The following is a 140,747-nucleotide window of genomic DNA, read 5'->3' on the forward strand; positions in this document are numbered from 1 at the left end:
GCAAAATGCGTTGTTTCAAAAATACCTGCATTCTAACTGGCTACTGGCAATACAGAGATCATAAAGATGAGTAAGGCCCAACCATTCTGCCCTTAAGGATCTGAAACTCTGCAGAAGAGAGATGCTGCAATACCATGTGTAAAATGGGAGTGCAGAGGAGGAACAGTGTATTCCACTGGTGGGAGAGGGCCCCAGGAAGAGGTAGATGTTCTCTCTTCTCCCCTGGACATCACCTGGTAAAGAAGCGATGCCTGGAATGCCTGGAACACTCCTGCAACCAGCTTGGAGATGGGGACTTCACCGAGGATGACAAAACAGACAGGTCTGCCTGACCTCCTTCTGGAAGCCCTTACGATGGCCACCTGTGCAGACGGTACCGACACCCAACAACTCCAGCAGGAATGTTACGCTCCCTGGCTGGTACCACTGCTCGGTCCCGGCTTGGGTGAATGCCCACGTGGACAGTCGTGCCATTAGCCTTCTCACGCTGCACCCACTCGATGTAGATGACACGTTTCTTTCTGTACACCTGGACTCCCTTGCCGATCTGCTGACCTTGGTAGTGTCCTCAAACCCCCTAAGGGAAAATACAAGACATTCCTTGAACTAGGATGGTCATCACAGGACTAGTCCTGAGAGTAAGAAAGTTATCATCACTGTACACCTAAAACTAACACGATGTTATATGTCAATTATAGTTCAATTAAAAAAAATGCATATATATAATTACCCTCAAGATCTAAATAGAGAAGAATGGTAAGAGAAATTACACTGAGATTCTCATGCAACCACCTAAAGTCTGTTTCAAGAAATAATCCATGACCTAGGAAGATGCTCAAGATATGATCTCCTGAGAAAAAAGACTACAAAGCTACATATAGAATATAGCCTGAATCTTGTGTGTGCATGTTTCATATATATGGCATAGAACACAATGAAATGAAAATAAATCCAAATGTCAATCATGGTTGCCATTGGGCAGGAAGCAGAATTACAGATGGCTATTTTAAAATGTATATTCTTCCAAATTTCAACATTTGTACAATTAATTCAAATATCTTATAATCAGAAAAAAATTAAAATGCTAAGTTACAATCTCGTGGGCTATTTTTGCATACTAAAAATCTGCTCACACTCCAGTTCTATTCAAAAACCAACTCAACTGTGGTTTCCCTAAAGGCAAGAGCCCATTAAACAGCAGCCATAATATAAATGATGTTAACCAATACACAGAGAGAAAATATCACATAGAAAGAACTGGAAAATCTCAATACAGCTAGAATGTCTACCTAGGTTGTTCAGCTTACTCACCAAGGCGATGTTCAGGCTGAAAAGACAACAGCCAAGCACGCTTCAGTGAAAATCCACCACAGTCCACATGAACAGAGATTCTCACGTGGAAAAAATTCTCTGAAAAAGCCCCTATAAACAATCATCAAGACTGAAGAAAGCTGTTAATAAAACAAGTCAAAGGAACACCCGTGATAGAGCAGTGGACAGACTAGCAAGGAAGGAGACGGGCTGAGACTAAGTGGGCTGGACTGGAAAGGTGAGGGAGGAGAGGCAAGGATGACATCCAGAGTCTGGCTGGGCACCTGGATGGATGGATATGCCTTCCCCAGAGATGGCAATTCAAAGCCTGATTTCACTTAGGGAGCTGGTGGTGAGAGAAGAGAGCAGAATGTAGAAATATGGAAGAAAAAAAAAAGTCAACATTTTGGAAGAGCTTGCCAAAGAGACTGAAGCAGCCAGAGAAAATGGGAAACCAGAGGAGTGTGGTGTTACAGGAGCCAAGAGAAGGTCAAATGTCGTGAATGGTCAACTACTGGAGGGGTAAAGTAACAGATGTGACAAGCTGGTCGCTGGTGGTCATGGCCAGAGTGCTTTTGGTGGAGCAGTGGGATGGAAGCCGTTTCCACTAGGCGATGAGTTCACCAGAGGTGAGAAGGCGAAGGTGAAAAAAGAGACCCAAGCATCTCGGGTCTGAAGAGGATGAGAGAGAGGACATGTGCTCAAGAGAGATGTTAGTTAAGGGACTTTTTTTTTTTAATTTTTAAAGAGGAGGAAACATGAATGTGCTTAAATGCTGGTGAGAAGGAACAAGTTTGGAGGAAGAGGTAAACTGCAGAGAAAGGGGCTAATGGACAGAAGGATCTCAGGAGGGGAGAAGAGTGTTGGGTGTCACATACCAGGGCAGAGGGATACCTTTAGATAGAAACAGGGATTTCACTTCCTCTGTAACAGGAGAGGACGAAGGCAGGAGGGTGGAACTCAGGTAAACCAGAGGGCTGGAACAGGAGCTCTGGAAGTTCCTGGACGATGGGTTTCGTTTCCTCTATCAAGCAGGGGGAATAGTCAACCGCTCAGAAAAAGCAGTAGGGGAGATTCAGAAGCTCCCAAGAGAGAAAAGGCAGTTTTAACAAACCTAATTGTGACTGTTTTATTCTCCTGGCGGACAAGTGCTTACCCAGTATGGCTTTTGGAGTTAGAGACCTGAATTCCCAGCTCAGGCGCTCATTTTCTATACTATTTCTTTATGACTTAAACTAAGTTTCATTTTCTTCATATCTAAAGAGAACAGTTCATATTCCGCCCTCAAAAATGGCAGCTCCGTCTCCCTGCCCTCTTTTTCTTTAGCTCACCGTCCAGTTCCATCTAATCCATAGATTTTCATTCATTCAGTATTGACTGTGCCCTCGTTGTGTGCCCTCAGGCTCTGCACTGAGGTCTGGCAACAAAAGAAGTTCTCTGGCCTCCTGGACCTCAGTTTGATGGGTAGCAAGTAGTTAATAGGTAAACAGGCAAATATATGAGCACTAACTGGGAGAGGGCAGATGGTGATTAAAAACGGGTCTACGTCGTATCAGGGTGTTGACTACGTGGTTTTATATCTGGCAAAACTCACCTGTGCATTCTACTGTACATAAATTATGCCTCGGTTGAAAAAAAAAGAAGAGATATCAAATTGTGTTCCTTGCTATGAAAGAAAAATAAACGATGCTATGCTAAAACATAGCTTAACTATCTGGGAACGCTTTTCTGAGGAGCCAACATTTAAGATAAGACCTCAAAAATGAGGAGTTAGCCAGGTAAAGAGGAGAAGAGCACTCCAGGCAGAGGGAGCACCCTGGACAAAGACCCAGAGGGTGCATTTAAGGACCCGAAAGGCCAGTGTGTTGGAAGTACAGAGCATGTGGGGGACAGTGAGATGAGAAGAGGTCAGGGAATTAGACCAGAACTGGATCACATGGGGCCTTGTCAATGATTTAGATTTTATAATTAGCACGTCAGGCACCACCGATAGGATCTGATTTGCAAATAATGCCACTCTGTGGAGGATGGACTAGGGTAAGAGGGGAAGCTGGAGATGCTGTAAATGAAAATGGAAATATAAAAAAGTGGTCAGAGTCAAGACTTATTTTGGAGGTAGAATCAATAAGAGTTAGTGACAGATTAGAAAAGAAGGGTTAGGGGAAGTTGTTAATAATAATTTAAAGGTTGATAGCATGCGCAAGTGGGGAGATAGAAGTGTCACTTACTGAGGTGGGAGAGATGGGAGGAGAATCAGATTTTAGAGGCAGTGAGAGTGTCAGGATCAAGAGGACCCTTGCATGAGAAGCTTGAGATGTCCGTGAGACAGCCAAATAAAGATGTTCAGCAGGCAGTTAGAGCTACAGGGCCGAGGTCAGAAAGATGGTTTGGACCGGAATATACAACAGGGAGGTGTTAGCACAGGGCAGACATTTAAAGCTCTGGGAATACATATTATCATCGAGGTGGACAATGTAGGCAAGACAATGGAAGACCGGGTGCCGGCCCCGACCAACTGCAGCAGTCAGGGACCAGACAGAGGAGAAACGGCTTGCAAGGGAGTCTGAGGAGTCAGAAGTAAACTGTGAACCTAAACAGAGAGACTATTTCAAGAAGGAAGGTGGTGACACATATGCAAAGTGCTGCTGAAAAAGTCAAGGACGGTGAGACCAAGATGTGCCCACTGAATTTAGTCACCAAGAGGCTACTGGTGATCTCAGCCAAAAGCAGTTTCTATAAAGTGCTGAGACAGAGATTAGACTGGAGAGTGTCCAAGAGTGAGTGGGAGGTGAGGAACTGCCCTCACCTTGAGGAGGTTGGCCATCCACGTAGAGAGCAGTAGCTGGAAGGAAATGTGGGGCTGGGAAAAGATTCCAAAAATTTCCAGTTCTTTTGCAAAAGTGAAGAATCTGACAAGGAGCCTGCATTTCCCTGTGGCAGCAAAGGGCTGAGGGTGGACGACTATTTCCTTTAAAAGAGCCCACTTCCTTTAATCTGCCTAACCAGCCCCTGCAGGCATGTGCGATTCCTCCATTCTAGAACGTGTCTGATGGGAAGGATCTGGGAGGCGAGGTTGAATCATACCTCCAGACTATTCTTCCCACTCTATTCCTGTCACACTCTCAGCCTAACTGATCCTCTGATTCTGATCGTTTCCTCCTCAGACCTTTAGGGTTCCAATGCCTTAGATGATACACCAAATCCTTATTTCATTCTCTAAAATGATATTCTTAACTGGGGGAGGTTGGCAGGGGTGGCTTTTGCTTCCCAGGGACGTTGAGCAGTATCTGGAAATGTTTCTGCTTGTCCTGACTGTGAGGAGGTGCTACTGGTATCCAGTGGGGAGAGGCTGGGGATGCTGCTAAACCTTCCACAGTGCACGGGAGAGCCCCCCACAATAAAGAATTATCCAGCCCAAGATGTCAGTAGCGCTGAGGTTGGGAAACCCGGTTCTAACATGTGAGCTCTATGGTAGCAGGGGCCTTGTGGGTCCTGTTCACTGCTGGTCTTCCAGGGAACAGTGCCTGGCAAGTGCTCAATAAATAAATATTCCTTCAAGGAATGAACCTAGCTTCCAGTCTGTTTTACTCGCCCCCACTTCCCTACCACACTTTCTAACCCTAAGCGCCACTCACAGAGAACAGAGGGCTCAGACTTTCTCACATGGGTTATACTCTCACAATGTCACGCCTCTGACTTGCTGCTGTTTCTCCATTCTTCTTGCCAAATCCAGTACCATCAAATGCCCAGCTTCCACTAAGCCAAATGATACCAAAACGTTACTCTTATCGCAATATTTTCCCCTGTAAATTTGGTTTAAAGAGCCATCCTGGGCAATGCTAACTAGCAGATTCTGGACTAAATAAAAAAGGGGAAATTTGCCTGGTTGGCATAACATATTTTTTCAAATTAGAACTGAATGGGAATGCTCTTAATTCAGCTGGGCAGGCGCTCTCTAGTGGCTCCTGGGCCCAACTACCGGTCTGACACATCTGCAGGGTAGCATTACTTGCCAGGGTCCCGAAGGCACGTAAATGTAAGACTCCCCCACGTCCAAGCACACTCAAGCAAAGGCGGCGACCCAGCGCCAAGCTGCTGGGTAACTAGAGCCCGGGGGACACGTACCTGGACCTCGTCGTCCTTGCGGATGGGCATGGAGCGGACGTTGAACTTCTGCCGCAGCTCCTTGGAGAGTGGCGACGACTTGATCTTCCTGCGCACGTGGGACGGGGCACTGAAGTGACGTTTGCGGTTTTTGCTGCGGTCCGAGGTCACAAGGGGTTTGAACTTCATGGTGCCCGTCTGCAAACAGAGGCGAGAGGGAGCGAAGGAGCGCTCAGCGGGGTACCAGGACCCGCTCTCCATGCGGGACACCGCGCCCCATCACCGCGCAAGCGCTCTAGGGAGGAGAATGAAGGCTGTGAGGGATCTGGGAGTTAGACCGGGTAAGACGTACGTGGAGGTGCGTGTCTGACTAGAGGGATGTGGGGCGAGGGCGGCACTAGGACTTGAGGCCGACAGAAGGGAGGAGGGCGCGGGCTGAAGAACGACCCGTGCAAAAAAAGGTCATTCGGGCGGGGGATTAGGCACAGAGACTTCTGGGGAGGCAGGCAGCCCCCCGGCACGTGGGGAAGGGGCCTATGCAGCGCAGGGCTTCACTGTCGGAGAACACCCGAGCCTCTACTCACCCACCAAGCAGCGGCAGAGTTCAGGCCATGCGCGCGCAGGGCCGGAAGTGAGGCTTCCTTGCTGCGCAAGCGCAGAAAGAAAGCAACGTTCCATTCCCGTTGGACCGAAACTGAATAGCGCCCCCTGTGGGTCGGTGGGATCGCAGTGCCTTGTTTCAAGGGGCCATGGGATCTCTAGGCGGCTCCGCGGTTCTAGCCCGTAGCCCGAGTGAGCTGTCGCCGCTGGGGAGAAGCGGCACTTTTGTAGGGCCTGGCATAAAGGCTTGCTGGTGCTCTTTTAATAGGTACATTAGCAATAGTCTCTCTCCTACCCAAAACTCTTTGGCCCTGTTACTCTCCGCAGAGGTCGTCTAGGAATATGGCCGGGGTGATTTAACGTCACGATGGTCTAAATGCAATAGCTGATTTGCTGCTTCGGAGTCACCGGGAAGCCTGTTTAAAATGCAGATTCTTGTGTTCCACCACAGTCTTACCAAACTAGACAGTCAGAGTCAGGGAGTCAGAATTTAAAGCAAGCTCTTCCCCTCACCAAAGATTTTGAAGCACACCAATGTTTGAGGGTAATTGCAAATCTACCTGGCTTTGAAAAACTTCCCCTCATTTTTTTTTTATTTAGCCCTTTTCGGAAGAGCTGAGGTTGGCGAGTGGGATTTGGACCCAAGTGCCTCTTCATGTTGCTGGACCTTGGGAAGACTTCTCCATGTTTCTGAGCCGATTTCCTTATCTGTGAAATGGGGATGATCTTAGTAGATGGCTCCTAGAATAGTTATGAGGACTAAATGAGTTAATCCGTTTAATGTGTTTAGAATAATGTCTGGGCATAGCGCTCAATTACAGCCGGCTGATATTCCTCATGAAAGCAGAGGTCTCTACGTGGGGCTTGCTCCAGGACAGTCCTAAGGCGAGGCCTCACCAGGGTCCTCACGATGAGACTTCTGCCATTAACTTCTGATGACGCAAAATGTAAGCTTTCCGTGTTTGGTGTAAACATGTGCAATGCGCCACGCTGACGGAAGCTCGGGGTCGTGCTCTTCCCACTCCTCTTTTTTTTAAACTCAGCGAGAGTCTTCTAGCGCAGCTAGTGCAGCCTGGGACCCTCCGAGCTCATCTGCGGGTTTGCGGCCACTGCCCCGCCCCACTCAGCTCGGCCCCGCCCATCCCGCCATGCCCTGCCCACCTTTGGCTCCTGTTTTCCCCGCTCCGTCCCGCCAGGTCGTGCCCGAGCTCCGCCTCCCGCCCCCGGGAAGACAGCCCAGAGTCCCGGGCACCACCCGAGAGCTCGTCAGGCCGAGACTTCCTTTGCGCGCGGCCCCTGGGAATGAAACGCTGTTATGACTGAGTGCCCACAGGCAGTCATAGAGTTCTCAGAGCAGCCCTTACGGTGTTGATCAGGCCCAAGCCCTTTGATAAACGCGTTCATGTATTCATTCATTCACTTACCCACTGGCTTCTTCTCTGTTCATTCATTACTTCCCTACCACACTCATTCATCGTCAGTCAGCTGCTCATTTACTCACACATTCATCCATTTGCTCATTAACTTTTTCATCGTATATTTGGTACCTAAATGGAGCCACAGGTGCAGGGCTAGATCAGAGAGATGGGGGAGGAGTGAAGTCTGGTCCCTGCTCCCAAGGAGCGCAGGGCCTCACTGGTGAAGGGCAACCATGTGAGGGCATCTCATTTCCCAAGGCAATCAAGAGGCATTCACTATTAATCAGGGCGGGGAAGCATTTCTTTACCTGCCCCCTGTGGTGGCTCAACAAAATTAAGACCGGTACAATGACATCACCAGATAAGAGGACAAAAGCCTGAGGTTCCGTTATTCTAATAAGGACTTAATGGGATTGGCTACTATCCTGCCTTGTACCTCCCTTGGAAACATGCATAGGGACTGGTGTAGAAGTCCCGGGACCTAGAACAGTGCCTGGCACAGAGGAAATGCCCGGGGAATATTTTTATGTCTCCAAGGCAGAAGGTGATGCGGTGGGGAAGAGCTCTGGATTCTGACTGCCTGGGTTGGAGCTCCATCGTTTCCTGGCTCTGTAGCTTTGGATATTTAGTCTCTTGGTCACTCATTTTCCTCATCTGTGAAATGGGAATAATGAGTACTTACCTTATAAGTTTGGTGTCAGGATTCAGTGAACCCCTAGCACAGTGACTGGCACAAAGTCAGCACTTAATTAATGGTAGAAATTATTATGTATTAAAGGGATGAATAATCACAGCTGGTCATATTAGGCTGAGCATTCACTGTCGGGCATTGTGCTAACAGCTTTACAAACATCACCTTATTTAATCTGGTAAACAACCCTTGAAATTGTCCCTTTTACAGGTGAGAAAACAGGTTCTGAATGAGATGGGAGCAGAGGCTGATCTGCCAGTAGATACTCAATATGGTTATTGTTGGCAATAAAGATGAGAAGATCCAGTTATTAACATGGAAAGGTGTCTATTTATTACGTGAGCGAAAAAGTAAACTACAAAATAATGTTAAGAGCACGATCCACTTTGTTCATGGAAACCCGTCACTAAGATATTAAGTGATTATCCCCGATTAGTGGGATTATGGGTAAGTTTAATTTCCCTTTATTTCCTTTTTGCTCTTTTGTGCTTTTCCTCCAATGGGGCTATGAACATGTATTATTTGTGTAACTAAAACTGTGTTGTAATGGTTAAAGAGCCCCAGTGTTCAACTCAGCTTTCCTCTGCAGGCTGTTTTATGAGGAAGAAAACAGAAAACAAAAAAGTACCCTCACTACTTTAAATCCTCGTTTTTTTGGCGGGGGTGGTGGGTGGTCAGTTCACCCTTTTGACACAGATGATTGTGGGCAGGAAGGTAGAACCTGACACTGGAGTCAGGCTGACGTGGGTTTGAATTCCGGCATCACCACCTGGTAGCTGTGTGACTGAGATAAGTTTCTACATCTCTGTTTTCTGCTTCCTAAAAAGGAGGGAACAGCCACCTTGTAGGATTACTGTGAGGATTGAGAAACACGAGGCCTGAACATGGAGAAGGCCCAGTCATTCGTAGCTATTACTACACGAGTTGAGATAAAAATAATTTCTTTGGGTCAGAATAAAGTACACGGCCTCATCACCACATAACTGACAGAGGACAACTGCTGGGGGTGAGGAGGAGGGTGTTGGGTGAATGTTCTCCACACTGTCCCCCCTGGCACTCCTGGACCTCAGCCTGTCTGCTGGAGCAGCTAATGAACCAGCTTAAGAAGGGATTAGGACCACGAGTGACCTGCCACATTGAGAAAATGTGTATCTTTGTTTCAGACAAGAACCAAAACCGAGCTTGAGATATTTAGTCATAAAAGCTAACTATACAGCTGCCTTTTGTCAGCCCCATGGCTACACCCCACCTCTTCCCAAGCTTCACAGCCCCCCTGCCCACCCCAGGCAGCGTGGGCTTGGCACATGAGGGTCTCTCACTGAAGCCCCTCTCCAACTTCACCTCCTCTGCAGGGGCAACACCTCCCCAGGAGAAGCCATCTCTGCCTGAACCACCAAGGTCCTTACATATACGCGCACTATACTCCACACGTGGTTAGGTAACTGAAAAAACTGTTCCAAGGGAGAAATCATAAAAATGACACATACATGACTTAAAGGTTTTCCTTCAACTCAAAACACATTGGCCGATCTTTTGACCCTGAAGCAAAGCTTTTTCATTGAGAAAACTTTCTCATTGAGAACGCTGGAGTTCTCCTTCATCTTCCCTGTGTAAACCATGTCCTTCCATAAGCCAACCCCAGGTTCCAGGTTTTGGTTTCTTTAGAATGGAGTGAGAGTTTAACATGCTTTCAGGGTGAACGTAGAATCGTCCAGGACTTTCCCGCCCTCAACTCTTTTCAGTTGATTGAATTCGGTAGCATTTTGAGGAGGGATGGTAACTCCCCTTTATTAGGTCTCTCCGAAGTATTCAACTCAGTTTTGCTAGATTCTTTCATTTTTCAACCGTATTTCATGCGTTAAGTGAGTCACATCACTACAGTGTTAACACAGCTGGCCCTAACACACGTAACTGATGACCAGCAGGCATGTGCTCTTGACCGTGACCTCTGAGTGTCACAGTGTAACTCCAGTATCACACAGGATGTGAAAGCGAGATCAGGGAGGGGAGGGTACAGCTCAGTGGTAGAGCTCATGCTTAGCATGCAGGAGGTCCTGGGTTCAATCCCTAGTACCTCCATTAAAAGAAAAAAAAGTAAGTAAACCTAATTACCTCCCCCCAGAGAAACAGATGTGTGTACAGTGTATACAGATGCTGAACTAATACCATATACCCGAAACTTTTAATAAAATATTTTTAAAAAGGAGAGAGAGAAAGGGGAGGGTCAATGAAGACTCTTGCAGACTGGTTCACTCTCACGTTTATCCCTCATGTGTTCATCCACGCCCGTGCTGTTCCGGTGAGGGCCTTGAAGGACTGGGCAGCAGGTTAGCAAATACCCACTGAAGCCCCTTTCTCAGAGCTGATGCTGATCTTTTATTCTGGGAACACCTTTAGGGCACAACTACCATTTTTGAAAACTTACCAGGTATCACTCTGCTGCATACATGAGCTTGCTATGATCCCGTGTAATTTACTTCAATATATTATAGATTAATTTCTGCAACAGCCCCGTGAGGTTAAGGACCTGGCCTGAGGCCACACGACTGCCAAGTAGCAGATCAGGGAACATTCTGTAGGGATTCAATAAAGGAAGGACTGAATCTAAGGGGTCCTGACTTTCTGGTCATCCCCACAGACCTTTCCACATCTCCCAGTTTCTCTCCTCTAGAAGGAAATTCCATTCTGACTGTGATCCCAGCCTCCAGCCTCAATCAACTGGACAGCAGCACACAGCAATATTTCTGAAAATTAGCTTTTTAATCTAGTTGAATCCAACGAGTGGGGAAAGAACAGAAACATTTTTTCCCCCTTGAGATTTTGTTTATAAGAACAATGGGTCAGAGGTGTCTCTTCCATAGGAAACTGACATCCCCTATGTCCTCCAGTTTTTTTTTTCTTTTAAATGCACAAAAGCAGAATTTCAAATCATGTGCATGCCACACATTTCCCCAACCTGCCCTGCCCACCCCCAACAGGCACACGTATTCACACACCCAAGGGACTCCTTTCTGTAACTGCGGAGCAGAATGCAAAAAACAACCCGTCTGAGTGGCCACAAATACCAGAAATAACCAAATGCAGTTTACACTCACATCAGTCAACTCATATGCAAAAGGGGAAGCTTTTCTACTTGGAATTTGGAGCCAAAAATTACAAATGGCTGAGACTTGAGCCATCCATATAGATAAAAAATGCCTTCCACTGGACACTCCCCTTAATTACAAAAGTATGCAAACAATCTTGATATAAATGGGAAACAGGTGGGCGCCTCTGTCCCTGGGATGGGAGGGCATACCTAAAATTCCCTGGGTAGAATTCCTGCAGGACCACTGCCCCTCCCTTTCAAGCCTAAAGGGGAAGGATGAGGGGGAGCAGTAGGGTAGGGATCCACGCAAGAGCAAGTGGGGAGACAGCGGAGCTGCCCCAGGGACCAGGAATGAGTTGGTGTGTGGCCAGCCAACGGGGGGGTTCAGGGGGCCAAGCGGACCACAACTGGGCTGCCGAGAGGTCCGAGCGCTGTGCACCCTGGGGAGCACAGGTGGACGTCCCAAGAGGGGAGAAGGGCTGGTCTGCTTTGCTTCACCCACCTAAGGCCTTGGGGCCGATGGCAGCCGTCTGGGAGAGGCTGAGACATGATTATTTTGGGATCGCAGAAAAGGATGACTTCCCAGTCACAGCCGGCCCCTCCACCAAGCAACGCTGTTGCCACGCGGCGTGGGGGCTGAGGCACATTGGCGGGGGGTTCAGAGGAATGAGATGAAGAGAGGAAGGGGAAATCCAGTGGGCAGACTTGAGTCTACACAGCTGCTGCCAACAACTGGGCATCTGCTTCTGGGGAGAAAAAGAAAGGGGTGGGGAGGGAGGCCTGGGCTGTGGGTCGGGCAGAAGCGAGGGCTCCAGCTCCAGCGCCACATCTCAGGGGCTTGCCTGGGAGGTACCATTCTCTGATGAAGGCTCCTGGTGGGAAGTACCTTTGGGCAGTCTGGTCCAAAGCCCAGGTCTGCGGGTTGGCTGCCCAGGGGAGAAACCAAGTGATTAGTGCGTCCAAACGGTGGGGGCTGCGAGATTGTCAAAGCCTGGCTGAGAGCTGGTCGACGTGGATGCTGGGCTGCTCCCCTAGGAGGGACCGGACTGTAGTTCTACCAGGAGTGGTTCCCAACACCCCCAAGCCTTCCTTGCCTGACTTGGTCTTGGGGCTCCTCAGGGAAAGAAAGGGGCACCACGACATCAGGCAGTGTAATTCATCTCAAATTAAACATGGGGAAAAGAGGTAGCTGCGAACCTGTGAGCCGCCCCCTCCCTCCCCTCACCCCCAATTTCGGACACAGTCAGATCCCAGGCCAGACAGAGGGCAGGAGGAGACAGGGCACTGGAGGCAGGGCTGGTGGTCTCCCTGGGTCCTCGGCCAGCAGGCCGGGCAGGTCGTCAATGCATCTTGCCCAGCTGGATCTTCTTCCAGGCCTCCGAGGCTGTGAAGATACACGAGTCCAGAATGCCGGCGACGGTGAAGGTCCCGCCAATGATGGCACAGATCTGAAAGGAGGGGAGGTCAGAGGTCAACACTGGAAGAAGCACCAGGCCAGACCTCTCCCAAGTCACGAGATGACGAGCTTAGCAATTGAAGATGCTCCACCCTGTTGTGTCCCCCACGGTATCCCATGGGGTCTTGAACACACCTAAGGCACAAAAAACCCCATTCATTGGATGATGAATTAAATAATAAAAAAAGTAATCATTATCAGTTCCTTTAAATCTCATATTAACCTTCTGAAAGGAAGGGGATTATCAGACCCATTTCAGAGGTGGGGAAACCGAGGCTTATAGGTAACTCCATTTCCAGAGTAAGCAGCACAGCTGTGACTTGAACTCAGGCATGTCTTCAATTCCAGAGCCGGCAGTCTTACCTTCTACTCTAAGTTATCAGATATTTACAATCCCATTTGTAGATGAAGGAATGGAAGTTCGGAAAGGCAGTGCCATGGGCCCAAGGTCATATAACCGAGAAGTGGCAAAATTGGACTTGAACCCGGGTCAGACAGGCCCAGGCACCAGTGCTGCCTGTGACTGAGGTCTGGGGTGGGCTGAACAGGCAGCACTGGCCTGGAGTGCGAAACAAATCTTGCCTCACCCTCAGAAGCTTGTACTATATCAGTGGAATGAGTAGCCATCAAATAGTCTTACCTATCAATGCAAAATTACAACCAAGGCAAGTGCTACAGAGGAGAGAGGGGCCTGCGGTGCCACCAGGAAGCTTACAGTGGCGGAGGGGGTGGGTGGGTGTAGCTCAGTGGTACAGTGCATGTTCAGCAGGCACGAGGTCTTGGGTTCCATCCCCAGCACCTCCATTAAAAAAAAAAAAAAAAAGAAACCCAGGAATTCCGCTCCTGGGCATGTATCCAGAAGGAACCCTACTTCAAAATGACACCTGCACCCCAATGTTCACAGCAGCACTATTTACAACAGCCAAGACATGGAAACAGCCTAAATGTCCAGCAACAGATGACTGGATAAAGAAGCTGTGGTATATTTATCCAATGGAATACTATTCAGCCATAAAAACTGACAACATCACACCATTTGCAGCAACATGGATGCTCCTGGAGAATGTCATTCTAAGTGAAGTAAGCCAGAAAGAGAAAGGAAAATACCATATGAGATTGCTCATATGTGGAATCTAAAAACAAACAAACAAACAAAGCATAAATACAAAATAGAAATAGACTCAGACATAGAATACAAACTTGCAGTTGCCAAGGGGGCAAGGGGTGGGAAGGGATAGACGGGATTTCAAAATTGTAGAATAGATAAACAAGATTATACTGTATAGCACAGGGAAATATACACAAGATCTTATGGTAGCTCACAGACAAAAAAAATGTGACAATGAATATACATATGTTCATGTATAACTGAAAAATTGTGCTCTACACTGGAATTTGACACAACATTGTAAAAGGATTATAAATCAATAAAAAATGTTTTAAAAAAAAGGAAAAAGAAAAGAAAGCTTATATTAGGGAAAAGTTTCTTCTGGCCCTGTTTACTTTGGGGACCAGATAATTCTTTGCTGTGGGCTGTCCTGTACTTTGAAGGACATGCAGCAACAACCTGGGCCCCCACCCATGAGATGCCAGTAGTACCTCCTCCTCCCTATTGTGACAACCGAAATGTCTCCAGATACTGTCAAATGTCCTCTGGAGGTCCAAACTGTCCCTGATTACGTATGTGGTAGGGAGATGGTAACGGAGGTCACCTGTCTGTCTGGACTCCTCACTTCCTGCCACATAATAAGATAAGAACCACAACAAGACAGCATGTACACAGCACCCTTCTGTGCCAGGCACACAGTCTGAAATGCTTCATGCCTCCCACCTCACTGAATCCTCAGGCCAACCCTAGGACATGCTTCTACCTATATTACAGCCAGGGAAACTGAGGCACTGGAACACTCAATCACTCGTCCGATGCCACAGTCATTAGTGGCTGAATCGAGTTCCAAACTTTGAAGTCTGCATCCTCCACGTGACACTCTGCTGCGTCCCAGGCGTGAAACATGCCACCGTGCCGAATGACTGACTTTCCTTTGAAATTGTCAGGACTCCCCCTGTGATGCAGCAAGATGATGTTATGTTTTACTCAAAATTTTCTGGCCTACCTTTGAGTTGCTTTTTGGTGCCATGGAAGAATCAAAGCGCGGATAATGGAAGATAGAAGTTCGTAACAGGTTTGCAGAGAAATTTCAAATGTATTTTTCCCCTAAAGACATACTTTATGTCGGTCATAAAAACCAATACCACCTATCACATATGCCTAGGAGGGAGGTACCTCATTGCTCATGTACCCGTGGGGCCCAGAGAGGGAAATAACTTGTCCAAGGTCACACAGCAAGTGTGTGGCAGAGTCAAGTTTGTATGCGTTCAGAGCTCTCACTGTTTCCCCTGAGCCACTTAAATGACCACAGGACTCAAAAGAAGCCAACTCGGGCAGCCCCAGAGGGCCCCTGAGGTCACCCTGGAGGCCCCACTGGGTGGCCACCCAGCCACCGATTCTGGACCACTGGAGGACTCTGGGAGACAGCAGCGCCTTAATGGACCCCCTGGTGCCAAGTGGAGGAGGCCAGGAGACACAGTGGAGGCAAAAGGGAAGTGCGAACTGAATTGGCGTTTATTTTTAAAATGATATTTCCACGAGATGAGCTAAGCGGAGGCCTGTGCGGCCCAAGACAGACAGAGCAGGTCTGTATGGATGGCTTGTAAGTAGAGCAGCTGACATTCCAGTAATAACAGCCCCAGAAACCCGAGCAGCCCCCCAGGGAGACAGAAGGATGGGGGACGCTGGGGGGATTACTATGAAGCGTCTTCAGCAGGCAAGGCCCCTCCCGGCCAGCTTCAGACCATGACGCAGGACCACTTTTCATGGAAGATGACGGCAGGGGAGCTGGGTTATTTTGGTAGACTGGATCAGATGAGGAGAGATTTTATACCGCAAAATGCTTTTAGAGCTTGGATCAGAGGATAGGAAAATGTGACTTAAGTGCAATGGAGCAAATAATTAAAAAAAATAAAAAAAAATAACCACACATACACACATATCTATATTCATCTACACACGCTGGGACCTGAGGGGGTCTATGAGTCACACGCACCTGGCACCCAGACTGAAGCCTCCTTTCACTGGGCTGGCCCGGAGCGGGAGACAACACAGACACTGAGGCACACAAGACATCACAGAGCTGTGGGGAAACCGAGGCCCTGGGAGCATGGAAGCTTCTAGGCAGCTGACCCCATCAGAGTGAGTTACCTTCTGCCTGAGGCTTAGGAAGCGCGGCAGGGAGCTCCCGTGCAAATCTGCTAATGTTACTCAACACAGCAGCACGTCTCCCATTAGCCTACATCTATTGAAGGTGCTGGTCACCCATCAACTAAGGAGATGGGATTCTGGCACATTCCAGGGAAGGAAGTGGTCCTCAAAAGCTGAGAGAAATTGCAGCCCGCCTGCTGCTGCCACGGCCCCTGCTTTCATTATTTTGCCTTTGGCCTGCCTGTGCCTCACCAACCTGCTCACATCCACAGGAGGGGACCAGTGTGAGGTGAGGCAGGAGCTGTGAGGAGAGGGTCCGGTGGTGCTCCCAGGCTGTGGCACTCCCTGGATTCCGACCCATGGGGGCCACAGTCACCCCCATCACGAGGAGGCTCCCACATCTGGACTCGTCCGAGAAGGTGGTCAGTCATGGCCCTTCCTCACTCTGAGAAGGTCACAGTTCCTACGTCTGAGGCTGCCCCAGATGGTCTGTCTGTCTTTGGACTCCGGCCCTACGTTGGTGGTGGCCAAAAAACCGGCTTCACCGAGTTTGTGCCTCCTTGGCTGATGTGAGTTGAGGGGAAATGACCAACCACAGATGTTACGAGGCTGAAGCGATCTTAAGAACACACAATAAAAGGGCTGGCGGAAGGGTGGACGGGGGATGGAGACTGGGCACCTCCCCGTCCTGGGAGGATGGGGCCCAAGGTGAATGCAAACGAATAAAGAAGAAAATGCAGCAAATCACGCCCACGACACTGAGTTCTCGTGCCTGCTGCTCTGCACGCAGAAGAGCTGGGAGAACCAGGCCTCCGCGGTGTGCAGAGGCCGGGAGGCACGACCCTCCTCACCGCACATGGCGAAGGCGGGGGGCAGGGCGCTGGGAGCCCACAGGGCCCTTCTTGGCTGGGGCAGCAGGAAGAGCTCAGCCCTTGGAAGCTGAGTCCTGGCTGTCACTTCTTAACTCTGGACGTCGGAGAGCTTTCCTGAGCCTCAATTTTCTCATCTATAAAATGGGAAAACCGCCCCTACTTTGCCCATTGTCATACTGGAGGCAACGCCTCTGGAGCGCCTAGCACTTAGTAGGTGCTCAGTACAGTGGTACCCAATCTCATCTTCCAGTTGACTGGCAGGCTCCAACCTTGTTGCTGAGATCCAAATTTTCTAAACCTCTCTGAGACCCACTCTAAAAAGAATAATGGGTAAAAGATCACTTATTCCCCAGAGCAGGGCTCTGGGGCTCAATTTCCATTCTCTACCTGGCTTTTTAAGCAGAGGACAAGGGCGTCCCAGGCACCACAGGCAGATTCCTTGCAGTTGCTCAGGTCCCAAGTCCTCCAAGGACCCATTCTACAGATGGAGTAGCTGAGGCCTGGACTGCATACTTCCTCGGGTGAGCACCAAGAAGTGTTCGTGATGAAGAATGTCCCTCGGGGCACCTCAGGCTAGAGGCTGTTTCCAGTCTTCGACCAGTCGGGGAGCGCCTCTTACCTCAATGCCCTACGTCAACCCTAGATTTCCTGGACGCCCCAGGGAGAGGAGACAGCAGAGGGACCTGCCCCACTGTTGGCTCAGTACATGTTTACTGAGTAAAGGAGTGAGTGAGAAAGAATGGATGAGGAGTCGGTGAGTGAGTGTGACAGCGAAGGAAGGAAGGTAGGAAGGGTCTTAAGAAAGGGGTAGGATTACCTCACACCAGCCAGAACAGCCATCATTGAAAAGTCTACAAATGACAGATGCTGGAGAGAGTATGGAAAAAAGGGAACTGTCTATGCTGTTAGTGGGAGTGTAGATTGGAGCAGCCACTATGGAGGACAGTATGGAAGTTCCTTAAAAAATTAAAAATAGACTTACCATGTGATCCAGCAATCCCATGCCTGAGAATATACCCGGAGAAAAATAAAACTCAAAAAGACACACCCAATGCACCCCAATGTTCATAGTAGTACTATTTACAATAGCCAAGACATGGAAACAACCCAAACGTCCATCAACAGATGACTGGATAAAGAAGCTGTGGTATATTTATACAATGGAATACTACTCAGCCATGAAAAGAATAAAATAATACCATTTGCAGCAACATAGTTGGACCTGAAGATCGTCATTCTAAGCAAAGTGGGCCAGAAAGAGAAAGAAAAATGCCATATATTATCACTTATATGTGGAACCTAAATAAACAAAACAAAACAAAATAAAATAAGGACACACACACACATACACATACAAATGTTAAAAAAAAAAAAGAAAGAAAGGGACAGGAGAATTCTACGTCCCTGGCAGGGGGCAAAGGTGACCTGCACACAGGGCTGTCAGCCAGGAGTGGGAGGGGGACACGGGGGAGGAGACTCAGGATGGTTGGGGCCACTCCCATCGCTCCCTGAGCCTCCATTTCCTAACTTTTACAAACGGAAGGCTAATTCTCACCCCTCAGGACTGCTGTGGGGTTCAGTGAGAGTTTCCGTGTCACACGTACACCTTCGATGCCAATTCCCTTGGTCCCCTGCTCTGCCACGCTGTGGTATCTCCCGGCTTTGAGGCAGGGGGACAACCCCTGGGAGTGGGGGGTGGGGGATGAGCGATCAGAGCTGCTGAGCCGACACACGCAACCTCCTCTAGTCAGCAGCCCCCGCTCCAGAAACGGAGACAAGGACAATGGGATGTGCAGGCCCCAGTGAGTCTGGGAGACGAATGTCACTTTTCACTAGAGTCATCAAAAAAGTTCCTGTTCTGACGCAGAGACTTCTTCCCTGCGGGTCCCTCAGCTTCCTGACCTTCCACTGCAGGGAGAGTGAAGACAGCTTGTCTACCTTGAAAAGGAGGGGGCGTGTGTGTTTGTTTCCCTGACATTTTCATCATGGCTCCTGATCCCTTATAACATAGAGAGGACGAGTTCCAACCACACTGGCTGGTGAGCTGAATCCCTCTGCTGTTCCCCTAGCACTCCGGCTTTCCCAATCCATCACCCCGAATGCCTCCCTTCCCCGCCAAGGTTTACTTTTCCATAATGTGCAGTGGGAGAAGCACGAGGCACACCCCACCATGGTGGGGAGACTGGGGGCTCCAGAGTAAACACTCCTGGGGGCGGATCCCAGCTCTGCGACCCTGGCCAGGAAACCCAGTTTATCTCTCTGAGCCTCAGTTTCTCTCATCTGTGAAATGGGGTCCACTCTGAGGACCAAGATGACCTCTGCCTGGCTGCCTGATGGGCCGCTGCAAGTGTCCAGAAACTGTTCTTTCACTGTCTTCCTCCGGTCAGCACTGCTTGAAAAGCTTGTGGAAAAGGCACAGTAGGAGGAAATAAATAATGAACAGGAGTCCCATCAGATGCCGGCAGCAGACAGACTGGAGCCTGGGATGAGAACACCGAAGCTGTGGCTGGGCAGAGGTGGGGGCCGTCGCGGAAGGGAAGCTGATGACTGGGCCCAGGAATGGTGGGGGTGGGGCAGGGGTGGGAGAGGAGAGGGTGTGGTGGTCTCCACCCAACGGTGTCATGCCTGCTAGACCCCCTACTCCCACCCTTTAGTCCAGGGGCCTTTGGGGAGAGTGGAGTCCTTTCCCTGCCATTTTTTACAATGGCTGCAGCTGCAAAACACCCACCTCCTGCTTTGGGAAAAAACACCTTGGTTCAGCACCTACTATGTGCCAGGTTCAGCACCTACTATGTGCCAGGCCTGAGAGGGTACTTTCTTCTGCCTTCTCATTCAGTTCTTGCAAGTACTAGGGCAAACAGGGTGACCTCCATCTCACAGATGGGGAAACAGGCTCAGACAGGGACCGACTGGTCCAAGGTCACACAGCTACCAAGTCGGTAAGGGTGATGAGCATCCGGGTCTGGGAGGCTGCAAAGGGCCTGCTTTCTTCTGTTCCACCACCCTGCTTCACCCCCATCCTGAATGTGCCCCTCAGTCCCCATCTTCCTGCATGGATGGCTTCTTTATATTTTGTTTTCTCAGCTCTGTTAAGTTCTACATATCAAATGTCCTTATTTCATCAGGAAAGCTGATGAAATAAGAAGCTGTGTGGCTGTAAATAGAAATGCAGTTTGCAAAACGGAGCCCATGCCATCCTAATATTCCTTGTTCATCTCAGAACCTGCCTTAGAAAAGCCAGCCCCAGGGTATTCTGCTCCAACTGCGATACCTGTGTTCAGACCCAGGTGGAGCAACCTGTCCCTGATAAAAACAACCTTCTGGAAGAACCAGCTTCACGCAAACGTCTGAAGGATGGAAACTGAGGTTTTACACACATTTCCAAGCTTGAGTAACTGTGTTGCTAATTTAGGTTCTGCTCTGTTCCTCAAATAACAGAAACTGTCTTGGGGGGGTGTGGACCAAGGTGGACACCCTCCACGTGCTTGCGCACTGTTCACACCTACTTCTCATCGACCGTGCTATCCCAGGTCTGGAGACCAGAGAACACTTAGACCCAGCCCTGCCTTCCTGGAGCCGTGGTCCTGGGAGGAGAGACACTCGAGGGGAGATTGAGTAGGAGAGAATGGAGGCTCTGAACGGGCTGTCATCCCAGCCCAGCTACCAAGCCGCTCTTTTCCCAACTCTCAGTGGTAAAACATTCTCAGTTTTAAGTTTGTTTACTCTCAGTATTATTATTTTGTTTAAACTATCCTATGCACCCTGTGCCCCAGGCACCTGCTGCCTTTTGTCAATGGAAAATCCTTGCAGGTGCCCAAACAGATGAGTGAGAGGTGGTTAGATACGAGCAGGAAAACCTGCACCCCGCCAGCCAGCTAGTCTCAGGTGGACAGCTTGCTTATTTTTTTATGGTTTGCGTGTGCGTGACTGTGATTTTATCACAGACGCTCACATTATCTCCTTGATTCCTGCTATAATATTTCTCCTGACTCCTAGGATGAAAGTCACTGTATCTAATGATCCTGGCGTCCTCTCAAGGGCTCCGTGGCTTCTGGAAGCCCTGCTGCTGGAACATCCTTGAAAGCCTTTGTTTTGGAAGATGGAGGCTCCCAAGCTGGTTGGCAGGGGTTGAGGGTGGGGATGTGGCAGAGGCAGGCAGGTTTTGGGGTCAAATCCCAGCCTTGCCACTTATTGGCTGTGTGATCTTGGATGAGTTTCTTTACCTCTCTGGGCCTCAGTCGATTTATATATAAAACAAGAATGACTTCATCTACCTGGGAGGGTTAAAGGAGATAACTGTAAAATTTCCTGGCACCTAGTAGACGCTTGATAAGCATAGTTATATGATCACTTCTTCAAGCAGCCATCCCTTGTGTTTTTCTGAGCACCCAGGTCCAGGGCAGGCCCCGTGCTGGATGCTGGGACACAAGTGAGCCAGACCTGGAGCTCATCATCAGGCCTGGCACCTAGGGAGCACAGTCTGAAGTCTGGGGGATTATGTCACCGGCCAGGAGCACCTTGAGGACAGGAAAGATGTCCAACTCAGCTATCCCTGCTGCCCAGTGGAAGCGTGTCATCGCCAGCTGCTACTTTTTGGTGGGCAAACACTGTCACGGCCATACTGACCCAATTTGGTACTTGATGACTTCTGGCTGTTCCCCACAAATAGAATAAAACACAGAAGGAAAGCGATGTGACACCACCAAAGCTATCCAGTCTGTCACTACAACCCACTTGAAGGCCATCTCCAAAAAGGGGCTTTGGCAAGTGGCAGGGGACAAAAGTGCGTGTGTGGGAGGGGGCACTTTGAGGGGGATCACTTGCATATTGTTAAACACCATCTGTTTATTCCCTCAGTGGTGGAATTTTCTGGAGAAGCACAAAGCGGAGGTCTGAGCAAGGTGCCCTGGGCATCCCAAGAGAGGAGCCCTGGGCAGCCTGGGGGAGACTTCCGGGAGGAGGTGGCCTCCTCTGTTCAGGCTTGGGGTGAAAAGGTCCTTCCCAGACCATGAGACCCTGGAGGGGGTGACCCCGGATAAGCCAGGTACGTGCTACTTAGAATGCATCAGGGGGGCCCCCCCGCCTCTCCCCTCCACACCCCACACCCACCCCTCATTCCAGCCCATCCACAGCTGCCTCCGCAGCCCGCAGCCACCCCATGACGACATCCTGGCCTACGCCCCCTCTTCACAGCCCCTCTAAGGAGCTATTTGCAGAGGCCCCCATTTGGGGTTCAGAGGCTTTGCACACAAGTGTTTGATTTTAAAAGGAGAGAAAGAGAAGTCGCAGCAGGTGTCTCCACTTCCCTCCCAGCCCCACCCTGCCCGGCGAGGGCTCCCCGGGGGTCTTTGTGTGTGTATGACAGTGTGGGAGCGTCATCCCCGCATCTGCCGCCCTGTGACAAGGGCCTTTGAAGCTCCACAATGACGCCATCTGCCAGGGACAGCCGGCTGGCTCACTCTGGGCTGACCCCACGGTTGCCGTGGCAACCAAGATGGCAATGCGGGGCCTTCAGAAAACCTACCGGGCTAATGATGTCAGGAGGTTCCCTGCAGCATGGCCTGCACCCAGGTGGAGGTGGACAGGGCAGAGATGGAGGAGGGGCTGGTGGCCAAAGGGAGGAGGAGAAGGTCTCTGGGTGACGAAGGACAGGCTTGTCCCCTGGGACTTCCTGGGAAAAAGTTCTTCGCCATCGAAAGAAGCCACATGGCCTTCACGAGCTATGGTATGTTGGGCCCCTCTGCACGTGCTATGCCCTTTGCTAAGACCCTCTCTCTTTCCCTCATCAGTCTAGAAAATGTCTCCCCACCCTTCAAGACCCATCTTGGGGTTTCCTTCTCTGAACTTTCCAAACACAGGGGAGCCTTTCCCACCGCAGTGCACGGTGCACAGCTCCATCGGAGCCGCTGCTGGGCGGGGCTGCGGCTCTGTGTGTGCTGGCCCAGCTCCCCCACCAGCTGGGGAGCAGCTGAAGGGCAGGGACTTGGTCCCATTCAGCTATCCCCGCTACCCCGCCTGGTGGGTGGTAAATTCTAGCAAACGTTTAGTGACTAAATGAAATTGCTTCATTTCTCAGCCATTTGCCAAGGGGTTTTAAGGGTCAGACTCTCAGGTGTCTGGAACGCAGAGCAAACAGGAAGGGGGTCATGAAGACCCTATGGTGAGGTGTGGGCGCAGGGGTTTCCCTGCCACTGTCACTGTTGCAGACCCCAGGTCCTCTGAGCACCTGCACAGAGGTGTCTACCTGTAATTTCATTTCTGTCTTACTCTGGGGCTGCCTTAGGAGTGCTGGCCTAAGGATCAGTGCCAAGGCCCGCTTAGGGTGCCACCCTGTGGGAACCTGGGTAAAACCACTTGCTCACAAATTTCCTAATTTGAGGCCAAAGGCTTAGTGTGTCTCCCCTCAAAGTTGTTGAGCCAATTCACCCGCGCACCAAACTGTATCGCGGATCCCCCTGCTTCGCACCCTCCTCCCAGTCTTGACAGCGGCAGGTCTGTCATTTCTGCCACTCGACAGGACTGAATCAGGGCTGGTTGTCTTGAACCTCATTCCGCCAGTTTCTAGTGAACTTGGGCACCTTCCACTGCCTGTGTGGTCTCCTCTGTGAGCGGTCCAGCCCTTACCCATTTTCTTTTTGGTCATTTAACTTTTTATTACTGACTTGGAGGAATTTTGTAATGTGGAAATTCTGAAGTGTCCTTTCTTGTACGTGTGGCAAATACTGTCTCCCAATTTGTGTCTGGTGTTTTAGCTTTATGTTAGGTGCCCCTGGTTGATCAGAAAAGTTTCACATTTTTTTTGTGGAGTCAGAGAACAGTAAAAGGCAATTCCGAGGCTCACAGAAGCACCAGAGTTTGGACACCCTTAGTATGCTCATGGCTTTTTGTAACTGCAGAGCTTCCCTTTCATGGTCTGCTTTGAGTCTCCCACGAGGCCATGGGAGGTGGGAAGAGTGGGGACTGCGATTTCTATTTCACAGATTACATGATGGAGGCTCTGTAGCGGACACTTGGCCTTTCAGCCTCCTAGTACCCTTCCTCTTTCTTCTAGTAACTGGCCTCTGACTTTCCTCTTAGGGAACCCCACCCTCTTGCAATCTTTGTCCCTGTGGTCTGGGTGGGGCTGGCCAGCTGGAGCACTTCATTCATCCCCCAGGTCACAAGGATGACATGGGACCTGAGCTGGGCCAATGACAGTGCCATTCCATTCAGGACTTAGGATAGAATTACTGAGAAAGAGGCATTTTCTACTGGTAAATTCTATTTGAAAATGAAGCCAGCACAGAGGAGAGCAAAATGAAGAGAGACCAAGCGCCTGGATCAAGCCATGCCTGAGGCTCACTTAACCCCCTCAGGCCAGCTTGATGTGGGGTTCTCTCTCTGCTGTAACAGAGTCCTAATACAGACCTAGTCAGCACAGGAAATGAAAGAGCTGGGACTGGACACCTAATCCTGAATCGGTATGAAAAGGTGGAGAAGCACAAGACCCCTCCACTCACACCCTTTCACCTGAGGCTCTGCCATAGCATCTGGGCGGCCACTACAGATGGGGGCCTCAGTTTCCAAATCTGTCAGGGAGGGATAATCACCCCATCTCTTCCACCTCCGCTGACTCCGGCTTGCCAAACATCTCCAGGTCTCTTAGCTGGAGCAGGGCACTGCGATTCTGCTGTTCTGACCCCAAGGACATTTGAATGGGAGGCCATGATAGTACACTTAATAGAAATATTCAGCATCAGAGAAAACTGATATCAGCTTGAAACTGCCCCAAGGAAAATTGGACTTGGTGGAGACAATGGCAAAAAAGAAAGGAGAGAGAACAGGGAGGAAGGAAAGAAAGAAAAAACCTGACCATAGCAGCAGCTAGAGGTGAAAAAAACACTTGGGGAAAAAATGAGTTAAATCTCCACTGTAAAATCTACACAGAAAAGGATAAGCCCTGCTAAGAATAACTTTCGTAAAGGTTTAAAAAGTGGAGAAAATCACAAACATCTGAGCCATATAAAGAGCTGCTTAAGGAACGGAACTGACTGAGTGGCATTCCCCTCTGAAAAAGATTCTCTCGATGACATGCCATCGATATTGACATGATTCTGACGACATCTGCGAGCAGGCCGAGCCTCTGGCTCTGCGGGCTGTATCCTGCTTCTCTGAGAACCGGTGGGGGGGGGCGCCAAGAAGAGAGCCCACAGCAGGCGCCCCCCGCTTCCCCACTACTCACCGTGGTGATGAACCTGTACAGAGGCTGTCGTCTCTCTGTGTACTTGACCGTGATGGGGCTGAGGTCATAGCGGAACCAGATGGCGGGGATGATGCGGCCTGTGTGGCTGTAGGCGACGTACTCCTGGGGTGGGAGGAGAGAGAGCAGGGGAGGGGGATGTGAGACTCGGACACACAAACCGTGTCTCATGGGTGGTCCCCAGCAATGCACAAGCACAGGCTCTTCTTCTCTCTCTCCCCTCCAAGAGCCGAGCTCCATGGACCCCTCCTCTCACACCTCCCACCCCCACCCCCCGAGGCTCTGCCATAGCACCTGGGTGGCCACTAAGCTGGGGGCGTTTGGGACCCTATTGGCTGCTTGGAAATTGACAGGATGACCCTGGAGGCAGCACCAGAATCAATATATGAAACTGAGTCCAGAGATGTCAAGGGACAAGCATGACCTGGGCTGAGTCTGAGTAAAGGCTTAGTAGCCCCTTCAACTCCTGGGGCACGCAGAGTGCATCCGTTTACCCAGTGATAGTTCACTGAGCAGCTCTCCCGTGTGCTGGCCCCATGCTGGCTGCGGGGGACCCTGAGGGGAGCATGCCCCGCCCCATCCCCAGAGGGGCTCACAGTCAGGAGCAGAGGCAGCATCGTCCGTGCCCTGACTGAGGGATACGGAGCACTGACGGGGCTGTGAACGAACGGCCACAGCTCCCCCGGGGCGTCTGGAGGATGAGACAGTCTAACGCCACACATGACGTCCTGAGGAGGGTTTGTGCGAGAGAGAGGGGGGTGGGGAGTGAATTTCTACAAAGCAGGAACACAGAACTGGGAAGTCAGAGGGCGCAGCCGGGACTCCAAGGATGCCAAGGGGCTGAATTAACAGTGTGTCTGTCCACTGCAGAACGCTGGAAACCTCGGGGCTACTCTCACTACAGCACCTGGAGACCAAACTAATGCCCCAACCCCAAACACTAAGACCTAAGCCCTGTGGCTTCTCTGGGGACAACCCTGAGACGTGCCCTCTGCTGGGGAGCCGGCAGCCCCGGATGGGCACAGCCGCCCTCACTCAAGAGGGCTGAGCAAGCTGTTCTGGCCACTGGGCCTTCGCCAAAGCCTCAGGGGAAGGAGACTTGGGCAAAACAAGATCAGTTTTCTCCAGGGAGAGCTGATGGGGCAGGGTGACTGTCTGGGTCACAGCCCAGTGCTGACGGACGGAGGAAAACAAAAAACAAACAAAAAAAAATAGCAGCAGTAGGTCCCATTTATCCAAAGCCTTCTTCGTGGGCTAGCTAGTTTTAAAAGCACTGCCTCATTGGACGGCGATCTTATGAGGCGGGCACCATCCCTGTTTTATAAAGTGAGTAAATTAAGGCACAGAGCAGTTATGTGACTTGTCCCAGGTCCCAGAGCCGGTGAGTGACTGCGCTGGCTTTGAGCTGGAAGTTTGCTCCCCAGCCCTCGCTCTTTCTGCTCAGTCTGCCTCCGCCTTCTCCCATCTGTCAGATGCTGTCAGCACTTGAGGGTCCCAGTGAGATGCCCTCCGAGAAACAGGACGTCTGCTCCAGCTACACCAGAGCATCAGAGCAGGTGGATCAGAGAAGGGGGACCCCAAGTCCCCCGAGAGAGAGTAGCTCCCAGCCCGGCAGACTCAGAGGCCTCTCTTTCAGACTGAGTAGGTAATGTGATCAAGAGGCCAGATTCTGGAGCCGGAGGAGAAGCTGGTTCTAAGATCCACTCAGCCACTTTATAGCTCCAGGACCACCTCTCAGCACCTCAGTGGCCAAATCTGTACAATGGGGACAATAATAGTCCCAATGTCAGAGCTGTCATGATGACCGAAAAAGATGTTGGAGGCAGAGCGCGTAGCACAATGTCCAGCTCGCGGAAAGCACCCCATAAGTGGTAACTGCTACTCTTACTGTGATTATTATTAGAGCCAAACAATATATCATTTATAAGGGGTTTGCACAGTCTTGGAACAGAAGGGAAAGGAGACTCCTGATAGGAAGGGGTCAATCTGGGGGTGGGGGGCTCAAGCAATCGGCTTCAAGCATTCATGTCCCACGGGCAGGGTCATCTCGGGGAAGCTGAGGCTGTTTCGGTTTGAAACTGTCTGTCACCCTGTTCTGCTGGTTCTGACTGTGCTCTGCTCTCCACCAAGACCTGCCTGCTTCTCCGTGACTCTGAGTGTTGGGGTCCTGGGACATACCTGCTAACCAACGGCCATCTGGTGTGATTCAAGGGCCTCATGATTTTGGATAAAGCTTGTGCCCCAAGAGCCAGAGCATTTGTTCCGTGCTAACCAATCAGGGTCCTGTATCTTAAGGACCGGGGCCAGATGAAGGGCTGTGGGGATGTCCACAGCCCCTGGACCTTTGGGGCAGGCCACCTGCCTGCTCTTTCTCAAACAGACCACACACTATCTCCCGGTGAGATTTCTTTCCCTTGACTCTGAGGCTGGCCTCCCATCTTTACCCAGGGACAGAGCCAGGCCAGAGCACCCCATCCCAGGAAAAGCCCGGTGTAGGGAAACAGAGGAAAGCATGCCCAGACACGTGTCACCTCCGCTCTCAGCCAGCAGAGGGCGCAATTGCACGCAGCTGGGCGCAGCTGCCGCCAGGGTACCTTGTTGGCCACCGTGTACTGGTAGGAGTACCGCTGCTTGCCACTCTTGTCCTCGTAAACCGTGGGCACGATCTTCAAGATATAGTCGTGGGAGGCGAGGGCTGCAGGAAGGACAGAGCAGCATGAAGCAGGGGGATGGGCACTGCCCAGCAGGCAGCTCTTTCTAGGTCATTCCAACCCTAAGCCTGCTTGGCATGGAGAGGATTCAGCCTCCACAGTTTCACCACCAAACGACACTTCCTCATTTTCTCCCTCTGGACACCAGGAATTGATGGACACCTCCACCCATCAGGGTCTTTACTCCTGCACTGCATACAATAATAAATTCTAGAAACAACCCAAAGTTCCCTCAATAGGGCTGTTAGGGGGAGGGAGGGTTTGGCTCAGTGGTAGAGCACATGCTTAGCATGCATGAGGCCCCAGGTTCAATCTCCAGTACCTCCATTAGAAATAAAGAACAGGGAAACTGTTGAAGAGAGGGTGCTGGGAGAGGCCAGTCTCCAAGAGGTAACTTGAAGTGTAAAGAACTAAGTCACAGACAAGGGGAAATCACGTGTTTCCATGTACTGGGGGCAGGGAAGACCCATTCTTCTCTCTATAGGCATGAATACACAGAAGAATTTTCTGGAAAGATGCCCAAGAAACAATTAGCAATTGTAGTCTCTGGGGAGGAAGGCAGGATTTGAAAAAGATCACATGTCACTGTGCACCCTCTGATCCTGTTTGAATATTGCTACTTTTGAAACAAACTGGGTTTACATTTTTAAAAAGAGCCCACCGGCCAGAAAAACTGCATCTGTAAAGAACTGATTCATTTTTTTCCCCCGTTTTCAATTAATGGGAGACCAGTTCTCGCTCTACTCAGTCCTGACATCTTCCACTGAAACTCTTACCCCCTCCTCGCTGGATGGGGGAGGCGGCGGTGGTCAGGGACCGAGGCTTACTCATCTCCGTGTCCCCAGAACCCTATGCAGAGCTTGGTACAGAGTGGACAGTGGCAAATGCTTATTGAATGAACGAACGGATGGAGGGATGACTGGTCAGAGGCATGAATGGAAGAACAGATGATTCAGCTTCTGATAAGCATGAGGTAACCGGAATCAAACGCTCAGCTGATAGATCGCTGGCCCAGAGCTGCCGATACCACCCGGGAAAGGTGTATTCCCTCGGGCCTTCTGGGATGCTAGGGAGAGCTCAAGGGCCCGTCTGTTCCTGCCTTCTAGAATCTGGGGTCAGGGACCATGCAGCTAGAACACAGAAATCTAGGCTTCTGGGCTCTACTCCTGGTCTTCTGGCTGAGTCACTCCTGAGTCCTTGAACTCATCTTCTGTAAGAGGGCAGGGGACGCAGATGGCGCCCCCTGCCTCTTCCTGCCAGTACCGCATCTTAGTAAGGAAAGGACAGTGCTTTCTGAACTGCCTTGAGATCCGACTCCTCTAAAAACTTCGGAAAAGCCCTGCAGCCTCAGGGCTAAGCCCATGAGGACCCCAACCTCCCGCTGCTCAACCCCGCCAACGCTCAGCTATCAGGAGCACTGAGGCCACCAGGATTTAAAAGGTAGACACCTGGGCCTCACCACTGAAGCTTCTGCTCACTGGGTCTGGCGTGGGGGTCAGAATCTGCCTTTTTTTTTTTTTAATTTAAAAAAACTTTTTAGACTTTTTTTTTCTTGAAGGGGGAGGTAATTAGGTTTATTTATCTAATGGAGGTACTCGGGATAGAACCCAGGACCTCGTGCATGCTAAGCACGTGCTCTGTGACTGAGCTATACCCTCCCCCCACAAGAATCTGCATTTTAAACCAGAAGCCCAAATGCCCATCGCCCCTCATTAAAAACTTGGAGGAACAAGAGAGTGATGCCTTATGAACATCACACCTGTAATGGTTCTGTTACAACTTTCGCGATACACAGGTGATCGTAAAGAAAAAAAAAATCACCCATAAATCCACCCTTCACAGAAAACCGTAGGTTCACATCCTCATGTACAAACTACCAGATTTCTATTTATACGTATATTTATGTTTCCCTAAAACTGGATCATACTGAACCTTCTTCTGAGCACTGAACACCCTAGGCAGTGTTTCAGGTCTGAGACACAGTGTAAGCTCTACCTCACTGGTTTTATCCACCATCGTATCCCCTCCCACAGTGCCGGGCACACAGTAGGTGCTCAGTAACTGTTTGCTGCCTGAACACTAGCGAGGTTCTGACACAGGCCCGTCGGCAGCCGCACACGCCCCACAGCGTGGCCACGTACAATGTGCGTAACCAGGCTCCGGGGCTAGACACTGACACTGTGGCTCATTTTCACTCCTGTAAACAATGACCTAATGACTATTATCTCCCTAAATCCATGCACATTCTCTTAATCGTTCCCTGAGCTCACTCTCCTATGAGTAGAATTGATGACTCAAAGGCAGTGACCATTTTTAAGGCCTTTGGTACAATTTGCCAAACGCCACTGGAAACACGGCACCTAATGACACCCACGTGGGTTCCCGGGCAGAGGACCCTTCCTTGGGGCTGCTGGCTCCAACCTGATCCAGGCGGGCCCACGTGCCCCTCCCGCTCTCTCCCTCCCTCCAAACATCTTACTATGGAAAAATTCAAACATATACGGGGGACCGTACGAGGAACATGCAGGTACCCATTCTCCAGCCTCAGCAATCAACAACACATGTCCAATTTTGCTTCCTCTGTGCCCTACTGCTCCTCCTCCTTCATTTTATTTTGAAGCAAATCCCAGACATCACATCAATTCATCCACAGATATTTTCATTATGTCTCAAGAAAAGACTCTTAAAAAAACCCACCACCACCACCTTAATGCCATCATCACAGCTAAAATATCAACAGTCACAGTATCTTCAAACAGAGTGGTCTGCACAAGGAAGAAAAACAGGTCTGCTGCTGGGCATGGGGGTGACTGTAGATAAGGTGGTCAGGAAGGGCCTCTCTGAGGCGGTGGCATTTGAGCTGAGACCTGAATGACAAGAAGCAGCCCCCGTGGGAGACCTGGGAGCAGAGGGGCCTGCAGAGGCAAGGCGCCCAGTGTGGGCGACCGGGCTGCAGGGCTGAGGAGATGAGAGGCCGCCCTACCCTGGCTGTCTGCTGCCTGATCTAACGCAGCTCTCTTTCCACGGATGCGGCCTGAGATGGCTTTGTTCGGGAGCCCAGGAGCAGGCAAGGCTTTCTGCCCACATCCTCCATCGGCTTGCACACTCTGAGGTCTTCCAAGCTTGAGCCTCTTCCAACAGCAGGCAGCCAGGGGCCCGTGCGAGGTGCAGGCAGGTGGACGGCCCCCCTTGGGACCACACGCTGCCCGCACACAACCACGATGACTACCCCCCCATATGAAGAATCGACTCCTTCCCTTAGCATCAGACACCTGTGTGAAAGCCAGGAGCGACTGTCACACACTCAGGCGCCGCTGGAGGCAGCGTGAAAGGGCACGGACCCAGCTGGGAGGCAACACGGTAACGTACAGTAAATTCCATCAGTCTCGGGGGCATCACTGTACTGGTGAAAACCAGGAACAGACACTTTCCATGAAAAGACAGAGTGCCTTAATAAAGCACCGCAGAGCTGCTAGGTGAGCAACCGTGCCTCTGTCACCAGAGGAAAAACTGTACCCAAACTGTGGTTTTGTAATAACACCATGTACCAAAGTCAGAAGGTCGGCTGCTATCTGTGTTCAGAAAAGCCAACTTCCGCTCACGGACAAGGATCCCCAGCGACACAGGGAAATGAAAAGCTTGAGTGGCTGGGGTGGGGACAGGTCATGGAGGTTCAGCTCCTTTTATTGTTTTGCTTTATTGCTCTTCGCAGATACTGATTTTTTTTTTTTTAGCAAATTGAAGTTTGTGGCAACTTGTCAGATAATGGTTAGCATTTTTTTTTTAGCAACAAAGGATTTTTAACATTAAGGTATTTCCACTGTTTTAAAAGACATAATGCTACTGCACACTTAACAGACTGCAGCATAGTGTAAACATAACTTTTCCATGCACTCGGAAATCAAAAAATTTGTGTGACTCGCTTTAATTGCAATATTTGCTTCATTGAGGTGGTCCGGAACCGGATCTGCAATATCTCTAAGGTCTGCTTAGAAATGTATTTTAAGAAGTGATTAAAGACATATGGGGGCAAGGTGAGCTCTGGTGAGAAAAGAAGAAAAGTCTTGGTAACCGTCCTGCAGGATCCAGAGGGCGGATCCACTTGAGCAGACAGACCTCCCAGGCCCGTTCCGCTCAAGGCCTCACGCGTGTGTGCATGTGTGTCTAGGGATGCACGCTCTTCTGCTGGTGTGTAAAGACGTGGCACTCTCTTTAATCTGGGCCGAGGTGCCAGGGAGCCCAGGAAAGAGATGGTTCAGGGAGGGGCCATTTGTGGGTGGGAGGGGTCCACGCAGGAGGGGGGCGGGGTGGAGGCCGCCCAGGTGGCCAGACCTGACTGAGCCACCCACAGCCCTGTTCTCCTGGGTGCCACCTGGAGCCAGGATGAATTCTGGCTGTGTCATCACTCCCTGTGGGATCTAGGGTGATTATCTCAACCAAGAACCACTATGTGGCAGTGATGATAATAATAATACTGTAACAGCCGATATTCATGGGGCGCCCCACAACTCCCCCCCCAGGTCATTTTCCTTCCCTTCTCTGTAAGATACGGATCTTTCCACTGGTTCTCAGGCCAGCAGCGGGAAGGAAGCGTGAACAGCTTGGCTCACAGCAAGGCTCCCTCCGTTCTCCCGCACTTCCTCTCTGCGGCCCTGGGAACCCCGGGCCAGAAAGCTGTTCCCAGTGCAGGCATGAGATACATACGGTTGGAGGTGAGTCTGTCTGCTCCCCCGAGAGCGTTGAAGGCTCCGTGGACGTTCTGGACCTGTGGAGAAGCACAGAGAGGGACTGACCCCAGGATGCTGCCACCTCTAGGCCTGGCCTTGGCTGTGGGGGAATGACCAGATGTCACCTGGTCCCGGGACCTTGTCCATGTGTAAAATGGAGATCCAGTGCGGTCTGTCTCTAGAGAAGTTGTGGGGAGCAAGACACAGACACAGCAGAGGCCTGGCACCCAGGAGGCACTAGCTTGCTTACCATCTTGAGCACTTACAACTATGAGGCATTCGGGCCTGTGTACCTAGTGCCATCTCATTAAATGCCCCAATGAGCTACCATGGGCCCATTTTACAGAAGAGCAAGTCAAGGTTTGGAGAAGCACCAAACCACTGATAAGTGGCTGAACTGAATTCTGAACTCAGGTCTATCTGACCTCAAGCCTGGGCTCTTTCCATCAGACCATGCAGAAAACTCAAGTAAAGCTGCGCTGGGTCCCAGTATGCTCCTCCTGAGACCACACAGCCCTCTGAAAGAGGACCCGGGCTGCTGGCCTCCCACCTCGTCTGCTGTGGGGAATGTATAGCAGCTGTGAAGAGACTTCTCCTCTCGGCAGCCGGCCCCGTTGTGTTGCCCTGGCAGCGGCTGCTGTAAAGTGTGGCTGAAGGGCACATACATCCCACTTCTCTGAGGACAACGGGAAACCAGGTCAGCCTCAAGGAGAATCTAAGGCAGGACAAAGCATGCCCAGTACACAGGGCATGTCACCATGGATATGACTAATGGGGGCTGCTGAGCTGGATATCCTGGAGGGCTTCCTGGAGGAAGTGACACGGACACCACGATCTGTAGGAAAGTGGAAAGTTAATCAGACAAGCAGCACATGCAAACGGGAGTCTGGAGACTGAGAAACAGACAGAGCCCATATGGCCCTAGAGAGGAAGAGGGTAAGGAGTGGAAGGAAAGAGGTCAGAGAGGTAGGAGGGGACAGGCTCCTACAGGGAGGGCCACTCCAGGAACAGTGGGGAACCTGACGCCTGATCCTGGTTTCAGACGCCTGACGGCTGACGTTTACTGAGCACTTAACAGAGCTGCGCACTCAACAAGCCCAAAGGGAAGTCTGTTCATTGCAGCCTAGGGATCGACCATCTAAAGACTTTGTCTCTCACCCAAGAGGACGGTGCTTGTGGAGACAAGAGTGCAAGAGACAAACGTGCATCAGCGTTTTATCTCACATTATTTGATTACTTTCTGTCTGCTCCTCTGGACTATATACTCCACGTGGGCAGGGACCACACTCGTCCTCACAGATGTGTGCAAGAACTGGCACATAGCAGATACTCAGTAAATACTTGCTGAATGGATGGATGGGTTACCGATGGGTAGTTGGACCCTCGGCTAAGTGTGCTACACTTTTGAAAAATCCTATTTCCACCATAAGGACCAAGCAGAAGGCTGTTACTGTCCTCCTGCTCTGCAGGGGCAGACAGCAGTGCAAGGCTGCCCCCATCTCCTCTCCTCCCCCTGCCCTGCCTCAGTTAGGCCCCATCCCCTGGCCTTGGTTACAGCCCTTCCCTCACCTCCCTACCTGCAGCCTTGCCTCATGGCCCATCTTCCCCACAGCAGGTGGGTGCTCTTTCTATGGGCTTCAGCCTGCCTGGGATGTGTCAGCTCCTGCCTCAGTGGGTGGGGACCACCCCACATCTGTCTCCCCATGGCTGTATGAGCCCCTGAGGGCCAGCAACATCTTATCCTGCAGGGCCTGGTGCAGAGTGAGGGCACGGGTGACAATGCTCATAGGACATTTCACTGACCGCTTACTCTGTGCCAGGCAATTCTAAGAGCTTCACGTGCCATCCCTTTAGCTCATTTTATCTTCACTACAGTTCTATGAGGCAGGTACAATCATTGTCCCCATTTTACAGATGAGATAACTGAGGCTTAGTAAGAATAATTTGCCCAAGGTCTCACAACTGGTTAGTGGTGGAGCCAGTATGTGAACCCAGAAAAGCAAGTGGGGAACTGCCACACAGTAGTCCTCTGGATGGAGCGGTGGTGTGAATCCTGCGTGAATCCGCCTGCAGGGAGTGAGCCCACGGTCCCAGGGTGGGACGTGCTTCACGGAGTGTGTGGGCAGCAAGTCCGGCGCAGGGAGCCCAGGCCCTCTCTGTTTCTATGCCCTGTCCCCAAGAGGAAAACCTCTGGGGCCTCCAAAGGGACTGGGAAGGCAATGACAGTGCCACTCCTGCTGGGCACAAGGTGCCCTGGCAAAGTGGCGGGAGAAACATGGAGGGACAGAAGCGTGAGAGCGCACATGTGCTTGAGGGACAGCTCACCGGAGGCGGGACCCGCCGTGCAGTCCGCAGCCAGACTCTGGATTCAGACCCAGGCTCTGTAACAGGCTGCACCCTCCCTGTGCCTCAGTTTCCTCATCTGAAAAATGGGGACAATATAGTATCTACCTCTGGGGCTGCTGACAGAGTGAAAGAGGATCGTGCTTGTGAAGTAAGCTGCTCGGCGCACACAAAGCATTCAGCCAGCAACAGGCATTCTTGCGGCAGGTGGATGCACGCGGCAGGTTCACGTAAGAGGGGCAGTGGGAGCAGGAGTGAGTGTGTGTGGGTCTGTGTGTGATGTTCCCACCCGGGTGAGTCTGTGCGTATCTCTGGGTGAGGTGTGTTTGCAGGGATGACTGTGCTGGGCAGGGGGCTGGGGATGCTTACGAGAACGCTGTACACCTGGGTGTGTGCGCTGTGTTTGTGCGAGGTCTGAGTGGGTGTGAGTGTGTGCACATGCGGCGTGTGTGCTCAGCGTGTGGTCTCGGTGTACGTACGAGCATGCATATGCCAGGGTACACCTTTCAGTGCGTGTCTGATGAGTGTGTGCGTGAGTCTGAGCAGACGTGTGCACACGGGTGTTAGAACAGTGTGTGTGCGTGTGCTCATGGGCCTGTGTGTGCCCCGTGTGCACATCACAGTGCCTGGAGGGCACCCACCTAGCAACCTCAATCAGGAAGCAGGGTTCTCATCAAGCAAGGCTTGGGGTCAGGAGCTGGGGTCGCAGAGCCAGCGCTGTGGCTGGAGCGGTTTCTTCTGCTTCTGAGCCTTGAGTCCCTCTTTGTCACACAGGGTGCAACAATTCTCCTGCGGCCCTGCGGTGCTGAGGGTAGAGACAGGGAGAGTCCCAGCTCCCCTGCCTGCAGCCGGCAGAGAACAGGGCTCAGTATCTGCAGGAGGAGGAGACTGCGGGCGGTGGCTTCTCCATCAAAATCGCAAGGACTCTCAGAATACTTCATTCACGCCTATGTGATGGACGTGGGCACTGACAGTGTGGTGGCCAGTGTGCTGGACTCGGGGGTCAGACACACATGCTGGGGGACCCTGGACAAATGGCTTCTCTGGACCCAGCTCCAGGTCTGTAAAATGCGGTGTCCCCTCCTGCCTCATCAGGCTGCCCTGGCAGACAGAAAGCACTAACGCTTAGTACTTGCTCATGAAGGTGAGTCCTTTTCCCCAGGCCCTGGTCTCACGCTGAGGTTCTGCATTCAGTGCAGCATTGATAACACGGCAGCCGCGTGCTCAGAAATAATACAAGGGGCTGTTTGATGGAGCAGAGGCTCGAAGAGGGGGGACCCCCTTGGAGGGCATCTCTCTGCGCCCAGGGAGGGCAGAAGCCTCCGGTGATGCGGCCCCTGGATGCCCACCCCCAGCTGCGCCACCTTGAGTGTGCCCCGCTCACCTGTAGCGTGTCCCCAAAGGAGAGTTTATGGATGATGTGGGTCATGTCCGGGTTCTGTGGCTGTGCTGTGGCACTGTGTGTGGACACGTGGAAGTTGCCCGGGACCTAGGGGAGAGATGCAAGTTTCAGGAGTTGAGTTGGCTGCCCCAGAGGGTGGGCTGCAGGGCATCACCCTGGGCTCAGACAGATCTGGGTTTGGATCCCAGCTGGGCCATGGGACTCTGTAGGAGCCACACCCTCTCTGAGCCTCAGCCCTCTCATCTGTAGAAAGGGGGTGACAACCGTGGCTGCCCTAGGGGGATGCAGGGCTCTAGGGTGGGAGGATGTGCATGAAGCGCCCAGCTGGGCACCTGGCACAAGTCCAGGGCTCGAAAAGGCAGCTGCCCCCATCAACTCCCTAGCTGTTCGCCCCCCAGAGGGGTCAGGGAACGACCTCTAGGCCTGCAGACTAACAGAGCTTCCTCGAACTCCAGATCAACACCATCAGCCACCCAAACCTGCCCCGTCACCCTAGACTGGGGGATCCTCGAAGGCGAGACTGCAGTGGCCTCCTTTGCTCCCTGGGTCTCGAGGCCTCGCAGAGCACCGCCAGTGAGAGGGCCTGAGTGAAAGCTAACTGAGTGAGTGGTGCTGAGGACGCCTCCGCGGGTTCTCCTGAGGCCTCCCCTTTCACCAAAAGTACTCTCCTCCCAGCTGCGCTGGCCCTGTCCTTCTCGCACACCAACATCCCACCCACCAGGAGATGCCGTCAGCTCCACCTTCAAGATGCCCAGTGTCTGACGCCTCCCGCCTCCACTGCCCCGCTGGACTGGCCGTGGAGGCAGCCTCCCTCCTGGGCTTCCAGCTTCCATCTCTGGCGCCCCCAGGCCTTTCCCCAATAGTTGCCAGAGGGGGCCTTTTGAACCTGCATTTGATCCTGTCACTCCTCTGCTCAGGACCCTCCAAGGCCTCTGGTGTCCTGAGTTGAAGCCACGTCCCCAGTCCTCCTCTGCTTTCTCCCTCTGGCCACGCTGGCCTCCCTGCTGCACCGGGAGCAAGGTCCCACCTCGGGCCTTTGTGCCCGTGTCCCCTTCCTAGAACCCTGTTCCACAAGGCTCTCCCTCTGGCCTCGGCTCTGGGGCCCCCGACCCCCATCCCCCAAGCCCCTAACCCTGCTAAAGCACTCACGTCACCCGCCACCCGGCCTCATCTCGTTTTCACCTGTCTCCTCCCATAAGAAGAATGTACACGCCACACTGGTGGGGATTTTTGTCTGATTTGATGCTGTATTCACCTGGCACGGAACAGGCGCTCAGTAAGTACGTACTGGATGAATGGAAGAACGAGTAAATAACATTACTCACTAAAACATCACTTTTGGCTTTGGCGCCTGATAATCCTCATTTTATAGAAAAGGAAACTGAGGCTCAGAGCAGTGAAGAAAACTTCTCACATCACACATTAAAACTGAGGCCACTAACTTCAGCGGCCCTGGGCTGATGGCCACGTGGAGCCAGGCCTTCAGGAGGCGCCGGGCTTGGGGAGATGACCCGGACGAAAGCCTGGCCCTGGAAGAGCCCCCGCTGGGCTTGCTGTGACACAGTTTGGAACAGAAGATGAGACTGCGTGACCCACACTAGACCGGAGGGATGCAAAGGCCGTGGGACCGCGGGGGAGGGCCTTCAGTTCTGCTGGGGATGTTCAGGGACAGCTTCTCAGGGGACAGAACACCCTATGCTAAGGCTCTAAAGACGAGTACACATTTCTCAGGAATAGAAGGAACAGCATCTGGGTAGAAGGAACAGCATGAAGTGCGGAGGTCAGAAACTGCCCAGTGGTGGGCATGTGTAAGGAACTAGAAGAATTTGGTATTAGTGAACCCCGAATAAAAGAAAGGATTGGGGGAGTGACCGCAGCAGGAAACAAAGAAGCATAAGAGGGAGCTGGGGCTGTTTAGCAAAGACCCAACATCATAATGAAAAGCTCAGGGTTTATTTCGTTCCAGCTCAACAAAGGTTTAGCAAGCTGCACTGGGGGAAGGAATAGGGCTTATGGCTTAGCACAGAGCAGCCCATCAAAGTCTGCTTACTCTGTAAGTGTGCCTGTCTCAAACACAAAGTCGTGGGCTTTCTCCTGGAACAGTCTTGTCTTCATGAGGGCCAGAGCTCTGGACTGACATGGGAGGTCCCAGGCTCACAGGGCACGGCCCTGCCTCAGTGAGCTCACCGTGCAGTGTGCCATGGGCTGAATGGTGCCCAGGGGGCTCGGAGGAGGAGGCAACCCGCTGGGTCTGGCGTGAACAGGAGCAACAGCTCAGCAGGATCTCCCTGGAGGGAGAGCATCGCCCACCTCAGGGGCCCAATTAGCTGTGGCAGAGTAGCCACTGGGTGCCACGTACAGGCTCCAGTCCGGCTCCGCTTCCCAGCTGGGGGGCCTTGGGCAAGGTCAGCAACCAGTCTGGGCCTCCCAGTTTCCCCATCAGCAAAATGGGGATAATTAACCACAAAGGGTGAGGATTAAATGAGGTGATGAATACAAAGTTGATGGCAGGTGTTATTGGGCTGGGTTCAAAGAACGAATGTGTTTGAGCCAAGAGAGAAGGACCCTCCCGGAAGAGGGAACAAGGATGTATACGGTCAGGGTGTGGGAAAAGACACACTGTATTTTAAAAATATTTTTAACTTCATTTTTAGTTACATAAATAACACCTGGATATATTTTCACTGCAAAAATTTCACATGGCAAAGTCAGAACTCAAGGCCCCGTTGCCCACCGGGAGTAAGACACCAACAATGCCCCGCGTGTGTCCTTCAGAGCTTTTCTGTGCAGTGACACGGGGCCTCCCGGGGACAAGGCTGTGGGCAGAGTTCAGAATCGGGTTTGGGGCCTGGGCCTCGCGCTCCCAGAGTTAGGTGAGTCAAGGAGGCTGGCTCCCGCACGCCTGCCCCCCACTGCTGCCCCACGAGGCTGACTCAGCGGCCCACTCCCCCTCGGCCCGGAATCCATCACAGGTGGCTGACTCATGCCAGCACACGCTGGGCTGAAGAAAGAAAAGACGACGCTTTTAGCGCTGTGACTTAGGAACCTACGTCATTGTCTCTGATGGGTTTTAAAAACATATAGAAGGAGCCAGGCCCCAAGCCGCAGGCCGTCCTGTCCTCCTGGGGTTGCTGCGTGATTAAGCGAGGAGCAGGGCTGCTGGGCTGCTGGGACGGCTTGAAACATGTGAACTCTGACATCTGATTTCCTGATGGATGGATAAGGGGGCCATGGGGCAAGTGTGAGTCTGATGCTGGGAGATATAAGGGTGGGGGCCAGCTGCAGACCTCGCTCGTCAACACGGCTGGCTTTCTTATCTGAGCACCCCTTGACTGAGAATTCCGGGAAGGCAAGAACCCTGAGTCTCCAAGGGTGGGGCGCAGAGGGTGGCCTGACCCGTGGCCTGGAGTGAATGGACACATGTCACCGAGCTGCTGGCCAGAAGCAGTGACAGGCAGGGGTGTAGAAGAAAGAGCAGGGGCTCTTTCAAACCCTCGCTGCTGGCCCTTGAGCAGGTCACTTAATCCCCTGTGCCTGTTTCCTCAGGATTGTTGCAAGGACTAAATGAATTACTGCTGGTGAAGGGTTGGGTGAGAACCCAAGAGGTGGTTGCCAAAAGGTGGGGGCTGGCATGACTCTTTGCTAGAATCCCAGCCCTCCCCTGACCAGAGAAGACCCGCTTTGTGGTCGTCATACACGCACAGTCTTTTTTTGGGGCGGTAGGGGTGGAGATAATTAGATTTATTTACTGATTTATTTATTTTTTAATGGAGGCACTGGCGATTGAACCCAGGACCTTGTGCACACCAGGCATGCGCTCTACCACTGAGCTGTACCCTGCCCTCCTCAGCCATGCACGTTCTACGAGCACACCTGTACCCGGGTGACGGTGGATGCCAGCTGACGCGATCGCAGACATTCCCACTGACGGAGACGAGCACCCGGGGAGGGCGCTGAGGCTTGACTTGCCCCCACTGGGACACATGCTTTACGGATTTTCACTTGTTCACATCTCACAATCTGTGAGGGCAGTAAAATCATTCCCATTTTACAGATGAGAAAACCAAGGCTCAGAGAGGCTAAACTGCCCAGTCATTCAACCAGGATTCTCTGGCATGGGTCGGTCTGTCTGGCCCCAGAGAGCAAGTTCCAGTTCAGCCAGAGCCACTGGGGCCCCAACACTGCCTGTCTGAGCCGACTGCAGCCTTGGGCATATTTGCCAAGATGGGGAGAGTGTGGTGCTGGGCCGTCTCCTGGGTGGTCATCCTGTCTTTCCTGTGCCCACCCTCTCCGGGGTGCTGAGGGAACGTGATCGCTCCTTTTCACCATCTGGGGCATTGGCATCTGTTTAGCCCAGGTGATCATACCCGCCAAGGGAGGCCCCTAGAACTGGGAGGTGTGCATGTCTGTCTGTTCATCTTCAGCCATCTTTCAACCCCGCAGGTATGCCTTCCCTGATGACCTCCTGTGTGTATTCCCCACCATAACAACCCCATTCTCTTCCTGGCTGCTTCATCAAATTCCACATTTGCTTGCTTGTTGACCTGCCATCTCGTAATAGATCGTTAAGTGCCACCAAGGGCTGTTTCCCTCCTCCCCACATCCCAGTGCCAAGCGTCGAGCCAGGCACACAGTCAACACTCAAGAGCGTGACATAAGTGAATGAACCGGGCGGGGCGGGGGCGGGGCGGGGGAGGCAATGGTCAGAAGAAGTCAGGGAGTAAAATGGACAGGAGCGTTCGGATAAGGCTCGTGATGGGGGTGTGGTCAGGGGAAGGGGAGGGAGGGCTTCCCCGAAAGACCCAGTCAATGGGACCCGTGGGTGAGCAACAGCTCCCCAGACACATAGATGGGGGCAGAGAGAGGCCATGGGAGGCAAGCAGGAGGCTGGACCCACCACCAATTCACCCACCTCCCTGCACTGTGCCCACACAGGCCTTCCCTCGTCTCTTGGGCCGGCCCTCCTCTGCAGCCTGCATCCTCAGGACGTGGCTGTGCGGCCGTCCGCTCTCCCTGACACGGCGGGCTGTCCTGGCTGTACGTGGTCAGCGGTGCACCCGATCCTCGCAGCACCAGACCTCCTCTTTGATATGTGTTCTCTTCCAGATACTGGGGGGCTCTCGCAGCCCTGATTTCCTCCTATCTGGCTGCTCTTTCTTCCTTCCCTCCCCACTGCTAAACACTGGTGTGCACCAGGAAGCAGTCCTCAAACCGCATCCTTATTTTTGGTGCCATGGACCCTTTGCCAGGCTGGTGACATCTATGTTTTATTTTTTTTATCCTGTAATAACCTTTAATGAAAAAGAATATGAAAAAAATATATTTATACATGCATAACTGAATATATATACATATCACTGAATCACCCTGTTGCACACCAGAAACTAACACAATGTTTTAAATCAACTCTATTTCAATGAAAATTAAAAAAAGGGATCTATACATCTTCTATATTATTAATCTATAGATTATGTAATCTTTATGTATTTACTGAGAAGTCCAGCTATCCCAAAACACTACAAATAAGCAAGGGACAGTGACACCAGTGATGTCATTCTTATGTTTTAGATGCTTAAAATGTTTTGACTGCATAAAATACATAGGATCACAGGCAAGGAAATGAGATTTTAAAACAGTAATTAAAATAAATCAAAGCATTTGCATATGCTTTGTTATTATTGCAGTAAATGACCTGGTTGCGGGTCAACTAATTACTGTCATTTCAAAACAGCGATGAGTGTAAATAGCATCTTGAAATGATCTGTGATCATTTTAATGTGATATGAACATCGGCAGTTTCTCTTGGTGACAAGGTCACGGGTGCTGCTAATGCCACTGTGGTTCATTGCCTACATTCATCACAGAAAGAAAATGCTAAATCTAAGTTACTGCTTCATAAAAATAAACATGCCATTTTTTTCTCCATCTAAGTTCACAGACCGCTTGAATTTGAGCCACACTCCCTGGGAGTCCGTGGACCCCAGGTTTAGAACCAACGTTCTACCCCTCTGTCCAGGTAATCGAGCTCAGATCAGTGATCCGCAAACACGAGCGGTGTCAGGGTGCCCTGGAGGGCTTGTTATAGCACAGATTCAGTAGGTCGGTGGTGGAGCCTGAGAATCTGCATTCCCACCAGGTTCCGGGGGATGCTGATGCTGGTGGTCTGGGGGCCCCCCTCTGAGTAGCACTGACGGGGACCTATGGCTGCCAACACCATCTGTTTACTGATGACTCCACATTTATATCTCCATCCCGGAATTCTCTCCCGAACTCCGGAAGCACACCCTCAACGTCCAGTTTAACGTCTCTAACAGGAACCCCAAATGAAACATGTCCAGAATGAATGACTGAGTTCCAGCCCCGCTTCCCATGGAACCCATGCTTTCCCAAGCTTCCATATCTAGAGAATGGGACCCCCTGGTTGTCAAGACAAAAATCTAAAATGTTTCTTTGATTCCATTCTTGCCCTCACCACCCACACTCCATTGATCAGTAAGTCTTGTTGACCCTAGCTCCCTAATCTGGACCCTTCTCTCCAATGCCACTGCCACAGCATTGCCCCTGACCTCTGCTCTTGGTTCCCTGCAGCCTGCCTCCACACAGATGCCAGAGTGATCTTTCTCTACTTAAATGGAGCTGGTAGCTACGGTCCTGGAAGGTGCAGCTCAAAAGCATAAAGTGACTGGCTCCCGCCCGGGTTCCCTGGTTCTTCCAAATGCACTTCCTGCACACCCTTGACCTAGGATCTGAAGTTCCTGGTTCTAGAGACAAAACAACAGTGATACCTGAATGGTCCTCTGGAGCTGAGCAGGTACTTTCAAACCCACCCACTCCCACTCCTCCCCTGCTTGACTTCTCATCACAGCACTTACCACCCACCGAAATGCTTTTTAGTTGCATGCTCTGTCTCCCTCTGCTAGAACAGAAGCCCCACCACTGCAGGAGCACTGCCCATCTAGTCCTTCCATTGCCCAGAGCCGATAACCCACCCTGGAACACAGAAGGTGCTCAAAGAGTTTTTTGAATGAATGAAATGAATGAATGTGCAATAGCTCATTTAATCATCACGTAAACCTCTGTGACGTGCATAGTACCATTATATAATTATTATCATCACATCCTCAGCCTAAAGATGTGAAGGCTGACGTTAAGTGACTTGGCGGATGTTGCTTGGCCCAGATGGGGTAGGGATGAGACGCACACTTGCGCTCAGGGCTGCCAATCCTGCAGTCTTCTCACCGCCCACTCCTTCCGCGCTGGGGAGGAGAGTAGTCCCTTCCTGAACCAGCCAGCAGGGCTCCAAATCTCAGGGCGCTTGAAACCCCCACCCAGATTCTCAGCAGGAACTGCCAGGCGCCTGGACTCTGCCGGGGACGGGGTGAGTGGGCGCACGGCTCCGCCATCCAGTTTCCAGGGAGGAAGGGGACCAAGGGGATACGGGGCAGTGGGCGGGGCCAGGCAGGATCTCTGTACCTTATTGATGCTGAACTGCCCCTCGAAGCGGCAGCCCGCCCCGTTGTTCAGCGGGATCTTCATCGAGTTGTCGATGTGCCCCACTTCATGCCTGCCCATCTCATCCTGGATGTCCAGCCCGACCACTGCAGAAGCCAAGGAGAGAAGAGTCACAAACCCCTAGAGAAACAAGACCAGCTCCCTCCTCCCAGGATCCCCCCTTCATCCACTTCATGGGCAGGCGGGGGCCCCAGTCTTCCAGGAGCTCACAGTCTGGGGCCCAGAGCTGCAGAGAAGGAGGAGGAGGAAGGGATGGCTGGACTAAGAGCGAGCCAGCCCGCGACGTCCCCGGCCCTGGCCACTGCCGGCTGGAAAGGAAGAGGGGAAAGAGTCCGGAGAGGCAGCAGCTAAGGGGGCCAGGGAAGGAGGCTGCAGGGTGCAGGGGGAGGACTCTGCTAAACGTGATGCTGCAGGGGGGCAGCGGAGAGTCAGGCTTAAAAGGTCGTCTGAATCCTGGGCCTGCCATTTACTAGCTTGTACCCTTGGCTGAGGCACTTGACCTCTTGATGCCTCAGTTTCTTTCTCTTTAAAGGAGCGGGGAGGTGATAACAATTAAAGCTTCCTTGGAGAATCACAAGGACCAAATCATTAATATGTGTTGAAAATACTTAAAGAAGGGCCTGATACTCACAGTAGGTGGCAAGTGGGGAATAAATGCCAGCCCTTTCATTATTCTATTATTTTTATGATTTTATATTATATTATAATTATACTTTAATAATCTCAAGTAATACTACATAATACTATTTTATTATAAGTGCCAACATTTATTCAGCACTTGCCACGTCTTAGACTGTCTCTGTGTTCCCTGGGCACCATTCAGGCTCAGGCAGGCATTCATCCACACCTTCCTTTACCCAGTGCCCACTCCCCGAGGCCCTGCCCTCCAGGAGCAAAGGCACTTTTCTGGGTTCTTCTGTGCACTAAAAATGGGAAACCTGGCGCCTAGAGTCCTGGTGCTGACTCCAGCGTGATTCTCCATCACCTACCATGACTCAGCTTCCCAATCTGCAAAATGGGCACGCCCAGGCCAACTGTATTCCCTGAGATGGTCCAAGTGGCAAGTGTTGCCGGGGGTGTCCCCATAAACTACAGAAATGCAGAGATTTCCCTGCGAGGAGCGCTAGAAAGCAGGCTGCAATACAGAGAAAGAGCAGCTGGAAGCAATTTTCAGTGAGCTGACTGGAAAAGGGAAAAATAGGAAGAACCCAGTATTCTTCAAGGGGGACGGAAGTGCTCGAGGGCCCATCCACGGAAGTGAGTGTGATGCACCACTAAAAACGACGCTCCTGGGTCTGTAGGACGTGGGAAATGCTGATGCCGTAATGTTCGGAGGAGAAGAAACGTAAGAAGGTCCCTGTCTGACTCAGCAGTTCCGCCCCCGGCAGCCCATCCTCCAGACACACACGTGTCCAGACATGCACGCAAGGCTGCTCCGGGCAACCTTATTTACAATCGTGACATCTGGAAGCAACCCAACTGCCTGTCAACAGGGGACTGGTCAATGGAACAGCCCCCTCCAGCACACTGTGCAGTGGGTACAAAGAATGAGCTAAACCCGCATGTGAGAAGAGGCAGCTCAGAATGGGCTCTGGGGCTGACCTGTCTGTGTTCCTGGCTCTGCCCCTACTGGCTGTGGCACCTCCAGCAAGTTCCCTCACCTTTCTGGGCCTCAGTTTCTTGCTCTTTCTAGGTTTGTGAGGATTGAAAAAACTAAAAACTAAAACAGAACTTACTATGGGCTAGGCACTCTTCCAAGTGCCTTTTCCATAAGCGTGCACCATCGGAACATCCCTAGGGGGAAGATAATATTAGGAGACCCATCCTATACTGGGGGACACTGAGGCACAGATAGGTTAAGTAACTTGCCTGAGATTGCACAGCTCCGAAACAATGGCACTTGGATCAGAACCTGCAGAGTCTAGATCCAGAGCCCACATCCTTTGGCCACGTTGCTAGAACACCTCTCATCTTAGTGCACTAACACAGCCAAAAGATTCAGGACAGGAACGGGCCCGGAGGAAGAGCTGAATAAATGGCAGCTCTGGTTATTATTTTACTAATATTATGAGTAATATAAGAACAGTTCCAAGATATAAATGGAAAAAACAAGAAACCCCAGAAGGTCCCTTGTAGTTGGGTCTCTATTATGTAAAAAGAAAAAAAATACCCAAAACCCAAAAATGACATACGTTTGCAAACAGACAGACAGACAGACAGACAGACACATACATAGGGGTGGGGGAAGAGGTCCCAACTGCTAAGAGGCTTTCTCTCAGGCGGGCGGCATGCTGCGAAGCACGTACTTCTTTTATTTTTTTCTTTATGTATTTCTGTGTTTTGAACACGTATCTTTTAAAAAAAATTAAAAAAGTATCCCTGTATGAGTTGTGTAACAGAAAAATATTATTTTTAAAAGTAGGATATGAGATCGCACAGGCAGCATGATCTCAGCCATGTTTAGAAATGCTTGGAACAGAAGGCCAACGGGACGGAGCGGCGTCAAGTGTCAACTGATGCTGTCATCGGGGTGGAATGATGGGCAATTTCTTCTCTCTCTGCTGCTCTGGATTTTCCAAAGGTACAATGATGAGCATGCATATTTCCCCCCTATAATCTAAGTTTGAAGTTCTTTTAAAGCAAAGCTCAGGTGCAGGACTCTAATGGGAGGTGCTGGGGTCGGCAGGGTCCAGTGGGGCCAGCGTAGCAGCACCCTGAGGCTGCCCAGCCCCTCCTGGGCCGTGGCCCGGGGCTGGGATCCAGCCTGGAACCACATCCCTCCCCGCCCCTGCCCTGCTGGTCCCAGTCCTCTGGCCTAAGAATTTCCTTGTTCCAAACACACAACCAACTCCTGAATGAGAAGCTGCCAGATGAATTATTTTTCTGAGAGGAAGAGTAAAAATAAAAATAAAATCTACCCATTTCAACAGGTTCCCTGGCTCAGGGCCCACAGTGGATTCAAAATTGTGATGTAATTCTCACCAAAAGCAATCCAAGGGCTCAGTCTCTCCCCATCTCTGCCGCAGACCCACCCAGTGTTCTGCCCTTCAGGAGGAAGAGGGGGAGAGGAGGAGAAGAGGGCCCTGCATGGGGTCCGTGCCAGGCTGGGGCAGGGGGACAGCTGGAACCCAGTCTCCTCGTTAACAAATCTAGGGACCAGTGCATCAGATCTTTCCACCAATCTCAAGCAAGAGATAGCACTATGCCCACTTTATTATTTTTTAAAAATACCTTATTTATTCATTATTGTATTATTTAATTATTTCATTTTGGCAGGGGGGTAGGTAATTAGGTTTATTTTTAGAGGAGGTACTGGGGTTTGAACCCAGGACTTTGTGTGTGCTAAGCATGCGCTCTGCCACTTGAGCTATACCCTCCCTCTGCATTATGCCCATTTGACAGCTGAGGAAACTGAGGCTCAGAGGGGTCACCTTAGCCAGGGTCACGTAATTGTAGTAAGCAAAGGAGCCAGAATCTGACTCCAAACCAGACTTCCCATGAGTTTTGTTTTATATAGGTAATTGGTTGAAAGAAAAGAAAACAAAAACAGAACACACGAACACAAACAGTGGAGTGTGAAATAAAAAAAGGAGTTATCCCACCGCTGCTAACAGCTCGGAGTTGCATCCTTCTCCAGGTGACTGCTCGTGGCTGGTTGGAGGTCCCCTTGCCTTGGGATGCTTGGGAGGTAATGTGGCCCCCACCGCTCCCTGCACGCCATCCTGAGCCATTAGCAAAGCATATGGATAGTAACAGCCCAGCCCCTTGCTACTGGGTGAGAGAAACTATCGCGACATTCACATGCCACAGCTCCCCGTGGGATCAGGCTGTGGTTAGACTTCAGCTGAACACACACCCTTCCTGCTGTCTCACCTCCTCAAGCCCTTACAGGTTCCTCCTGAGAGCCCCTGCTCAATAAATCACTTGCAAAAAACTCAGGCTCTGCTTTTTGTGAATTTGACCTCAGAGACACCCCCCACCCCAACATGGCTACTCTCCAGAGGTAAACTGCTGGCAGTTTCTTATGTTTTTTATTCCAAAAAACCTCCAAGTGTATGCACATTTGATTACATCCTCCCTAATCCCCCCAAAAAAGAGTGGGGAGCATTTCCTGCTGTCAGCTGTTCGCAGCTTGCCACCCACCTAACCCGTGCTGGTTATCCCGCCGTTTCCACACACGCAGCGCGGTCTAGAGGCCGTGTCTTGCCGGAGCTGCCAGGAATACTCACATTCACAGTGCAAATTGGGTAAACTGATGTTCAGGCTGACGTCAATTTTGCCCCCGCTGTCCTTGTCTGGGTCATCGACGTAGAGCTCGTTCACGCTGAGGGGACAAGTACAGAAGCCTGGTTAAGATGGGGGCACCCATCCCAGCCGCAGGGGATGGCCAGGGACCACTTCACTTGGTGACCACCGCTCAGATAACCCGGACTCCCATCTGGGCGAAGCCTGCGCCTACCCTGGCACAGGGGCGCGGGGCTGCAGTCTCCGTGGCGCTCTCCCACTGCCGACCTTACCACTTAGAGGGAGGGGAGGCGGGTCTGAAGGGGTGGGGGCAACAGCTCAGCTTCTGGAGTCAGCCGGATTCATTTCCCAGCCTGACTCTGCCACTTTTCTATGGAATTCGGGCAGATAACTTCGCCTCCGTGAACCCATCTGTGAAGTGGGGACACCATCAACCCACTGTTAATGGGGTGTTCTGAACACTTACAGGAGAAATAAGACCATGCTAGGTAGGGACCAGGGCCTGGCACCAACGGGCACGTGGGACAGGACTCCCTCCTCCCGTGAGCTCCCCTCCCTGCCGCTGGGAAGTCGGGAACTTGCGGGCCGCTCGTCCTCAATGTCCCGGTTCTCACAAAGCCCTGGGGCGGGCAGCAGGTCCAAGACACGACTAGTCTAACACACGTTACCTTCCTGTGGCTGCTGTAACAAGCCATCACAAAGTTAAAGGCTTAAAACAACACACATTTATCATCTCATACTTCTGGAGGTCTGAGTCTAAGAAGGGTCTGAGAGGCTGGACTCCTTCTGGAAGCTGTGAGGGGAGAATCTGTTTTCTTGCCTTTTCAGCTTCTAGAAGCCTCGGCTCAGTCCCTTCCTCCACCTTCAGAGCCAGCTGTAGGCATTCTCTCTCTTCTCTGACCTTCTAACTCCCTCTTACAAGGACTCTTGTGATTTCATCCCACTTGCCTGGATAACCTGGGATTATCTCCCCGTCTCAAGACCCTTGACATAATCACATTTGTAAAGTTTCTTTTACTACATAAGGTGACATATTTTCAGCTTTCAGGGACAGGAACAGGGACATCTTGGTGGGGCGGGGGGGCATAATGTGGGGCAGGTGGCTCCACGGACAGCCATGACACCTTCCTATTGGGGACACCGGCACCACATTGGGGTCTGTTGGCAAGTACTACCTGTCAGGCACTAGAGACAGCGAGGAACCAGACAGACGTGGTCTCTGCCTTCATCAAGCTTACAGACATCGCTCGCCTCTGACATAAACACCTTATCCCAGCTGTGATCACTGCTTTGACAGAAAGCCGCGGGAGAGACACACGGGATGATGGAGCTCTGGGGAGAGTGGACTGGGACGACATCTCTGAGGAGATGGATGTTGAGGTCTGAAGGATGAGGAGGCTGTCCTGGCAAAGAGGGAGGACAGTCCTCGGGACAGCACGTGCAGAGGCCAGGAAGTGGGAAAGGCACGGCTTGTTTGGGAAACCGGACGAAGGTCACCGTGGCTGCAGAGTAGAGCAAAGGAAAGTGGGTGTGACGCAGAAGAAGAATGGGGCCGGGTCGGGGGGGTGGTGGGGAGGCCGAAGGCCACAGTGAGGCCTTCAGACTCGATCCCAGGTGCAGCAGCGCTGTCAAGCTGGCACTTTGAGAGGATCCCTCTGGCTGTTTTGTGGACCAACCAGAGGGGCCACTGTGGACTACGGAGATCAGTCAGGAGGCTGCTGAGCGGTGCAGGTCAGAGATGGCGGCCTGGACCAGGCGTGGTGGGGACGGAGAGGAGGGAGGGATGCAGGGCACGCTGTGTGGAGCAGCCAGGACTCACTGATGGACAGGGGGTGGGGGTGGGCTGAGGGAGGCAGGCAGGCCAGGTTACTTTCTGGAACCACTCTCTGGGCTGGGAGCCCCTGGAAAAGGACTGGAACTGGTGGGGAGGGAAAGGTACCAAGTTCCATACGGCTGTGCCAAGCTCAAGGTAACTTGGAGACACCTCCAAGGAGCCTCTGAGTGGACATCGGATGGCTGTGGCTGAAGCCCATTACCGATTCCCAGGTAACTCCCCAAGGAACATGTTCTAAAGGCCAGCCTGGTGGGCAGCTGCGGGGCAGTGCTTGAGGTGACCGGGCTGTGGTTATTTTAAACATGAATCAGGCCCCTTGGGTCCCATCCACAGGCTGTAAAATAGAGCAGGGTTGTTAGCTCTAAATAATTGGACTCTAAGAGAGCCTTGGAAATGGCCACTTCATTGGGAAAGAATGAGTCAAGCCAGGGCAAGGGCGCTTCATTTTTCACTAAGACCCTGTCTTTGTGCTCCGAGCTCCTAGTATGATACAGCTGATGTTCAGTTAACAAGAAACGGGAGGTTCAAAAAAATACCTGGGGCTTGTTTCCTCGTGGCACGCACAGAGATGTTCCCAGAGACAAGAAAGCAACAGACACGGCTTAGCCTTCAGATTGCCGGGTCCCCAGCCCACTAACCCAGGAGAGGCCTCCTTATGCCTATGCTCTTTCATGTCATCCCATCCGCTCCTGTGAAATGTCCCGATCGCCCTTTTAGAACCAAGAAACTGACTCTCAGAGAAGGTGAGTCCCACCCCCACAGTCACACAGTAAGAACTGGCCCAGATGGGAGCCCAACTTGGGTCGGCCTTCCGCCAGGCTCCCCACGGCTCACGCTGCCTGCCCTTCCTCTCATCCTCACCACCCAGGGTCAAGGAAGACTGAGAGGAGCCCTGGTCCTCTGAGGTCACAGGGTGTGAGAGAGGAGACAGGGGTTTGTGCATAGCAGGCTCCCGCTGTTGGCCCACATCAGAGACGGGGAGGAACAAATGAGCCCACAGGAGAGGGGCCAGCAGGACCACAGGAGGTTATGCAGGAGGAAGAGCAACTCCTCCACTGCCAGATGCTCCTTCTGGTGCCCAGTTTCTACCCCTGCTTAATTCACAACTCCGCAGGGTTGCTGAGTAATGAGATCGCTGGGTGAGTAACAGAATGGTCACCGAGGGACAGCCCCCAGCTTTCCCTTACAGCTGTGTGAGACTCTTCCTTGAAGCCACGCACCTTTCCCACCTGGGAGGCGAGGCCACTGCATGTCACTGAGGGATTGTGGGATGATGTCATCCCCTGGCAATCCTCCGGAGGTGACCTCAGCGCCCAGTGAGGTGAATCCCAGGTGTGGCGCCAAGGTGAGCTCACCCTTGAGGCCCCAGGAAGCCTCTCCCAGCCCGCGGAGCCGAGGCTCTCAGGGGCTGACCCGCTGCCCAGGACAAAGGGGCTGAGGCGCTGGGGAGGGGATGGAACACTCACTGGCCTGCAGAGCTTGGGGCCAGTCTGGTTACGTAAGGCCAGGACGGGCTGCTCCCTGGAGCCTTCCTGAAGGGCCCCGGGGCTGCGAGATAAACAAGGTCAATCACCTGTGCCGCCCGCCCGATGAGGTCAATGTGGCTGCCGCCTTCCGTGTCCAAGGAACATGTTCCAGGGCCCCCGGCTTCCCGCCACCCCTGCCAGCGCCGCAGTGCCACTCACAGGTGCCTGCCAAGGCTAGCGAACGCCATTGGCTGGACTGATTTTAAAAGGCAAACGGAGGCTAGAAATCAGCCCACCTGGAGGGAAAACAAATGTTTTTTCTGGATTCATTGCTGCTGCCTGGGGACTGTCGTGGGCCTGACTCCTGTCACTACTGTGGGCGATGAGAACCCGTGGGGCAGCAGTGGACAGATGTGGGCTCACCCCCTGGCTCTGTCACTTGGAAGCTGGGGGACCTGGAACAAGTTGCTTCACCTCTCTGAGCCTCAGTTTCCTCAACTGTAAAACTGGGAAAGCTTTCTATGAAGTCTGAAGACAGGCAGAATCAATTCTTAGCAACAGAAGTCAGAACAGTGGTGGTTTGGGGGTGGGGTACTGACTGGGAGGGGGCACCTGGAACCTCCCAGGTGGTGGAGATGTGTGGTCTTGATGGAGAGATGGCGACATGGCTGTGAACACGGGAAAGCATTCTCAGAGTCTCCCCTTTTAAGATTCGTGCATGTTGCTGTTTGTACATTGTACGCACACCTATCATAAAGGAAAGAACACAAGCAACGAAGGAGAAAGAAAGGAAGGGAAAAAAAAGGATAATGGTTCCAGCTACTTCCAGGGCTGTGTGAGGATGGGCAGGGGGGCTGCAGGATGCCCCGGGGTGGGCACTTATCTCGGAGGACCTAACACAGAGCACAGGCCCTTCCTGGCAAAGAGAAGCAGCAGATGGTGGAAGTCCGGGCTCTCAGGGTTTGAATCCTAGCTCCACCACCCACCGGCTGGTGGACCTGGTACACGGGGCTTTGCCTTCACCAGCCTCAACTTCCCCAGGTGTAAAATGGGGTCAACCACAGGCACAACCTTAGAAAACAGTAAGTGCTCAGTGAATGTCCACCACTTTTATTGTTATCACTAATATCATTACGTTTACGGAGTGGACAATGACAGGCATACTGACAGTACCCACCTCGCAGCATCGTGGGGAGGATGAAACATGCACAAAAGCTGCTTGCTTATAACTAATCAAAGGAGATGTCCCAGTTCTGGGCACCCAGGCACCTTCACATACAGTATCTCATTTAATCCTCACAGCAAGCCAGCATTTAATAGAGGTTACTGTTCTCTTTTCACAAGGATGTAACTGGGCTCAAAGGAAGGTGGATGAAAAGCCGGCCAAGATCACACAGCCAGGAGAAGGCAGAGGCAGGGATCTAGAGCCACGGGTGCCCACAGCCGCGCTCTTTCTACTGCCTTCCACTGCACGGGACAGGAATCAACGGAGGATCGAGAGGCAGGTGGCCCCTAAGGAGACGTGTGATGCAGGGGCCACCACCTTTCTGATAATCTCCAGATGCCCCCCCATGCCACCTATGGCCCAAGTATCTTCAGGGCACAGAGGTGCCAAGGGGTCCACTCCCTTTGTGTCGCACAAGTCTCCCCGTCACCTTCACCCACCACACCCTGGTGGGCTGCAGCATCTGCCTCCCCCAGCCCCCCAGCCAGGACGCAGGCTCCCTGCGCTGGCAGTAGAGAGCGCATGCGCACAACCTCTGCTGTAGGGGGGAGCGCATTCCAGGTGGGGGACGCCAGACTGCACGAGACTGCGTGGGGGTCAGAAAGCAGTGGCCATGTAGGGAGAGAGGAAGAAAGGGGCCAGGGAGGTATGGGTGGGGGGAGTGTAGGTGGAATGTAACGAAGCGTCTTGAAATTCTAGGCTGAGGCGTGAGTCTGATGACATCTACGGAAAACAATTTTATTTGCTTTTAGAAGAGCACTTGAATAGTTCGGATTCCTGCCCAGCGTCGCTGACCTCCATGCTTAATAATCTGATTTAATGGAAACTTACACAGCAGCGAGGCTCACTGTAAGGGCCTCGGGTGGGAGTGGGAGGGGTGAGGTTATGCAAGCAAGCTCTCCGGGACTTGGACTTCTCAATCCCGACCATTCTAGGTGTAAGTAAGAGGATATATTACCTGCCAGGCAGATGTCCAAAAAGATCACCCCTTTGCAGCTACTCAGTCCTGCCCCCACCCCCTTCTCCACAGCCGCTGCCCTGGGACCCTCAGTTTTTCTGCCTTGGGTCATCGCCCAGCCCCCTTACCAGAGCCTTGGCCTCTAGGGTCACCCCACCCCAAACCCATCTTTGCCAAGAGGTGATCTTTCCAAGGCATGAACCCCATCCCATCACTCCTTGCTCAGAAGCTTTCAGGCCACCCATTGCTCCTCCACGTGACAATTGTGGCTCTCTCTGGCTCACAATCCAGGCCTCAGAGCGGCTCAGCCAGGCTCTGAGGGAGCCATCCAGCTCCTCCTCCTGGCTAAGCTACTGGCCTCCCCACTCTGGGCCTGCTGCCGGAGCGTGTGAAGACACAGTTTGAGGTAACTTCCAAGTTCCAATTAGGTGGGCAATGGCTTCCTGGAGTTCTGATTGCCAGCTCGGCCACCTTCCCCGGAAGGGTGCATCCACGTCTTCTGGTGAACTATTCTGACCGACAAGCAGAGGCTCTCATGTGCCTGGTGCTCCAACATGCTCTGGGCAGAAAAGGGTGGGATGTCAGAGCCTGGGTGCCGAGTCTGGGCGCTGGCGTCAGACAAGTCTGAGTTTGACTCTCACTCCAGCCACTTACAAACTTCATTGTGGTTTTTGCCTCCTGGTGCCTCAGTTTCCCCAGCTGTAAAGTGAGACTGATGCTAACAGTTAACACTTGGCTCAAGGGGGTTTGTGATCCTTAAATGAGATGAACACGGTAGAGTGCAGACTTAGGTGGCTGGCACGTGGTCACCTATTATAAATCATAACTGGAAAGTATAATGAGTAATATTAAGCTATAAATTACCAATGCATTGTTCCAGTTACTACATTTTCTTATTATACCTCTTGTTCATGTTAATAATGAAGAGCAGCTAGGTCCTGGGCAGCCAAAGGCTGGAATGTTCTGCCGCCACGTGCTCGGAGGAGGGAGCTGCCACTCCCCTGGAGAAATGGAGCCTCAGAAATGGACCCCTGTGGGGTCACTTTCCCGAGGACAATTAATGGCCAGGTTGAAGTCTAACCACCCAAACAAACAGGCCTTTCTCCCCGCCGGGCCGGGCCGGGCCAGAATAGCCTCTCATGTCACTGATAACCACAGGCCAGGATGGGAGCGACGCTGATCCAACCAGCGGTGACCTCATTTCCTTGGGTTCCAATCTGATGGTGGGGGGGAGGGTAGCCGACCCACTGTGGTCACAGAACTGCCAGGGAGGGCCAGCCACCCAGAAAAGGCAAAGAAATTGTGACCTGCGGTCCTTCTCAAGTTGGCAGGGCTTCCCAGGGGTCAGAGAAGCTTCTGAGAGAGGAAAGATATCCAGGTGCAATCCTCTGTCTGGATTTTTCTGCAGAGTCCGCAGCCCTCATTCCCAAGGACTCTCTTTGGTTATAAGGTCGCAGACAGAAGGGGAGTATGAGGGTTACTGTATCACCATGGATGGAGCCGCTGGCTTGGACAGGTCTCTTTTCTCATCCCCACTGCCCTTCCTCTCCCCAGCCACTCACACTGCCAACAGAGAAGTGCTTGTTAGCGCAAGGCCTGACGCAGGGCAAACACCGAGTGAATGGCCCCCCCGTGTTTTAATCCCTCCCCTCAGCACTCATGTTTCCTCCTCTCCAGGGATGTGGTGGGTCCAGAGTGTCCAGAATGCCCCCAGGAGCCCGGAAGAGGAAGTCCTGGACAGGGGGAGGGGCAGAGCGATGGGAACACATTGTGCTCTCGGGAAAGGAGCCAGCCCTGCCCTGGTAAATGGAGCGAGCTTGTCAGGGCTGCTCAAGGGCCCGGTGCACAGCAGGAGGGCTCCACCTGCTGCCGTCACCAGCTCTGACGTCAAAACGTGCCCGCTGGGGCGCTGCCTCAGCACCCCACCTCACTATGGGCTGCAGACGATCAGCTTAACGAGCAGCCCCTCACAATGCCAGCAGGAGGTGAGGGAGGCCCACTCTGAACTCAAGGAGGGGACCAGGAAATGTACATCCAAGACCACTACATGCCAGGCGCTGAGCGGTCTTACAGCCTTTTTCTTGTTAGATTCGGAAGAAATATGAAACAAATACGAGCATTAAGAGATACAGAGCCACTGATGTTAATCAGGTGCTATATCAAGTACCTCTCAGGTAAAGAATCTTCTTAAAGCCTCACAAAACATCACATACCTTCTCTAACTCCTATCTGGCTTTTTTTTTTTTTCCCTTTAGAGCCCTCATCATTAATTGACATTTTCTGTTTTGTTTGCTTGTTGATCATCTGTGTCCACCACTGGCATGTCTGGCTCCTTCGAGCATGAGGCAACGGTGAATCAGGCGGACCTGGCCCCTCACTTCTAGGGACTCAGGACTAAGGAAGAGTCCCATTAATACACAGCAGTGCACAGTGCACAGTGCCTGCCTCCTGCCTCCTCATATTCTACCCTCCCTGCTTGCTCACTTTGCTCTAGCCACACCAGCTCTCTATCTGCTCTTTGTATACACCAGGGAATTCCTGCCTCAGGGCCTTTGCACTTGCTAGTGCCCCTGCCTGGAATATATAAAGCTTCTCACCTGGCACCTGGGACACAATTGGGGCTCTCTCCTTACTGCTGTCACATGGGCACCCCCTCTCACCTTGCCCAGAACATAAGAGGTCTGCACAGCAGCCCTCACTCCCATGGAATGGGGTGCAGCCTAGAGAGACCAGCAGGTGCCCTGCACATAATAGGTCCTTCCTAATGCCAGCAGGTCTCAATCTCTGGCTGTTCTCCTTGCTTCCACCTCCAAATCATGATGGGATGACCCCTGAAATGTCCAGTGGCCCAAATGTGCAGAGAGGGGAAGACACTTGACTGGGACAGTCAACTCCCAGGGGACAAATTCCCTTCTGTGACCCCTGCATGGTCAGAGAGTCGCGTCTTGGGAAGCAGACAAGCCTCCCCGGCCCTGGAAGGGAGCTCTGACTCTGGTGTGCCCTCCCTTGTTTGGCCAACAGTACTGCGGCCCAAAGGGGTTTGGCAACTTGCCCAGGGTCAGAGAGCGAAGTGGTAAGTGAGCAGAGATCTGGCCCTGGGTCTCCCAAAGCCTTGCCCAGTGCTCTTTCCATCCTTCCATGAGCCCCCCCCCAGGGCTTTGGTGCCATCAGGGTTAAAAGCAGGATCAGAGGACGGGGAAGACAGCTCTCCCACATCGGAGGAGGGCAGGAAACCATATTCAGAAATAAACCGGGGTGGGGGTGGGGTGGCGCGGCGGTGTGGGCGGGGCGAGATGCGCACTCCCGTGGGAGCGTGACTGTGGGCAGCTCCCCTTGCCTCTCTGAGCCCCCTCGGGGACAACTACTTCCCAGGGCTGTCTGAGGATTAAAAGTGGTAATGCTTAAACAGCAACAAGGACTGTCCGGGGCTTTCATTTTCCTGTTGTCTCGAGGCTGAGAGGGAGGCAAAGGAAACCAAGAAATTCCATGAGTGAAGGAGAAAATTCCAGAGTTGAACAGGGGAGTGGGTGGCCAGAGTCCAGCCCCGTGACGACTTTCTGGACTGTAAACATGGAAATGAAGAGGCTTAGAAACCAGAGGTGAGGGCAGGAAGCTTCTGGATCTAATTCATCTCAGAGGGGTATCCGATGAGGCTGGACTGAATAATCCCAGTGGCATCCTGGGTTACACAGGCCCTGAGCATTTACTAGGTTTTCTGGACAAGGGATGATTCTAGGAACTGAGACGGACTCACAATGCGTCAGCCGCTGCCAGGAAGCCCATGCTGATTCCTCACCCGGCGTGGGCCTGAGCAAGCAGGGAAGGGGGCTTGGCTGAGGGGGCCAGGCTCTGATGTCAGAACCTCAGCCCCTCGGGTAGAAAGCTGCACCCGTTTTTCTCCAAATTCTTCCAGCTTTAACATCAAATGACCCTCTGAGTGATGACTCAGAGGGAAAAAAAGCCCACTGGGCAAACACAGGGAGGGCAAACATGAGCAAACGATTTCTGTCCATCTGCGGACCCAGGAGGCCCCCCACCCCTGACCTCAGAAGGGAACCGAAGTTTTCTCTTCAGCTCTAACAAAGCAATGTCGACTTTTGCTCTGGCTTTAAAACCCTTTTAAGAAACAGAGGCGCAACGGATACTACCGGCTGGGAGCCGGGAGTGGAAGGTTCGGAGGCTTCTCTCCTTTGTAAAGCCCCTCCCTCCTCTCACCTAGGGGTCCCTGAAAGGTCTGGAATCCCTCCTTGGGGGATGTGACTTACATTTCTGTCGTTATGAATCCGGTGAGCTCCGAGAGGAAGAGGAAGAGGATGAAGAGGCAGCAGCAGATAGAGACTGGAAGAAACAACACAGACAAACAGTTCAGGGCGGTGGGCACTGACGGTGGGAGGCCGGCCGCCCCCTTCCTGCCCTCAGAGCAAAGCTGCTTCCTGGGAGGGGGCAGAGGTCCACAGACCCTCCAGAGCCCCTTCTTACTCTTGGCCTCGATACGAAGCAGCCCCAATTCCAGAAAGGGAGACCACCGTTGGAACTGACCTCACCCTCCCATGGGAACCCACCCCGCTACATAGGCAGATCCTCTAGGGGGCCAGCCTGGCTTCCTTCCACAAGAGCACTTTAACACAGAAGTCAGTTGAAAATAAGAGCTGTGAATTGCACATCTATCGGAACACAGAGTTGTGTTCTGTTCGGCTTGACGGATATTTATTTTGGAATTTGAAGTCAAAGTGGGAGGGAGGCTGGGTGGTAGAGGGCATGCGTAGCACGCACCTGGTCCTCAGCTCAATCCCCAGTAGCTCTGCTAAAATAAACAAATAAACCTAATTACCACTCCCCTCCCCACCAAAAAAAAAAAACCAAAAAAAAAAAACAAACCCAAAAGATAAAAGGTTGAAAAAAAAATTGGAGTCGACATTGAACAATCCGGAGATTTTACATAAAAGTCCACATTTCTGGCTGTCCCAGAACACTCAAGCCTTTGTCCCCACAAGGGGTCTGAGCTCACCAGTTTGCCACAGGCCCCACCACTCCCTCCCACCTCCCTGATTCCAAAGCTGAGGCAGAGTGTCTGTTGCCCTTTATCCCCACCCATGTGACCCTGGAGTCACTCCTTGGGGCAAGACACAACACGTGTCCCCGGGGCTGGCCCTCAACTCACCTCTGGTCGCATCTCCTGACACACCCCCAACATCCAACCTCCCAGCCACACTGAGTCACCGGCTCGTCCCTACATATGCAGTTCCTCTTGTCTGGAATGTCCTTCTCCATGATCCCTCTTCCTCCTTGGTCATCCTCTCTGCCTGGTGAACTCCTACTCATCCTCCCAGGCCAAGGCCCAACTTAAATGCCCCATCTAATGGGAAGGTCCCCCAACCCTCAGAGGTGGAGCTGGTCACTCTTTCTTCTGTATAACCAGCCTCCATTTGAACACTTCCCAGATTTTATTGGTTATCTGTGGCTGTCTCTCTCATTAGACTGATATCCTAAAAGGCAAAAACTCCACAGCTCTAATGCTTGGCCTGGCTACACAGGAGGTTTTGCGTACAGCAGGGAGCCAGCCCCCAAAATGGAGAATGAGGGGTGGGCGTGCCTCATCTGGGTTTATCACAGAGGCATGTCGCGGGTAAGGGCTCACACAGTGTGGCCCCACCGCTCACCTGCTATGTGTCCCTGGGTAAGTTACTTAACCTCTCTCTGCCTCGGTTTCCTCATCTGTAAAATGGTACCAGCAGTAGTATCTGTCTTATGGGGCTGCTTGAGAACTTCCACAACACAGAGGCTGGGCTTAAAATAGTGTCTGACATTAGCTCATTATTATGATTTTCATCAGGGAAACCTTGAAGGCTTAGATGATTTGAGAGAGGTGATTTGGCAAATGGATTGACCCTAAATTTCCTGCAAAGAAAAAAAAAAGTTCCCAGTCCCACCTTCTGATTTGGCTATGTTCTTGAGACAGCGTGTACCTGGCTGGCTGAGGTGGGTGCTGAAACCATGTATTTAACATCACCATCATTATTATCATCATCATCTATGGTCAAACGAACAAAGATGAATTCTAGGGGAAGAAGGCAGAGAATGAGTGATTGCTGGGCACTTAACTTGTGCCCTGCTGTGGAAGCACTGATGGACACCTGTCATTTTACACTTCCAAGTGCTGGGGGGACAAGGCCATGTGACAGGTGTAGAAACAGAGGCTCAGAGACCGGAAGAGACTGGCCCAGAGACACACGGGATGGCAGGCAGGGGAGGGGATGCAGGACCAAACCCTGTGCACCCTAGAGCCAATGCCCTAAGAAAGAGAAGCCGCAAATCTTGGACTCCAAGTGAACAGTGGGAGGGGGACATCCCCAGAGTCCTCACCAAGCCTCCAAAACCACACCCAGACATAAAGGATGCTAGAATGACTCCCCATTTCTTCCAAACTTTGAAAAAGCTCTATGGGGCAGAATTTAGGGTTGTTTTTTTTTTTGGAAGAGGTAATACATGCACACGATTAAAAAAATCATCAAGCTGTATAAAAAGGCGCACCGTTAGGGTCTCTTTCTCATTCCTGTTCCACAGCCCCCTGCCCAGAGGTACCGCCCTTCCAGCCTTGTGCCCTGCCATGCACATAACGAGTTTTTCCTCTAAGTGAGCAGCATAATGCACACGTCCTTCTGACCGTGCTCTGCTCACTCAGCTGTCTATGTCTAAGCAGGTGCCACATGGTTTATAGAGCGGCCGTGTTGCATGTTCGTTTTTATGGCATAGACATGAATTTCAAACGTCTTCTCCAGCTGCTGAGCAAATCCACTGCAGGAGATTAGCTGTCAATCATACTTCCCAGCTCACGTCCTTCCCCTTCTCGCTTGCAAACCAAAGTTATGATGCCTCCTGATAAAGAATCCCACCAGGTGGGCAAAACACCCTCCACCTGAAATCTTGCACCTTTGTGACCCACATGTCAGAATCATTTTCACCTCTCCTACCCCTCCTTCAAGCCCTAACAGCCCACTGGTTGCTGTAATGATGAACAAGCCCAAACGAGGGAGGTCTTTTTGAAGGTCAATGCCGACTTAGACCAACCCAGCTTTTCTAGCTGCCTTCCTTGCCCCAAGCCTGCAAATGGGCCCCAAAGTTCCGATGCTGTGCAGATCAGACATTGGGGGACAGAGATAGGAAGGCCTCTCTATGAAACCTGTGAGTGTTGTTCCAGGCTGGGACTTAGCGGGTGGATAGGTGCCGAGTCTGCTCAGCCGAATCCCAAGTGTCCAACAGCCCACACTCTGTGTCTGCTCCCTGCACCCTGTCCCTAGACTGGGAGGACAGAGACAGTGTCTCAGGACCACTGGGCCTCACAGTCTAGCACAATGCCCTGGCTCACAGAAGGTATGAAATAAATTATTCGTTGAGTGAATGAATGAATGAATGAATAAAAACCACAAAGGCAGGTAGGCAGTATTTCTACCAGAATGGCTTTCTGATACTGATGGGGTTTTCAGTCCATGTTTGGGCAAGACGCTCAGGCCCTCTGACTCCAGACTTCTCCCGAAACTAACTCAGGCACCGGAAGGGAGGAATGTGACCCCAGGAGAGAGCTCTCTAGTGGGAAACCTGGGGCAGCCAGCAAAGGGGGCACTGGACCCAAGACCCCAGGCCCCGGGAATCAAGGAACTTGTCCAAGGCCACACGGCCACTTAAGCGGAGGAGGCAAAATTCAAGCCTTGACCTATGAGATTCCAGCGCCCTTGCTGGTTCCTTCAGTTATTAATAGCACTTATCATGACGTAAGGAAACGGTGTGTTTCTGTGTCCGCCCGCCTGCTCAGCCACGCGCTGTCTTCAGGGACAAAGACCAAAGCCCATTCATCAGTGTGGTCCCGGGACTTGGCACGGGGCCTGGCTCCAGACCTGGCTGATAAATATTTGTTCATTAAATGGTAGCTAAGGGCTGGCTTCCCATGCTCTCGCCTTTCCTCCTGTGCAAGGGAATTCGCCCTCTCGCACACTGTGGTGGAAACTGCAAATCCGACCAGGTCCCCAGAGGGCCATTGGCAGCACCTTCTAAACTTCACAATGTGCATGCCCTTTGACTCAGTAATTCCTCTTCTAGGAAAGTTACCTTACAGAAGCAACCATACAAGGATATGAAAACATGTGGACAAGGATGTCTGTGACAACAGTGAGCTGGAATCAGCACGTCCACCCTCAGGAGGCTGGTTACATAAACCGTGGCTCAGCCGGATAACGGAACATGACACAGCTGGAAAGAAGAACGTGGTGGCTGTTTACGTGCTGGTCTGAAAGGTATGTCAGCTGAAAAGGGGCCGGAAAGGATGGTGTGCACAGCATGCTCCCATCTGTGCTTAAAATGACGACATAGGTATTTCAAAGCCTGAATGTATTTTTAAAAAATTCTAGAAGAACACAGACCTGACGGTTAAACATACTTGACAAGGGAAAGACTGCAGTGCTTGCGAAGAAGTGGTCTGAGCTGTTAGTTGGTGGTAGGAAGAGGACACGAAGCCTCACTGGAAGTTTTTTTTCAGTCCAGGTTCATAAACTAATTGAACAGATAGATGAACAAGCCCCTTTCCTCTCATGTCCCCAGAATATCTTTCCCACGGAGATCAAGGCACAAAGCATCCAGCTTCTGCCGTCACAGACCCTCGTGGGCTGTGGGCTCCAGGAGGACAGTGATAAGAAGAGGTGGGTGGTCCCAGCACTGAGGATGTGGCACATACTCCAAACTTGACAGCTGTGATCACATTTAATCCCCAGATCCAAACCTGAGGCTCAGAGAGGTGAAGTGACTTGCCCAAGGCCGCCCAGCTGCTAAATGGGAGAATGAACCCAGCTCTGCCAGACTTGGAGCTAACAGGACACCAATCCTGCTGCCTGGCTGCTTTGGTCCCTTCTCCAGGGATGTGGAGATCCAGGCTTGAGAAGGCATCTGCAGCTTTGAAGAGCTGAGCTGGGAAGGGCCAGCGGGGGGTGGGTGCAGGGTCGGGGAGGGGAGATCCCCAAGGTTATCCCGGGAGCTGACCCTGCCTGTTATGGGAGTGAACTCCAACCTGACAGCCCAGACCCAGGGCCCTGCTCAGGGGACAGTCCGTGGGGAGGGTCCCTCTCTCACAGCAACCACCGGAGAGGCCAGGGCGGGTGCAGGGAGGCCCACCTTCTGTGAGCTGTGACACTTCAGACAAGTCACTTCACCTCTCTGAGTCCATTCTGTCAACTGGAAAATGAGGCCAGAGCATTCCTGCTCGCAAGGGCAGTTTGGTTTGTTTTTATAATTTTTAAAATAAACTTTATTGTCGAATAATAATGGACGCAGAGAGTACAGAGAGTTCCCATACACCCTTCACCCAGCTTCCTCTTATGTTAACATCTTCCGTCACCCCAGTGTATTTGGCAAAATGAAGAAATCAACATTGTACAACACTGTTAACTAAGCTCCTGACTCAGTAAATCGCCAGTTTCCGCGCTAGTGCCTGGTTTCTGTTCGAGGACCCGACCTGCGATCCCATTTTGCATTTAGTGATCGTGTGCTTAGTCTCGAACCTGTGACGGTTCCTCAGTCTCCTCTTGGTTTCTAAGACCTTGCTGCTTTCCAAGAGTTCTGGGCAGGTGACCGCAGGGTGTCCCCCAGTCTGGGGATGTCTGGCGCTTTCTCATGGTTAGACTGGGCTGTGGTTTTAGGGGAAGATCCCACAGAGGTGGGTGCCTTTCCCATCACACCCCCGCAGGGGCGTGTGACACCCACGTGACCTCTCATGGGTTGATGCGAACCTTTCTCACCGAGTGAAGGGGCCGCCTCTGGATGGCTCCACCGTAAAGTTATTATTTCCCTTCCATTCTCCTCTTTAAGAGCGAGCCACTAGCCCACACTTCAGGAGAGGAGAGTCAAGTCTACCTCCTGGAGGGGGATAGATTCGTGTACATGATTTGGAATTCCTCTGTCCGGAAGATTCATCTCTTCTCCCCCATTTATTTAGAACGGCATGGACTCATGGACCTTTTTCTTAACTCTTCGCGTTATAAGCCAATAATGCCGTGATTTACTGTGTTACTCAAACTGCCCCAGTGTTGGTCTTTGTTCTCTGTCCGGTTGGCTCCTGTGTCCTGCTGACATCCCCCCACCCCTTTTTTAACCTCCAAACACTGTTTTGCTTTCTGGCACAAGGTGCCCCAGGCTTGTTTTGCACATTTCCCGCCCCAGCCCTGCCATCAGCCACTTCTCCAAGGAGCCCTAGGTCCTCTTAGTGAAGACTGGCAGTCAGAAACCAAAATCTGCGTGAGACGTTTATTTTTTAAATGGCTAGAAATACACTCATGCCCAAACCTCCAAGAGCCTAACAGGTGTGAAGAGAAAAGTAAGTCTCCCTCCGAGCCCCGAGCCCCTGCTTCCCTGCCCAGGGGCAGCCACTTTTGATGATTTCTGGTGTCTCCTTCCAGAAACAGGGATGCTATACCTTGCGGGGTTACAGTCAGGACAGAGATGAGCTGTGGAACTCGAGGCAGGGCCCAGCAAGATGCCCACCATTTCTCCCCTCCTCCTTCCCTCCCTGGCCCAGCAGTTCTGCAGAGGGAGGGCAGGCACCGGCCCGGGAGCCATGGCGAGAAGGGGGCTACTCACTAATGGCCCCGGTGTACGTCGGCTGCGTGAGGTCCTTGGGCACCTTCCTGTAGATGTCAAACCTGCAGAGAGCAAAGGGGACAGGGGTGAGGTGGGCGCAGAGGGCAGGGGTCGGGCAGCGGGGGAAACGGTGCTGGCTGGTGTACCACACGGGTCAGAGGGCTGCCATCCCAAAAGGCCTGAAGGATGTTCCCCTGTTGGGACCTGCCCCCCACCCCACCTTGTCACACTTCCTTACAACTTATCACCCCCGAGACAGATGGCCTTGACCCTCATCTGGCCATGGCTCTTGGTTGGTCTTCCCCCATCAGAGTGTAACCTGCACGAGGGCAGGGACCTTGTTAGGGGTTGTCCCCTGCTGTGTCTCCAGACCCTCGTTGGGGCCCCCAGTAAGCGTCAGTGGCATGACTGAACCTGAGTCCTGGCTTTCTCTGACGCTGGGAGGAACAGGGAAACGCAGTCTTTCCTGAGGTCTCTGACGGAGCTACACTCCCGCCTGGCGTCACCTCTCCGCCCCCTCTTCCCTTTCCTCCTCCACCTTCTCCTCCTGTTCCACTCCCCCCCTTCCCCAGCTCCTGCAGCCTGTTCTGGGAGAGTCTCCTCAACTCCAAGGTATGAGGTGAACAGAAAAAACCTGCCTGGGGCCCACGACCTCAGCATCAGCTCCTGACTGCCAGCTAGTGTGGGTTTCCGCCCAGATGCAGAGCAGACGCCCTTCTTTCATCTGGATCCCACCAGAGCCCACAGGGGTGGTGGGGGTGCAGTGGAAGAATTGGGGGTTTTGGAGACAGACTGACGTGGGTGTCATTCTGGCCACTTGTTTTAAGAGTTAGGGCTCTAGCATCAGATTGCCCTGGGTTCAGATCTTGGCTGGTCGTCTTCCTTGCTGTGTGACTCTAGGAAAACGACTTCACCTCTCTGAGCCCCAGTCACCCTGTCTGTAGAAACGGGGCTACTACCACGAGACCAGGCCACTGCGAGGAGGTGTAAGGGACTGGACACAGCATTCCCAGGGGAGCCTCTTCCGGCACTTGGTTTCCTCCCCTTCACTTGAACCTGAGCAGGTGGTTCTCAGCCCAATTCTACCAACGGAGCTCTAGGTCCACACCGTGTTCCCAGCTCTCGGGTGGAGAGGCCAGCTGCTCCGGCCCTCGGGGGACCAGCTGGCGTGTGGTTCCTCTTGGGTGATTGGGAAACAATGTTAGTGCCTTGCTAACCCCGATGCAACGACCTGGAAATCTTGCATAAGATCTGACACTTGACTCCTCTGCACTCGCTCTAATTACAGGTGAACGTACTTGATTTCCCGTGACCTCAGGGGAAAAAGATTCCTGTGGGCTGCGGAATTAAAGGCATCACTGTCCTTCCTACCTGCTCAGCTACCAGCAGCCTGTACTGAGGCCCCAAAGGGGACGAGAAACTGGAGCTGGGAGTGTGGTCAGGAGAGGAGTGTGACTCATGTGACTCAACTACCCACACCTACTCACCTCCCTTACTCCAGTGCTGCCCCTTTAGCTGTGAGAGGCTAATATCAGAGGGAAGAGTGTGCCCTATGGAGTTAGCCTGCCTGGACTCAAATGTGATCCCACTACTGTGTGACCTTGCGTGCATCACTTAACCTCTCTGGGCCTCAGTTCCTCTGTCTGCAAAATGGTGGCAACGGAGGGGAAGGGTATATATAGCTCAGTGGTAGAGAACGTGCGTAGCATGCACAAGGTCCCGGGTTCAATCCCCAATATCTCGATTAAATAAAACCTAATCACCTCCCCCCACTTAAAAAAAAAAAAAGGAGGCAACAATAGTAAGTATGTCACAGCATAGGGCCGAGGACCAAATGACTTAGTACACATAAAGCACTTAGACCCATGCTTGGCCCCCAGGAAGTGCGACGTGAGTATCCGCTGTTACTGTGACTGATGTTCATCTGGCCGACATTTACGAGCACCTACTATGTGCCAGCCCTCTTTTAGGTACTAGGGACGTGGGGACAAAATCGGCCCTCGGCCTTGTGTGCCTGCAGTTAGGCAGCAGAGACAAAGAAGGAGACGCAAGGAGAACGCAGGGGTGCTCCACCCTGGAGCTCCAACTGGAGGCGCCAGAGGAACCGGAAAGGGCACCTGGGGTAATTCTGAAGCTTCCTGCAAAAGGTGATGTCTGAACAGAGCAGGAAGAAGGGAGAAAGGGTAGGTGCAGGCGAAGGCTAGTTCAGTAGAAAGAACTGGAAAAGCAGAGGCCGAGAAGAGGACAGAACCTGGAGTGCCGGAGGGCTGAGTTTACCTGCGTGTGGTGCCGGGATGGGAGTGGAGGGAGTAGATGCTGGCGAGGCGGGAGGGGCTTACAAGCCAGCTTCCTGGTCCAGTTACTTGGGCCTCATGGTTTAAAAAACATATGAACCATCATTTCAAAACGGGGAGTTTTATGGGAAGTTAGAGGCTACTCAGGGTAAGGAGGTGGGGATGGCCCAGAGCAGAGTGTCTGAGAAGGGCAGAGACGAGAGGTTGTTACATACAAGAGGACTTATCAAATATGTAAATACAGTGAGGATAAAGTGGGGAGGCAGGTGCCTCACAGTTGGGGAAGGGAGGTACACACAGAGAGAAACGTAGAATAATAAACCCTGTGGTGTTCAGAGTGGAAATGAAGGCATAGCCGTGAATTAATGATTTTCAACATGCACAAATACAGAAATAGCTGTGTGCATGTGTCTACACCATGCATACATTTATTTCCTAGCTCATCCTGTGGAGAGGGTGTGGGAACAGTGATAGCCAGACAGCAATTGGCACATCTGGCCCTCAAACCTTGGCTTCCAAGCATCATTCTTTACTCAAAGAAATCAGCTCCTTGGAGAAATGGCGGATTCCAGGTCTGGGTAGGGAAAATACAAGATGAACTTGGAGCACTTTCTTAGGTCCGAAAGCAAGAAGGAAGGATGGGACATATCAAACGGACAGGAAGCCAACTCAAAGGGGCTCCCATGAGCCAAGGAAGGGACAACGTAAGCATTAAAATCAATAATCATAGTAATGGATTATAACCCTTTGGATAAAACAGGAAGCCACAAATCTACACAGATGTAAATAAAGAAATGAGTAAAAATCAGAAGTCTGATGAGAACAGGATATTTACAAACCTTCAAAGTACCCCCCCCCCAATTCTTCATTATAGAGAAGGAAAAAGTAGCTTTTGGTGGAGAAACTTGGCAGATACCATCTTAGTCAAGTGACTGAAGTGTCACCAGTAAGGAGACACGTCATGTGTCTCCTGATATGATGTACTGGGGAGGGCACACCATCACTCCTGTGGGGGAACTTGCTCAAAATGCACAGCCTCAAGAGAATTATGAGAAAACATCAAATAAATCCAAACTGAGGGCCATGCTTCAAAATGATTGGCCAGCATTTGTCACAAGTATCCAGGACATGAAGACAAGTAAAGACTTGGAAACTGCCAGAGATTGGAGGAGACTGAAGAGATGTGACCACCAAATCCTGCAGGATGTCCTGAGTCAGAGAAGGGATGACAGTGGGACAACTGATGCAATTTGAGTGAGATCTGTAGATTAGTTAATGTACTGTAAAGTGTTATTTTCCTGGTTTTGAAAATTGTTTGGTTATATAAGATGTTAACATTTAAGGAAGCTTGGGTGATATGGGAAGTCTTTGTATTATTTTTGCAAGTCTGCAGTTATTTCAAAATGAAAAATGAAATTTCTTTTAATTTAATGGAAATTGAAAAAAAAAAGAGGGGGGAGATTTCATGTAAAAATCCCACCCAGCTTGCTTTTTTCATGTATGTTTGGTCGCTATAGGCATCTGAATTTGAGATGCTGGCTTAACAAATGTTGGCCGGGTGTGCCGGGTGGCAGGCAGAGGATGTCTTTGTTGGGGGTGGGAGGGGAGAAGAAGGCTGAGTGAGTACAGGTGTCAGGGAGGAGGTGAGACTTGGACCAAACCACAGGAGGCAATGGCAGTCAAAGAAAGTAGGTGCTCCAGAAAAAGCGAATGATGCGAAACCAAGATCACTGCCATCCCATGCTGGGCACTTTCCCATATATATTTGTATGTAATTCTCACGATCACCCTGGCAGGTACTGATAGCCCATTTTTCCAGGGAGAAGACTAAGGCTTGCCATAGATAACACCCACAAAGTCACCAAGCCAATGATTAGCAGAGCTGGGATGCACACCCAAGTCTGGGTCCACAGGCCACGGTCCTTCCACTGCCCTGTACTTGTGGGAATCAGTTTAGAGCTCATTTATTGGTAAACTCAGTCTCAGGGCTTTTTGCTTATTTGCTTTTCCAAGGATGCTGCCCCAGAGCAGGCGGGACTCTCCCGGAAGACAGGGACCAGTTCAAAGTACCTTAATTTATTCAACAGGTACTTACTAAGTACCTACTGGCAGTGCTCTAGCTGGTGGGAAAATGAAAGTGGTCAAGGTAGACATGACCCTCACCCTCATGAAACTGTCAGTCTAGCAATGCTTTGGGCTCCTTGAGAAGGGCCACCTAAACAGAATGTTCTCTGATAATGATCCCATTCCCATACCACAAATCCAGGCTGGGGAGTGGTGGTGGGGTAAAGGGAGAGCTGAAAAAGACCCTGGGTTCAGAGCTGACCACAAGCCAAGTGAGTCAGCAGTGAATGTTGCTAAGAAAATGAGGCTGGTGAGAACCCAGGCCTGTGACAGACCAGGAAGTGAGCCGTCCTCTCTGGCTCAGATTAGTCAGTCCCTCACTGCGGTGAGATGGGGACACTGATGCCATCCGCTGTGGCCACTCACTGTTAAGAGAATGTGGAGGAAAGGCTAAGGAGAGTGGGGGCAAGGGGAAGCGATGCTTAGCACATACCTGGTGTGTGTTGGGCTCATGCTAGGCTCAGGCTAGGCCCATACTAGGCCATGGTCTCATCCAATTCCCCCAGCCAACCTGCAAATTTAGGGACTGTCATCCCATTTTACAGATGAGGCTCAGAGAGGCTGTTGACTTGGCTAAGCTTGTATATCTATGAAGTGCCCGAGTAGAGGTCTAAATCCAGGCCCGATTTATGTTCTTGCTGCTCTTCCCAACAATGCAGGGACAAACCATGACCATTTGGGTAGAAATTGCTTTTTAGAAGAAAGGTTAAAGAACTGGGATTGCTTAACCTCAAAGAGAGAAAGCTAAAGGATGGCTTCTCCACAGTTGTCAAATAAATGCTCTTTCCCTGCCTGCTGACTAGCCTGTCAGCTTCTCAAGGGCAGGACCTCGGTCCCCTTGCTGTCCAGCCCTGCCCAATCCAGGTTCTTGGAGAACTGACCTGAGGGAATGAGTTAATGAATGAATCTGCACGAAGGTAAGGTCCACCAGCTGGACCTAAAAACAAGATTAAGATAAAATGGATGGTGGAGAAGCCAGATGATGGGTCCTGGGGGCTTCCCTGCACTGCTGTACTTCCGTGGATATTTAGAAATTTTCACTTTAAAAAAAAAAGGCAAAATGAGCTTAAATTAAGGCAAGAGAACAGTTAACTGGGCTTGAGAAAAACTGAACTGGATGCCGGGAGAAAGGGGGCAGTGCCTGCAGCCAGGGGGACCAGAGGTTCATCACCTGCGGGACAGGACCCAAAAACGGGGAGCCCACAGGGCCTCCTGCCTTCACCACGCTCTGCTATCAGGTCTAGGAGGTGCTCTAAGATCACTGTGTCCAACCCATTTATTTCACAGAAGAGAAGATGGAAGCCCGAGGAGTGACTTGCCCAGTTCAAAGTATAATTTAACTCAGAGTATTTAAAACAAAAATAAGCCAATAAAAAGCTTGTGAAATCCTTATCTTACACTCTTGAAATGTTATATGCTGGTGGCTTTCCACTAGGTGTGATTTTTGCCCCCCTCAGGGGACATCTGGCAATGTCTGGAGATATTTTTCGTTGTCACACTGAGGAGTAGGTGTGCTACTGGTACCTAGCAGATAGAGGCCAGGGATGCTAACGCATCCTGCTATCCTACGATGCACAGGACGGCCCTCCACAACCGAGGGTTACCCGCCCCAAATGTCCGTGGCACTCAAGTGGAGAAACCCTGTTGTAGGCAGAGCAGAACGTGCTCCGGCTGGGTGGAGTCGTGGCCATGGCCTTGATCGTCCCCACGGAGACCAGGGATCTGGATTAAGTAATCTTTCCCTTTCCTTTTTCGCTCTGTGCCTGAGAAGACACACTTGGAGGAAACTGGGCAAAGGAACCCACAGGGGAAAAATAAAGTCCACCTGGAATTGTGACTTCTTGTAATGGTACAGTCAGTACAAGTGTCACCCTCTGAATCAAAAAGGTGCTGAATCCATGCCTCTGACTTCATCACACCTTACAACAAAACTGATTTCTTAGGATAAGACATACATCAACAGTGGTACTAGAAGTCGATGAGAATGTGGGGTTGACTTAACAGAAATTCACTTGACAAGCCACGTCCAGCCTCACCGAGCGAGGAACGACTGCATAACCTCACCCAAAATAAACATACATAAGTCTTCTCTTGCTCCCAAGCAAGGAAACTGCCGCTGGAAATCTCTGACTAATGGATTTCTTCTGTAATTTCTTTTCATAGCAGAATGCCTCAGCTTTGCTATTTTAACTTTTGCTGCTTGGGACCTCGCTTCTCCCTGCTCTTGAAGACGAATCTCAGATCGCCCTGTGGTTCGCCATATGTGGGCGGCTACCAGGCAGGCGCTCGTGATGTCACTGTTTCCAAGGCCTAATGAAATTAGATGCCGTTTAGGAGCAAGTCATTGGAAGTGGTGGGTCATTCGTCCCAAAAATAGGCAGCGAGTTTTTTAGTTGGTTCTTTGGCCTGGTCGCCCCTGCCCACCAGCCTGTCCGAGCCCTCAGTGCCGAGCCCAGGGGGTGAAAAATGTGCTTGGTGGGTCAGTTACCCATCTCCTCCACCTTCATGAGAACCACTGGGGTGTGTGTGTGTGTGTGTGTGTGTGCTGGAGGGCACACAGAGGTAAACGAACGCTCCAGAGTTGAGCACGGCTGGGAGAGAACCGTGCAAGCGCCAGATCTTAAGAGCCCTAGAATCTCTCTCACTGCCCCCTGAATCCTGTCCTTGACATTCCAACTATTACTCTGAGCTCACACACCCCTCCTTCCTCTGTCAAAACGAAGGGAAAAAAGTCTGTCTGTTGTCTCCAGCACAGATGGAGGAGTTTAGAAGGAAGAAGAATAACAATAGTGCTCGCAGCTACCCTGCGGCGGCCCCCACCGTGAGGGACCACGTGCACCCGGCCTTGGACGTGGACTGTGTGTTCGTTAGCTCCCATCCTTCATACAACTCTGTTCAGTAGAGACCAGCATTCTTCCCATTTCGCTTGCCCAGGATGCAGGGCGGGGACTCAAACTCCTGCAGCCTGGCCTTGGGACCTCTGCTCTATCCGCTGGACCACATGCCTGCCTGGAACAGGGAGACAGGCTGGGAGCGGGAGTGGAGGCCTGTACCCACGGGAGGTCTGAGTGGCGATCCTCTGCGCACATGCAGTTTTCTCCCTCCAGCCCACGCCCTGTGGCTCCCTCCCTGAGCCTCAGTGCCCGTGTGGAGGTCTCTTATCTACACAAGTGACCTCTCCATCTCAGAATACCTTCTCTGACCACAAAGCCCTGGACTTTCCCCTCCCCTCCTTCCCACAAAAGCCACCAAAGCTGGCCAAAGAGGAAGAGGGGTAAATTTGACTGCTGAGCTTCTAAGGTCCCTCTCAAAGCCACCTCCCCCTATCTCCCCGGGCTCTGTGGACGTACACATTCCTGGCACAGCTCTGAGATGGCTGCAGGATCTTCTGTTCCTGCTGGGCTGGGACAGTCAGATTTGTTCTGGACTCTCTTATGGGTCATGCAAGGCTTGGCCCGTTAATGGCATTCGGTAAATTCCAGGTGAAAATATCAAATGACGTAGGCAGAGGGCTATTCACCACTGCACCAGCTGTAATAGCAAACAGCTGGAGACCATCCAAACGTCCATCCAAGGGGACCAGTTAATAAACTACAGACCATCCATAAAGTGGAGGATGATACAGTCATAAAGAAGAATGAGGACAATCCCTGTACAGTGACGGGCCAAAAGCAAACTGCCGAACACTGTGTTCTGTTAAATTTTACGTGTGTGTGGAGGAGGGTCATGGGGGCTGGTAGTGATAAAAATAAATCTACATCCTTGTTTATACCTTTCAAAAAGAAACAATAGAAGGTGGAACCAAAACCAAACACAAATGGTTACTTCTATTATTCGTAGGAGATGCATAAAAATATTAAATATTCAGGGATAAATTTGACAAGAGAAGTGCAAGACCCTACACTGGAAACTGTAAAACAGTGTTGAGGGAAACTAAAGAAGATGCAAATGGGTTAGAAGACTCAATATTGTTAGGAAGGCATTTCCCCCCAAATTGATCTGTAGATTCAACTCAATTCCAATCAAAATTCCAGCAGGCATTTCTGTAGAAACTGGCAAGCTGATTCTAAAATTCACACGGAAACGCTCAGGACTTAGAATAGACAAAACAACTCTGAAAAAGAACAAAGTTGGATCTGACTTAATATACTTACTTATTTACGATACCTACTATAGTCTTACTATAAAGCTTCTAGAAGAAAACATAGGAGAAAATCTTTGTGATCTTAGGTTAGGCAAAGACTTCTTAGGTAAGACACCAAGAGCATGATCCATAAAAGAAAAAACTGATATACGAGCTTCACCAAGATGAAAAATTTCCACTCTTCAAAAGGCATTATTAAAAGAATAAAACGATAAGCTGCAGACTGGGAAGAATATATGTGAATCACTTGTCTGATAAAGGATTTACATCCCCTATAAAGAACTCTCAAAACTCAGCAATAAGAAAACAAACCACCCATCAAAAAATGAGCAAAAGATTCGAACAGACATTTCACCAAAGATTTACTGACAGTGACTAGCCACGTGAAATGACACTACGCTCAGAATCACTGGGGAAGTGCAAGTTAAAATCACAAAGAGGTCCTCCTCTATACCTCTGAGAATGGCTGAAATTGTAAAGACTGGTCAGACCAAGTGTTGGGGAGGACAGGGAGCAACTGGAACTCTCAGACACTGCTGGTGGAACGTAAAGTAGCCCAAACACTATGGAACAGAGTTTGGTGGTTTCTGAAAATGTTAAATATACACTTACCGCATGGTCCAGCCATTCCACTCCCAGGTATGTACCCAAGAGAAATGAAAGCATATTCCCATACAAAGACATGAATATGAATATTCATGGAGCCTTAATTTGTAACAGCTGCAAACTGGAAACAACCCAAATATCCATCAACAGGCAAATGGCTAGAAGAATATGGCATATCCATACAATGGAATGTTTGCTCAGCAATAAAAAGCAAGGAAGTATTGACATGATCAACAACATGGTTGATTCTCAAAATAATTATGCGGAATGAAAGCCAAACTAGGGCACACACGGTATGAGTCCATTTATATAAAATTCCAGAAAGTGTTAACCACTCTGGAGGGACAGCAGAGCACTGGTTGCCCAGGGAGGGAGGGAAGGGAGAGATCTTGAGGAAATTCTGGAGGGTGATGAAGACATTCGCTATCTTGTGATGATGGTTTCATGGGTGTGTATATATGCCAAATGTCTCAAACTGTTAATTTTATGTGACGTTTACTGTATGTCAATTATACCCCAATAAAACTGTGGGAAAAACTTTTTAATGACAGCCATGATGGAAACACATCAAATACATTAAGCAGTTTATGGGTCCATAATGATACTTCAAAAAACAAAAAAGCCTCTTTGGATAACTTTGAAGATGCTAAGCCAACAACTCATTATTCTGAAAATTAGTAAATAAAGAAAAAGCATTTAGTGATTAAGCTGACCTTTTTGGTCTACACAGTGGATTTCCAGGTAACCAAATAGCTGATGAAGACAAAGTTCTGTTTTATAGGATAATTTCAAAGACTAATGTGGAAGGACTAATAGAATTACGAAAATCAGCACTGTGCATTCTCTAATGAAATACTGGCTTTAGGCATTTATCAGCAAGAATGGGAAATTTCACAACAGATGGATCAGGCTGCTGCCACCTGAACACAGTGATCGACCTTAACATCTCATGGAGAAGACAGCCAGTTATTCTGGACCTCTATGCGATGCAGTAGGAAGTACACGGCACATTTTTCAACGACTGGCCTAGAACAACCTGACATTTCACTTTCCACTTGATCCTTATCTCACAGCAGCCTGACGCCAGCCCCCCTCGCTCACTCTCTCTTCCTGATCTAGCTAAGATCACCCAAGAGTCACTATGGGCCAGATGCCATTGGCTTTCCTCAGTACTGCCTCTGCACCAATCCTGCTGACTCTGTCCCAGCCGCCTAGAGTAAAATGGCATCCTCACTCTGCAGCATCTTCTCTGTCTGTTCCTCTTCCTCCTCCTGCCCCTGATATCCAGGTAGGCCCCCAGGGGTCTGTGTTCAGGCCCTTCCTCTTTTAATTTCCACACCAAACTTATCTATGCCTTAATTTACTGTGCCGAGTTCCAGGCAGATAGGAGAAAGCCAACAAGACAGAAGTGGTCACCGTCCTTGCAGAGCTCACACTGCGATGTCCAAGGAGCTCCCTCACTCCCAGAGGCAGCATGCCTGCCCCTCACACTTGACATGTCCAGAACAAAACTCTAGCTTCTCACACAAAACCTGCTCCTAGAATCCCAATACAACAGAGGCAGGAGGAACCTGAGGGACTGTGAAATCCATTTCCTGGGCTCCTACCCCATGGGCCAAGCACTACTGAAGACCCTTGACCTACGATCTATCCCACTGAGTCCCTTCCCCTTCACCCATGAGGTACCGTCAACAAATGTGGAAATTGAGACTCAGAGAGGCTGAGCCACTTGTCTAAGCTCACACAGCCAGCAGGAGGCACAGTTAGGATTGGAACCTGGGTAAGCCTCACCTGGAGGTCGTACACTGACCCAAACCTCCATACTGGCCCCTGGGGGCCTTGGCTGTCTGTGCTGTCCTCCCTTGCTCATGCACCTGGCACTGACATTGGGCTGAGGGCACCTGGTGAGCAAGTGAAGGAGGAAGGGTCCTGTGGTGCTCCGGAACCGCGCCGTGGGGCCACTGAGGCCCTGGCAGAGCTCAGCTGCATGGGGTCCCCTCACCCCCATGCGCCTCGCCCAGCCTGCAACCGTCTGATGAGCTTGCACACTCACAGAAACAGGAAAGGCCTGCTGTCGGAGCCCGAGGCTGTCAGGCAGCCGGGGCTTGGCCGGGAGTCAGGCTTCCACTTGTCAAGGCCACAGGGAGCGAGGGCCGGGGGACAGCCAGGGCCCCCAACGTGTTTCCAAATGACTGGAAACAGGACGTGGCCACTGGCCCCACACCGGGACACAACAACATCCCGAGCGCAGACGCTATAAATGGAAATGTATTCTTAGAGGGGCCGGACGTGAGCGGGCTTTTCAGAAGTGACCCATCATCGGATAAAAATACAGACGGCATTTAAACGCCGAGCGGCAGGAGCTATTCCGGGGATTAGATCCTCATCCCTGTGGCTCCCCGCCAGGGCACGGCCTCCAGCGGATTTAAAAGGAAGCAACTACTGCTGCTGGTGTTTTTACGCTGAGGAGGACAGCGCCGGGGGAAAGGCAGCTGTACCGACATACCTGTGGGAGGGGCCCCCTTCGAGGGACCCCCAAATGTCCCTTGACCTCCATCTGCCACAGGGGCTCAGCTTTACTCTGTGCTGCGAGACCACCGTTAGAACAACATTCTCTGCTGCCTTGAGCGTTCAAGGCTGAGTTCTGGCTGGGCCTTGGGGTGGAAGCCTAGGACAGGATTAAGGTTTGAAGAGACCTGCAGATAAGGAATGTATAAAGGAGGAAAAGCTGGAGGTATAAAGGAGAAAGATCCGGTGTCACCACGGGGAAGGGAAGGACAGGCTTTACCGAGCACCTCCGACGAGCCAGCCTCTTTCCTCGCGTTGTCTCATCGAACCTTCAAAACTGTTCAAGATACCAACGAGATTCACCCTGATTTTTACAGAAGAAGGAACTGAGCCTCAGAAAAGTCTGTGTCAAGAAGGTGATGCCCAGGCTGAGGCCCAGATGCAGGAAGATGAGCAGAAACGAGGCCCAGGAAAAGGGGTGGAGGGGCGTCCTGGGCGGAGCAACCTCTCCGGCCAAGGTTCATGGCTCTGCAGGCCCAAGGTAACTCAGTTCAGCAAGTGACAAAGCTGGGGTCTGCGCCTTCATCTGTCTGGACACGAAGCTGCTGTGCCATGTTAGGGAGTAGCTGTGTGCGTTAGGAAGTGCGGTCTGGCTCACAAGTTCAAAGGTGAGATGTTCAGACAATCTCGTGCAAAGAGGCACCAAGAAAGGAATCATAGGGCTCTCCTTGCTGGCCTAGGGGAGAGCTTAGTTGGTGACCATTTTCCTTTGGGCACATCTTGGTACTTTTCAGTTGTTCTATAATGAACAGGTTATAAATGGGAAAACAAAGACAATTAGGGTCTTTAGGAGACCTGTCTTGGACTCGCCAGCCCCTGTCTATTACCTGCCCCCTCACCCCACCCACCCTCTCTGTTCCAGGAAGCCCCATTCTGCTCCAGTGCTGTGTCTCTGTAGGCACTGTGCCCTGACTGCAGTACCCCACCCCTCTCTCCTTCTCTCCCAGCTCATTCATTCTCTCTGTCATTACTCAGTGCCCAGCATGGACCAAGCAGTGTTCTAGGCGCTAGGAATACAATGGTGGTCAGACACAAACTCTCTGCCTTCACCTCGCTTACACCCTGGGGGTGTAAAAATAAATGAACTAATACATGGCAATGCGATGCAGAAAAATAAACCAGGCTAGGAGACAGAGTGTAATGTGGGTGCTGCTTTCAAGGGGTGTCAGAGAAGGTTCACCTGACAAGGTGATATGCAAATAGAGATCTCAATTAAGTGAGACAGCAAGCCACCTGGATGTCCAGGGAAGGGCATTCCAGACCAAAGGGGTTGTAAGTGCAAAGGCCCTGAGGCAGGGAGCGTACCTGGCAGGTTCCTGGAACAGCAAGGAGGCTGATACAGTTGGAGTCCGGGATGAGGTCAGAGGCCTCAGGTAGTTCTTGAAAACTTAGCTCTCACATCCCTTTCTCTGAGAAGCCATCTCAGAGGCTTCAGGACTGGCTGAGGTGCCCTGTTCTGGGCTGCCACGGCCCCTGAGTTTCTCTCTGTCATCATTTGGCACATGGTGTGTTGTCATTATGTTTGTGTTGCACCTTATATACGTGCAATCTTGAATGAACAGCACCGCCCTCTCTGTCGCGTCAACACCATTGCTGTCTCCCATCGGTAGATGAATGAATAAAGAAGATGTGGTGTGTGTACGGGGTACCGTATATGGAATACTGCTCGGCCATAAAACAGAATGAAATATGGCTATTTGCAACAACATAGATGGACTGGGAGGGCATTATGCTAAGTGAATTAAGTCAGAGAATGACAAATACTGTATGTTACCACTTGCATGTGGAATCCAAAAAATACAACAAACTAGTGAATATAAAAACAGAAAGAAACCGAACCTGTGTTATTTTCTCCTCACTTGGTTTTCTTCTATCTGTCCTTTATATCATAGTATTATATTCATTAAAAAAAAACAACAAAAAAACAACGATTGGTGTCTTCCTCTTAAACTATGAACTCTTCAAGGGCAGGAACTGGTTTTATACATCGTGAAGTCCCCAGTGCCGGGCACAGCAGCCTTAAGTGGTGAGTGTCATTTTTAAGCAACAAGAGGCCCCCCCGCGTCACAGAAGACTGTGGGTCTTTCCGGGCCAAGAGCTCACCTGAGATGTGCTCACGGAGCCACCTGGCTTCCTAACCACCCACCAGCAATGAGACGTCACGGCTGAGACCTCTGGGAGGCAGGGAGTGAGTGACAGAGAAGGAGGGAAGGGGGCCTCCTCCGCACCCTCCATATCCCACATCTGCCTCAAGCTGCACTTGCCTCGCCAGGGCATGGCTTATCTGAACGCTTGCCTTCCGGAGAACTCATGTGGGAAACTGAAAATTTAAAACTACTTCACCAGGGGGTGATTGTTCACAGGTTTAAAACATCTCTTCCTCTGAGTATGATTCCAGGAAATAGTAAGTGTCCCAGATGAATCAACAGGCCCGGACACTGCTCCCCTAGCTGCTCACATCACCAAACAGGAGACAACTGGGCAGTATGTGTCTGCGAAGGAAGTACACGCTCTCCAGAGAAAATGCCTACCAGGCTGGGTAGGTACTGGGGCAATCGGAGGGTCCACAACTCATCTAAAGGTAGAAAGCGCCCCCAGCTTGGCCTGTGACTGGAACAAGGAGCCCTGGGCTGGCCAGACCAGGGAAAACCAGAAATCAGAGGTCTTACATGAAATAACCAATTTAAAAATGATGACAACCTTTTTATTGGTTTTTTAAAAGTAAAACAAATATGTAAATCAAAGGAAACACTTCTATGGCTCAGGCTTGGCGTGGGGACTATCAGTTTGTAAACTTGGCCTTAAATCTTGAAGTATTTTTGTCTCAGTAGAGACCGCAGAACTGAAATTATAGGTAAGAAGATCTAAATGCTGCAGAGGAGAAGGGAACTCTGAGATCAAGGAGTCCCCGTGGGATCCAAAAGGGTTGTCTCAGGAATCAATTCGAGTGGCTGCCCAGCTGCTAAGGCTGGCACTGGGCTCGGTGTGTGCGTGCTGGGATGGATTAGCGATGTCTGCCAAGGACGTGGGACTGGGAGCACTAGTGATGTGCTTCCTGGGTATTCAGCAAGGCTGATTTAGTTCAGATCCATTTTAAAGGCAGATAAACTGAGGTCCAGGAAGCGACACTGGCTTGCCTAATGTCGCAAGTGAGAACTATCCTGGAGCCCCATCAGGGGCTCTTCCTGTGACATCCAGGTGCCCCTAAATCTTTAGCCTTTGGAGCTATTATTTACCAAAGACTTTAGAGAGACGTCATCTCTACACTAATCATGCAAGTCAATAAGAAAATTTGATTTTAACAGTGATTCATTTTATCCACAGCTCTGCAGGGACAGAACCTTTTCTAAATAGCAAGGAGATCTGAGGCCTCAGGAAGCCACCTGAGGATGCTACCCTCAGCACACACACTGTCCCAGCTGAGGGCCTTGAGCTGGCCAGGGGAGCCCAGGCCCACCTGAGGGCTGAGGCCTGCCTTGAGCTCGACCCTCCTCCCTCCCCCTCACTGTGAGTCACAGCTCTCGACTTCAGTGTGCTGGCTGCAGAATCTTCAGTTTTACTTGGCTCCTGAGCAAAATGTACTTTTCCAAAGGACATTGCATCAACTGAGCTTGAGTTTTGCAATGCCCTGGCAGTGGCAAGGCCAGGCTCCCTGAGCACACGCTGTCCCAGAAACGAAACCAAAGAATGGTGAGTATCACCTCCCTCACCTCCTCCTTCCTCCCCCCCAAGAGGGAGGATCAGTCCATCCACCCCTGCAGAGAACCTGGCATGCCTGCCATCCCTTCGGCCTCCCCTGGACACCTAACTGCACCGTCACCTCCCTCCAGCCCCCCATGCAGTACACACTCCTGGACTGGATTTCATACCACACCTGACAGCAGAACACCCGGAAAAGATGAGCCCACAGATAACCCAGCCATGTCCCCACACTCTGCAGAGCCATGTCCCTCCTCACATCATTGCTGGGATTTGGGGGAAGTGCTCAGACCAGGGAGTCGGGCTGGCAGCGGCTTAAGGACCGAACAAGTGCATTGTAGATCTGTTTGCTTTTTGAAAAACACCATTGTTTAGAGCGGTTTTAGGTTCACAGCAAAATTGAGCAGAAGGTATAGAGATTTTCCATACATCCCCTGCCCCCACCCACATACAGCTCCCCCATTATCAACACCCCCCACCAGAGGGGGGCATCTGTTACCAGGGATGAACCTGCACTGACCTGTCATTATCGCCCGAAGTCCACGGTTTACATCAGGGCTCCCGCTTGCTGCTGTACACTGTGCGTTTTGACAAATGTATAATGACACGCATCCACCGTTACAGCATCGTACAGAGTAGCTTCACTGCCCTGAAAATCCGCGTGCTCTGCCTGCTCATCCCTCCCCCACCATCCCAGGCCACCACTGATCTTTTCATTGCCTCTACAACTTTTGCCTTTTCCAGAATGTCATATAGTTGGAATTATACAGCACATAGCCTTTTCAGATCGACTCCTTTCACTCAATAACATGCATTTAAGTTTCCCCCGTCCGTGTCCTCTCATGGTCCGGCAGCTCATTTCTTTCTAGTGCTGAATAATATTCCAATGCCTGGATGCGCCACAGTGTAGCTGGTTTTTCAATCCCTAAAGTGTGGATCTGCAAAATCATACTGCCTCGCGCGTTAGCTGTGTGCCTCGGGGCAAATTTCTCTCTGAACCTCTGGTGTTTTCACCTGTACAATGGGATAAAAATATTGACTACCTCATGGGAGTGAGGAATACATGGGGAAGCGCGTGTGAGGCACTGACTGGAGTCCACAGCAGGGAGCGAGCACACAACAGGTGTGAGCCACGATAACCATCACTAGCCTGTGTCTGCCACTGCCACTAGTGGGCTTACTTTCTTTTTTCTCCGTACCCATTTTGTTTGTTTTGGGGGGGGAATTAGGTTTGTTTGTTTACTTATTTATCTGTTTACTTTTAATGGAGGTACTGGGGATTGAACCCAGGACCTCGTGCCTGCTAAGCACGTGCTCCACCCTGAGCCTCCTCACTGCAGGTTTACTCTTGGCTTCCCTCTGCAGAGCAGCACGAGGGGGGACGTGGAGACAACCCAGGCTTTGGGGTCTCACAGGCTGTGGTTCTAGAGCTGACTCTGCTCAGGCAACGAGCTAGACCTCTCTGAACCTCAGTGGAGTCCATCTCCCTTCTAGTGCGATTTTGAGAAACAAATGGGGTCCCTAACTGGCAGGCGGAAAGAGCCCTTGGTACCCAGTAGGCACTCACAAAAGGTGAGTTCGGTCCCCGGCATTTCCTGTGAACAGCCCTGCCAAGTGCAGGATGCAGGGACGTTGGATGGCGGCTGTATTACAGAATGGAGATGAAGGCCCGCGGGTTAGTGCCGGGGCCAGGGGGCGTGTCTTCAAAGCAGAGTGAGAACCGGGAGAGGCAAGCGCCCTCCTGCTCAGCCAGGACCCAGGGGACGGACGCTGGCCGGGAACGGGGGCAGCATCACTCCTGCAGCCCAGCTAGCTGTCTTCTTGGTGTCAAATGACAGCAGAGGGCTGAAACTCAGAGGCAGTGGCCAAGGCCAGTCGGCACTGTTCTTGCAGCCTCCGAGGGGCAGAACTAGGGACACAGGGACAAGATACGGGGCAGCATCTACCAAACAGCTCACATGTGCCCACCAGCGAGTTTCATGAAACTGCGGGGCCTCAACCAGGACTCCTGTGCTCTCCCACTAAACGACCTCGGCCTTTTGTCTACAAGGACCCGCCCACCTGGGAGACCCATCACCCGCACCTGTACCCAGAATGGTCTGTGATGCATCACACCCTGACCACGCAGTGTCGGCGACCCTGGGACAGAGAAGGTCATGATCCCTACTTTCCAGATGAGGAAGATAAAGTTCCCCAAGGTGGCACTGTCACGGTGCACTGGTGCTGGGACTCAAACCCTTGGCTTTGGGATTCCCCACAGCCGGGAGGCAAGCCTGGGGTTTGCAGACTCCACCCAGAGGCCTCCTTGTGGAGGGTTTCCCATTGCTCGTGCTTCTCCATTGTTGCCCATTCATGCACTCATTCACTCAGCATCGACTGGGCGAATATCACTAGCATCTACCCTGTTCTGGATGATACAATGTGTGTATAATGTGAACCAAGCAAAGGCTGTCCCTGCCTGCCTGCAGTCAAAGTCAAGAAAACCTCTGTTACTAATGTGTTCTTAGAGAAGGAGAGGAGCGCCAGGACAGAGAGGCCACGGGACTTTCCCCCCACTATTAGAATTGAGGCTGGAGTGTGTATGGGTCGCAGTAAGTTGGAGCTGGCCATTCTGGGTGTGAGTCCCAGCTTGCCACTCGCTAGTGGAGGCCCCGGGGAACTGACTTCACCCCGCTGTGCCCCCTCCTTGGTTGCTCTGAGGGGTCCATATGTTAGGAAGTGGGAAGTGTTTATTAGCACAGGGCCTGGCCCCACAACTGGGTGCTCACTTCTCTACCTGCAGGCTGCCTCTAGGATGCAGGGTGGAGGTACAGAGGACCACATGCATTTTCCCCTTTTCAAAGGAAAATCTCATTCTCCCCGCCCCACACCCCAAGTCCCTCTGAGGGCTGCCTTGGCAGAGGTGGCACCAATGGACCCAGGAAATCAGGTCAGAAAGAGGGGCACACTAAGGTCCCCATGGGTTGAGAAGAGGACAGAAGGCAGGGGCTTTGAGTTCCGTGGGAAACTCTGCTACACATGGCCCAGAGTGTCTGCCCCGCGCCCCCTCCTGCCCCCTGGGCTCTGTCCCTACTCTGCTCTCTTCCTTCCTTGACCCGTCTGGCCTATCCTTCTGGACTCTGCTCCAACTCTCCTGACCTCAATAGCACAGAGCTGAGGTTCTGAATTCCAGAAAGACTTGGAACATCTTAAAAATATTTTTTATCTGGGCTCTGCAATGCAAAAGAAAAAAAAGGGCGTCTGCATACATGCGCACACACAGATGAAAGACTCATTAGGAATTTTCACACACAGGTAGTAAGAATTTACAGACGTGCACAGGAAGGATCGACACATTTGGGAGAGTGGTTACCCTGGGATGAGGGTGGGGATGTATCAAAGATGGAAATTTGAAAGCAGGAGAAGAGGAATGTGGGGGCTTAGGGTGTGTTTCTTAAGATGGGGAGGGAGTAGGTGTAGATTATCCTCTCTGCTATTTGATGTGTCTAAAAATAGTGTATGACTGAATGATCCAGCAATCCCACTCCTGGGCATATATCTGGAGAAAACTTAAATTCGAAAAGATGCATGCACCACAATGTTCATAGCAGCACTATTCACAACAGCTAAGACATGGAAGCAACCTAAGTGTCCATCAACAGATGACTGGATAAAGAAGTTGTACAATGGAATACTACTCAGCCATAAAAAAAGAATGAAATAATACCGTTTTCAGCAACATGGATGGACCTAGAGATTGTCATACTAAGTAAGCCAGAATGAGAAGGCCAAATGCCATATGATATCACTTATATGTAAAATCTGAAAAAATCACATAAATGAACTTATTTACAAAACAGAACAGACTCCCAGACATAGAAAACAAACTTACGGTTACAAAAGGGGAAACAGGAGAGGGGAAGGAAAAATTAAGAGTTTGGGATTTACAGATACTAACTACTATATATAAAATAGATAAATAACAAGGTCCTTCTGTGCAGCACAGGGAACTATATTCAGTATCTTGTAATATCCTATAATGAAAAAGAATATATTTATATGTATAATTGAATCACTATGTTGTACACCAGAAACTAACAACATTGTAAATCAACACTTTAATAAACAAAGTAAAATAGTGTATGAAAAAAAATTTAAAGCTTAAAAGTAACAAAAATAAATCAGATGCTAGAAAATAAAAAAGAATGAATTACTGAAGCATGCAACCACATGGGTGAATCCCACAGATGTCACACTGAGAGTTTATGTGACACTGAAGGATGGGCAAAACCAATCAACAGTGAGGGAGGTCAGGAGAAGGGTTCCCTCTTAGTTGAGGTACTGACTGGGATGGAGCACAGGGGAGGCTTCCAGGGTGTGGGAAACGTTCGGTGTCTTGATCTCCGGGTGGCAGATGAGCGTATGCCTGTAAAAAGCCACCGAGCTGCACATTTTCTCGTAAGCTATAACTCAATTTAAAAATTAAATGAAACGTTAAGAAGAAAGAACATTAAATCATTGACCAGGTTCGGAAACCCTTTGCACGGGCTTAGGGTAAAATTAGAGATCGTTTTTGACTTTCTTTCTATATCAGCAAGATGTTTGAGTCCATCATTCATGCATCTATCAGTACCTCCTCTGGGGACAACCCTGAACAAGGTGCAAAGGCAGATACACAGGGGAAACGTTCCCAAACCCAAAGATATGGGCAACTGGGTGGGAGTCCTGGTTCTGCCCTTACGTGCTGTGTGAGCTGGGCTAAGTGACGTCCCTCTCTGAGACTCAGTGGTCTGATGTGCAAAGTGGGCAGGGTTCAACAAGACAGTGTTCAGCACTGTGCTTGGCACACACTGCTCAAAAACAGTGGGACCTGTTATTATGGTTCATGCTCTCACCCTCTAGAGCAATGTTTTACCAACTGCAAGTGATGACTGATAAGTGAGACATCAACTTAGTGGGTTGTAACCAGCATTAAAAAAAAATTGGACTGCAGTAGAATAGAAAATGTCTGTTTGCATTGCCTGTAATAAAGGAAGCCCTGCTGTGTTGAGTTTTTACATGTCTGCTGGGTTGCAATATAAAATGTATTTCTTACAAAGGGCAGATGCCAAAAGTGATCGACAGCCCTGCTCTGTTGAACTCTACACAGGTCTGTGACAAAGCAGTCACCAGCCCTACAGGACCAAGCCCGGTTCTTGGAATTAAGTAGGAACAACAACACACTAGGAGGATAATTCTAGTATCTCCAAGAAAGTCAAATGTTTGCTTTTTTTTTTTTTTTTAAGCCAACATGCTCTGAAGGTGAGGAACGATCAGGGACAGCTGGCTGGAGGAAGTGGCTTCAGATCTGGGCTCACAGTCAGACCTGAACTCCTGTCATGGGGCTGGAAGGGAGGTTGGCCAGGATGAGGGAGGACTCATGGCCGCCCAGGCTGATGGTGTGGCCAGCTGGGCTCCAGGGCCCTTTGGCGCCTGTCCGTCAGGAAGGGCTAGGTGGCTCTGGGGGACTTCCACAGTCCTGCATGATGACATGGTTTTAGGTGGAACCCGGACAGGCTGGCAGACAGCACAATCATCCAGTGAGGGAGTTACTCCCAGGCCACTCCTCTGTCAATTCTCCTGAACGGGTGTAGAAGAAAGTCTCATTTTTGGTACCAGTGGGTCTTTTGACACCTAATAATCTCCCTTTTTAATAAAGAGCAGAGCAGGCTTCAGACTCAGAACCTTCCACCAGCAACAGCCCTGAGTTCAAACCTTCTCCTCACTGCTTTGAATTGTATGGATACTTCAGGTTCATGGCAAGTGACACTGATTTTACCGTTTCTTTTCACTCATCTATTCCAAGTTTTTAAGTGGGTCCATAGAAACAAAATAGAAAGTTTGTAATAGTATGGGCAGAGGCAGATATGGCAAAAAGTGTGAAAGTAGCCCGAGAATGGCTGAAGTTTAGCGATGCTGCTGAGGACTTCTGGAATCTGTGGCTAGAGAACCTTACCAGGGCTTTGCCTGACATCAGTAGGCGTCACTAAGGACACGCCCCCTGTTGAGTAAGGGGTGACAGAGCTCAGGAGAGAAGAACCAGAGCCCCTTAAGGAAGAGCAAGGTCAAGTCCAGCCAGCCACCCAGCTGTGGAGAATTCTTCATGGAAACGGGATTTTGCAATTGAAAGGTGTCTGCCTCTGTGCTTTGGAATTCCCGTCAGCATCACCCAGCACCACTGGGACTTTCTGCAGACACGTCCTCGTTTGCACAGTCTGGATGCTATAATGAAGTCTCCATTCAATTTTTCCTGCCATACTTCTTTATCTAGTGCCATTCTTCTGAACTTTTTATCTCGAGATCATCTGAGTCTTACAGAAGAGTCACACAGATAGCATGGGAAGTCCCCCACCCTTCGCCCAACGTCCTCTCATGTTCACACCTACAGAACTAGACAGAACTACAGAAAAAGCCTTAAAACTAGGAAATTAACCATGGTGCAATACTACAAAGGAAAAGACAAACCTAATTAAGATTTCACCAATTTTCCCACTAACGTCCTGTTTCTGGTCTAGGATCCAATCCAGGGTCCCACGTCGTGCCTCCTTAGTTTCCTTCAAGCTGTGACAGTCCCAGGTCTTCCCTTGTCTGTTGTAACTGTGGCACTTTTGAAGAGCGTTGGTTATTTTGTAGAATACCTCTCAGACCGGGCCCGTCTGACATTTTCTGGGGGTTTAAGTCAGGTGGTGCGTTTCTGGGAAGAATCCCACAGTGCGGTGCCCTCCTGAGAGCCCCACACGGGGCACATGAGGTGCATATGTCTTAACGCAGGTGCTCTGAGCCTTCATCACTTGGCTAAGATGGGATCGGCCAGGATTCTCCATCGTAAAGTTATTCTTTCCCCCTTTGAAATTGCTAAATATCTGGGGGGACACTATACAAATGTCTTATTTCTGTTTAAACTTGTGCCCACTAATTTTAGCATCCATTAGTGGATCTTTAACTGAAACAATTATTACTAAGGGGTTTTAATGGTGATTTTTCAAATTCTGTCATTCTTTCCACATTTATTAATTGGAATTACCTGTGCCCTCCTTTTATTTTTCTTTTGGTCTTTAAGACCAAATATTTTAAAAATAAAAGTCCTTGGCAGGAATTTACGAACTTTCCAGTGCGCAAAGCTGGCCTTCAGAGAAACCATCTCTTTCTATGTTTCCACTGAAAAACAATCCACTGCATTCCAGGCCTTTTTCCTTTTCCTTTTTTCTCTTTTCTTCTTTCCTTCCTTCACTTCATCCTGCCCCACCCATCACCCTGATTTTTAGAGCTAGTGAGTACCAGGCTGGCCTGGCAATGTCAAAGAAACAGCTATGCAGCACCCACAGAGTCTAAACCAGGCTGGAAATTCATACCTGGACTTCACCCCTTGCTTTATCCACCAATCCTAAGTGCCTGCTCTGTGCCAGGCACTGTACTAGGCACCTTAACCTAAACACACTCTAATCTTTACACCAACTTTAGCAGATCAGCAAGTTGACTCCCATTTTACAGTTGAGGATACCAAGGCTCATTTATTTCGCCAACAAGGAAGAAGCCAGCCATGACGAGAGCCCAGGAGGGGCATCCAAGCAGCGGGGGTGAGGTGGGAGCGCAGCCCACCCGGTCAAGGAGCAGTGGTGCCCGCAAGGCTGGAGTACAGGGAGTGGAGATGGCTGGGGATGAGGTCAGTGATGGGAGTGGGTACGACAGATCAGCCAGGGCCCTGCAGGCCACGGAAAGGACTCTGGCTTGTTCTCCGCAGTGGATGTGAAACAGAGCACTGAGTGCCCAGGAGGGCTGACCGAGTTTCACCCAGAGTGACCCCAGCGGTCAGTGACAGAGCCAGGCTCCGGCCGAGGCTGGCCTGGCCCACGTCTGCTCTAGCCAGGCCCTTCCTCCTCCACACAGCACCGGCCCAGGCCCTCCGGCAGAGCTCCAAACACCGTGGAACTCAGGGGCTGGCTCTGGAATATGTTTTTGTGCTCACAAAGAAACACGGGTGTGGCCAACGCTCTGGCCTCTTCCTCACAGGAGATCACTCCAGGTCTTCCTCCGGCTCCAGGACCCGTGCCCTGGACCGTCTCCCCACCCTGACCCGGGGACCCGCACTTGGCACCAGCCCCGGGACTGCTCCCACTCGGGTGCCCGCTGGCCACGATCCTGCCACACGAGCCGCAGAGCGGTCTGTTTCTTCGGCGATTCTGTGATGCGCATGCCTGGCTCCCATTTCTTTACCTGGCAAGTTCATGTTCATGCAGCATGGTGCAGTTAAGGGCCCACACTGGGCAGCCAGGAAGCCTGGGTTCAAATTCTGCCTCAGCCACTAGCTGGGTGACCCTGGGCAAGTTAGTTCTCGGCATGTAAAACATTCGTAATAGCAGATCCTTTACCCCACCTCACAGTGCTGGTGGTGAGGATTAAATCAGTTACTAGATGATGCAAGAGGGCAGTGCAGGTGCTCTGAGAAGGCTACGCCAGGGTTAGGCATCCCTGCATCACCAGCATCAATGCCCAGTGCAGGCTGTCATGCCTCCCCCATCGGAGCACCAAGCCCACCACCTCATATACCTGTGAGCTCCCTGGGGATGGGGACAAGTCCAGTTCACCTGTCCCTCCCCTCCCTGGCACACAGGGGCCTGGCACTGCTTAAATGCTGTTTGTTGCAGAATGAATAAGTAATGAACAAACAGGTAGGAGTATGGGATGGGTAAATGTGCGTCAAAGGTAAGATTAAAAGCTTGTAAGTACTCAGGACAAATACTTTGAACAAAAGCTCCTCTGGCAGAGCTGGGTGACAGGACAAGGCCTGCAGGCGCAGCGCCGCTGAGGGGCAAGAAACACAGCAGGAAAAGAGCAACAGATGTAACCCAGCCAGCAAATCATCAAGAATCCCATAGAACTGACTTTGGAATTAGAGGAACCTGGATCCCAAATCCCAGAATCCCCAGCTACTGGCCCCGTGTTGTGGTCTTGGCAAAGCCGTGTACAGCGGGGCAGAGGGCAAGGGCTGGATCTCACCCACACTCAGCTGCAGGAGGTGTCAGGGCTGCACTGGGCGCCAGGGGCCCCAGCTCAGGGGCTTTTACCGTGATCCCCCACAGAGGTGGCAGAGAGGTGACCAGCAGCCCCCAGAAACCTGCATCAGCTCTCTGCACCTCCACCGCCACCCGCAAAGTGGAGCCAAGGAGAGCGGCTGCACCTCCCCGAGAGGGGAGATGGCACTGTTACCTCCATGATACTTGTTAACGTCCATTCTTTTTATGCCCAGTGCCTCGAACAATGCCTGGCCCATAGTAGGCGCTCAGGACATTTGCTGAATGAATTAACGAACAAATGAACGAACGGGCCAATGTACTTAACAGGCACCACCCCGTCCTTTCCCTCCAGACAGCCTGTAAATCAGGTCCTGGTGGATGCAGTGGGCTCAGATACTGGTGGCAGGACCCTGAACTCAGTAAACTCTCACAACCCTAAGTCTGGAAGAAAACAGAAAGGAGCGGGGGCAAGGATAATTTCGGGCTGGAATGCAGCCTTTTTCAGCCAGCTGGGAAAAGCGATAAGGAGGTGGCCATGGGAACCATGGGAATCGGGGGGGGGGGGCCCATTCACACAGAGCTTGGAGGTTAAGGTTATGGCCCTGGCGGAATGCAGGCTGGGTGTGGGGCTGGGCCTGGGAGCAAAGTTCCTGAATGACTGGCCAGGCTGGGCCAGGGCCTCAGCTCCCTCTTGGGAACCTGCACAGCCAAGAGCAGTGTTTCATCAAAACAGGAAAAATCATAGAGGAAAAATGCGCATGTAAGGGGACTGGTATTTACAGGGAACGGCCCTGCCTTGACCCAAGGCCTGAAAGGATAAACTAGGGGGCAGGGGACAGAAAATGGGGCACGGGGGAAGCAGAGCCCTCCCTGGTAAGGTCACCCAGTGCCCACCCAGGTCTGGGGGATCCTGGGACGGTATGAAGGGTGGCAGAAGGCAACTTGAGCCCCAGAAGTCATGCCCTCAGAGAAGGCTCTCCTGGCCCTAGGCTCTTGGTGACACACAGAACCTCCTGACCTGGTGTTATCTGTCCAATGTGCTTCAGAAACCTGGACATGCTCTCCCTGCTGTTACCTACAGGGCAGGGAAGTGTGGACTTTGGCCCAAAACATCTGGCAGGTAGGAGCCTCGGGATCCTGGGCAAATCTCTCACCAGCACCCAACCCTGTTTTCTTTCTTTGGAAAGAAAACACCCAGGTCCGCAGGGCACTGGGGAGGTCGGCTGAGATCATGAACTTGGATCTGCTGGGCAAACAGTAGGTTTTTCTTGGGTTCCTCTGAGCAGCTTGTGGATGGTAGTCATCAAGGCCACATGAGAGCTGGTGATTGGGAAGAGAATGGACACACAATCCTACTGTGTGTCACTTTCTTCTGTATCCTGGACACACAATCCTGCTGTGTGTCAGTTTCCTGGACACACAATCCTGCTGTGTGTCACTTTCTTCCATATCCATACAAGGATGCTGGTCTCGCTAAGTGCAAGTCACGAGTTGCTGCTCCAGCGTGTGATGAAAGGCCCTGGGGTGTGCAGCCGTGCGGACCATCACCGCCCTCGCTCTGACTCCGCCGGAGGCTCTTACCTGCTGTGCTTCCCCTTCAGGCCAGTGAGCTCTTCACCAAGATCTGCTTAAAACACCTCAAGGGCTGAAGGCTTCTTAGGACAAAGGTCACATTCCTAATCATGCCCTATGAGGCCCTCTCATGGCCTGGCCCGGCTGACTCTTCCAGCCCAGGCTCTCGCCGGCTCTGTCCTGCAGCCACTTCCACCTGGACAATGTGACCTCCCCACCTCAGGGCCTTTGCCCGTGCTGTTCCCTCCACCTCCCTAGTGAACCCTCAGCACCTTCCAGACAGCCACTCAAACATCACCGCAGTGAGGTCTCCCTTGACCTCTGGAAGACTTGGCCCCAGACCCCCCAGTGTTTTTCTTTCACCACCCTCATGCCGACTGTTGGTACAAATTTAACTGGATGTTCGATTTAACTGCTGAGAATGAAGACTCCACAACAGTAGAGCTGTATCGTTCTCATTTACCACCGGATCCCCACCCAGTGCCTGGTACAATGACCAGCATAAATGTCTGTGCATAATGAGTGAGTGAGTGAGTGAACGAACAAACAGCCCAGGGGATGAACAGTGAAAAGGCAAGTACAGCAGAGAGCAGACGGGGATAGATGAGGGCTGCCTGGGGGTTCCTGGGACCCCAGGAGGAGCGGGCTCAGTGATCCGACGGCCTTGGGGGAGGACTTGCTGACAATTCATGGACACTGTCTCATCTTGCTTCACACAATGCTTGGGTGGGGCGGCTATGACCTGCCCATTGTTACAGGTGAGGAAACTGAGTCCCAGGGAGATGAAGGATGTGCCTGAGACCCCCACAGTGGGGAAGGAGTGGGGTCAGGGCTATGACTGCTCGTTGCGGCACACAATGAACAGTCCAGACTTTAGTCTATTTCTAGATCAAATAGGGAGGGTCTCTTATAGCAGGCATCCCTGCAAAAAAAAAAAAAGAGAGAGAGAGACAAATGTACAGGCATCTCCCTGAAACTGCTGGAGCAGAGATGCTCATGCTCTTAGCGGGTAAGGACGGTGAGAGGAAATGAACTGGACCGTTGCAAGCTATCAGCTGAGAACCTACCCCAGCCAAGTCTCACCTGCCTCAGTCCATTTAACCCTCAGAAGAGCCGTAGGAAGCAGGCACTATGGTTAGGACCATTTTACAGATGAGGAAACTGAAGCTGAGAGAAGTTCCTGTTATTCCTAATTTAAGATGCTCAATGCATCTTAAGTCTCTTTACTGTCTTCAGTCTTCAGTGTCTTCACTGTGCTATTCCAGTGAACTTCAGCAAACATCAGCAGGTCCCTAAGGTCCACTAATGGCTTTGGGACCCCAGTGCTACTTTCTAAAAGGCTTTTAAATGCCCCAACTGTGCATTTCCTGCTGTGGGGATTTCAGGGGCCCCAACCCTTGGCTACAATTCCCACTGCTGCCCGTCTGTCTGTAATGTGCTTTAGGCATTCTGGATGCATGGATTCAGTCTCAGGTTGGCCTCCACAGTCTTGTCTTCTGTCTCCTCGAGGGCGTGAATAAGGAGCAGTCATCCCGTCAGGGAGAATCAGGGAGAACGCTGCCCCGCTCTCTTTGGGAAACACATCAATCCAAGCCAATGGGTTTTCAGTTTCCCTTAGTCCGTGCCTAGAGTTTTATAGTCACTCGATCCCTCTCTCCTTCCTAAGCACCATCCCTGCTCAAGAACCTGCTGTGGCTCCCCACTGCCTGATGCAGCACGTGCAGACCCCAAGCTGAGTTCCTCTGGATGGTCCACAAACTAGGCCCACCTCACATGCCTGCCATATCCGCTGCCTTTCCCCACTCTGCTATCCTTGCCTCCCAATCTCATCAGGCTGCAGAGCCCCTCACCCAGAATGCCATCCGTTCCCCGACCCCACCTCAACTCATCTCTCAAGTGCCCCCCCAGTTCACTCCTTGCTTGTGCACGTTCTGTCTTTTGTCTTCTTTTCTAGTCCAGCCCATATGAGCTGATCTCACCTTTCTAAGATGACTCTGCTTCTTTTGAGGTAGAACTCAAGTCCACCTTCCTGGACCGGGCATTCCAGCCTCGTCATGGCTCCTCCAGTCTGGCTGCTAACTCACCCTCACCGTCAGTCCAGCTTCTCACAGAACAGACACACTGCCCACCCCCTGGGGATACAAGGATGGTGGTGAGGGTCACTGATAAGGCACCTGCCTCTTCTCCGGCCTCAAGGTCTGTCGAGTTCCCTCCTGCCAACAGGCCATGAACTCAGTCACCGGTCCATTGTCCTTTTTGTAAATTGAATAGGATATGACTTGCAATTTAATAAGTGACATTTGATTAGTTGAAGGTCAGCATTTCTAAAACATCAAGTCCACATGGAAAATATGAATCAAAGAGGCCTCTTGGCAGAATGACAGGACACTGTAAGAGCCAGCGGCTGCTGGCCTGGCCCCTGCCACCTGCACCCAGGCCTGTCTCTGCAGCACAGACTTGGGTGCCGCCCACAACACAAACAGAACACAGCTCCCCGCTCACCCCTGTCCTCATTGTGCTGAAGGTCACGGGCACGCCCCCTACTGCACCCACGATGCGTTCTCCAGCCAGTTCGCTGAGTGCTGACAATTCACAGCTGCCTCTGCCTCTGGTGGGGCCTGGAACCCTGGCCCGGGCATCCACCCAGCTCTGCTCATCTCAAGGCCTCCAGGTGGCACTCTGGGGAGGGCCTCTCCGGACCTCGCACCAAGTTAGATCAGAGTATCCCCTGAGATCCCTGGGCGTTCTTGCTCAGATAACTCTTAATCGCTTACTGTCCATCTTCGTTGTTGGAACGGCCCCTCCATGAGAGTAGGTACCATCTCCGTGGTATTCATCTTGGTACCCAGTGCCAGCACAGTGCCTGGCACATGGCAGGTGCTCAGCATTTAACTGTGACGTGAATGAGTGAGCAAATGAGCGAGCAGAGCGCTGGCTGGGACTGAGAGCATCTCAGCAGACAAGCTCTAGGGGGAACTTCTGGCCCAGCAGAGCCACCAGTGGAGAAGTGAGGCGATCACTGGAAGCTGTGTTCCCTGGAGCCAGACCAAGTCTGGGAGGCACGTGGCTGTGCTTCCTCTCTTGCCCCCACTGCCCTCCTGGAAACCAGTGTCACCATCCCTGCCCAGAGGTGCTTCCTGGTGTTCTGAGAAACGTCACTCGGGAGAGGTGAAGGTAGGGGTGCGGTGACCTGTGACACTCCAGCCCACGGCTGCCCCGACCCAAGGCAGCCACCTCCATGGGACTTCGCAAGTCCAATCTCCCCCTCAGTGGTTTCATCTCTAAAATGGGGGCAGAGGGACCCTGATTCCAGCATCCTGAGACTTCCAATTCAAACGAGATGGGAAGACTCTCCTGTACATCACACACACAGATATCTTTTCTGTTTCTTAAATTGTTTTTGTAACAAATCTCAAGTGTAATGATAGCAACAAATCAATACTCCCTGAGCCCCAAGAATGTACAGAATTTTCACAACCACGCTCCAAGGCGGGTACCACTTACTCCCCACATCCCACAGCACAGGAAACTGACAAAGCCCACAGAAGTGAATGATCTGGCCGACTGAGCAAACAGCAGGGCCAGAGCACAAGCCCAGAGTCCCGGCTTGGGTTTCCTACCTCCTGATCATTACAACGCCTCCAGAGAGGTGGCTTAAAAACATAGAGGCCAGGGCCCTGATTCCCCACATGACACTCTCTTGGTGGGGCCATGGGAATCTGCATTTGAACCAGCAAATTGCCCCAGTGAGCTGAACAGACTGACTCCCTTGGGCTTCAGTCCTACTATCCGTGAAAGGGGTGACTTCTTCCCAACAGAGCCACTGGGGTTTTCACAGGAGGGAAGTGCTGGGTATGCGTCCTGAAAACAGCTAACAGGTAACCGGCAGAAGGTTCTACCAAGGAAGACGCTCTGGGCAGCCTGACCAGCCCCTCCACTTCCACTCCCGGAGCCCTCAGGGCTAGAAAGGGACTCTGAAGGCCCGCACACACCGCTGTGGGGGTTGCAGCCGGGATCCTTCTGGCAGCTTCCAAACCTGAGGCTGCAGCAGACCCAGGAGTCGCTCACACGTCACAGAGCCTGCAGGGCCCAGGACACGTTCCTACTATCACGTCTTCTGTGCAACAGCAGCACATGGCGAACCGGTTAAGCCTGTGAGCGGGTGGACACCGAGTCCACAGCCCATGTCCCACGCTAGGACACCCCGGATGTGACACCGGCTGGGGCAGGGACGGCCACCTCGTGGGACTTCAGCAAACACACCCACAGTGTCACACACATGCACATATGTACGCACACTTGCACACACGGGCGCTTCTTTGACAAACGAGTGGCTCTCTTCAGAGGTCCTCTCCCTTGGCCAAGCCTGCCTGCCCGCCCGCTCTCCTCTGGGCTGTTACAGCCAGCGTGTGCAGGAAGATTCTCAAATGACGGCTGTAACATCGTCACCTGCAGGGCCAGAGTCCCGAGTGGTGGCCAGACTCAAGGCTCAGGCACAGAAACACCTGTGCAAACTACACACTAGTCACAGCCACGTGGCTGGCGGTTACCACAGTGGGGTGCCACGCAGAGCAACTTAGCCAAGTGTTCTCATTCAAGTTCTGCTGTCACCTGGGAGTAAGGTACTGTCACCACCCCCGCTGATGACGCGGGTGACAAACCAGTGGTTCAAACCAGGGAGACTGCTCATTCACTATACGACACGTTTTTTTCAGCATGCCCATCACTGACCTAGACGCTGGGGACCCAGAGCGGCCAAGGCAGGGCGAAGCGCTGACAGCGCGGTGGGAGGCTCGGACACCAAGCTCTTAACCCTGGTCTCTACCGCTTAACCCCCCTCTCCACCCCACTGGCTCCTTCCAAAGGGAGACCTCCCTGTCGAGGTGCCTGGTGTCCACTGTGGGCATGAGGCCTGTAGAAAAACCCTGTGAGGACATGGTCTGAGTTAGATGCCACTGGCCAGCCTGATCCAGGTCCTGCAGGTAAAAACACTGGCACATGGCACCCGGGCAGGCGGCGCTAGCGTTTCAAAAAATTAAAAACGATTTCTGAGTCTCACTCTCCTCATCTCTACTCCTTCCCCATGGGGTGGTCTTAGAGAATCTTTAAGCACTGGGGTTAAGGGGGAGACATGAGAAATACAACACTGCCCCCCAAACCAAATGATGACGATACACCTGATTCTGATTCTTTTTTTTTTTTTTTTTGATTCTGATTCTTTTCTTTTTGGCCAGGGAGGCCAGGGAGCCCCATTCTTCCAGAGGCACTAGAAACCCAGATTTTCATGTGAAATCTAATTTGAAATGCTGGCATTTAACTTAACATTTTTTTAAACGTGAGGACCAAATAATCACACCTGTGACTGGGCAGAAATCAACCCTCAACACTAGCAGTTTACAATCCCTGCTTTAGGTCAAGTCTGTCAGGAAGTTTCATAAACGGGGGAAGGAAGCAGAGGGGCCATGTCACCGAAATAGGAGCTACTGTGAGGCAACAGCTGTGAGAGGTGTGTGGAGTCACGGTTCATGTCCCCATTTGTAGACCAGAAAGTAGGCTCAGAGAGGTGAAGTGAGCTGCCCAAGGTCACACAGCAAATGGGTGGACGCACCAGGATTGGTTCCCAGGTGCGCCAGGCTCCAAAGCCCAGCTGTCCCAGGTCTGCCTGGCAGCTCGCAACAGTGGCTCTGGGACAAGCTGAGTCCCGGGTGGCTGACTCTTCATGCTCCAGTGAGTGTGGGGGCAGGCAGAGGTCCAAGGAGGGTGACGCGTCTGTGTGACCCCACTGTGAGGGGCCTGACCCAGGGAGGGGCAGGTGGGGCGGGGCAGGAAAGAGGCGGGTGGGTGAACCCTCTCATTCCTCCTTTGACTCAGGGTTAACTCAGCTCTGACAAACCACCTGGTTTTGAGTGTGACCGAGTTGTGAGGCTCAGCCAACTGAAGCCTGCTTGGGGAAAGTCATTCGGGTCCGAGAGAGGAGAAGAGCCCTAGTCACCTGGCTTGCGGGGTGAATCGAGGTGGGTTCCCCAGCTCCAAAATGAAGGGGCTGGCTCCATTCATCTTAAGGACCTGCCAGCCCCTGTGTTTACAGATTCTTATCAGCCCGGAACCTGAGAACATACGAACAATGGGACGAACCACCCCACCTCAGTTTTCTCATCTGTAAAATGGGAGGCATAAAAGCCCCTACTTCCTGGGTTTGTTGTGAGAACTGAATAAGGTAATAGGTTTAGAGTCTTCTAAGGGCTTTCTAAACTCTTAAACCCCATGTCATGCATTCATGATAATCCTTATTAATTAAGTTAATTAAGACTTGTGGTGCTCAGTCCCAGAATTACACCTGAGTCACAATGGTGGTCCCTTCCTCAGGGTTTCCCCAGTTTCCTGGTTCCTAAGAATTACTGAGGACACTCTGAAAGACGAAGATTCCCAGGCCCAACTGGACCGGACCTGGGGCTGGGAGGTAGGAGGCAGGGCAGGACCCAGGAGATTAGGGAAATCTGCCAGTTCTGGAGAGAACAGAATCGTTTCACTGAAACTGAAAACCAGGCCACTTGGCTCTCCAGGGTCAGGTGATCTAACAGAAACTATCACTTTCTAGGGGGCAGAAAGTCTTGACTTCAGGGGCTGGCTGTTACTTTGCCAGCTGTGTGGCTCTGGGCCTAGCCCTCAACCTCTCTGAGCCTCTGTCTTCTCAAAAGGGGAACAATTAGGCCTGGGCCTCTGGGTGGGGTGAAGGTAGAATGTCAGAGTCTGCTCCCTCCCAGGTCCCCACCTCAGATTTCAGGGACTAACAGGCCATTTCAAGCAAGTGGAACTAGTAGTGGGGAGGGGTGCTCGGAGCCTCCTGTTGGGACGGGCAGCTGGCTACCCACTCCCACTTTGGGCAGGGCCTGAGCGACGTCTGATTTCCCAATCCGCAGGACCCATTCAGTAGGGAACATTTTCCATTCCCACTACTAGAGAAATAAATCCTTTCTGAGACACTTACACTCTTAGAAGAAAACTGAAAACATCTTCCAAACACAATAAGAGATGGCCACGAAGCACCTGATCCCAGACTACCTGGACCCCTCTGCCAGGTCTGGGGGGGTCTCATCTTGTTTGGGGTTCTGAGCTGTTTCATGGGAGGTGGGAGGTGCGAGGTCAGTGGAGCATGGGCCCCACCTTCACGAACTTGGGATCTGATTCCAGCTTGACTAGCCCTTCTCTCATTCCTTTACTTAATAAAAATTTACTGAGCACCTGCTGTGTGCAGACCCCGGGCTCGGCACCAGGAGCCAGTGATGAGCAGCAAACAGATTCAGTCCCTGCTCTCAAGAGCTTGGACGCCATCGAGACAGACAGACAGATGTTCAAGGACAAACAGCACATACAGATCACTGCAAGTGCGCTAAGGGATCTAAAGGACAGATCCAGGTGTGATGACACGGCACAGCCAGGGAAGGGGCATGGTGGGGGGACCCAAATAAGACCAAAGAAGCAGTCTGGGAATGTCTTTTTGGAGGAAGGGCATGAGTTGGCCAAGCTGCTCCAGTCAGCTCCTCCTCTGCACACTCCTTGCCTCCGTTTCCTTCCCTCTCAGTCCTCACCACAGTGGAAAATATTTGTGCCATTATTTCTACACTGTCATTAAGCACACCTTCCCCACTACCCGGGAAATTGCATAACAGTAAAGACAATGTCAGTCTGTTTTCCCAGGACTCCTCCCCAGTAAATCTTTGAATGAGTGCATGAACGGATAAATGAACCCCGCTTCCCTGGGCCTCAATCTCCTCATCCCCACAACAGGAGTAACAGTACCCTCTGGCCATGTCGCTGGGAGATCCAGGGCACACTGCCTGTTTCCAGGCGGTGGGCCTGGTGCTACGATAACTTGGCTCATCAGGGGAGGGGAGTTAGGAGCACGAGAGGAAGCTGGACCCCTCTGCCCTGTGAGCAAACCATTCGTGGAGTCCACCCGAGTCAGGGCCACAGAGCAACTTCAGAAAGGCCTGCCAGGATATCAGGGGAGCCCCGCCCTCCACAGCATGCAGCTAAGCAGTTCCCCGGGGACACTATCCACTGAGGCCGTCCCTGGACAAATCTTGTGTCACCCACTGGGCCAGTGAATGGGTGACAGGTTCCCGAGGATGCTAGGGCTGCCTTCTGATTTCTCTGCTCCTTGAAGCAAGTCTGGGAGGCTGGCATTCCTGTGCAAACACAGTCACGTGTAGCAGGCAGGCGATAGGTGAGAGGAACAGAGAGATGGGACAGCAGCTTGAGCACACATGACCCGCCCAGTGTGGTGGCACCTGGGGCAGGAAGCCTTTCCCAACCACAGATGGCAGCCAGGGACAGTGAAGCGCCATAAGCCCTGCAGGGCACGGGGGGCGGGGGATGGAGAGGGCTGTGTCCTGCTCTGGGCCTCAACTTCCCCACTGGTTATGTGACACCATTGATTCCTCCCTCACAGATCAAGGTACAAACTATACAGTGATGGGCGCTGCAAGGTGGAAGGGTGATTTCATCGCTCTCTCCCTGCACCAGGTTTTGGATTTGCCTGTGCACAAATGGTGTGCTGGTTGTCCCTTAAGCCAGTATTTCCCAAATTGTGGCCCCTATGCCACCAGTGTGGTGTGGAGTGATTCCAGGCACTGCGGGGACCTGGTGGTTAAACGGCATTGGACTTCACAGTGAGGCCGTTCCCTGTTCAGTTCTCATCTGAGTGTTCCGAGAACACCACAGAGACCGTCTCAGGGTGGGGCTCGCTGGCCGTCAGCCTCTCATCTCGTCTCTCCAGCACTTGCTAACATCCATTTTAACAGGCCCAGCCGCCACCTTAGCGGGCACCAGCCAGCTAGAATGAACAACCCTGCAATGATTTGTATCTGTCTGTGGTAGGTGATATTATTTTTCCATTTTCAAAGATGTTATAAAGTTACCTTTTGCAAACAAGCATTAAATTCTAAAACTGAGTAGTTGAAAGAAAAGTTTATCGAGTCAGTAACACATATTGGGAAATGTGCCCCCCAACTATGGAGATGGAGCCAGAAGAGTGGGAGGCTGAAAATATGGCTGTGATTATCCGCACCAAGGCCCGTTCCCTTCCTCTTCCTCCTGGGCCCACGGCCCGACCCGATGTCCTGGCTGCCCCTGGAATTGGGTGAGGCCAGGTCCCCCGGTCAGGACAAAAGTGATGGTGCCACGTCCAGACCCTCCACACACTGGGCCTCAGGGAGGGTCCTACACACTCTTGAGAAAGAGGCATCATGAGACGGAAGGCAGCTGGGTCTCTCGGTACCCGTGAGGGGCAGAGCATCCCCACTGCCTCTGGACTTTGCAAGAGCAAGAAATGAACTTCTGCTGCAAGGGAGTTTAGAAACTGGTGGGAGGGCCAGCTTATAGTGAGGAGGGTGGGGAGAAAGACCGCTGATCAGTGAGGAACGATCCAGGGGCAGCCTGGCACATGCCGCCGGATCCAGGTACGAAGGGTCAATGTCACCAGTGACGTCACATGGATGTCAGGCACCCCCGACAGGATGCCCTGAGAAGGACTCTCCACCCGAGACCCAATCTGACGATGAGAAAACATCTGTCAAACCACAGGATAATACCCGGACATGCTTCTCAAGACTGCCAAGCTCATGAAGAACAAGAGAGACTGAGGAACCGTCCCCAGTCAGAGACTAGGGAGACGTGACCACCGAATACAACGCGGGATCTTGGCTGGGATCCGGAGCAGTAAAAGGACCTTAGCAGAAAACAAGCTAAATCCAAACAAAGTCTGGAGTTCCGTTAGTAATAACATCCAGTGTCAGTTTCTTAGCTGTGACAGACGTGGTGATGTATGTGTGAACCAGGGGGCACACTGGATGGGGGGATCTGAACTAGCTTTATTACACTTTTTCTGTAATTCCAAATTATTCCAAAATTTAAAAGTGTATTTAATTTAAAAAAAGAGACAAGAAAAATACCAGAACTGAAACATAAATTCCATGTGGCTGGAGGGACAGGAGTTGACTGTCTGGCTCAGTGCTACAGCCCCAGCTCGAGAACAGTGCCCAGTACAGAGCAGGTCCTCAATAAATGTGTTCAATGAACAGATGACTCTGCCACCCCAGCCCATCCCTGGCCTGTTGACTGGGGCTCTGGAGACCAGGCAGACAAAGGGCAGGATGGTCAGCCCCACCGGCTCCCCACGGGAAGGAATGCACCCCCAGCCCAGGTCCCCAGCAGGGGTTCGGCAGTCATCTCCTGCCCAAAGATGTACAGTGTCAATCAGGCCTGGAAACGGTCACCCAGGCTCAGCCCCATCTCAGGTACCCAGAGCCCCTTCCCCTACAAGGCAGCTGACATTAGCAGTGTCCATGAAGCGCCCCCACCCCCAGGTTCAAATTGAGGCAATAACACTGCCCTCCGGGGCACACAAGTGGTTAAGAAGGCCGGCTCCAGCATCACAGACAGAGGGCTTCCCTTGCCCATGGTCTGTGCCACCTTGGTCAAGTCCTGTCCCTTCTGTGCCCAGGATCCTCATCAGGCAAATGGGAACGACACCTGGCTCCTACCCGATGTGACGATGAACTGAAGGAATCCCAGAAAGGCCTCAGCCTGGCACTTGATAAATGGGGACTATTGTGAACACTGTTGTCACAGCACAGCCCTGGGAGGTCACCAGAAAGAGACACCCTGAGGCCTGAAGGTATTGGAGGATCTGGAGGAGGGAGTGTCACTCGAACTGAGCTCTGGCCAGCCCTGGGGCTGCTGAAGAGGAACGTGAGGCGCCGGGGCAGGGCTGGTGGGGCCATCCCAGCACCAGCCAAAGGCGGGAAGCCCGGCTGACAGGCCTGGAGGAACAGTGCCCCAGCCCGAACCTGGGGGTCCCTCACTCCTTTGCCTCTGGCTCCAAGTCCATGCCCCCCAGATCACGTCCCGGAGTCCAGGGGCTCCATCCCAAGCCCCGGCTAGCGTGTTGCGGGTCACACTGGTATGTGTGACACACAGGTTGTACGCTGCCAACCACAGGCCATCATCAGCCCTCAGGAGGCTTTGGTTTGGCCCAGCAGAATGTTCAACAAAAATAAAACTGGACGCAGTTACTAATGATTTTCACACTATTTATCAGATTTTCATCATTTCCTGAAAAACTGGGCAATCTGCAGGGCAACAAGCCACAGGGAGCCGCCCCTTCCCTAAGGAGCGTCGCTCTCGGATGGGCCCCGGCCCACACCAAGCTGCCACCACCACACCTGCCCCGGCCTGGGGGCATCCGGGTGTGTGACCATTTGACCATTTTCTCTCCCACCATAGATTAAGGCCTTGGTGCTTGGGGTCACTGTGTGGGTGCCACTGAGGGCAGTACAGCTCCGGGTCGAACTCAAGTGTTTTCATGTGAGTACATCACTGGTCCTACAACCCCCAGGGGCCCCGGTTTTACCGTGTCCACCCTCCAGATGCCCCTCTGCTGAGGTCCACCAGGGCTCGGTGAGAGCCTGGGGACAGTGCCACCAGGCCAGGCCAGACGGAGGGAAATGCATTCCATTTTCTAAGCACACTCATCCCCCATTCCACACAAGCCCACCTCCTCTTCATAAAACCCTGCAAGGAAAGTGTGAGCACCCCAATTTGCAGATGAGGAAAATCGAGGCTCACAGAGGCAAAGTGTCTTGTCCAGGGTCCCATGATGGGGAAACATGGGGAAGGGACTCAGATCCAGAGGGATCTGAATGAGGACAACGTGGAGGTCTGTTCCTGGGGCGGCCTGGCCACGTTCTCCAGGGGAGCAGCCCTCGGAGGGATTCGCAGTGTGGACGGACATTCTGAAAGGATGGCCCTCTGCGTAGCACTTTCCCCTGAAGATTTGGAGACAGCTGCTCCACACCACGAAGGTACCCTTGGGCCCAGCAAAACTTCCAAACAAGTCAAATATCACCAGATTCCGCCCCCAAAGTTCTCAAGGGACATTTTGGTTAAATTCTACATGTCAGGGGCTCCTGGTGTGAAAGCAAGAAAGAAGAGGGCAGTGAAGACCTGGTGGGGAATCATCAAAATCGACAATGTCAGGGTACCAGCGAGGCAGGATGGCACCAAGGTCAAGTACCCTGGCTCTGGAGGGTGAACCCAAGTTCAAGTCTCAGTCCTGTACCTCCTCAGCTGTGTGCCCTGGGCCAGTCACTTCCCAGCTCTGACCCTTGCCTTCCTGTTTTAAAACTGAACGAATAAAGGAAACAACAGGGTGAAGAGGCAACCTTTTCACTGGGAGAAAATATTTGCCAACCACGTATTTGAAAAGTAGTTAATACCCAAAATACACGAGAAACTCCTTCAACTCCACAACAAAACACACACACACAAAACACAAAACAACAAACCCACAACCAAACAACCCAATTAACACTGGGCAGAGAACTTGAACAGACACTTCTCCAAATAAGACACACAGATGGCCAACGGGTACATGAAAAGATGCTCAACGTCACTAATCATCCGGGAAATGCAAATGAAAACCACAGTGAGATAGCACCTCACACCTGTCACGATGACTACTATCCAAACAAACAAAAGATAACAAGTGTGGTGAGGATGTGGAGAAACGGGAACCCTCCAACACCGTTGTGTAGGGAATATAAACTGGTGCAACCACTATGGAAAATAGTATGGAGGGTCTTCAATAACTTAAAAATAGAACTACCATATGATCCAACAATCCCACAACTGGGTATTTACCCAAAACAATTGGAACTGGGGTTCTGAAGAGATACACATGTTTCCTGCAGCATTAGTCACAACAGCCAAGATATAGAAACCATCTAAGTGTCCATAGGTGGATGGATGAATAAGGAAAATGCCGTGTATACATATAATGGAATATTATTCAGCCTTTAAAAAGGAAATCCTGCCATATATGACAACATGAATCAACCCGGAGGACACTGTGCTAAGTGAAATAAGCCAGTCACAGAAGGTCAAATACTACGTCCACTTATACAAGGTATCTAAAAATAGTTCAACTTATAGAAGCAGAGAATAGAATGGTGGTTGCCAGGGGCTGGGAGGAGGAGGAAATGGGGAGCTGCTGTTCAATGGGTGTAAAGTTTCAGTTACGCAAGATGAATTAAGTTCTGCAGATCTGCTGCCCAGCACCACACCTGTACTGAACAACACTGCATTGTGCACTTCAAAACGTGTTGAGGGTTAGATCCCATCTTAAGTGTTCTTACCACAATTTTAAAAAATTGAATCGACAGTCTAACTATATTAGAGTTTCTTGAGGGGGATGGAACTGTCCTGTATCTAGATTGTAGGGGTGGTTACATTTTATAATGTCCTGAATTCCATAGAAGGTATGCCAAGAAAGGGCAATTTTACTGTATGTTAATCTAAAAAAATAAAATAAAGAAAAGCAATGACTAATAATCATATCTATCTCATGGGGCCAGTGTGACTTTCAAGTCCGATGACATGACCGGCACAGTGTGCAACACATCACCAGCTGAGGGACTGTCAGGCATTACTAATAACATTAGCCTCGCCTCCTTTCCTCCTTCAAAGAAATTCAAGCCCCAGACTGGAACGCGAGAGAAGCGCTAACTCCGTGGAAGAACCACCACGTCACCAGTCCCCAGCATTTCAGGGACCTGTGACTGAAGTCTGGTAACAGCTGGGCCTCTCAACTCAAATAAGGTTTCCACCTTTTGGATAAACAGAACATGCAGTCCGTTTCAAACGGATCTTGCTTCCTGTCCAGCTGTGCTGCCCGGCAGGTTCCAGAAGGAAGCGTTCAAAGGAAGGATTATACTGCCAGGTGTGAGCTGGTCCCCCGGGGGCCCCTTGATGCGTCAGCTGTGTGACCCAACATCTTTGGGGGTCGAGTTCCCTGGTGGTAAAATAGGAACAGTGCCCACTCAGAGGGTGAGGGGATTTGTAAAGCCCCTTACATAGCCCTGAGCTCTCAGTAGTACAGGGAGTCCTCCTGCCTCTCCCAAGACTTTAAAAAAACCAAAACACAGTAGTGTTGTTGGGTTCCCCCCAACCCCCCGTCCTGTACTTTCCCTGCATAGACAACCAATGTAATTAAGTTAACAGACCTACATGTTAAAGCTGACAACATACAATTAGGCTAATTACCACTCCCTTAAAGGATCCATTAGAACTGTGGTTCCCAAACAACAGTCTGAGAACGGATCCTGGCTGCCCTATGAAAAGCAGGGTGGCTTAGACAGTAAGTTTGTGCAAAACTGGGCTAAACCAAGTGACCTCTGTTCCTTTCGTGCAGGACTTGTCAGAGCCTTAAGTAAGTTACACATGCATTGTGAATCTCCAAGCGGGGGACACAGCATTGATAAGCATGGACATAGAGATGCTGAGTTAGTCAATCGTACAGAGCAGGGCTCTGTCAATCTTACAGTACATCCAAACCACCAGAGGCTCTTGTCAGACTGCAGATGCAGAGGCAGGGTGGGCACTGAGATTCTGCACTTCCAACAAGCTCCCAGGTGATGCTGAAGCGGCTGGTGTGGGGACCACATTTTGAAGAGCAGGCGTATCAAAGGAAAGGTAACCACCCTACCTCCCTTACCAACAGCTTTACTGGTGAAGAACAGTCCCAGAATAGGGAAGCGGTGGGCTGAAGGTCATGCAGGGGTGACAGATGGGACCACGCTCCGCTCCCCAACCTCCCCTCCGAGGACCCATTCCAGCACCTGGCTGCCCCGGTGTTCTCAGCCTGCTTCCTATGGGTTCTTCTGATTTACAGCAATCTTTTCAGTCTTGGCTTGTGCACTGGCATCATGTGAAGGCCTTTAAAAAACTTCTGATGCCCTAGGCCTCCATCTTCATATCCTGATTATTGGGTCTGGAGCACACCACCTGAGTGTGGGGAGTTTTAAAACCCCTCCAGCGATTCTGACAGCCAGAAATGAGGCTCACTGATGGAAAGGTAGTGGGTAAGCCTCACCCCAAGTGCCCTCCTCACACCCTCTCTGATACCTGATGAAAACTGCCCAGCAGCAACTCCAAAATGAAATGTGAAAGGATTACCAGACGGGAAGCAGAACTCAGTGAGGCCATGGTTGGCTCAAGTCAGTCTCCAGATACTACGGCATTGAGGTCAGGAATCCAAACTGCCTCGAGAGGAGAGATTTTCCATCCCCTTCCACATCCAACGAACAGGTAAACACGTGCTCGACTCTAAAGCCCCGGCGGCCGGAGTGGGAAAACCCGGACCCTCCAGAGTGAGATGCTGTACGTTGTCCCGAGACCACAGTGGGGGTCTTTAAAGTCAATTTCAGAATCAGGTGTCAGACCACACTTTTAGTTTAAAAAAAAAAGTTGATGACTTTAAGTTTCTTAATGAGTGCAGCTGGGAAAGGATTAGAGATGAGAAAGCCACTGAGTCCAATCAGAGGCAGTTCAGCTCCCTCTGAACTTGGTGAATGAAGGCAAGAGCTTTAGAGACGAGCCTACAGGATACAAGTGGGGCTCTGAGCAGCAGAGCAGCGCTCCGACCCCAGTGCCTCCTGCTGACCCACCATGGACCTCAACTCTGCTGCATGTCAACCGGCTCATCAGAAAAGTGGGATAATGGCAGTGTCTGCATTGCACGGTTGCTGGGAGTTAAATGAGTAAAGATCCTTACTCCAGTGTCAGGCACTAGTAAGTGCTCAATAAACGTAAATTACTGGCTGGATTTTCACCAAATTTTTCCTTTGCCGTCTAATCTTTATTTCCCCTATGCCTTGATTTTGAAGTCTATTTAGATTTTTAAAAACTTGTGAAGTATATGTTTCCCTCAGCTTCCCCAAATTCTTTCTGGAATGAGGCAGGGTAGAAACACGAGCACTCATGTCAGCTACTATCCGCTGAGTGCTGACTGTGTGCTCAGAGCCCACCGTGGGGGCTGGGACTTATGGGATGCAGGGAGTGAGGGGGTCGCAAGGATTTGCAGGGGCCCCCTCAGGCAAGGCTGCGTGGGGAGCTAAGGAAATCAGAATTGATCAGAGCCATGGGCCCTGTGTGGAGGTTGCAATCAGGACGTGAAAAAATCATGTCAACTTTGGAAAGCAACCCTGGGATTCTGGAGGAGACCTGGGGTCTCCTGGAGACGACTCGGAAGGCTGAGAAGGGACGGAGGTGGAACCAAGGAGGTGCAGCAGGGATGGCGTCATGGGCGTGTGACCCGCGCAGTCCCACAGGGTCCCCTGCTCAGAGGGCTGCGTCCAGGCTTAGCTTAATACTCTGCTCTCATTGTCCTGACATTCTTAATACTTTTCCAACAAGAGGTTCTGCATTTTCATCTTGCTCTGGGCTCTAAAAATTATGCAGCCAGCCCTACCCTGCAGGGACATCTCATCTGCCTCTACCTCTACCCTTCCAGGTGAGGCAGTCCAGGAGAGGCCAACCTCTCCTTAACATGAAGAAACTGAGGCTTGGAAAAGGTACGCCAACTGTCCCAGGGCCTGGATGGTCAGTGGCAGGGTGACAGCACACGCCAGGTCTTGGGGTTTCAACTCGGGGGCCACCATTGTTGGGGAAGTGGCCACCACTGAGTCCCTGAAAGCAGCACTCAGGCTCCCCTGGGCCTGGGCTGCAGGAACTGCCCTCCTCCAACCTACCCCAGGCTGAGCCAGAGGCAGCAGGCGCTCCTGGCCCCTGCCAGCCGGAACTGGGTCCAGGCAGAGCCAACGCCCACGGAACTGGGACACAAGGCCAGTTCCACCACTGCAAGGTCCAGCGATTAACAAAACAGCGCACCAGGAGCAAAGCAAACAAGAGTCAGCTTTGAAGGCCCAGGGTCCCTCCTCTGTACTCTGCCTCCTTCCCCACTACAATTTAGAGGAGAGCACATTTGAGGAAGGAAGTCAGGGGGGGGGGGATTTCCCCAGCAAAGGAAGATATGGCATATCAAATCACACCGTGCCTCTGGCTTCCTCAACAGACTCTGAGAGACATTTCCTGGGGGCGAGTGTGGCCCACCACTCTTCTAGGCACTAGAGTCATAACAGTGAATGACATCAATAGACTTCTTTGCCCTAGGAGGCCCTTATTTGAATGCAAGGAAGAAAGAGAGTAAGTATAATAATTAAGTGGGTTACACAGTGTTAGGAAATACGGGTGCTTTGATGAAATAACAGAAAAGGTGTAAAGAGCGCCCCAAATTTATTGGGTGCTTACTCTGTGTCTGATGCTGTTACACACATTGACTCAGTTAATCCTCTCCACAATGGGCACTGCTCTCATCCCCACTTTAGACAACGCACACAGGAGGTAAGGCACACAAAGTCCCACAGGCAGTCAGAAAACAAGGAGCACTGATTAGAAAGGACAAGAGGTTTCCTTTCCCCCTCTTCCTGATTTTGCTTTTTCTTTTTTAAATTGAAATATAGTTGATTTATGACGTTGTGTTAGTTTCTGGTGTACAGCATAGTGATTCAGTCATACATTCAGTTATATATTCTTTGGGGGATTAGCAGATACACACTACTAGATATAAAATAAACCACAAGGACCTACTGCATAGCACAGGGAACTATATTCAGTATCTTGTAATAACCTATGATGGAAAAGATTTTGTTCTGTTTTAAGGGTGCAAAAGAAGCAGGAAGCCTGGTTTTCTCTCCGGCCTCTAACTGGGAGAGGGGGTCCGATCAGAGTAGGCCACTCTCCATTCACCCATAGTTTTTAAGAGATCTGATGGGGTTGTTGGACTCTCTGAGTCCACCCTTTCCTCCCAGAGCTAAGGCTTTGGAGCTGACAGTCCCCAGTTCAAATCCCAGCTCCACCAGCTCACCACAGCCTGTCCCCGGGCAAAGGAGCTTCCACCTGGCAGTCTCCCTTTCCTCTGATTTAAAATGAAGATTAAAACTCCTTCTCACAGGGGACAAGGGAACAGACGTCAAGTCTGCGCCCCCACAAGGCTTGTACATTGGTGGACACCCCACACACTCTGGATCACCATACCCCCACTCCTGGGACCCCAGGATGCCCTCCTCCCTTCTCCTCTTGAGGGCTGAAAGGGCAGAGCCACATGGCACCCAGCTCTGCACAGTGGGGTACATGGCAGAGGACTGAGCACAGAGCAGACACTCAGTAAACGTCTGATGAATGAACATTGAAGCGGAGGAAGGTGTGTGGGACGGTGGGTGGACCCTTCCTTAGAACCTGAGCCCTGTGATGTACAGATCTTAAGAAGTGCAGGTTACTAGGCTCATCCTCAAAGGTGCCAGTGTGAAGTGTTGAAATCCATTCTCACTGTTCAAGTGGTGGCATGGGCCTTCCAAGAAATTAATTAAAACATCTCATTAAGCTGAGGCCCCTAGGGAATCTGGACATGCTAAACCTCCAACTCAAGGGGCACAGGTCAGGAGCTGTGCATGACCTGGGACCCGGGCCCACTCTTTAGTCTCGCTTCCCTGAGGTCCAGGACAAGACCCTTAACCCTCAGGCCTCAATTTCTTCCTCTTAAAATGGCAGGGGTTAGGTGCAGAGTGAATGAATTAAATGCACCAAAGCAATGTCTTCCCCAGCAAGGTCAAACTCACCAAAACCTACCTGATCACATGGAGATGGGACTAGGGGCAGGAATTATCAGTATGGGTAAAGGGAGGCTTTCTGGAACCAGGAACTGATGTGCCAGCTACAGCTCTGTCATGGTCCAGATGTTAACTGTCCACATGAGGACTGCCCTTGAATTCCATCAGGGGGGCTCTCCTTGCTTTCAAACTACCAGGGGTCTTTAAGTGTGCATCTGAGACACTGGTGCCAGCCCCAGGGCTGCATGGAAGGGGCTGTTGGTGGGATGACACTGGTGTCCAGGGCAGGCTGAGTACCACACAGTCAGTGCGAGAGGTCCAAAGCCAATGTTCCCTCCAGGCCTAAGCCCCTAAACCCCAATGTGCCCACGTGCCATGGGGGGTCTCCGCCAGGCTTCTCTTCCCAGGAAGACTCTCACATTATCCTGACTTCATTCACACCTGTAGAGAGGGAAGGAGCAGGCAGGCACCAGAATCCCCTATTTTGCGGATAAGGAAATGGCCTCACGGAGAGGCTGCTTGTCGACTAACGTCCCACTTTTGAGCGCTACACCCTACTGGACTCTGAGTTAAGCACTTCCCATGCACTCAGTCCATGCAAGTGGGACTTTATTTTTAGCCCCAATGTGCAGGTGGTGACACAGAAATACTGAGAGGGCTCAGACATGTGCCTGAGTCATCTAGCCGAGCAGCTCAGGCAAGGTCTGAACCCAGAGCCTTCGCCCCTAACATCTGGACTAGAACGAGCTGCTCGTGAAGAGGGCAGAGCTAGGATTCTAACTCAGCTCCTTCGCCCTAAAGCCCTGCTGTTTTCCAGGCCGTACAGCCACAGTGTGGCTGCCTCAGGCCAGGGCATCCCCTAGGGCTCCGCACCTCAAGGGAAAGTCTGGTGGAGACCCCTTCTCAGGCAGGCTTCCAAAGGCGTAGCCCAGCACGACGTGGGCCAGGAGGAGGCTGGCCCCCACAAAGGGCCCATTGTGGTGACTGCAGAAAGCCAAGGCCAGGCCCGGGTGGGCCCCGCGGCCGAGCCCTGCCCACAGCTCCCTGGCCTCCTCCCCTCCCCCACAGAGCCCCCATACCCAGAGTACAGGACTAGGGCTGGCTGGGGGACAGGCCTCCTGTTCGGCCCAGCCGGGGGGAGCCCGAGGCTATGGAAACATGAAACCCTTCAGCTGCTGCCTGGCGGGATGGGGCTGCAGACCCCTGGGGACTTATCCAAGGTGCCCTGGGCGCACCTGTCAGCTGGGGTGGGGTCCACAAAACGAGGCTCTGTAGAGGGGACGAAGTGGATGGTTTGCTGGCTCCCATCTGCGGGAGGGAGGAAATCTGTATCCCAGGATGGGAGGAATGGGATGCGGGTTTGCGAGGTGTCCGGGGAGCCTGAGGAAGGGGCTGGGGCTCCGCGTAGGGAAGGGGTGGAGCGGCCGAAAGGTGGGTGGCCTCGCCTCCCGCTGCAGGAGGGAGACCTCCGCGGCTCCCGTTGGCTTTGTGTGCGGCAGGGGGCCCGCCTGGGGTCCCCGAGGGCCTGCAGACGCATGCACAGCGCTGGGGGCCGCTGCTGCGTTCCAGGCGGGAGGGGTCCGCGGCGTGCCCGGGCATCCTCCGTGCTCGCGGAGGGGGCTCCCCGGTGGCGGGGTTGCCACACTCACCTCCTGAAGTCAAAGGGCATCGTGCCGCCGCCGTCGCCGAGGGTGGGATTGCTGCAGGCCAGGTGGGCCGCGGCGCCGCGTGGGTCCCAGCCGGCTGCCAACACCTCCTCCGGCCGCCCCGCCCCCGCCGGCCGCCCCCCGCCCCCCGCACTCGCCGCTCGCCTCCCGCCGCCGGGAAGTGACGCTCCGCGAAGCCCATTGGGCGCCGCCTGCGGCCCCCGGCCGCCCCTTCCGCCGCCCCATTAAAGGGGCCCCGGTCCCCCGGGTCTGGGAGGAGAGGGCCGTGGGGGCGCGCGCTGGGTGTCAAGGCTCTCGGAGGGGCAGCCCCCGAAGACTCCCGCGTGCATTCCTTCTGAGCCCCCCACTGGATTTTTCCATCACGTTCTCTCCGTAGGCAAATCCCTCTGCCTCTCCAGCCTCCGTTATTTCGCATTTGTAAAACAATTTCCTTGAGTTGTGAAGATTGAGTGGAATGGTCCAGATTCGGACTGTGCGCAGCTTCGAACTCCGAGTAAGGGCCTAATGCTGCCAGAGGAAGGAGGAGGTCAGGCAGGCCTAGGTTTGTAAAGTCGACCCAGCCCGTCCCTGCTGTGCTGTGCCTCTCTGGGAAAGACACTTGGCTTCTCTGAGCCCACACCCTTCAAGTCTGCACAAAGAGGCGGATAACACATATTAGAGGAGCTTTTTCCTGGGGATCAAATGAGAACGTTGGGAGACCGCTTAGCGGTACCAGGCACCTGGTAAGGGCTCAGTCACCCGAAGCTATTGTAGCTGGCCTGGGAGCTCTACTTCCATCTTCCATTTGTGGTTCATTCCAGCGGTGTTCCCTGAGTTCACTGAGCGGGGTGCCGAGTCACAGCTATGCAGGACAGCAGACCTCTCTGAGCCTCAGTTTCCTTCTGTGAAATTCACAGATAATCGGCATCTCCTTGGGGAGCTGCTGGATTAGAGAAGACGGTAGCTGTAACACAAGCTTCCTCCACGTGGAGGAAACGCATTCTGAACTTCCCCTTCTGTGGCTGGCCCCCACCTCCAAGGTTGTGGTAGCTCGGAGCTTGAAAAATTCCAGGGGAAGAGAGGGGCGGGCGCTCATGTTAAAAAAGCAGGCAGTTTCCTCATGTCTAAATAGAGGGAGATGGTGGTATCTGTTCCCCTGGGAGGATTCAGAATGCACAGTGTTAGTCCAGGTTTGGTGTAGAGTGGAGCCAGTGAACCAAACTCTTCTCTTGGACCCTACAGTCAGTGGCCTGTCCTTCCCTCTCACCTCCAGCATTCCCTCTTTCATTCATTTACTTGTTCATTCATTCAACAAGGAGCCTGGCACCCTTGGGAGAGAGAAGGAAATCTCAGCCAGAACTGGAAACCCTGGGGGCAGCAAGAACGGTGAAGGGGCCTTGGGTAGCTAGCTACTGGATGAACTGTTTGTTGGCCTGGCCCTGTGCAGGAGGGAAGCCATGCAGTGGTGGGCACTTGACTGCGAGTCCTCCCTCTCAAAAGATGGCCCACAGCCTGGTGTGGTCCACGGGGCAGCTGTTTGGGCACCATGGGGCAACTTCTCAGCCCTAGCCCAGACCTACTGAATGAAGTGTGCATTTCACATGATCTCCAAGAGATTCTTCAGCACATTTAGGTTTGAGAGGTGCTGCGATAAAGGATCTTACGTTGGGTGGCTGGAGGCTTTTACATTTTCTGTTTCTTTTGTCTGGAGTGCTTCCTCTTGCTGCCTTCCACCCTGCTCTATGGACAGAGAATGTGCATGCCCGCCAATAGCCATTCTCCCTTTCTTCATAACTGTTAACTCTGTTAACAGAGCCCATACTCTGGAGCCAAACTACATGGGAATCACATTCCAGCCTGTCTCCTTACTAACTTATTTTACTTCTGTACCTCAATGTCTTCATCTGTAAAATGGGGGCAATAATATTACCTTCCTCATAGATCTGTTGTGAGGGTGAAATGTGCTGATGAATTTAAAGGACTCAGGACAGTGCCTGGCACAGAGTAAATGCAAGACAGAGTTGACTATGGATGCTATTTTTGCATGAAGTTGGAGCTCCCAGTTTTTGGCTGGGCATATGGGTGCTCAGAATGAAAGCTGCACTTCCCAGCTTCCCTTGCAGCTAGGTGTGGCCATGTGACTAAGTTCTGGCCATTACGATGTAAGGGGAAGCATCTTGTGGCCACTTCAGGGATTGTTGGTGGATATTACCCACTGTGTCCCTTTCTCCATCTAGCTGCCCAGAATGCAGATGCCACCATCCTGGACAGTGTGATGGTCATATGGAGCAGAGCAACAAGATAGAAGGAGCCTGGGTTTCTGCCCACTGAATGGCACTGTACCTGTCCTCAAATACTTGCCCAGACTTCTAAGCAAGAGAGAAATAAACATCTATCTTATTTAAGCTACTATTTTAGACACTTACATCTGAACCTAATGCAAATGCACCTACCCAGCCTAGTTAATTTCTTGATTTGGTTCAAATATCGCATGCAGAATAGGCCAGGCCCCCCATTAAATGCTCATGTGGCACCCTGTAGGTTTTTGAGGGGAGAATTTGTCACAATTTGTAATGGGATTATTATTAGTCAGCTAGTGTCTATCTCCCCATGTTGACTGGAAATTCTCCATGGAAGATGGATATCTGTTTGCTCACCACCATATCCTAGCACCCAGCCAGAACCTGTACGTGGTGGAGGTGCTATAACTATGTGTCGAAGGCTGAATGGAGGCTTCCCAGAGAAGCAGGCCTTCCCACAGAACAGAGAAGATGGGGAGAGGGTGCATCAACAAGGGTCTTGGGGGTGACTCTTGAGGTTTTTAATGAGACCAAGCTGCCAGTTCCAAATGGTCCATCAGCCCAAAAGACGGTGTGAGACAGAGCTAAGGAAATCAGATGACATGCTACCATAAGTGGGAAAGCTGTGGATCTCTTTGACCCCGAGGAATGACTTACGAAGAGTTGAGTTTGGGGATTACTGCTCACACTGGACACGCTAGTAGCCAGCCTCCAGTGACTGATGTTCCCATGCCCTGTGTAATCACCTCTCACAATGAGAAGGGCCAACCTGGGGAACCAACAGGACACTGGGGAAATGACAGCATATGATGCTTAAGGCTGGGCAGTGAGGGCACCGAGGCATCTGCTTGGGCTCTTCTGCATCACTTGTTCTGGAGGAAGTCATCTCCTCTGTCATCACAATATTCAAGCATGATTACATGGGTCCATGTGGCAAAAAACTGAGGCCTCCCACCAACAGCCATGGGAGTGAGTCATCCTGGAAGTGGATCCTGAGCCTCAGTAAGTCTTCAAAGCTGCAGTCCCAGCCTATGGCTTAACTATAGCCACGTGGGAGACCCAATCCAGAACCACTCAGCTAAACTGCTCCTGAATTCCTGACACTTGGAAACTGTGTGAGATACTAAATGTTACTTTTAAGCCACTAGGTTGTGGGTAATCGATTATACAGTGTAGACAGTTAATACAGACTCTTATTCCCATTTGTTGTTCTGCCAGCATCTCCTCCCTGCCTTCCTCCACCTCGCCCTGGACTGGCTTAGTGATAGAGTAAGCCACTGCAGTCAGATGACTCTCTTGCTGGGTGACGTGGACACACTGCTTAACCAGCAGGGTGTCTGAGTATGAAATGAAGGGTAATAATGCCTTACCCGTGGCAGGCAGCCTCTGAAATTGCCATCCCAATTAATCCACTGCCTTGTATTCAAACCCTATGTAATCTCCTTCCTTAGAGTGTAGGCTGGACCTACTGACTCACTTTGAAGGACCAGAATATGGCAGACATGATGACGTGTTGTTCCTAAGACTAAGGTATAGAAAGGGTGTGGCTTCTGTCTTGGACACTCTCTCTGTCTCTGGGATCGATAGCTCTGGGAAAGCCAGCTGCCACGAGAAAAGGCAGCCCTATGAGAGGCCCATGTGAGAGAGCTCGCAGGCGAATCTTCTGGGGCCTCCCAGCAACCACGTGAATGAGCTTGGAAGCCAATCTCTCAGCTTCAGTTGAGCCTTGAGATGACTGCAGCCCTGCTGGACAACTTGACTGCAACCTTGTGGGAGACCTTAACCCAGAGGCATGTGGCTGAGCTGCGTCTGGATCCTGCGAGATGACAAATGTCTGCTGTTTTAAGCCACCAAGTTTGGGCTGATTTGCTATGCAGCAACAGATAACAAATACGTGGCCCTAAAAGCTTGCTGTGAAGATGAAGTAACATGTACAGGGCCTGGCATATAGTAGGTGCTAATTAAATGCTTGCTGAATGAATCAATTGATAAACACATGAATGTTCTGTAATGTAGAATATTCTCCCTGAATCCAAATGCTGACTGGCCTCCACCCACTCCTGCCAAACACGTCACTGAAAGTTGTTTTAAGCAGGGAAATGACTGGGTCAGATTTGTTTTTCTGTAATAGGAGACTGGCTTGTATTCCAGGGGTGTGGCTGGTTCAGCTGCAGTCTGGATGAAGAGATTAAGAAACAATAATCCTTTGTCAGCTCAGAGAGATCTTGAGGGTAACTTAGGCCTCATACGTAGCAGGTAGGTCTCTGAACAGACAACTCTCCTTTCTGGCTCGACTAAGTCTCCTGGCCAACCAGACGACTCACTCACTCATCCATCCATCCATCCAGTCATTCATTGTAAGTTATCCACTGAACAATTCTTTATGATGGGTCTTCTGGATGTAGAAATGAACATGACACATCCCTGTTTTTAAGAAGCAGGGAGGAGGTAAGCAACTGTGTGGTGCATTATGAAAAATCAGGCTGGTCAGGGCACCAGTTCCTTGTGCAGATGCAGTTTTGTGGTAAGTGCGGTGGTGAGATGACCTGTTTCCTGCTACCTCTAGTGAAGGCTCCAGGGCTGACCCTTAGGTCACAGCCCTGAACACTGGGCTCCAGGAGAATGGACAGGCTGAGTGCTGACCCTGGGAGCCTGGAGAGGAATCAGCCTCATCCAACACACGCAGATTCAGACGGGGAATCCCTCCCTCCGTCCCTGCTCCTTAGCTGGAGCTGGGGAGCTTGGGGAGGGCTCGGCGCGGCCCAAACATGAGTGTGTGTCGTGGTGCGTGGGTGTCACCGTGTGTCGGCAGCACAGGTGCCCAGGGGCAGGTGGGTCTGTTCTCTGGTGACTGGGCTGTGCTTCTCTAGGGTGGGCTCTGATGGTCTGGGTGTCCAGCCAACCGTGACTCTGAGGAGGAAACAGAGAAGGGAGACCTGGGCGGCTCTGGGCGCGATTCCCGCGTAACTGAAGTAAGTCCTTTCAGCTCCCTGCATCTCAACCTCTTCATCTGTATATTGGGGATCTCCAGGCTTCGAGGTCATTCAGTCATTCATTCGCAAGCTGATGGTACACCGGCACCCAGGACAGAAACTCCCTTCACATGTAAGTGTTTAGCACCTCATAAATAGTAATAAATCTAGATAAGTGCAATAATTATATGTTCCAGGTGTCTGTGGCCAGATTCGTATATTCTGAGTGGAGCAAGGCCAGATGAAAACCTGGCTCCCTGCAACCCCAAGAGCTGTGTGATGAGAGGTGAGGTCAAAGGTAGAAGAGAAATCCCTGGGGTCAGAGGTCAGGATCCTACGCCTAGTTCAGTTGATTCCTGTCTGGGTCACCTTGGGGGTGTCTCCTCCCCCACAAAATGGAGACAGTGCCCACTTCACGGGGAAGCTGGGAGGGTGAAGTGTTTATCCTGTGGTCCTATGGGAGCCCCCGCCCACTTTGGATCTGGTTCTAGCTGGATCTCAAGTCCCATCCCCTCTCTGGCCTCATGGCCATATTCATGAAATGAGGGGAAATGTTGGAACACCCAAGCCCTCTCCTCACTCTGTGAATTCATACCATCCTCTTTTTCATTTTCCCCTTCTTTCCAGAACAAGTGCCTTTTTAGTAGACCTGAGACGTGGCTTCCTGCTTGAGCTAAATTCAAGAAATTCTCACCAAGCCCCAGTTAGTGTTCAGGGATTTGGGGTAGAGGAGACATCAGGGGCACCCTCTTCTCTGGAAGAGCCACCATCATTCCTGCTTAGAGTCATCAAAAGACCTTTGTTCTTTCTGCCCTGCTCCCCTCCTCAAGAAATATAGTCATCAAAAACCCTAGCCTGGCCTAAATCAGAGCTATTAAAGTGGGATTAGCTTTTGTGAATTTTTGTTTGTTTGTTTTCATGAACTAATTATTTAAAAGAATAGTAATTATTTAATTTAAGAGGCAACCTATTAAAAAAGATACTCAAACAGGACAAAGGGTCTACAGCAGAGAATGAAGTCTCTTGTGCCCCCCAGCCCCCAGCAAAGCTGACCACCACTGAGAGTTTTCTTCACTGGACTGGGCCTTTTGGTGGCCTGGGTGACCCCAGCCCTTCTCTGGGAAGGCCATGCAGGCAGGCATCTCTCTGCTTTACCAGTGAGGAGCTCCGGGGCCAGGAGGGAGAGGGGCGAGTGGAGCGTCCCAAGGAGTTGAGGGTCTACCAGAAGGCCAGAGGGAGGGCAGTGTCCTCGTACCCTGCTGAGGACTGAGTCCAGTCCCTCCGGTGGACCCCAGGGGAGACTGTGAGGTCACAGAGCCACCAAGGGAGACCTTTAACCCACTTGCAAGAGACCCACTAACCTTGTCAGAGAAGATCTGCAAATATTTGTTGAGCGACTATGACAGGCCTCCTGCCCTCCAACTGGGGTTGGCATTAGGGCGAATTAGGAAACAGAACTGGAAAGACCCCAGATCTCACTGTGTGAGCAAGCAGAAGGGAGAGAACACTGACTCAACATCGACTCTCCATCAAGGGCTTTTGTTAGGTTATTTTAAAATTAATTTTTAAATATAAAAGTTGTGCAGGAACACATTTTCTGTGTAAAAAAAATGAAAGCTTTACAGATAAGGCTAAACCCCCTTTTGGTCTCTAGCTCCAGTCTTGGGTTCCTCCCACTTCTCCAGAAGGAACTTTTTCTATTTTCAATTTGCTGTGAATCTTTCCAACTTTTTTCTCTGCCTTTTTCAAACATCCGTGTTTTGTTTTTGTTTGTCTTTTAAGATTAATAGTATCATACATATTACTCTGCCACTTAATTTGGGGATTAACACTCTATCCGGGAGATTTATTTTCAGGCGGATACACAGCTACGCCCAGGGCTGGCACAGGCGGTGTTTCATTGGATGCTCACATGAGATGAGCCACTGCAGATGAGCAGACAGTGCCTCAGAGAACTACGTGACTCACCACCCTGGTGAGGAGTGGGGCAGGACCCAGACGTAGATTTGTCTATGTTTGGGCTGTACCTGCCTTTTACTTAATCTGCTTGAGGTTTATACCTTAAATTTCCTGGTTTGTGATATCATCAAATGGGCCACTTAAATGGCAGGTTGATCAAAATGCAAGAGAGAAACCGGCCACCTCCCTTCCCTGTTAAAATACCTCCATGGCTCTCCAGTACCCAAGGGACCGGGTCTAAGTCCCTCGACTGAGTGGGAATAGATTTCTTTAGACAGAGGGCTCCTTGTAACTTCTCCAGCCTCCCCTAGCCAGGCCCTGCCTTGTCATCAGTGCTCCATCCAGCACGTGTTTTCTGACACAATGAGCTCAAGTCTGACACCTGTCTACTCTGGAGATAGCATTAGGTCCCACGGGTTAAGGGGGCTTAGTCCTACAAGACTACCCCTAGTCTCAAGCCCAGGTTGTCACCCGTGCTTCTGAGTGGCTGGTAATGGGAGGTTCCCACAGCCCCCTCTTTGGGTTCAGTGAATTTGCTAGAGTGGCTCTCAGAACTTGGCATGACATTTACTTATAGTTGACCAGTTTATTATAAAGGATATTATAAAGGATATTATAAAGGACACAGATGAACAGCCAGATGAAGAACAAAGGGCAAAATACATGGAAAGGGGCTTGGAGCTTCCATGACTTCTCCAAAGGGTCACTCTGCCAGCAACTCCACGTGTTCACTAACCCCGTCTTTTGGGGTTTTTATGGAGCCTTCGTTATGTGGGCCTGATGGATTTAAGTTACTGGCCATTGGTGACTGAACTTAATCTCTGGCCTTTTTCCACTTCCCGGAGGTAAGGGAGGGGGCTAAGTTACAACCTTCCAATTGGGTGGTTGGTTCCCCCGGCAACCAGCCCCCATCCTTAGAGGCTTTCCAAAAGTCACCTCTTTACCATAAACCCAGGTGTGGTGGAAAGGGGCTTGTTATGAATATCCATAAAGATAACTTTCATCACTTAGGAAATTCCTAGAGTTCTAGAAACTCTGCACAGACCAAATATATGTTTCATGTTATAAATCACAATATCAAACTCCGGGAAAAAACAGACTGCTTATGGTTCCCTTTGCGCTCAGTGTTTTTCTCCTCCACGTCCTTGCCAGTGCAAGACCAATTCCCCATCCTAACCCCCCTGTGCCTGGTTTACCACCTCTCATCCTTTGCACCTCGATGCAGGGACCAGCTCCTCTTGGGTGCCCTCCCTGCTGTCCACAGGCCAAGTTAGAGGTGTCTCCTCTGTGCCCACAACGTCTTGTACTTACCATTTACAAAGCATCTCCCATCCCATTCTAATTGCCGTTCTATCTGCCTCCCACCCTTGAGGGTGATGAAACGAAATTCATATTTGATGGCAAGGTGGGAAAAATTTAAGTATAAAATTTTTCTTTGCCAATTTGGGCCTCCTCCCTCCCCTGTAGTGTGTGCTGTGCGTCCATCCGCATTAACCACATCTCCTTAGGAGATAGATAACATTGCTTCTTAATCTCAGCAAGGAGCCAAGATGATCCACGATGCACTACTCCTTGTAGAAGTCGATCGTGTAGACTGTCAATAATACGGCATCGATGTAGAACCTTTGTCTCAAAAACTTGTACTGCTGTGCTTTGACCTCTAACGGGTGGAACGGTCCTCAGGGATTTCTGAGAGACTGTCTCCTGGCTTATAACCCTCAGGCTGGCTCAAATAAAATTTTCAGTTTCATTCTTAGGTTGACTGTTAATTAATTTTTCCTGTTGACAAGGGTGAGCTCCTTGAGGTGAGGGTTGCTGTCTCATTCCGCTGCATCTCCAGGCCCCCAACAAACCCACCTCCATGTTTGTGGAGTCCATGAATGCCTCAGGAGAATGAACGACTGAGTTTCTTTTATCTTGTGTTGAGGTTTCAGGGATGTGAGAGAGAGGAGGTACACAAGATGATGGTCCTGGGAAGAGAAACCCAAGACCTCTTGAATTTAACTTGCCCAAATGGCAGTCATACTATCCATGTGTATGTGGGTGTGTTGGACCATGTTTTCTCAAACCACCTCCTAACTCAGGTATTTCTCTTAGCTCTGTGATATTTCTCTTATTCTTCTCTTTCATCTGGGCCTTAATGCTCTCGAAAGGGGATGTGTGCCCTGATTTCAGGGGATCTGAAATCAGCTCCACCAAGGGCTGCTTGAGCCCAGCGGCTTCATTTCCTTGGTGACGTCCCATGTTTGAAAAGGGCATCAAAACTTGCTGCCCACTCTTGAAACTGGCAGGGATTTCCTGAGAAGGGGGACTGCGGAGTTCGCTTTTGGGAGGAACTGTTCCCCTCCTCAAAGTAACAGTTAAAGCTCTTCACTAGCATTTTGCCTCAAAAATCCAGTGTCCTGTGTTACTGCTAGAATTAGGGAAAGCCCAAAGCTCGCACCCATTTCCTCTCACTTCCTTCTTCCCTGAACAAATCTGAGGGAAAAGCTCTCTTCATTTCTTTTTTTCTAAATGTGAGTTAGGGCTCCTTTCACTGTAAAAAGGTGAAAGAATATTTTAAAAATATAGAAAAAACAAAAAATAAGAGAGCCCCAATACTCAGACACCATCACATTTAGAGTTCTTCCAGTCTTTTTTCTATGTGTAGGTTTTAAAAATATTAGTTAATTTATGTACACCCCAAAGTATATAACACAGATGGGTAATTTAAATAATTAAAGAGGAGAGGGATAAATTAGGAGTTTGAGAGTAACAGATATACACTCCTATATACAAAACAAATAAACAACAAGGACCTACTGCATAGCACAGGGAACTGTGTTCAATTTCTTGTAATAACATATAATGGAAAAGAACCTGAGAATATATATATATGTGTGTGTGCATGTGTATGTATAACTGAATCACTTTGCTGTACACCTGAGACTAACATTGTAAATCAACTACACTTCGGTAAAAAATTAAGTTAAAAAAAGAATTTAGGAGTGAATACCCATGTTCCATCACCCAGCTTGAGAAACAGAACACCAGTATCTCAGAATCCACCATGTGCTTCTTCCTCCCAACCCACCCAGAGACTGCCACCGTCCTGAATGTTGAGTTATTCTTTTGCTTTTCATTACAGTTTCACTGTACATCTGTAGATTTTATTTAAATCTATAGATTTAAAGTAGTTTATTAAATGAAATGATTAAAGATATTTTTATTGTGAGAAAACTATATAAACATGAAATTTACCATCTGAACCATTTTTAAGCGTACAGTTCAGTGGCATTAAGTGCACTCACCTTGCTGTGCAGCCATCACCACCATCCATCTGAAGAGCTTCTTTCCTCTTCCCAAGCTGAAACCCTGTACCAAGTAAACAATAACCCCCCGTTCTCTCCTCATCACACCTCCTGACAACCACCATTCTACTTTCTGTCTCTGGTAATTTGACTACTTTAAGTACCTAACATAAGTAGAATCATACAGTGTCTTTTTGTGTCTGGCTTATTTCACTTAGCATGTCTTCAAGGCTCATCCATGTTGTAGCGTGTGTTGTAATTTCCTTCTTTTTTAAATCTAATTTTCCGTTGTATGTGTAGACCACGTTTTGTTTATTCATTCATCTGTTGATGAGCACCTGGATTGTTTTGACCTCTTGGCTCTTGTGAATAATGCTGCTATGAATGTGGCTGTAAAAATATCTGTTCGAGCCCCTGCTTTCAATTCTTTTGAGAATATACCCAGAAGTGGGATTGCTGGATCACATGGCAATTCTGCTTTTCATTTTTGAGGAAATGTCGTATTGTTTTCCACAGTGGCTGCACCATTGTGCATTCCTACCAGCAGCTCCAGGGGTTCCAGTTTCCAGTTTCTCCCGTTGCTTGTCCACACTTGTTTTCCCCTTCCTTCCTTCCTCCCTTCTTCCCTCCCTCCCTCTTCCTTCCTTCCTTTCTTTCTTTCTCTCTTTCTTCCTTCCTTCCTTGATTTCTTCCTTCCTTTCTTTTTTCTTTCCTTCTTTCTTCCTTTCTAAATAATAGCCATCCTAATGTGCATATGATGTGGTTCCAGGATTTTTAATAAACAAAACAGCCATGATCATTCTAGTACATATACCCTGATGCACATGTGCAAGAATTTTTCTAGTTATAAAATAAATGTTTGAATTACTGGATCATGAGACATGTGTGTGTGTGTTATTGTCCAATGCAGCAGTACCAATGTACATTGCCATCAAGAGTAGACAGTCACTGGGGAGAAGGGTATAGCTCAGTGGTAGAGTGCAGGCTTAGCATGTACGAGGTCCTGGGTTCAATCCCCAGTACCTCCATTAAATAAATGAATAGATAAACCTAATTACACACACACACACTCACAAACACACAAGTGATCTTTCTAGTTGCTCTACATCCTAGCACTTGCTATTGTCAAACTTACAATTTTCATGAGTTCTGTGGGTGTAAAATGATATTTAAATGTGGTTTTATTTTGCATTTTCATGAGTAATAACAGTATTAAGCATCTTGTCATAGGTTTCTTGGTTATAGTTATTTCCTCTTACATAAAAAAAAATCTGTTTTAGCCTTTTGCCTACTTTTCTCTTAAATTGTTTGCCTTAGTTTTGTGAATCTGTAGGACTTTATCTATCCTGGGTACTAGTCATTTATTGAAAGTACATGACCAATGTCTTCTCCAAACCTATGATTTGTCATCTCATTTCTTTTGATATCTTTTCATGAACAGAAATTACTTAATTTAATTTAGTTACATGTTTTCTTTCAAATCTTTTTCTTTGTGGTTGTTGCTTTCTGAATTTTGCTTAAGCAATCTGTCTCTAGCTGAGATCGTAAAGATATTCCACATTTTCTTCTAATTTTTTTTCCCCAGCTTTATTGAGATATAATTGACAGATAACGTTGTGTAAGTGTCAGAGGTGTACAACGTGATGACAACATACGTACGTATTGTGAAATGATTGCCGCAATAAGGTTAGTAACACATCTGTCACCTCACGTAGTTACCATTTGTGTGTTTGTGTGATGAGAACTTTTAAAATCTCTCTTAGCAAATTTCAAGTATAAAATAACAATACTGTAAGTCTAGTCATCGTGTCGTACATTAGATCCTCAGAACATATTCATCTGTAACTGAAAGCCCGCAACCTTTGACAAACGCCTCCCCATTTCCCTTACCCCCAACCTCTGTCAACAGATTCCACATGAAAGTTAGATCATATGCTGTTTGTTTTTCTCTGTCTGACTTATTTCACTTGGCACAATGCCCTCAAGATCCACCCATGTCACAAATGGCAGGACTTCCTTATTGTTTTTATGGCCGAATAATTCTTTTAAGAATTTTAAGGTTTTAAAAATTCTTTTAAGAATTCTAAGGTTTTGAAGTTTAAGGGATTGACAGACCTGGAAGTGATTTTTTGTACGATAAGAGGTTTTGTTTTCCCCATTTGGAGAGTCAACTTTCCCAGCTTTATTTGTGGAATCATGGTTCTTCCCTCTTCATCTTCAAGGCATCTTCCATCCGAGATCAGGTTTTCTAATATATGTGGATCCCTTTCTGGGACCCTTTATTCTGTTCCATGAGTCTATTGGTCAATTCCTGTACCAGTTTCATACTATTGAAATTGTGGTTGCTTCATCATAAATCTCGGTACCTCGTAGGTTAAGTCCCTGCCTAGGATTCTGCTTTGGGAGTGTTTTAGCCCTTCTGGGCCCTTTGTTCTTCCGTACGAACTGAAGATTCAGCTTGTCAAGTTATATGAAAAATTGATTTGGGCTTTTGATAGGAATAGCGTTAGGACACTTGGAGGATAATTGCCTGCTTATCCACGAGCATGGCATGTGTCTCCGTGTATTTAGGTTTTCTTTAACGTCATTTAATAAAATTGTATAACTTTCTTCTTCTTTTTTTTTTTCAGATGAAGTACCATCAGTTACAATGTGTTAATTTCTGGCGTACAGCACAATGTCCCAGTCATGCATATACATACATATATTCATTTCCATATTCTTTTTCATTAAAGGTTATTACAAGATACTGAGCATAGTTCCCAGTGCTATAACTTTTCTTTAAAAGGCTCTGACAACTTATCTTTGGTCCCTTACATTTGTGGTTGCTTTTGTAAACAGCATCTTGTGTCCACGTACTTCCAAAAAATACTTGTAGTCACACTGCATATAATGTGCTTTTTCTGCTTATATCATGTTACACAACCCTCTTCTAAGGGGTACTGTTTGTAGGGAGGGGTGAGCTTGGGGTTTGGAGTCTGACAACCTTGAATCCCAACCCTTGCCCTCCCTCACGTTAGACCACATTCTTCACCTCTCTGTGCCTGTGTTTCTCATGTAAGAGAGAGATCATAGATCATGATGATGATCATGGGTTAATTGTGATGATTAAATGAGATTAAAGAGTAAAATGCCTAGCATGGAGCCTGGCGCATAGAAAGAGCTCAGTGAAAAATAGCTGTTTGTTTCTCAACAAAAACTTATTTTTCTTCCTTTTTGCTAGGTATTGCCTGTTCCAGTGGAAACCAGTGTTTGAAAAATTGGGAAAGAAAAATCAGGTGTTTTCTGTTTCACCTCATCTCCTCCTCACACTCTTCCTCCTCCTGCCTCCCTGCTCTCCTGTCCAAGGTTACATCCCCATGGTCAGTGCTGGACAGAGAGCTCTCAGACCCTCTCATTGACAACAAAGTGGAGGATGAGGACATCTCCACCCGGGAGGATGCCAGCTCCAGGCTAGGTCTTGAATCTGTTCCTCCTCCCTGTTCTCCAGCCACTGCCTGAGTTCAGGTCTCATGGCTGCTCCCCAGTCTCCCTGCCTCTCCCCGTAGTGTCACCTGAGTAAGACTTCTCCCATCTCATCTCCACCACCTGGTAGTGCCACCCTCTGCTTGGAGTCTTCCATGGCTCCCCACTGCCCTCAGGACGAAGCCCAAGCTCATTAGTCTACTTGTCAAGGCCCCGCATGATCTGGCCTCTACCTACTCCTTATCACTGACCAAACGCCTCTTACAGACGTCAGTGATCTGTGCTACCAAAGTGCAGGGTAGGACTCATTCTTTCATTTTACACGTGAGAACACTGAGGCTCAGAGAGGGGAAATGACTCATCAGAGACCCCACAATTAGGAAGAACAGATGCAGAATTTGAATCCAAGTCTCTGGCTCCCGAGCCGGCTTTCTTCTCCCACCCTGCACCCCGCTGCCTGCCCCCCAACTTACTTTGGCTCTCTGGCTGAGCATCAAGCCTCAGCTTAATCCAGTGCATGCACGTGACCCTAGGAAGGGTAAAAATGCTGATCTGAGTCTCTTTCACATTGTTTCTGTGGAGGTGAGTAAGAGGGTCTGAAATGGGTCTGGGAGAGGGAAAAGTCAAAAGGACAGCCTGAGGTGAAAGAGAAAGTGTGCTTTTTCTCCCCAGGCTGAGCCCTGGGCTGGGGGCGGGCTGAGTGTGGGGGCTGGGAGCGGTGATGCGTTCAGGGAGGGGCAGGGCGGGGAGGGCGAGTGAGGTAGGACTGAGGATGACGTAAGGGGTGATGGAGGAAGTGATTAGAACCAGGAAATAAGCTTACTGAAACCACCCTAGGAGAATCATCAAAATATTCCTGGCATCGATTGACATTTAAAAAATAGTAATAATTATATTTTTTAAATGTGCCACTCATTTGCCTGGCCACTCAATCCTTCCAATAACGCTGAAAAGTGCTTATTCCTATTCCCTGCTTACAGAGAAGGAAATTGAAGCTCAGAGAGCTCAGGGGACCCTCAGCTGAGAAGCAACAAGAAGCCAAATGCATTACAGGTCTGCCTGGTGCCCCAGCCCTCCCCCCGCACCGTGCCCTCCACTACGTGCCATCCTGCAGTCAAATCAGTTCCTCCAAATGTGGCCGAGTAATCTGGGGGCCACGTAGAGATCGTAAATGTTCTGCTAGGTGTAAAATGTTCAGTAAAACAGAATTTCAGAGGAAGATACTGGTAATTCTGCCATCGACTGGAAGTAGTATTAACACCCTCCCCTCTACCTTGATCTGTGCAATCCCCACCTGAATGTCCCCAAGTCTATTTCCAGATCCTGTGTCTGTGTCCTATCTGACAAGGGTAGACCTGGTGCACAGGGATGACCCAGGGTCTGCTTTTGAGTGTGGAGAGTGAGCAGAGCTAGTGCGGGCTGGGCTGTCCCCACACAACGGCCCAGAGGCTGGATCTGGGACAGGAAGGGAAGAGGGGAGTCAAGCAATGATCAGGGGCCTCCTTTTGCTCTCTTTCTCTGGGCCCTGCAATGTTAGGGAAAGCCTTGGATGGCATATAGAAAAATTAAAAAAAATTTTTTTAAACATAAAATTGATGTACATTCAGAGAAGAAACTAATTGGTCCAAAGTGTGGATCATGGGATGCCGAGCCGAGCCTCTGGGTCTCTCTCCAGAAATAACCACAGTAAACAATTTCCTGTGGGTACAAGTGAGACCTCAGGGGCACCAAAGGACAGCAGTGTCCCAGCTTGACTGTCTGCCGGCTGTTTGTGTTGCCAAATGCTCAGGCCCCTTAGATTTGGTCTTGCCAAGTGGGAAATACCAGGAAGAGCAAGGAGAAAGGAAAGGAAGCCAGGGTGCGTGGCGAGCGCGGAGCTGAGAGTGGAAAGCTGGGGACAAGGTGGAGAGAGAAGCTTTGGGAAAGGAGCAGGGTATTTAAATGCAGTTTCCAGAAGCCTCCAGGAGCCCTGCCACCCAGAAACACCACCCCCCACCCCGGCCCTCTCTATAGGAAACCAGCAGCGAAGTCTGTTCTGGAAATCTCCATGCCTGCCAGTCTAGTGGACCAGGTTGTGCATGCGCTTTGCCTGCATGTTTCAAAATAAAATGAAGAACAAAATCCACACACTTGGAAAACTTCAGGATTGGGTATGTGGTTGGGGGAGACGGTCGGGCTATGCTGAGACTGGCCTGAGTTCAGAAGCAGGGCAGCTAGAGAGCCAGTTCCCACTGGGCAACATGTCTATGCAGTTTCCTCCCTTCCTTCCTCTTCTCTCCATCCCTTCCTCCCTTCCTTTCTATCTGTCTATCTACTTACTTACTATCTACCTATTATCTATCCACCTACCTATCTATCAATTATCTATCTGTCCTCTATCTTCCCATCATCTCTCTCTCTATCACCTGTCTATCATCCGCACAAAACGGATTACACTGGCCACCTAATTTTAAAATTCAATACTATCTCTTAGGCAGCTCAGCCAGCCCACGGTCATCTGTCACATCTTATCCAAAGGAGGAGTGTTAGGACTATTCTTGAAGGTCAGATCTTATGTCCACGCGTGGCTTCTGCTGCTGGAAGGGCCTGCCATCATTCACCTGTTCATTTTTTAGGTGCATTTATTGGATTCTTGCAATAGTCCGCCTCCCAACCCCACTCCCATGTCCTCCTGTGAATCTGTCCTCGGTTCAGCCGCCCTGGTGCTTACCTCTCTCCCCTGCTCACAGCTCTCCAGCACCCCCGTCTCTCTGGGCTCACAGGCTGAGGCCCCATTCACACCCTCAGCCTCTCTCCTGTCTCACTCATGCTTACTCAGACTCAGTGATCGTCTCCTGTTCTTCAGATGAGCCTCCATGCCCCCACCTCACCCCCTGAGCACTTGCCCATCACTGGGCTTGGGAACCCTCCCCTGGTACCAGCAACCCTCATCTTGGAGCTCTCACTGAGGTCTTCCCTGGCTGTCCTATTTGGAAGTCAGCCCCTCTCCACCCTAAGCATCCTCTATTCTTCTCCCCTGTTTTATTTTCCCCAACGCTTAGCGCCAGCTGACACATTGTGAATTTTGCTTTTTTATTTGTTTATGGGCTGTTGCCCCTTCTCCCTCCCACTAGAATGCCAGTTTCATGAGTGCCTTTTTAATCTCTATTATTTTAACCCCTTGGCACAGCTCCACAATCTCTGTCATTCTCAGGACAGGTCCTGGCAGATCAGAGATGCTCACTAAACACTGGCTGAATTGAGTGGAACACGGAAGTTGATTTCTGTGGCTGTGCTGAGTCCTTGCCGGTTGGAGAGGGAGAAGCACTTCCTTTAACCCAACCCTGAAGACCCTTCATGAGTTAACCTTCTGACCACTCCAGCCTCTTGGCTGGCCCTTTTGCTGCCTGGCCCTCTTTGTCCCCCAGATGCCACAGTGCACCACTGGTGACACCCAGGTCCCCCAAAGGCCACGTCTCGTCATGCGATCTCTGTCCAGAGAATTCTAACCCTGGGTGACTTTTTATTGGTTTTCTGGGCTCAGCTGTGAGTGCTCACTCCTGCAGGTGTTATGTTCTCACCTGGCCAGGTGGCATGACTTCTGGGCTCCTCGAGTCCCCTGGGCTACACTCTCTCTGGTCTCTATCTGTCCCCCCTCTCCCAGAGGCTTGTTTCTTCCTCTGCCTTCCTGGGGGCTCATGACCCAGGAACCTGGCACACAGTAGGGCTCCCACGTGGATACAGAGTAAGAGAGTGAAAGGCAGAGTGGCAATTAGAGCGGATGGAGGTGGAGGGGAGGGGACTCACCTACAGCACCATCTGGTCAAAGGCTGCTCTAGCCTGGATCCAATCATGAAAAAAATTCTCCATTCATGAAAGAATTGAGAAACAGATGAGCAATTAAATGCCTGAGTCCAGAGTAATGATGATTAAGGAATGCTGGGAAAGGGCATTATTACATTGATCCAAAAGCATTTGAAAGCTCTTAGAGTTTAGGAGAGTGGTTTGGGCGGGAGGGGCCTGACTGTTATCAGAAGGTGCCAGGCCCCTCATTCTTGCCCTGTTAGGTCACTGTGAGCTGAGAGCAAGGCTAGATGTCATTGTTTTTGACTCACCTTAGCTCACCCCCTTTTGAGAGGCAGTGATGGACAGATCTGGGGAAGGGGATCCCTGCGGGTGGATTTTTAAAGCAGGAGAATGTCATCTATAAAATGGGATAACAATGATGCAACATAGGTCTGTCTTATGAAGCAGTTAAGGAGATTAAGTGAGGTCCTTCTGGCATAGTGTGTGGTACAGGGCTTGGCATAAATGCTCAATAAATGCTGGAGGGCATTGTTAGTGCACATTTTCGCTCCAGAATAGCAACTCCCTGAAGCAAGGACATGCTGTCTATCTCCACAGTGTCCCCAGAACCTGAAACAGCACCTGGCACGCAGTTGACACTCAATACACATTTGGGTTTTTTTGTTGATTTTATGTTTATTTGTTACTGAAGTACAGTCAGTTGACAATGTTGTGTCAATTTCAGGTGTCCAGCATATACATGTACATTCGTTTTCATATTCTTTTTCATTGTAAGTTACTATAAGATACTGAATATAGTTTCTTGTGCTCTACAGAAGAAATTTGTGCTCTATTTATCTGTTTCATATATAGTAGTTAGTATCTGCAAATCTCTAACTTCCAATTTATCCCTTCTCACCCCCTTTCTCCTCTGGTAACCATGTTTGTTTTCTATGTCTGTGAGTCTGTTTCTGTTTTGTAAATAAGTTCATATATGTCTCTTTTTTTAGATTTCACATATAAGTGATATCATATGGTATTTTTTTTTTCTTTTTCTGGCATACTTCACCTAGTATGATGATTTCCGGGTCCATCCACATAGCAAATGGCATTATTTTATCTTTTTAATGGCTGAGTAATATTCCACACCTTCTTTATCCAATCATCTGTCAGGGAACATTTAGGCTGCTTCCATGTCATGGCTATTGTAAATTGTGCTGCATGTGTCTTTTAAAATTAGAGTTTCCTCTAGATATATGCCCAGGAGTGGGACTGCTGGATCATAGGGTAAGTCTATTTTTAGTTTTTTAAGGAATGTCCATCCTGTTTTCCATAATGGCTGCACCTAACTACGTTCTCACCAACAGTGTAGGAGGGCTCCCTTTTCCCCATAGCCTCTCCAGCATTTGTCATTTGTGGTGCGCATTTGTCAAGTGCATGTGTGAACTGATTACTTAACCGTCTTCTGGTAACAGACCCAGCTCTGGGGCCCAGCATTTGATTCCCACTGCTCAGTTCCTACTGCTCGGTACTGCAATCTGCCCATTTCCCTGCCTGTCTCGCGCAGCCCTGACAGGCAGTGACCGCACAGGGCAGATGACTCTCTGGGTACTTCTCTAAATGCTCCCTGGGACAGGAGGAATCCCCAGAGGCTGGCTCATCAGGACAAGCTGATGACTGGGGCCCAGCGTGGCCCACCTTCCCGTTAGCCGAGTGCCAGTCAGCAGGCGGGATCTGGAGGTTCTCTTTGGGGAAGGGAACAGAACATGCAACCCCGAGGAGGAGGGACCCACACAGGCCTCCCCAAAGCAGGAAGTGTCTCACTTCACAGCCCCTCTCTGAAGCTCACTTCCCTCCTTCCTCTGACACTGAGCTCACCTTCATCCTGGGAGGTGATTGGTCTCTCTGTAGAAGTCTTAGCAATATCGGCTGACCTCTGAAGGTCAAGTTCAGGGGCCACCTGTCAATACTCATGGCTGACTTTCATGGGACCCTTACTCTGTGTCAGGCTCTGACGCTAAATGAAAAGATTTTATTTCACTTTCTCTAAAGATGCGCTCAACCATTTGCCAAGCATTCTGTTCTCTGACTCAGCTGGGTCTTCGCATAGGCTGTTCCTCAGTTAAAAATGCTCTTCCTGGCTTTATCCACCTGGTAAGTACTCACCTTCAGCACCAGCTCCTCTGTCACCTCTTCTCTGAACCTTTCCCAGCTCGCCAGAGACAATAAAATCACAGCCTCCCAGGGGTCCCTACAGCTGTCATTTGGTGTGTGTCTGTCTCCCCCTGAGCTGTGGTCCCTCCAACACCCTGGGCTGTGCCACTCTCACCTCCTTATCCTGATGTCCCCCTCCACAGCCGGCACACAGCAGGGCCACTGGAAACGCTGGTTTCTCCCTTCTCCAGCCCTTGACACTTCATCTCAGTCTCTTGTATACCTCTCATCCGCTTGTCTTTATATAACATTTGTCTTTATTCCAAGCAAAATGTTCGTTACATGATAGGTAATTATAAATATAAGTGGCATGATATAAATGAATCAGTGATCTTACTTGCAGGGTACCAGATAGGAGGCGTTCAGTGATTTGCCTGTAGACTCCATGGTTATCTCCAGCAGGAAATCATCAGAATAGGTAGGGAAAGAGGAAGTCAGAGAACGGGAGAAGGTGCTGGAACTAACATTTTCTGAGACCCTAAATATGCCAGGTGTGTTTCATTAACTTGCAACCATAATCCACTGAAGTGAATATTAGTAGCCGCTTTTTGTAGATAAGTAGCAAGGGCACAGAGAGGTGAAGTGACCTGCCTAAGATCACACAGCAATCAAGTGGCAGAGCTTGGATCTCAGCCGCACCTGCCTAGTCCCGTCAGCGAGAAGGAAAAGGCTGGGGTGTCCCTGTGGTGTGAGAGGGTGGGGGTAAGTGAGGTGGGGATGCAGGAGACTGGGGGGAGAGAGAATGGGATATGTCTCTCCTGTGGATCAGATTCAAACCCCTGAGCATCCATCGTCCCTGCCTTCTGGATGTCCCACGTCCTGATTTCCCAGGACAAATGTCTGCTGACCTGTGGATCCAGCCCAGACTTCTCCAATATATTTAACCATTTTCTCTTGCGACAGCTCCTATTTTCAAGGAAATTCTTTCTTTTTTCTAATATCGATCCTGTCTGAAACCCTTCCCTCTCAGTCTTTGGACCAGAGTTTGGGTAACCCTGACCCCACAGGATTGTGCAAGAGCCAGCGAAGACTCCAGAAACCCGCAACTTCTCAATAATGCTGAACTGGGTGAAATTTCCCAGTAACCTCCTCCCCCGCCTGACTAACACTTTCTTAGCTTGGCAGTGCAATGTCCTATTTTTAAGGAACCCAGTCATTTGGTTTAGATTCTTTAGTTGTTTTATTTTAATGACTTTCTGAATCATTCATTTTTCTACTTTTGAACTGATTCACTCTTGGCCACTTCCTTGTATAGAAATCCAAGCCCTCCTTTAAGGCTCAGCACCAACCATCACCTCCTCCTGAAAATTCTCCTCAAGCATACCGCCCCCTCTCCAGGAAGAGGTGCTCCCCCTCCCACTTTCTGTAACGTTCATCTGGCATTTATTATGTTGCCATCAGCCTTACCGTGACGATAAAAATGATATGCCCGCTATTTGAGTTGTTTCTTACAATTCTCATGATGACCCTAGGAAGAAAGTAATCATTATTGCCATTTAAAGACAGTGAAACTGAACTTCGGGGAGCTTATTAAGCCTCTTGCTCAAGGGCACACAACGGAAGTAAAGAAGCCGGTCCAGCTCCGGAGTGAGTGTCTTGAAACGTAGCTTTTTGTGTGTGGGGTGTGCCGCGCTTGTCATGATGATGGCTGTGCGGTCTGCCCCGCCCCCCCAGACCACGATGAGCCCCATGAAACATTTGCTCCCTATTCCATTGTACGCAGTTAATATCTGACGTTCCATAGACATTGACCAATGGCTGGAAGACTTCCTGTTCCTTCTGTAGAGTTAGCTGCTCCAAGCTTCACCCAAGTTTTGCATTCTTACGACATTGAGAGCTTGGCAGCAAAAACAGTCAATACACATTGACTGAAGAAGTAAAGGACAGGCATAGGCTTGGAAGGGTCCCGTGGACTTAATTTCTAGTTGAAAATCTTCAATAGGAAATTTTAAAAAATTCTCTCTGTAGCTCAAGACCAAGGATGCCAGACAAGATCTCCTCATCACTTTTTTCAGGTTGAACTAACATCTTCCTGACTGAGGGTCCAGTTTAAGTTCATTCCACCCGTCTTTAATGGGTATCCACTCTGGGCCAGGCCCTGTACTCAAAGGTTAGCGCTGGAAATGCTCTGTGAGCAACTCACCAGGAGGAGGTCCTTTGGGTGCCCACCCTCCCTCCACTGCTGGGAGACAAGGTCCCTACCACCCTGAGAGCAGGCGAGGGTGAGGCCTGGGGAACAGGAGGAGAGAGGGGCAGTGGCCCTGTCTGGTCAGAGGAGACCAAGCGGGAAAGATCTTAACGAGGCAGCAGCCTTCAGGAAGGGATGACATTTGCCTCCCATGGAGGCAAAGGGAATTAAGGGTCTCCCGACCATTCAATTGAATGATTTTTACCTCAAATTCTGTTTTGTCTGCTATCAATAATACTAGCCCTGCTTGCTTGCTTGCTCGTTTGCTTGCTTGCTCGCTCTTTAATTGAAGTACAGTCAGTTACAATGTGCCCATTTCTGGTGCACAGCACACTGTCCCAGTCACGCATGTACATACATATATTCGTTTTCATATTCACTCTGCTTTCTTTTGTTTGTCTTTTCCAGATAAGCCTGTACCCAACCTTTCACTTATAACCTCACAGGGACACTTTGTCTCAGGTAGGTGTTCTGTTACCAGCATTTCACTGGCTGTTAGGTATGGGGGTTTGGGGACCGAATCGCAGGCTTTGCCTTTTGACACGAGTATTCGACCTGGGGAGCCGTGGAGCCCAGTGGTTAGAACCGGATCTGGTGCCAGGCTGCCTGGGCTGGAGGGTCTGCTGACAGCCTGCCAATATTCAACAGAGCACTCAAGGCACACCTGGCACTTTCTCTTCTGCTCCCAACCCAGAGATAAGGGACAGCAGAGCATCCTCACTTGAGAGGTGAAGACACCAAGGCCCAGAGACATGAAGCCGGTTTCTCAAGGCCACGCAGCAGGAACATTTAATTGGCAGGCCAAGGGACCCACACATGTGGGTGGGTTTTTACCTCAAAACCTTCTTGCCTCTTGGCTTTGGCTGGAAGGGCAGGGAGCCCTCACCTGCTTATTCTTCTCCTGGTCAAGAATGAGACTCAGACACGTTGATGGCAAAGCAATAATAATAGTAGTATTAATACTCCCAGAAAACACTTATTCAGAATTCACTCTTTGTCCCCCACCATGCCACGTGCTTTATGTCTTTCATCTTTTTAACTTTTCTCAGCATAATGATTAAGAGCAAGGACTCTGAAGCCAGACAGCCTGGGTGTGAATCTCAGCTCTGCCACTAGCTGTGTTAGCTTAGGCAAGTTACTTTACCTCTCTGGGCCTTAGTTGCCTCATCTATAAAGTGGGGTTGGTGATAGCACCTTATAATAGCTCCCTAGCACATAACAAATGGTACATAAATATTACTGTTCCATTTTAAGAAACCAATAATCAGCTTCCTTTTTCCTTGGCTTACGAATGGTGAGAATATAAAGAAGAAAACTGACAGGAGGGAATGGTTCATTTTTAAGAGCTGCAAGCAAATGGAAAGAGATTTTTTTCAATAAAGAAGACATCAGAGTTGTTTGCTATGGTCTCTATTTACAAATGGGGAAGCAGGCTCAGAGAGGGTAAGTTAGTTGCCTGAAATCACACAGCCAACAACAGCAGCAGAAGGAAGATCTGATCTCAGGCCTGTCTGACATCACAGCTCATGTCCTTAATCCCAGTGCCATATGGCCAGTCCTGGTGGTCATGGAAAGATCTGGTGCCTGGCCCTGCATTGAAAATGGAAATATGAGTCACTGGCCATCCCCAGGGATGGCTGGGGAGTGAGAGGCACTCAGCTATGGGGCAGAATGTTCCGCCAGATGCTGAGGAGCAGCTGCCAGCACCACTCAGTCTCTTTCATGCTGAGGAGAGGGAGGAGGAGAGCGTGGAGGGACGGGGGTCACAAGCCAGCGGAGTGCAGCCGGGAGCGGGGCCGTGATGCGGTGAGTGATGCCAGGCTCACACATCTGGCCTCTGCATTGCAGCCGCCCCAGCGGGCAGGCCCGGGTTCTGTTGCTCCTGGAGGTAGGCTCCGGGTCTGAAGTAACCCAGGATGCTTCAGGTGGGGGTGGGGTGTAGCTCAGTGGTGGAGTGCATGCTTAGCACACGTGAGGTCCTGGGTTCAATTCCCAGTACCTCCGTTAAAAACAACCAACCAACAAACAGACCTAATTACCTCCCCCCACATAAAAAAACCCAAACAAACAAACAAAACTCAGGATGCTTCGCTGAGAAAAGTCTTGGACTTTCTAGTCTCCTGCACCAACCCAGGTGGTGACATTCTAAACGGGCACTCTTTACCCACTGATGAAGACCGGGTCTCTACAGACACAGGATCAAAAGAAGCAAGGCTCCTGAGTCAGATGGCTCTGGGGTGGATTCCTGGCTGGGCCACCCTGGCCAGGGCCTCGGTTTCCTCATCTGTGCATGAGCATCACATTGCTCCTTCGCAGGGTCTGGAGGAGGGCTAGCCTGCAGGATGCCTGGCACTGGCTAGATGTCTAGTCCATGCTCCTGACCTCCTGCCTGAGTCAGTGAACACGTGAGCAAACCTGCCTGGTGTCCAAACGGCCAGTGCACAGCAGGTGGTCCGCCCTTGGCTGGCCAGTCCCCTTAGAGGCACTGTGGCCCACTTTCCTTTTCTGGTTCTGGTTTCCGTTTTGCTTCAAGGAGCACCAAGTCCTGTCTGGCCTCTTTCAGGATGAAGGTGGAGAGTGGGGAGGAGCACCGCCTTCGCCTTGTTTGCGCCCACTGATGGAGTCCCGCCTGACTCATCTTCCATGCTCTTGCTGGTTCTACCCAGGAAAGTTTGGGACTGGCCGGTGTGACTGGGTGGGATCGCTGATTCATTTTGGTCCTAGAGGGAACAAAAGCCCAGGTCTTCCCAAGGGCCCCTCTGCTCTGGCTGGCCCCGTCCTCTGGTCGGGGAGTGAGTCACCCCTGTCCTCAGGGCTGCTCCTGTTCCCACTTTGCCTGGGTCTTCAGCAATCAAGTAGCCAACTCCTCTTTTCTTCGCTCTTGGGGGAAAAAGGGTAAATATATAGAGGGAAGACTGACAAGAGGAACTAAGCCACCATTTCCTCCATGATGGCCACTGAAAGGGAATAAATCTCAGGGCCAGAGTTTTTGAAGCTGCAGCCCTGCCCCTCATCATGCCCCCTTCTCTCTGCCTGGAGCCCGCAACCCCAAACTCTCCCCCAACAGGGAGAAACAGCCCACCCCCCACAATCTGCTAGAGTTTTTAACAGTAACCTGGATGATGTAATTTGTCTCGGACACTAGTCACTGATTCCTTACTTAGATAAACCATCTGACCTCAATTTCTTACAAAATGATCGTCATACTGAGCTGACCAAGCTGTCATGAGCCAACTAGGTGAAGCAAGGCACACATGCCCTGGTGGGATAAACTCCATGTTCAAGTTTCAGTGAGGAAGCAGGCAGCGGATGGGGTGTGAGTTTCTTCTGTAACTTGGTCTCTGTTCCACCTTGGGGCTCTGCTTATCTGAAAGTCAGACCTCCTGCCAAAGGCTGAGCCCTCAGTTACCTGGAGCTCAGCTGTAGGGGGCCGAGTAACCGGACAGGAATTCTGAGTCAGGACTGAGAGTCACAAAGTCCAAGCGCATTTCTTTAAAGCCCTGGCTGAGACAATTGGGATACAAGGAGGAAGAAGCAGGATCCCCTTGGAGGGTATCATCTCAAGCAGTGTGATCTGGGCTGACTCACTTCCCCTTTCTGGGCCATAGGTTTGTTTTTGTGTGTTTTTTTTTTAAATCAGTACAATGGAGATAGTAATTCCCACCTCACAGAGCTACAGGGACTTGGGCATGACCGAGGGATGACGAGCCTGGCTCTCGGGGTTCAAATCCCAGCAGAACGAGGCCATCTTGTCACATGGAATCTATTTGCTCATCTCTACGGCGAAGACAGTCAGGCTGCGGTGAGGATGAAGTGAGGTCATGGGTAGAGTGTCCGCGGCGGGGGCAGCATGGCGTGCAATAACTGATAGCTGTTAAATCAGTCACCAAGTTTAGTTTCTAGCACATGGCAGGTGCTCGATCAATGCTAGCTATTGTGGGTGCGATGCTGTTAGCAGAGAACCCAAAAATAGAACCACAGGCCATTGGCCATCAAAAGGACAGCGGAGGGAGATCATGAACTTGTTTTAGATCACCCCTTGTTCTCCCACAGGGAGGAACGCCCAGCCTGAGGTCACCGCAAGCTCATGTTCCCCTGTCCCGGGCTCTGGGTCGACCCTCCTTCACCCAGCAGACTTCAGACCATGTAGAGTGAAGCTGTTTCTCCCCAGGAATCGCCGTGTGACCGCCCAGGGCAGGAATGAAGGGCTTCAGGGTGGCTGGGGTCACCCAGAAAGAACTGGAGGGATTCAGCGCTAGCAGCGCGGAAATGCCGATGCCTTTCAGAGAGCTCTGTGCCAGCGAGTCAAGGAAGGTGGCAGCCCCACTTTTGGAAACAATCCAGAAGCCTTGTGTGTGTGTGCAAGCTTGTGACTCAGACACAACTGTTGTAGACACTAACGGCGGCCGCGATTTGGTAACTGCTGGCTGGGGGCTGGGCCCTGGCCAAGTGCATGCATCTCACGGACCCTCATGGCAACGCTGTGGGATGAGTGCTCTCTTAGCCCTGCATAGAGGCACAGAGAGGCTAAGAAACTGGTCCAAGGGCCCCCAGCTAGCCCGAGGCACAGGGGTCTCGAACCTAGGTCGTGTGGCCAGAGACTGTGACCCTCCTCACAGTCTGCTGCCCTGGTGTGTCACCCTTGTCACTGCTTCACACGGTTTGCACCTCTGTGACCTCACGGTCAACTTGTGTGCAGCCCTGTGAGGCTCAAAGGGGCCCAGCAGGGCCCAGCACCAAGTAGGCTCTCATCTGCTTGGCAGGTGTTTCCGAGTGCTGAGTCAGGGGTAGGCAAGAGTGGGAGCGAGGTCAGGCTTGGGGCTGGCCATCCCCAAGCACGTGGCCTTGACTGGTCGAAATAAACCAGTTCATGCTCTGTGCGGTCTTGGGCACCAGAGGCAGGCAGGGCCGCTTCAGTGGAAATGCTCAGCCAGGCGAGGGATGTGGGTGGCTGGGGTCAAGAGCTGGGGACCCCGGTCTCTGCTCTGTGCTCAATGCCTTACAGTCACTTTAGCCAGTCCTTGCCCCCCCGCCCCGGGCCTCCGTTTTCCCGTTGGAGTGATGATGCCAGGGAGAGTCGGGTGGCCTGGAAAGGTCCATTCAGCTGGCTGAGACAGTGGGGCTGCGACCTGCCTGAGACCCCCGACCAGGCATGAGGGTCCAGAGGGTGGCCTGCTCCCAGTCTGGCCCTGCCTGGGGCTCAGGCTGTCTCAGATCCTGGGCCAGCTCCATCCCATGCTGGCTCACGGGGTGGCATCAAATGTTCCCATGAGTCCTTCCTTCAAGCTGACAACCTCACACCTCCATCATGACCCAGGAGAGGTCTCCCTTTGTCTGTGTCCTCAGGCAGATCCCCAGCATCAAAACACTGCTGAAGACACTGGGCGGGGCTTTCTGAAGTCTCTTTGCAGACATCTTCTCATTTCAGATTAATAAAATTCTAAATTCTGAATTAATAATTCAAAATGATAATGCAATTACTATTTACAGAGTTGCAGATGCAGGGGCCTTTCTACGTGTCTCTAATCCTCGCAGTGGTCCTCTCATGGTATTAGTATGGTTCCTATTGCATTTTGTGATGAGGAGACAGGTTCCAAGAGGTAGAGGCAACTATGTAAGGTCACAGAGCTGGGCAGGGACAGAGCTGGCAAATGGAGGTGTCGTGTCTGATTCCAGGGCCCAGGTTATTTCCTTAGAGAGGAAATAACCTCATTGGCTCTTCCTTCATCCAGAGCACCCACTCTGTGCCAGGCACCCTACTAGGCGCTAGGGCGCACAGTGAACGGGCCAGGTCTGCTCCCTGTGTGGATCTATAAGAAGCCTGAGAGGTAGTAATATTCCTCATCAGAGGCAAAATGAAAGCTCTCTCCACGTCGATGCCACTCCTCCCAGCTCCACCATGTACATTGTGACCTTGGGCAACCCCCTTCCCTCCCTGTGCCCCTGTCCCGTGGCTGTAATATGGGGATACGAATCATTTCTGCCTCCTTGGGTTGTTGTGAAGAATCAGTTAGGAAACGCACACCCACATCCAGCAGTTAGGACAGAGACCGGACCAGGGAAGGTGCTCGGTACCCCGTCAAAGCCTGTCCTTAGTCTGTCTGCAAGGATGCTCAGCAAAAGCTGTTGTCCCTTCAGCCCCAAGGCACTGAGGGGCCAGGCCTCCAAGGCCACAGAGTAATTGGTGACACCAAAGTGCAGCCCTCGAGGGTCCCAGAAGGCTGTTCTCTTCCCCCTGAGTCCTCTGGCACCTGCCTCCTGTGACCTTTCCCCTCCGGGTTCTGGAACGGAGGGCCGCGAGATGAGGGGTTAAGCAGTTGCTGGCAGGGCAGCAGACACTTCAGGAACTGCAGGGCTGAGAGGACTTCTAAGAAAGAGGGAGGCGGGAAGGGACACACTTGTCCCGGCCTGAGGGCCAGAGGTCAGCCTGGCTCCCGGCCCAGAGCCTGGCTCTCAAGGGGCCTCGTGTCCAGTCCAGCCTGGCTCAGTCCCTGCACGCGGTCTTCAAGGCGGAGGCGGGTGGCGATCCACCTCCATCCAGAGCTTCTCCTGGCTTTCCTGGTAGAGCTGCCCGAGGCCGAGGCCTGGGGTGAGGCGGCCAGGGCTGGGAAGGCAGCCCTCTGCCCTCGTCACCATTCAGGTCCTCCTGAGTCGGGTTTGCCTTCGCGGGCAGGGGTCTTGAAGTCCCGCCCGGCTCTGCCCCTTTTGTGGGGACACAGGTCAAGTTCCCAGATAACTCTGAGTCCCAATTCTCTTGTCTGTAAATGGGGCAAATAATAGCATTGCCACCTGGAGGAGGGGCGGTGAAGCCTTAATTTCTCCAAGTAGCATGATGGAGCTGGTGTTCCAGTGATGCCAGGCCCGGGTCCTACAGGTGGGACACAAGTGATGGGGCCTCAGCATTTTTAGGGCTGGGGCTGGCATTTCTCAGTGCTCTGTGTCTCTGGGGGGGTCGCGTCTGGGTCACGGGCATCACCAGGGCCTGTTCTCTGTCTAGCGGGGAGAGCATCAGGCAGAGTCCCTGGGACGCTGTGGGTCGGGGGCTGACCACAGCCTAACTCGTTCTGTGGGATCCTGAAATGCAGGGCTGTGTGTGGTTGAGGACCAGCACCCAGGTGCCCTGAGCCGGCCACTGTACCCTCAGTAGTAGCTGGGGGAGGCCTGCCGGGGCCCTCACAGAGCATCATGTGGTGGTAGGCTCTCTGCACCCCAGTCTGAAAGGCCCAGAAGGAGGGCCAGGTGGTTCTGTCAGTGGGCGGTCACCGGGATGATTCAGCCCCAGGACCATGACCCAGTGGAGCCCCGAGGCTGGATGCGGGAACCCCGGGATCCTGGCCGCCCCCGACCCCCAGGGCCTGCTCCACTAACTCCCTGCTACTCTGCCCCACTGCAGGGGACCGGCCTTGTGGCCAGGAAGGGGCTCGGGGAGTTTTGAAGGAATTTTGGAGGGCCAAGCCAGGCAGCTCAGCCCCCGCCGGCTTCCGCTCACTGACTCAGCCCTCACCTTGACCTTTCCTTCCCACTGGCTATTTCTGGGTGTTTCCTGTCCCCTAAATAGGTAAAGAAAAGGGAAGCGAAAGAAGCTCAATCCGTGGCTTCTTTAACAGCTGGCAAATCATTTTCTTTATTATTAATTTTTAAAAAGACACGTGCTTGAGAAGCACATGGACTGGAAAATGGAAGTGCCTCCTGCCCCCACCTCGATCCGCCCTCCGGAAGGACCCCCCGCGTGAGTTTGGCTGGGGTCGCACCAGCTCTGTCGCCTGGGGTTGATTACAGGCCCACATGTACACACGGTCTTTGAGAAAAAAATCAAGGAAGCCATTCTATATACATCAATCACTGAATGGACATAGAGTGGGCATCTACTATGTGCCCACTGCCTTTTCCCCTTTAATGCTGGACATTAAAGGTAATCCTTTAGGTCAGTGCTTTTCAGCCCTGGCTGGACACCGGAACCTTTAGGAAGATTTGTAAAGCCCCAGGCCCCAGGCCCCACCCTAGGCAAGTTACATTGGAAGCACTGGTACTGAGACCCAGGCCTGGGGGGTCAACTGTGGAGTCAGGGCCGAGAGCCCTGCTGTGGGCGCCTCCCAGCACCTGGGAGCAGGGACCGGCCCACCTCGTGTTATGTGGGGTGGGAGCTAATGTGGCCAGGAGTCTCTGCTTTCAAATCTGACAGTGCTGCTTTCTGTCTGGGAAAAAGAAAGGAAAAAAAAAAGACTTGTTTTAAGTTGCAGAAATATCCCTTTATTTTATCAGAATGTCATCATGTCTCTCTTTCTCCTGGGGAAGGTTACTGTGTCAGCACCAGGACCAGGG

General features: G+C 51.0%; 2 protein-coding genes and 2 long non-coding RNA genes across 5 annotated transcripts; 2 read left to right on the forward strand and 2 right to left on the reverse strand.

The window, feature by feature from the left end:
* Positions 1 to 259: 259 nt before the first annotated feature.
* RPL26L1 (ribosomal protein L26 like 1) lies at positions 260 to 6,055 on the reverse strand. The gene is made up of 4 exons (XM_072947228.1): positions 6,000 to 6,055; positions 5,437 to 5,613; positions 1,312 to 2,335; positions 260 to 577 (listed from the first exon to the last, which is right to left on the reverse strand). The coding sequence occupies exons 2-3, from the start codon at positions 5,602 to 5,604 to the stop codon at positions 2,156 to 2,158; spliced, it is 348 nt and encodes a 115-aa protein (XP_072803329.1). The 5' UTR covers positions 5,605 to 5,613; positions 6,000 to 6,055; the 3' UTR covers positions 260 to 577; positions 1,312 to 2,155.
* A 61-nt stretch (positions 6,056 to 6,116) lies between these two features.
* LOC140688412 (uncharacterized) lies at positions 6,117 to 8,434 on the forward strand. The gene is made up of 3 exons (XR_012063080.1): positions 6,117 to 6,283; positions 6,616 to 6,962; positions 8,335 to 8,434. It is a non-coding gene; the product is annotated as an uncharacterized lncRNA (long non-coding RNA).
* Positions 8,435 to 10,865: 2,431 nt separating this feature from the next.
* Positions 10,866 to 110,410, reverse strand: ERGIC1 (endoplasmic reticulum-golgi intermediate compartment 1). Its single transcript, XM_031689358.2, has 10 exons — positions 110,276 to 110,410; positions 64,082 to 64,143; positions 57,727 to 57,799; positions 47,963 to 48,057; positions 43,695 to 43,819; positions 36,204 to 36,308; positions 32,454 to 32,514; positions 27,633 to 27,733; positions 25,021 to 25,143; positions 10,866 to 12,660 (listed from the first exon to the last, which is right to left on the reverse strand). The coding sequence occupies exons 1-10, from the start codon at positions 110,293 to 110,295 to the stop codon at positions 12,553 to 12,555; spliced, it is 873 nt and encodes a 290-aa protein (XP_031545218.1). The 5' UTR covers positions 110,296 to 110,410; the 3' UTR covers positions 10,866 to 12,552.
* A 3,007-nt stretch (positions 110,411 to 113,417) lies between these two features.
* LOC116285052 (uncharacterized) lies at positions 113,418 to 116,409 on the forward strand. Of its 2 annotated transcripts, none has more exons than XR_012062972.1 (3): positions 113,418 to 113,574; positions 115,742 to 115,830; positions 116,172 to 116,409. It is a non-coding gene; the product is annotated as an uncharacterized lncRNA (long non-coding RNA). The 2 variants fall into 2 exon arrangements; XR_012062973.1 differs by lacking the exon at positions 113,418 to 113,574 and adding an exon at positions 115,337 to 115,544.
* Positions 116,410 to 140,747: the final 24,338 nt, after the last annotated feature.

The sequence above is a fragment of the Vicugna pacos genome, chromosome 22 (genome assembly GCF_048564905.1).
Source record: "Vicugna pacos chromosome 22, VicPac4, whole genome shotgun sequence".
In the NCBI taxonomy this organism is placed as follows: Eukaryota; Metazoa; Chordata; class Mammalia; order Artiodactyla; family Camelidae; genus Vicugna; species Vicugna pacos.

Coding starts and splice junctions, on each gene's coding strand:
- ERGIC1 (XM_031689358.2), bottom strand. CDS start 110,295: ATGCCCTTTGACTTCAGGAG. Junction 36,309..43,694: donor GGCAGTTCAGCATCAATAAG/GTACAGAGATCC, acceptor TCTCTCCCCTAG/GTCCCGGGCAACTTCCACGT. Junction 12,661..25,020: donor TGTACAGGTTCATCACCACG/GTGAGTAGTGGG, acceptor CCCTCCTTTCAG/ATCTGTGCCATCATTGGCGG.
- RPL26L1 (XM_072947228.1), bottom strand. CDS start 5,604: ATGAAGTTCAAACCCCTTGTGACCTCGGACCGCAGCAAAAACCGCAAA. Junction 2,336..5,436: donor GCAAGGACGACGAGGTCCAG/GTACGTGTCCCC, acceptor CCTGCTTGATAG/AGGAAACGAAACCCATCGTC.